The 144,179-nt window shown below is 47.0% G+C and overlaps 2 protein-coding genes across 10 annotated transcripts; one reads left to right on the top strand and one right to left on the bottom strand.

Moving 5' to 3' along the window:
• Positions 1–53,126: 53,126 nt before the first annotated feature.
• LOC135896151 (uncharacterized) lies at positions 53,127–61,755 on the bottom strand. 2 transcript variants are annotated; one of them, XM_065424509.1, is made up of 3 exons: positions 61,189–61,755; positions 58,103–58,279; positions 53,127–53,484 (listed from the first exon to the last, which is right to left on the bottom strand). In XM_065424509.1, exons 1-3 carry the CDS (start codon positions 61,313–61,315, stop codon positions 53,414–53,416), a joined length of 375 nt encoding a protein of 124 aa, XP_065280581.1. In that variant the 5' UTR covers positions 61,316–61,755; the 3' UTR covers positions 53,127–53,413. The 2 variants fall into 2 exon arrangements, 1 of the variants encoding a protein (XP_065280581.1); XR_010562601.1 differs by lacking the exon at positions 58,103–58,279.
• A 73-nt stretch (positions 61,756–61,828) lies between these two features.
• On the top strand, positions 61,829–142,147 carry nenya. Of its 8 annotated transcripts, XM_065424513.1 has the most exons (17): positions 61,829–61,902; positions 62,157–62,273; positions 62,378–62,439; positions 62,504–62,566; positions 62,674–62,730; positions 65,415–65,473; positions 94,487–94,558; positions 95,764–95,864; positions 102,963–103,023; positions 107,051–107,093; positions 112,599–112,689; positions 113,903–113,933; positions 123,804–123,872; positions 123,931–123,977; positions 124,043–124,074; positions 141,887–141,936; positions 142,012–142,147. In XM_065424513.1, the coding sequence occupies exons 2-17, from the start codon at positions 62,162–62,164 to the stop codon at positions 142,043–142,045; spliced, it is 984 nt and encodes a 327-aa protein (XP_065280585.1). In that variant the 5' UTR covers positions 61,829–61,902; positions 62,157–62,161; the 3' UTR covers positions 142,046–142,147. The 8 variants fall into 8 exon arrangements, 3 of the variants coding, with proteins under 3 accessions (XP_065280585.1, XP_065280586.1, XP_065280587.1); XR_010562602.1 differs by lacking the exon at positions 61,829–61,902 and having other exon boundaries at positions 61,988–62,273; positions 124,024–124,074; XR_010562606.1 differs by lacking the exons at positions 61,829–61,902; positions 123,931–123,977 and having other exon boundaries at positions 61,987–62,273; positions 112,599–112,694.
• Positions 142,148–144,179: the final 2,032 nt, after the last annotated feature.

The raw sequence follows: 144,179 nt of genomic DNA, 5'->3' as shown, positions 1-144,179 counted from the left end.
AAGGCTATGGCGCAGCTGCAGTCAAATGAAGGTCAAATTGCTGGCGACAGCGAAACTCGGCTCGACGCGGTTAGCAATGCTTTCGCTTTAAAAAGTGAAATTAAAGGTTCTGTGTGGTCCGCTTGATAACAAAGGCCTTGTTTAAGTTGTTTCATACATGTAATGACGTTAACAACTGAATATTAGGTAATCTGAGAAGCTTGCAAATGCGAAATACAGGAAAATATGACCATATCTGATGCGTCATTCCAGCGACAATGATGAAAAGAAAGAAAGGAACACCACGTGCTCAGATGCAAAATAGTTATAAAATTAACCAAATTCTGGGGTTTTACGAACCAAAACCACTGATCTGATTGATTATACGGCACGCCGTTAAAATACCACCACCTGAGGTACTTTAACGTGCACCCAACGCACGGTAGATGACCGTTTGCATTTCACCCCCCTCCGGAATGCGGCCGCCGCCGCGGAAGCGCATAGAACAAAGAAGGGGTAAGGCGTGCAGACGCGGACACAAGAGAAGTCGACAACACCAACGCCGACTATCGACTGAAGGAAGCAATGAGGCGAAAAAAGAAATAAGAAAGAGGCCACAAAACTCATCCGCGCATGCTAGGGAATGGTAGCACCACGTGTCAATCGGGTACACGTGTCGGTCTACGTGAGCGGTAACTGTTAAGGCATTTGATCTTTTCCTTATGCAAGGTAATCGAAGGTTGACTCACGCACGATCTTCCACCATTATAGATATGCCATGCCTCTACCGTAAGACGCGTATCTTCATTCTTGTGCCTGTACAATATCGCGCATTCATCTAACTCTGGCGTGCAGTTACAATCTTGGCAATGTAGGGAAAGATTAGAAGGCGATTCAACGGTTAACGACCTTTTATGTTCCATTAGCAGCTGATTGATACACCGGCCCGTTTGCCCTATGTAGAACTGGTCACAGCTAAAGGGAACTTTATAAACCACACCCATACGACAGTCAGTATAATTGTTGTTCTTATTGTGCTTCATAGGACAAATATGTGTTCTTTCTTTTTTTACCTTTTACCTGCTTCCTTCTCCTCTGCACGGCAGCGCATATCTTACCTAGCTTATTGGGAGCAGCGAAAGCAACATTAACATCATATCTACTTGTAACTTTTTTAGGCCTGTGCGATACTGAATGAATGTACGGAATAGCCACTACTCTTTTCTTTTTTTTTTGCTATTACTGCTTTCTGTAATCACGTCCATCCCCCTCGAAACCAACTTCTTTAGGCGTTCAGCCTGTTAAGAACGGCCCGCTGACGTGCAAGTTTTGCCAGCCAGTTGCGACAGCAGGCGTCGACTTTTCCTGGAACGCCACCACAAACCTCTAGCCACGGCGTCACTAAGTCGACTGTGTGTGAAGAACAATACGCGCGTCCTCGACTCTCCGTCGCTAGAGCCAAGGTGAGTGCGACGAAGCAGGCTTTGTACCTGAACCCGCCACCACCAACCTGGTCTGCTGTGAACGAGGGAGTCCCCGAGGGAACGTAGTTCGAGGCCCCTTCCCACGCGCCGTTCAAGACGCAAGACAATGGGCCACAGGCAGGCGCGCTGCGGGGCTCAGCTCGGGGAATAAAATGCGCCTTTATAGACGTAAGCCCCGAGTTCTGCGAAGACCATCTGACTCGGTTGGCGACCGTGAACCTGTGCGGAAATGTGCGTGTGTAAGCCCTCCCGCCTACGGTGCCTGGTCGTCTCGCCTACGGTGCCTGGTCAGTCTACGGTGCCTGTTCGAACGTTTCCCTCGCCTTGGGATCGAGGGAGGACCGAGTGTTTATAAACCGCTATTGTGCGGCTGCTCAGTGCACTTTCTCTCGCAGTCATGCTAGACTGATGAACTGCAACGTCCTTGTGTTGATACTGTAAATAAACCCATATTCCTCGTTCTCGATAAGAAGCAGTCATTCCCTTCAACAACGTCCTCAGCGTGGATAAGTTGGACGACGGCATGGGCCAGCTAACACCTAATTCATGCCCGACTCCAATCTTGACAACTGGCTACGAGCGGTGGGATTGAGCCTCCCAATCCTTACAAGCCACAGTGACCACTGCTACGCTAGGATAACCTGCTTCTAATAGGCGTCGAGTCTGTGCATTAAAACTGGCGCTCATTTTGTGCATGCAAGGTCTGGTGAGAGAAGACTTAAGGCACGACATGGCAATTCCGTTTTTGACTACTTTGGGATGAAAATTTAACAACGGCTTCGAAGATCTTGGGGAGTAGTGCCAGTAAACGTGATTTTGTTCGAGGACCAAGGAAATGTCTAGAAAGTGAATTACGCGTCACTGAGGAAATTCCTTGGTAAACTTTAATCCTCCTCCATTAAGTTTGAATTGCTCACTTACTGAGGTAGCAGCGGAAATCAAATTCGTCCCTATTGAAGAAAATCAGGTAGTCATCAACGAAACGAAATACCTTAATAACACAATTGCCCAAGGCTTTCTCTATATAAGCAGCTGTCAATCTTGCTCAGGTAAACATTACTAAGAATAGGGGGCAACCTTTGAACCAATACAAATTCCTGATTTCTGCAAAAACACGCCATCTCTCCACCCAACCAGCGTCGATTTTAAGTACATTGAAAGAATTTCTAGAAAAGCACCCGTGCAAACACCGCATCTATCTGTAAAAGCCGACTATTGCACTTTCCGACTTGGAAAGGTATGCAGGACGTCGAGCAATAAACCCTGCACTAGGTGTGCAGGATGGCTCCGAGGAGTGGCAGCACGCGAACCGATGCGGCTCGCCACCCTGTCCGCTAGTGAAGCATATCTTCGGAATCTGCCGGCTGAAGCAGCCCTGACACCGTCCGTCACCAAGACCTGAGAGCCGACAAATGACGACCAAGGAAGGGTACCCAAGTGCCCGGCACCCGAAGCTGCGGCAGGTGTTCGACATTTGCGTTAGTTGTGCGCTGTATAGGACGCAGTACATCAGGTTCAGAGATGCTAAGGTCGCATTGAAGCCGGTTGCACCGGAGATATACAACTATTGCGCGAGATGCAAATTATCAGAAAACATTCTTCCTTATCATGCATGACGCCAGACGACAAGGTTTTTTTTTGCCTCATTATGCCTAGCGGTAAATCCTTAGAATGAATAAAATTCAACAAAGGGCTTTGAGTGGCAGTGGTAGTAGTAATAGAAAACATTTCTTGAAAAGAGAACGAGCCATATCACAACTTTTATCTGACAAAAAGCGGAAAGTTACGCGTGAAAATTTTCTGCGCACTAATGTCAGTGTCAGTAGCCCCAATCACGTACCAATCCCTTAAACATAGAAACAGTGCAGGGACGAGGCTCTCTGCCTTTCCCTTATGACTTCTGTCTCTCTCTCTCTTTACCAATACTCCCCGCTAACGGTGGTATTCAACTCCTACGAAGGACCTTCATAACCATACGCCTTGAGTGCTAGCCAGCTTCTCGTCCTGGGAAAACAATTCTGCACTAAGGTGCCTACGACGAGAACGCCTCCCACGCTAATTAATCATGCGCATGACCAGTGTTGCCGCCTGCTGCCTGAAGGAAAAAAAAACGCGGATTCTTTGTGCGAGTAGGCCACCTGACGTGAACTCGGGTTTCGAGCTAAATTTCGCTAAAGTTCATTACTCAACCAAGCTACTGCAGGAACGGTAGTTGGGAAACGCAAGCGAAGGGGAGAACGTCGCGAGATGCAGCTGCGGTGGTGAAACATTTAATGACCGAAAACGAAAGGACTTCGCTGCAGGAGAGTTGTGTCCACGACAACGGGCGTCCCCGCCGTCTAGGCATGTGAGCTTCGCCCATTAATTAGGCGCCGGCCTGCAACTGTGCGGGTTGCGGCATGCCCAGCGTGTAACCGGAATTTCAGACAGCTCATTAGAAAACTGCTGCGTCTGGAAGCGCTCGTTCATGAGATCGGCATGCAGCGTCGTAAGGACGCATTCAGTACGCCGCCGCGTCCACAGTTATACTGCAACGCTCCTTCAGTTGAGAGGTGCACTTGCATTGGGCCCCTTTGGCCCCGCTCCTCTTAGAAGTTTTCCCACAGTTTTCCATCACCGGCGCACGCAAAGGAAAGGCTTGTATGGTATGGCATGAAGAACTTTATTTAGGTCCTGAGGGATCAGTCTGGGACTGATGCGGGCCGCTCCCACGTCGGTACAGAGAGGCCGAGCCCCTCTGCCGTCACACGGGCCCTCTGGAGAGCCCGAGGTTGGTCCGCCAGCAGGCTTGTGACCAGACTACCATTTCCAGTCTTCACTAAAGTCTAGACTCAAATACGCTAAACAAAGCCGAGAGTTGTCGCGCAAATTTCCTAGCCGTGCAAACCCTGTTCCGAGCAGCGAATAACATCGATATGCAATAAAGGTCGCTTGTGACTCAGACCCGCATTCTCTGTAGAACACTCTCGCGTATGCACTTTTTTCACACCCTTCGGGGCTTATCTTGTCCCCTAAACATAACAGTCACGAATCTTTCTTACACTTCCTTTATTTAAGGCTCTGCAATCGCTACTACCCTGTCAGAAACACCGTGCCACGTTGACAAGGGCCTTCTGTTCGATACCTGGAAGTACCTGGCGCGCAGCGTTACATAAATGCAGTGCAACACAAGATGGATGATGATTATTGCTGTGGGCAAAAGATAAGCCCCAAATGGAGCAAATCTTTCTTTCACTAGAGTGGCAGGGCGCCGCACTCAGCGCGACGCCTCACTGCAGAGACGCTACCCCCCCCCCTTCAACCCCCTGTCGGTGGAGGTCCATTCACATGGGTCGCAAAGCTTGGCAGAAAGAGCAGCCGAGAGCCAATCGTCAACGACACCAAATGTGAATAAATGGAAACGTATAAATATAAATTACAATGTGCTCCAGTTTATACTCGTGCGACAAATTTACTACCCATAACAACGCAAGTTTAACGCTCCGCGTAAGCACGACACCAATGATTTTTTATGGTAATATCTTCATTATAGATACTTCCTGCTGCTATTTTACTTGGTGATGCGTATGACGTCCTGTGAAGTCCTTGCGGCATTTGAAAAGATGCACGCATTCGTGACGCTTGTGACAATCTTTCTAGTATGCTTCACGCTTATGCTTCAATGCCACGATTTACTCCGTTTGCTGTTCGATTCAGCATTAAAATACCTGCGGTCAGATCCCAATTACATGAACAAACTTCTTTGAAACGTATGAGAACGCGCGTGGAAATGCATGCGCACAGGCTGGTCGCACAGCTTTAAAAAGCCGGGTGACCTATACGCGAATAAGACCAATAGTGCGTGTTGTACCGAGCCCAGTTGAGAAAGCGCCAGCAATATTTTTTTTTATTTCCTTACAACTAATCAGTTCTTTGAAATTAACTATCCAGCTCTTTCATAGTTGTTCCAATGGCCAAGATGTAAATTAGGTAGTTGTCGATAATCGTAAGAGACGTCAATACTAGACGTTTCCAGCGAGGCTGACACTGCCTGTACAAATAGCTACACAGGCAGTATACTATATATATATATATATATATATATATATATATATATATATATATATATATATATATATATATATATATATATATATATATAAAGAGGAACAGGACGGTAGACGATGAGTTCATCAACCAGCTGGCCGCTCTGGCGCTTATATATATATATATATATATATATATATATATATATATATATATATATATATATATATATATATATATATATTGCTACGGAATAGTATTACCGATGACGAAGAGGCGAGCGAGCAGTACGAAGACGACGACAACGATTGGAGGCTAGCGCGGGCTGTTGCCTCTTGGCCAAGTGCGGCGTATTACGTTGTAAATATACTTGTATATAGCTTTTCATTTGCGACTTCTTACGTAACAATATATATATATATGTGTGTGTGTGTGTGTGTGTGTGTGTGTGTGTGTGTGTAATAAAGACAAAAAAAATCTACTCCTCGATTGCGTGCTGCTTTGCACGTGTGATACATCACGTATGCATCTGCCTGCAAGCACTCAAGCGCGAGCATATGGATAACCACACGCATTCAGCTATTTATACAGGCAGTCTCAGTTAGCGTGCACCGAGCTTTCAACAAAAACCTGCAAAGACACTGAAAACTGCTTACATGTGGGAATGCGACAGCATTATAGTCGCTTAGGTGAAATGTTCACGATTGATGTTTTCGATATGCATAGTTCTTTCTCACCCGCCGTGGTTGCTTAGTGGCTATGGCGTTGGGCTGCTAAGAACGAAGTCGCAGGATATATATATATATATATATATATATATATATATATATATATATATATATATATATATATATATATATATATATATATATATAATGTGCACACACACACACCCCCCCGGTGATTCCACATTAGGTTCTGTTCCACCGGGGGTGTTCTGCCATCAAAATGAGGACGTCAGTACCCGTGAAGCGCCATGTTTTTGAACGTATGAGCTTCTGTGGAACCCTCGCTATACCATGTGCACCTTGGTGAATGCGCGGTGAAATTGGCATCTCCGAAAGTGGCACATCTAGATTACGGGCCCTAATATCAGCCGGTATTTGCTTTTGTGCAGCTAAAATAAACCCTAGTACGGAATGCTCCCGGAAGATTATGGCGGAAAATGTCACCATCTATGATACCGGGTCTCTCTCGTATCATATCAATCGGCGGCACTTCCCCAACGCCTCACTTTGCGGTATCTGTCATGCAATAAACGCATATTACTGTGCGATAAGCGCTCCTACGTCGACGCCCGTCGTTATCGTTCTATTCGCGCAGTTACTTCTGATTCAGAACGTAGGACGGGGACAACGCCCCGCATTCTTGCGAAATGCGGCGCAAACGTATACGCGCAGATGCTGGTGCATATGCGGCACATTAAAAACGCTGTACTGCCACTTACGCCAACAGGGGAACCATGGTTAACAACTTGCAAGCGCACGCGCAGTGTAAAACACACCGAACGATCTTTTAAGGGTGAAATGCTTGAGCGACGGCGCCCGCATAGCACGAGTCACGAGCGAATAAGAACGCGCTCGTTCTTGCCCATGTTGGACACCGCAGCCGCCGCTACGCTCCTCCCGAAAAGGACGGCGCGCCAAGTCGGCCGCCATCACGTCGTCCTACACTTGAATTCTGAATCGATCAGGTGTGAGCTATAAACTATCGCAGAACTGCATGTCTGGTCATTGCTTTATTAAGCCTCCCCGCCCCCGCAGGGTCATAAAACAAACCTTGTAACCGGGAAGCACGAAACTACTCTCTGAGCACTTCATCATGCACTTCTGCACTCTTGCCCTTGTCCACAGATCAAACAGAGGTAAAGTTCAGTGCGCGAGCGAGCGCGCGCACATATTCGCGCGCAAGCACAAGTACGATATCGTGTAACACGTGCACAGCGGTGGCGGAAGGAGCAGGAGGAAACCCTTGAGACGCAGAACTGAGGTGAAACAGCGCGAAAAAGACGAGGACACACGAGTTCTAAGTATGAACCAACTAGCCCTCATCAAGATCTTACTAATGCTTGAGACGTCGTCGCTATATACACAGGAGCGAATTTCGAGGCGCAGGCTCCCGAAGAAACGGGTCATATTCGAAAAGTCATATTCGGAGAGCACCTGCATACAGAGGTCATGCCGCAGTATGACACTGCGTTTTTTTTTTTAAATGCAAAATACCTTTCTGTGGACAAGCACTATACGTTTACGACCCAGCGCTTCCTAGCTTAGGGTGTATTGGAGCGTGAGCTGTCTCTGCGCGTTGGCAGCAGTTCAACAAGTACGTGTCTCGACTCTTGTTAAGCACGCAAAGGAAACGTACACGTTTGGAGGAACAACGGTGCCAAAATGTGGGCACGTGGATGCTGAGACGTCCGACTTTTTGAGATGTTGACTCTTCAGGAGGACACGTCTACCCGCTTGCTCATTGTAAAGCTCATGACGCGTCTATGTTTAGCGTATGCACACAATCTCGGCGTCTCTTGTCTTTTGCTATGTTTGTTTGATGGGTGCAGACTATCTTGAATAAAGCAGTGGCAGTAGCGCAGTTTTCGCGACGCCTGCTGTTGCTGTATAGTACACATCGTTCATGGTTGGAAGTACTAATTTTATTCGAAAACAAAAGACAAGAGTAGGCGTGTAATGTTACGGCGCAACCAATAGTGGCGCCAAAGTCAGAAGAAAACGACTTGACGTGTCGAGGTGAAATCGGTATCGACAGCCATCTGGTTTGTGTATCGTAGCCTTTCTTGTAAATATTGGAAATGCATTACATATACGACTCCCGCATGCCGTAACGAATTTGTGGATGTGCGCGGTACACACGAGAGACAACAACGGAGCTCCGCAGCGGTCTTCACCTCGGACTGGACATGGCAGACGAAACAGGGCCCGAAACGGCGCGGCCGACATCAACGCATGCAACCCCGACGGTTGCTCTGGCTCAGCCGCGGGACCCAGTAACGTTCTGCGGCACCGACCACCTCGACGTAGAAGACTGGATCGCCACGTATAAGCGTGTAAGTGCCCACAACGAATGGGATCTGATGATTATGTTGGCTAACTTGATGTTATAGCTACCTGCAAGGCACGGCGAAGGCGTGGTATGACAAACACGAGGAAGAGCTTAGCTTCTGGGACACGTGCAAGCAGAAACTGGGGAACCTCTTTGGCCGTCCCGCCGGGTGGAAGAGCGTCGCTAGGAAAGAACTAGCGACCCGCGTCCAAACGTCCACAGAATTATACGTCTCTTACATTCAGGACGTGCTGGCTCTGTGCCGTAAGGCCGACAGCGATATGGCTGAGTCAGACAAGGTTGGACATGTACTGAAGGGTATCGCTGACGATGATTTCGGCCTGCTCATGTGCGAAAATTGTGAGACAGTATAGGACATCACAAAGGAGTGTCAAAAATTAGAGCAGGCGAAGAGCCGCCGCATTGCAACGCCGTTCGCACGTCTGCCGAACACAGCTGCGACATTCTCTTGTGACGACAGGCTAGGAGTGCAGCGACCATCATCATCAGACGACCTGACGCGTATAGTGAGTGAGAACTTGAAGTCATGTATCCTGCAGCCTTTCTTTCCCGCCCCAGTGAGCCGAACAACTTGCCTACAATACCATATGTGCAGGCAATAGACCGCGAAGAACTCGCTAATCTTCGCGTTCTTTCTGTATGTGCCGCTGCCGCTTCACATCTCTCTAATGCTCCTTGTCTATCTACTGGTCTGCAGTATCGTGCACGCTAACGAAATCCAGGCGAATGGTGAATCGCAGACGATCGCTCAATCTGTTTTGCCTGCCGGCGTATCGGTCATGTTGCTCGCCATTGTAATAACCGTACTGTCTCCACCCATATACCTACGCCATTCGCCAGTTATCGCCCCGAACAGAGCCCGCGTATTTACCAGCCTCCATTCGAATTCACCGCAACAGCCAAACAATGACGCTCGTGCCACTTGTAACAGTTCTTAGTCGTCGTTCCGACGTCAACAGTCCCGACGCCCGTCTCCGGAAAACTAAGCGATGCAGCTCCCGGAGGTGACGCTGTTTATTTGTGTGTAGCGTTGGATGCCATTCTGAAACAAGGTACGTAAGACGCAGTAACCCAATAGTGCAGAGAGCATGAAGACGATGCTATTTCTTTACGCACATAATGAACGAGCAGAAGGCGAACCGAAGGTCCTGATTTTTGTTAGTCACAACTATATGAAGCCAACACATAATGAAACCAAGGAAATCAAACGGCAGATCATGTGTTATTTTAATAGAAGTGTAGAAATGTAAGCTAACAAACCTGCGGCGAGTTGTTTTTTAGCTGTTAGCTTCATATGGTTTGTGTGCGGAAGGCGCTTACGCTTGATTGGTGTCTGAAGAGACTGAATGACGTTACAAAAGGGGGGGGGGGGGGGAGTCTATGAGAAAGTCACGAAGAGCTGTGGCAGCGTGGCTTTATCTGGGCTCGAAGGACCTTGTCCACAGATAAAGGAGATACAGGTCGAGGACGCCAGAAAACCACCCATCTTCATATGAACATTACATGATACATGGTTTGTTACAGGTTTTGAAAGGCATAATGCTGAGATTGGCTCTTAAAGGCAAACGATGAAAAGTGACATTATCGTGGCATCAACGAATATTTAATTTTGTTTTCATGTATAACCTGCGGTAATTCAACCGAAGCTTTTGAATTAAGGTCTTGGCTACTCTGCCGCGGCACCGACATGTTTCGTCCTGGAAAGAGTGCGTTTTTTTATAGCATGAACAATGGCGTGGCTCGTAAAATCTAACGCTAGTTCTAACCAAAAATGTGTCCGTAGAGAAAAAGAGAGAGAGAGAAGCAGAGCATTACCTACTCCTGAGTCTCAATACGGCAAGCAAAACACAACGAAAAATCAGGGAATATAAATTGCAGTGGCGAGAAACAGAAGTAAGGGGAAGAAATGGCGGATGCTTTGGCCGGCACGCCGATTGGAACATCGGCAGAAGTTGCAGCCTTATGTTGCCCTTTCTTCTTTAATATTTATTCCTATTTTTTCTTTTCTTTTTATCATAGATTCCCCGCTAAAGCAGCATTTCCAATCCGTTCAATATTTCGTGATTCTACAGATGTGCTGAGAAACTCTTGCAACGAGCCGTAATAATATCACTCTTTCGTGCTGCACAGTATATCACGTGCAGTAATATCAAATGTAGTAAGCACGCACACTCCAGCAAGTCCCCTTGTACTTCAAAAATCAGAATCAGAATCCACTTTATTTCCAACACACTAGTTGGGGGCCGTCAGGCAAAAAGCTGTCGCAGACAGCTTGACGGGACCTCGGGGCCTACAGAGAGCAGCAGGCAGTGGATTTCACAAATTCGAACAATTGTAAATATATACAGACATTATAAAGAAGAAATGAACTTGTTTCATACAGATGCAGCATACAGATTATGACATTGCAGCATACAGATGCAGCATACAGATACAGACATTATGAAGAAGAAATGAACCTGTTTCATACAGATGCAGCATACAAGGTGGACACTATCACAGAATGCATAAACAGTGCAGGAAATGTAGTATCCAGGGGAAAAGAGAAAAAGTTCATTGCTTCATCAGGTAATCACGCACCTCCGATTTAAACGTGCCGAGTGGGGCACTGAAATTAATGTGATTTTTTGTATGTTGTATGTTTGTTTGTATGTTTTTGTAGGCTGCATAGTGTTGGTGTGCAGTAATCCAGCCTAGATCTACCGTAATTTGTACGTGTACGCGGCACTGGTATTAGCCTGTTATACGTATGCTGTAGTCATACGGGGAATGTTCTGTATAGTATGGGAGTTTATTTTTACACATATAGGGAGATAGTTTATAGTCATAACTTAGACGCTTTAAGCATATTATGTTTAATGAATAGAGGACCAGTGGGTAATAGGCTGGGGTGTTCATTAAAGTTCTCAAAGATTCTTAATACCTTCTTTTGGAGCCGCTCCAGTTTGTTATAGTTGGTGGTTGTTGTAGTGCCCCAAACTTTGGCTATTCAATTATAGCCAAAGCATTGTCGCGTAATCTTTGATTTGTGCAATTTAGAGAACATAAAAATAATACTATGTTTTCACCTATGCAGTAGACGTCACGGTGGAATAAATTGCGGAACTGCGGGATGAAATGTTCGTCCTTCCATTAGCACATTTTCCAGAAGGGGCAATGCGAGCCTCCGAAATTTGCACACGGCGCGCACATTCCTGCAGTGAGAACGACCAGAGGCTAGGGACAAGCTTTTAGGAATATATCTGCATTCATTTCTGTTATCACCCGCTACCCCCCACCCCCCTCGACACACACATAGTATCAGATAGCACAAGGCCTCGATATTCGGGAGCCGTGGCAACACGCCGTGCTCTGAGCCCATGTATTTCATGACCAAGATTGCCGACGTAAGAGCAGTATCGGTTTATCGTAATTAATCGTAGTTTATCGTAATGGTAGCGTTTATTGTTCATCACACCATGTAATATAAAAACTGAGCAGCGAAAATTACCTTACGACTCCAAACCAGTGTTGCTGAAAACCCGAAAATCGTAAGATCCTGAAGCCGAACACTATTCAAGTAAAGCCAAAAAATAAAAAATTAAAAAATAAGAGCAGAAGAATTAAGGCTACGACGAAACAAATATAGCCAATATGTACTCTTCCTTACGCATGAATAGCATACCAATGAAGAAATGACACTGACATGAAACCCATACATTTCTCTTAGAATGCAAGTCAGTATTAATTATATTAAAAAAGCAGCCAAAAAAGACGCACGCAGGAAAGATACAAGACAGGAAATAGGATGGACTACCAACTGTTTATTCGTTACAGAACGGTGCTCTAACTTATAAGGGGCACTCTGTCACATGACCATCACACAATCGGCTTATCACAACCAACGGTCAAGAAAAAACCAATAAATTCCAAAGGCCGCATGCACCTTCTATCTTCCAAGAGATTTCACATCTATATATAGCTAAGCCCAGTGATGAATATGTTAGCAATACCGATGTTAGATAATCGTAGCAAAGCAGAGTCGCACGTTCATAACAAGAGCAGGGTCAAAACCAATAAAACAACTAAACAAAACCAACAGTACAACAAAGCAGTAAAACAACACCCAGCAAAAACAAAATGTCCTTTTGTTCATAAGTGGGTTTAGGCAAAGAAAGATGTGAGATCTCTGTTGTGATGTTATGACCGACCTGTCAAGTGAGAAACGTCCAGGCGTGCGTTCCCATGACGAGATAATTGCCCACTTCCCCGAAAAAGCGTTACCCCTTTACGCCCTGAGCAGAAACAAAGGGAAGGACGAAGAGGAAAACACCCGAAGGGCAGGAGCTCCTCAACTTCTGAACCTGACAAAGGTCCTGACATTTCCCCAAGTTCCCCAAGTTTTCAAGAAGAGATCGACGACCACAAGACCGCGAGGGGTTATTTAAGGCCGTCCTGGCCCCCGCGTTAAAAAGAACCGCTGGAGACTCGGATAGAGCCACCACCATGTACACATCAATGAAGTGAATACATTCTTTTCTACTTTTTTTTCATCATCACGATGCCCGTCGACGTCGTCGTTTCCTCATTCTTGCGGTGAAGACCCGCCTCACTCGGTCGAGATTCTATCAGCTGGTCGGCAGCAGTGGAATACTCCACCTTTCGTCCTGGCTTCAGCAGAATGATAGGCGCTTGATTTTCTTTGAGAATTTGCCAGGCTTTATATATAGCTCGGGTGTTTTCTAAAACGACAAATTAGTTTCTGCACGCGCAGGCTCCTGTTGAAAGCTTCCTCACGTCACAGCAGAGTAAGAAAGCCCTCGTTCGGGATTGACCATGGATTTAAGCAAACGGAGAAAGCCAGAGTTGTGATTACTATGTGAAGAGCTGGGGATTGAGGTCGGGAAAAGTCAGAGAAAGCCGCAGCTTACTGAGGCGACTGAGAAGCGCGGGGCTCTTGAGGACGAAATTTCAGAAGTGTGGTAAGAGATGGAGAAGCCAGCTGAGAAAGCTGAACAAAAGGAAACTGCAGAAAGAAGGGAACGAGAGGAACAGAGAGCTGATCAAAATGAAGCTGCAGAAAGAAAGGAACGAGAGGAACAGATAGCTCACGAACTAAAACTAAAAGAACTGGACGTGCAGCGTGATCTGGCCAGGCTATCGGCAAATAACATCTCAATAAATGAAATACATTCGGGTGAAGCAGGAGTAAAAATAAGGGATCTCATTCCGTCGTACAAGGTAAACGATCGCATGGGATTCTTTCTCGTTACTTTTTAACGAACCTGCGAGAAAAACGGGTTGGCACTAGAGAATTGGCCACAACAGATTCTGACCGTTCTTGCTGGCGAAGCAACCGAAATGATTGCAAGACTATCATCTTTATTCGCCCGCATCCCATACCCCTGTATGCCCTGAGGCATTTACCCTCGCATTTCATCCAACGACAGCTTCATACCCGTCCGGAGTAAGAGGGCGAAGAGAAAGATCGTCAACACAGCGCCGACAACTCTAGCAAGTACAACGACTATAAGTCAAGACCTGCGCGCTGGCCACACGTCATCATCTTTATGCCGGAAGAACCCTCAAGCAACCTACGATTGCTGAACAGGCAAGCCCTATGCATTTTTCTGGAATGTGCGGTGCCGGATCAAACTAAATACATCAGAATAAATCCACGCAAGAATACACTCGCCGTAGACGTGTACAACGCGAGTGCGCTTCGAAAACTTCAAGAAATCATGGAGCTAGGCGGAATCAAAATGCGTCCCTTTATCCCGACCGACGATACATCCATACCCGGTGTAATTTACGACATTGACATTGCCATTCCCAATCATGACCTACCTAGCCTCACCAAGCTGGCAAACGAGGGCACGATCATTACGCAACTGCGCCGCCTTGGCGAAGACATGCTGCGTAAAAGTAATTTTCAAGGGTGATTGTATACCATCCCACGTTAAAGTCGGGCATTTCCGACATCCGCTTCGACCATTCATCCAGAAGCCGCTTCAATGCGATCAGTGCTTCAGGCCAAGACACGTCAAGGGCGTGTGTACCAACTCGCTACTGTGTCCCCGTTGCACTGAACCTCATGCAGAAGAGACTTGCGGTGCCACGGTTCTGAAGTGCGCCAGCTGTAGCGGCCCTCACGCGGCCTCGTCGAATGGCTGTCCCCGCATCAAGAAGGAGCGCGCGGTTCTCAAGCAAATGACCAGAGACAATTCGGCCCACAGGGAGGCAGCCGAAGTAGTACAGCGTCGACGTCGGCACCATCGTACGCCTTCAAGGAAGGCGCATGCGCGAAGTGATAGTACCCACTCCACTGCGGCATCACTCAGTCGCGCTGCGAAAGGGCCTACCACTTCCACGAAGGAAGCAGATGAGAGACTTTCTTTAGAGGAATGGCCTACGCTACCGAGCCGCTCCTTTGCTAAGGGACCTCAGAAGATCGCGGCCCCACCGGAGCTTTCTCCGGCCATGGATGATTCACCTAAAACAGATCGCCAAGTTATCTCGGTGCTACATTCGCTCATGGAAGCCATCCGAGCGATTTTAGTGGACATGGGGACACCGTCTACTCGAAGCGCACTTAAAGTGCTGGATGCCTTAAGCCCAGTGCTCGAATACCTCAACTATAAAGATGGCTACCCATACCCCATCCTTCCTAAAAGAAGTCAAGGCAGCCTCCGACATCCACTGGAAGGCCACAGGGCTAAAATCACGAATTTCAGATTTTCGTCAGTTTGTGGACACCAATGTGTTTCCACTCATCGTCATTTGTGAGCCCAACTTGTCGAAACCAATCACACTGTCAGGGTACGAAGCAATCATGTCTTCAACAAATGGTGCATGCAGCAAAATAATCGTTTTTGTTCGTCGTGAACTTACCTATGTTTTGCAACCAATTGAGCCCCACGACGACAATCAATATATATGCATCACAGTTAAAAAGAACAAACTTGTTTACTCTGATAGGCGTGTATATATCGCCTTCAAGCAATTTTGACGCTAAAAGATTAGCGGATATCTTGAGCGTTTGTCCCGCCCCATGGGTCATCATAGGAGATTTCAATGCACACCATCCAGCATGGGGAACTACAAGGATAAATGCAAGAGGAAGAAGATTAGCAAGCATCGCCTACAACTATGGCCTTACTCTCCTGAATGATGGTAGACCCACCTTTCTTTGAGGCGTGACATACGGCAGCTGCCTCGACCTTTCTTTCGTCTCCAACTCTCTCGCCAGATGTGTGAAGTGGTTTCCAGATATTGAGACACATGGGAGTGATCGCATTCCCAGCTATCTAAACACCAACTTGTCGTCTAGATCTGGTCCACGGAATACTATTCGGACGATTCAATGGGCCGACTTCAAATCGGATATGGAGGATGCCTGCCGCGAGGGCCTACCCTCTGGGTTAGAGCAAACAATTAAAAATACGATGCAAAACGCCACTCGCACGATGACGATCTCTTCCACGCGAAACGACTTCGACATGGAATTAGAACGACTTCGAGCACTTCGTCTCCGGGCGGAACGTCGATATCGGTGTACAAAATTAATCCATGACCTTAAGGCAGCCAGAAGAATGCAAAAGAAGATTCAGCGTCGGAACATTGGACAACGTTTTGCCAGACACTAGTCCCCCGCAAGCCACTGTCTCATATTTGGAAAACGGTGCAAGGTCTGCGTTGCCTTCCGGAACAGCGTTTTCCATTGAAGGCGCTCGCGCTTTTCCAAGGGCGGCAAGGCATCGATGTCGCAGAAGACTTTTGTGCGTGGAACGCAGACCAAGCGACTCGTCCAGATCCTCCAGCCCGAGATGACGTCCCCATTCCTGTGATTGCCGCATGGACCTTCCTTCTACAATGGAGGAGCTCGAGGCAGCACTAGCTCTCTGCGGGCGCCTCATCTCCGGGTCCGACCGTATATCATACCGAGCCTTGTGCTATCTCGGAGAATCCCTACGGAGAGAATTGATGAGTCTTTACAACTCCTCATGGCAGGAGGGAAATGTTCCTGACGAATGGAAAGTAAGCCGCCTGGTGCCACTCTTGAAGCAGGGCTAATCCCCACTAGAACTCACCTCTTACCACCGAATAGCGCTGGTCAGCTGTGTAGAAAAGATAATGGAACGGATGATCCTTGGCCGCCTGGAATGGTACCTTGAACACTACAAGATTTATCTGAATTCCATGGCCGGTTTCCGACGTAACCACTCTTCCATCGACAATGTAGTTGATCGCGTTTCATATGTCCAGCACGAAAGGTCCCGTAAGCGTTTATCTGCAGCTTTATTCTTAGATGTGAAAGGGGCATACGATAACGTATTGCATGAGGCCATTCTCGACGCTCTTGCGACGGTTGGCCTAGGTGGTCGAGTCTTTTTGTGGATTGCAAGTTAGCTATCTACAAGATCATTTTTTGTGTTAACTGACGATGGCCCAACCACGTGACGCTATACCAGCAGGGGCGTTCCTCAAGGCGGCGCTCTAAGCCCGACGCTGTTCAACCTCACTCTAGTTGGACTTGCTGAATACTTGCCAACTACCACCAAAATTTCAATATACGCAGATGACACCTGTGTCTGGACTTCGGCAGTCACACGTCCTCAGATTCGTGCGCGGCTTTAAAGAGCGGCAACTTTGACAGCGAGCTACTCGTGTAAACAAGGTCTCAGCATATCACCAGAAAAATGCGCACTAGTGGCATTTACTCGCAAACCAATGACGCCTTATGTCATCTCAATCAATGAGCGGACCATTTCCTATGTCAGAACCCACATATTTCTTGGCGTAATTATTGACCGAGACCTCTGTTGGAGCCCGCACGTGAGCTACATGAAACGGCGCCTGATAGCAACTTCCCAGTTGTTTAAATACTTGACAGGAAAGACGTGGGGGATGGCAGTAGACGCAATGCTGAAACTCTACAGGGCTCTCTTTCTCGGTTTTTTAAGATATAGTCTACCTGTACAGAACGACACCTGCAAGACAAATATTCGTGTTCTGCAGACAGCACAAGCTCAAGCCCTCAGAGTTTGCCTTGGTTTGCCCAGGTGCAGGTCAACAGAGGCAACTATTGCGATTACTCGGAACCATCCAATGCAAACTCACATTACGGTGGAAGCCCTGAGAACGCACATCAGACATTTTGCACGTGCCCCCTATCACCACCTTGCAACACTACCTTCAGAGAGGCACCAAGCATCATTCTCTAAAACTATTGTCAAGTACAACGAAAAATTTCCCTCAGGCTTCACCGCTGCATCTAAAGCATCGATACCCCCTTGGTGCCTTATCAACCCCACAGTACATCTCAGTGTACCAGGAATCGGAAAAAAGTCTGAGCTGTCGTCGCCTGCGCTGAAACAACTGCCTCTGCTTCTTCTGCACGAGAAGTATGCGGACAGTGTACATATTTATACTGATGGTTCCACAAACTTCCAGTATTCGTCCGGTGCTGTGGTTGTTCCAGAAAGAACTATTACCATCAGCTTTAGGACTGACCACCCAATGACATCTACATCTGCGGAACTAGCTGCTCTTCGCGCTGCACTTTGTTTCGTCAGTCGGGAACCACCTCCACAATGGTCAATCTTCAGTGACTCAAAGGCAGCCCTACAATCTGTGCTATCAGCTCTGCGTTGCAGGCCATACGAACAGCTCGTATTCGATATTAGATGCCTATACCATACATCACATGAGAAAGCACACCACGTGACGTTTCAATGGCTGCCAAATCACTGCGGCGTCATAGGAAACGAAGACGCCGATAATGCCGCTCGGGCAGCCTCGAAGACACACAGGAAGAGGCCATACCACTTTCACGGTCCGACGCAGCCAGCAGACTTCGAGTGCTTGCACAGGAGATCACGCTCTCTCTATGGTGCGAACCAAGCAGCCAGGCCAACCGGAGCAACCGTGAATACCATCTTCCCTCTTTGATGCATCTCTGTATGCCATCTGGACTCCGCCGAAGAGAGGTGATTCTGCTTTATCGCTTATGGCTAGGGGTGGCTTTCACGAAATCTTACTCATTTCGCATTGGAATGGCCGACAACGCTCTCTGCAATGCCTGTATTTGCGAGGAGACGCTGGAACACATTCTGTGCGACTGTCCTGAATATAATGTTCAGTGACAGTCCCTGGCATCTGTTCTAGCGCACCTTGACACTAGACCATTGTGCCTCGAAACGATTTTCACAAGCCGCCGACAGAAGACATCGCAGCTGAAGGCGACGAAGGGACTACTTCGGTTTTTGAAAGAGACGGGATTGGACAAGCGGCTGTGACAGTCATCGCGTACCACGCAAGAGTGATGGACTCTAACGGACGATGTGTGTGCTGTGCTATGTGCTCTTTCTCTCTCTTCCCCATCTTTCATACCCCCATCCCACTTTCATGTGTAGGGTAGCAAACCGGTTAAGTTAAACTGGCTACCTCCCTGCCTTTCCTTCTCCACTTTTTCCTTCCTTCCTTGATGTGATGAGAGGTAAAGTGGATAGCGTCCACATGCGGATGAACCAGCAAACGAAGGACTTGTTTGAGGACACCAAGGAGAAACTGCGCGCAATCGTCGATAATATCGTGCTGTGCTGAAGACAAGACCTTGATCTCAGGGGTGACAAAGATGTAGGGCGACTTACTCTTGAAGAGCCAGCAAACAACGACGGTAACTTTAGGGCGTTTTTACGCTACACAGCTAATGGAGGGGACACTGTGTTGGCTGATCACCTTCAAACAGCTAGAAACACCGCTGTACTCAAGTCCACGCATACAAAATGGGATAATTTATATTATCGGGAAGCTAATCCAATACAAAATCGCCAGAGAAGTCAACAAAGCAGGTTTTTTTTTGCCGTGCTACCAGACGAAACATCGGACATATCGTAAATAGAACAATTTTCATATTGCGGGCGATACCTTGACCCCAGCTCTTCGTGCTTTCGTGAGGATTTCTTGTCCTTTGTAGCTGCGGAAGATGTCAGTGCTTCTAGCTTAACTTACATGCTGAAAAGTGAGCTTGTTAAACTAGGTCTGCAGCTGGAACACATGAGAGGCCAAGGTTACAATGGCGCGGCAGTTATGAGCGGAGCATTCCGTGGCGTACAGGCGATCATGCGTGTGCTGTGCTATGTGCTCTCTCTCTCTCCTCCACATCTTTCATCCCCCCCATCCCGCTCCCATGTGTACGGTAGCAAGCAGGTTGAGCTAAACTGGTTAACCTCCCTGCCTTTCCTTCTCCACTTTTTCCTCTCTTCCTTGCCCTCGCATTAAAAAATGCAAGACTAACGAGAGACGACGTAGATTAATATATCAGAAAGTGAAAGCTGCGTTCCTAAGGAAATATCAGCTCTCAGCGGAGGCTTTCCGTCGTCGTTTTCGGAAGGCAGCTAGAACACCGAATGAGTCTTTTCAAGATTTCACTTATAAGCGAAAAGTCAATTTAATTGAGTGGCTAAAAGGGGAAGACGCGTTGGGCTGTCACAACAAGGTTATTGAGGCAATCTGCATGGAGCAGTTTGTATGGGTCCTTGAGCGAAGAGATGCCCCTAGGGATTCAAGATAAATCAGGCGAAAAGGGCTTGGAACGTGCTGCAGTGCTAGCAGATGAATTCACTGCACGTCGCGAATCCGAGAAAACGCGCGTCAGGCCACTGACTGAATTCAGCAAAGAGGAAAACAGGCGCCACATTCACCACAAAAAAAAAAACTGGAGGTGGAACGAAAGACGTGCAGACCGATAATTCAGGAGAGAATAACGCCGCAGTAAAAGACGAAAGAAAAACTGAAAAAGCGTTTGAGGCTAGAAAACCGGTCGTCTGTTTCCGTTGCCAGGAGCCTGGACACCTTGCGATCGGCTGTCGGAAGCTTAGAATTGTTTTTTCTTTCGTGAATGGCGGCGATGACAACTTGGCCTTCTTAAAACCCTACCTTCTCGACCTAGTAGGGAATGGAACGCCGTGTAAAGTAGTTAGGTACTCAGCTGCGACAATGGACATTTTACACCCTGCGTTTGTGAAACCTGAGGATTTCACCGGGGAACATGTGTGGATCCGGCAGGTAGTCGAGGAGAATAGTGTTTGCTCGTCCATAGCCAGTGTTAAAATTGAAGGGCCGTTTGGGCTATTGCTGACTGAAGCAGCACTATCGTCATATCTGCCGAAACATTATCCCTATTTATTTTCAAATCACTCGGAAATGCTGTTGAAGAAAAAGGGCCTCAGTTTTGGCTACCATGCGGTCCAAGCTCTCACGCGTTCCAAGGCTCGAGAGATCGCGGCGGAGATAAGTCACGGCAACGAAGCCAAAAATATGCCTCGTGACGTGGACGCTCAAGAAGCACCGCACATAGCTAGTGAAAGCAGTGCGAAAGGCGCTACCGAGCAGGCATCCGAGTCAGTGAGAATACCGCAGCAAGGGTTAGCAGAGGCATTAGAGACTAATTTGGTACTGACACTATCGCAAGCTCTTTAGACCTACTGAAGATTGTTAAAGAAGGAATCGCGGCAGAAGAAGATAGCAATTACATCGCGAAAGTTTAAAGAGTGACTATTACGGAGGACGTTCCTTGCGGAGATGAGTCTTGTTTAAGCAGCCCCCCCAAAAGGTCAAGGAGGCGCTGAAGAACTCCCTCATACCTCCGCACTTGAGCGACGTTCCGGAAGCGTCTAAAGGAGAGGAAAATGCCATGGCGGCCAAGCAGGGCAGCAACCCGACGCTCAAAAATTTCATAGGCACATTCGGTCACCGCCCGGCATGGAAAAATTTTTTTTTAGACGGCGCAAGTTAAAACGAGCGAAGTATTCGGCGCAGCGAGAAATCGCGAAAGACGCCACACCGCAGCCCGCAGTAAGACAAGGGAACCGGCCATCGTGTAGAACTTCAAAAGGTTCGTTGTGGCGGTTGAGAAAACGGAGGCGTCGCCTAACAACAAAACAGGACGCCTCTCTGCGAGCAAGGGTGCAGCTGAAAGGTTCAACCGGGCTCAGATATGCGTGTACGAACAGGACCAGTCAGACTGTCACTGCAATAAAATTCGACGTGAGAGTGAGGGAAAAGGCGTTTACAGCCTCCTTTTCAGGGACGAGAAAGCAAGCCGCGGGCACACAAAGAGGCAGGCGGCAACAGAGGACTGCGTATGCCTGCCCTTTGTCCTCGGCGAGGCCTGAAGGCCGTCAGACAGCGAACTGGGCACATCCATAAATTTCTTGTTTGTAAATAGAGCGCGACGCAAATTTTTTTCGTTTGTTAGTTATTAACTAAGAGCTTATTAGTTTTAATGTCAAAGGTTTCGCGTTACGCTCAGAATTTATTTGTATTGTTTGATGTACGAGCCAGTTAGGAAAATGTGCAGCATGTGTTGCAACTATGGTGGCTCGTGGTCGCGCGGATTTTTGCAGATAATCATTGACATCGGAGGTTCGTAGAAACAAACCACGTTGGGTAATTCAATGCTTCCAGAGCAGAGTAGGTTTTATCGTTCGCCACTGCAGAAACTTCGCTGAAGCGCGTTTGGAGAAGCAAACATACTTTTTTTTAGTGCGTTTTCTTTTTGTCTTACGTTTTAAATGCCACTTAATGAATCAGTTTAATTCAGAGTTGAAGCGGTCAGCAGAACGCAGCACGTTTTGCATTAGAGGCGCTGGTACTGGAAGGTAGCATTGACCGAACGAGTAATCACTACGCGGCTTTTATTTGTTTGATCATTTTCAATGCGTTCTCAGTCTCTCGATGACCGTGGCTTTCTCGGGGAAAAAAAATCACAAGAACGTTAGGCAATATGGTTGGTTGAAATACGCACTGAAGTCTGGTTTTCTCCTTTGTTAGTTTTCAGGAATCTCGAACGAGGGCTGCATGTAGGATTCTGATGAGGTTTTATGTGAAGAACGTGTGAACTTGGCAGTTCTCGTGGTTAGTTGGGCGCTCTCCGTTTGTTGTGCCTTGGGATTGGCATGGTTTATTTTCCAGGAGGTGTCACCTGACAGGCCTTGGAGCGATCGGCGAAACGAAGCAAAGGCACGGGGTCTATCGGTCACTTCGAGGTGCTTGGATACTGCAACCCCTTCGAGACCTCTTGGCGGCGGACGGGCTGTTATGATCGACCTGTCAAGTGTAAGAAACGTCCAGGCGTGCGTTCCCATGTCGACGTAATTGCCCTCTTCCCCGAAAAAGCGTCACCCCTTTACGCCCTGAGCAGACGCAAAGGGACGGACGAAGAGGAGAAGACAAGAAGGGCAGGAGCTCGACGACTTCGGAAGCTGAAGAAGGCACTGATACTACCACCAAGTTCCCCAAGTTTTACACGAAGAGATCGACGACCACAAGACCGCGAAGGGTTATTTAAGGCCGTCCTGGCCCCCTTGTTAAAGACAACCGCTCGAGACTCGGATATAGCCACAACCATGTACGTACCAATGAAGTGAATACATTCTTTTCTAATTTTATTCATCATCACGATGCCCGTCGACGTCGTCGTTTCCTCATTCTTGCGGTGAAGACCCGCCTCACCCAATAGAGATTGTATCCCTTGGAAGATAGAAGGTGCATGCGGCCTTTGGAAGTTATTGTGGTTTTCTTTTTTTTTTGACTGTTGGCTGTTATAAGCCGACTTTGCGATGGTCATGCGACAGAGTACGTGCCCTTTATAAATTATAAATTAGAGCCCCGTTCTCTAAAGAATAAACAGTTGGTAGTCCAGCCTTTTTCCTGTCTTCTTGTATGTTTCCTGTGTGCGTCTTTTTTTTTTGGCTGTTTTTTTTTGCTTATTACAATGCACCAACCAGCCCAACAACGTGTTTACTGGAAGTCAGTAAATGGTGCACATAATAAATATTCAAAAGCGTTCATTTTTGTGGCACAACATTCATTTTAGTGCCACAACGAACTGACGCAGGTACATCACCCCGCGTTTGATACTGTGCTCTGATCCGCTGATGTTCAGAAATTGGGCAATAATACTTTGCAATACTCCACAAAATCGGATGGGTGCATGGGTGTATATTCCGATAGGTGCGCCTGTACAACGACTGCTACAGCACCGCTCAAAACTGTGCATGGCAGAAGTTAGCCTAGGGGACGTTTTTGAACGCACGTATACTTAGATTTAGGTGCACGTTAAAACTTAATCAGATGGTCAAAGATGGTCAAAGTTAATCCAAGTCCCCCACCTAGGCGTGCCTCATAATCACGCCGTGGCTCTGGCACATCAGACCCCAGAATTTTTTTGTTTACAGCAGTTTAAGGCAGCACGTATAGTCGTCACCAATATGAGTAGGAACACGGAAACATTTACTCGTAATGTGTCAATTCGAGTGTGACATTTTAACAAGGAGCAGGTAGCTCTCCTTTTTAACATTTACGTGGTGGTACTGTGCACTTTTGTGCTCGGAATGTCTGCTGAGCCCCTGCAACGTTTTCAAAGCAATCGATTTGCTCCCTTTTACATCGCTTGAGGGAATGCGCAAATCTGCTTGACGTAGTGTGGCTCTCACGTAAAGGTTCGGTCATAGCGCCTAGAACACATATATAGCTCTTCGAGGCACTGTCGTTGGGCCTATATGTGCTGACCTCCAGACCTCTTCACGGTCTACGCTCTGCTCACGCACTGCTATGCTATAAGAGTGTTTACTGCAAGTGATTATGGTACGTAAAGCAAAAAAATTCTGCCCCATGCAATCACTGCACGCTTCTTTCTTCTTTGATTTTTTTTTCTATCTGTGGCGGAAATATTCCAATAATCTTTTTTGTTTTGTTTCTTCTACACTTCTTTTACTTGAAGTAGTAAAAGCCCACTGCAGCTCTTATTTTACCTTTCCGTGGCCCCTTCGGCGAACGTATAGGTAACAAGCTGGGCAGTTTCTGTTTTTCCTGCGTTTACTGCGCCGTATATCCCAGCATGACATCTAATTATAAATCAAGATTCAACATTGCACTAACGTAAAACATACAGGAAAGTCAAGCATAAAACTGAAGATTATGCGCACTCTTAAGAACCACAACAACTTACTACACGGCGCCGCCAGAACAACGTGAAAACCAGTGGCTATACACATCAGGCACGTATTCGTACGCCAAAGCAAGGGTCAAAACCTTTGCCAACAATATCTCGAGCACCAATCACAATATCCGATACGCAATGCATCTGGATCTGGACATAAATTTTCGTGTGCTACTATACCATCATATCAAATAGGGAGTAAAGGAGAAGCCCGCTTCAGAAAATTGATATTAAATATTTTTGCTATCAACGAACCACGCAGAGCGTCAGAAAATTTAGTCAACGAAAAAGAAAATCGCCATCGTCAATAATCATGCTCTGGATACAAAACTGAGAGAATAATAAAATGAAAAGGGGAGGGTGTAAAGGTAAGAGATACAGAGACAGGGCAGGCCAAGACACAGGGCATACAAAACAAAAACAAATAAAAGTAATGAAGGCACCCGCTTGCCTCGTTTGCCTTTATTATACCTGCCAGCAAAATATAACGTTAAGCGAATAAGTTCGCCGCCTTTCGTCGCATTCATAACTCGCTGCTCTCCAATAATGCGTTGCCGTCCTCTCGCTCGACCTTCCGAGCATCGGCTTTCATCGGAAAAGCAGTACATCATTTTGCTTCCCCCGATCACTCTCCGGTTTCGTAATGAGCCGACTGGGCCCATTTTTTTTTCCTCCTACCTCACCGCGCGTGCGCGGTAACCGAGGATTCCCCGGACCGAGTACTGGACATGCAGGGAATCAAAGAAACCTGACCGGCAGTAAGGCTCAGCCGCGAAACTGGCGGAAAATGCGAGTTTGCCGAAGGGGCAGAGCTCCCAGAGCGCAGCTGCTTTGACGCGGGGGGAACTGCTGCCACTGTGTGACCTGATGCTATATTCCGGAATTCGACGCTGCGCATATTCGCAGCCTCGTGGTGAACTCTGTGATTGCAAAGAGTTCACGTAATACATGCAAAGTGCCTCGAGCGGCCAGTCGCGCGGCAATTTTGCGTGTATTCGCGGGCTTCTTTCACGCTCGGAAAAACACTTTTAAGTAGCACGTATGATTATGCAGAAGACAAAGATAATGATGAATAACCGGACAAAGAAACAAGAGTTCAAGATCGCCAGTCAGCCTCTGGAGTCTGTGAAGGAGTACGTTTACCTAGGTCAATTACTCACAGGGAACCCTGATCATGAGAAGGAAATTTACAGAAGAATAAAGAAAAATTGGAGGACGCTTAAGCTTCGCCTTCAAGAGTGGGACGCGACAGCGTTCCCGTCGACCCGCCAAGGGGTATAAGACAATGCGCTACGGCACAGCGATCACTTACGATGCGCCCCGCATCGGACTTAGCGCCCACCTATCACGCGGTGAGCGTCGAGCAACGCAGCGTTCGGCGCGGCAACGAAACGTGCGCCTGAGCGAACGGAAGGAACCAAAGAACTCGGTGTCTCGGAGGGAAAACGATCTACGCCAGCCAAACGTCGTGATCGGCACGGGCAGAGAGATAGATAATAATCTAAAGAAAGGAACGGCGCTTGATTCTGCAACCGGGAGCACGGCGAAGCGTCGTCAGGAGAGAGGGAGTCGGGACCGCGACGCGCCTGGCAGCGGTCCCAATGCGCGCGCGGCGCGCCTCCTGTCGGGGCAGCGCCGTACATTGAGAGGAGGGGGTCTTCTGTGTTTGCCGCAAGATGGCTCTGCGTGTGCGGAAAGCGCAAAAGAAATGCAGCGGAAACGCACTTCGCAACTCGTGTAATTGTGACTTCTGTACGTTACATGTTCATAATTACCGATATACACCGCAGTATAACTTTCCACGGCTCGTTTCGAAGGCAACACCGCATTCACTAGAGGCGCGTTTGCACCGCTTGGAAGCATCGAACTCGTGGCTGAGCGGTAGCGTCTCCGTCTCACACTCCGGAGACCCTGGTTCGATTCCCACCGGGCCAATCTTGGAAGTTGCTTTTTATTTATGAAGCGCCTGCCGTGATTTATCGCTCACGGTCAACGCCGCAAACGCCGACACCGACGCCGACGACACCGGCTTTTCTGCGACACGAGCTCCTTAACGCTATCGCGTTAAAATACGCTGGAGCGCATACGGCAGACATTGCCAGCTCCTGACTAGAAGCTGTTAAGAACGGCCAGCTCCAGTGCAAGTTTGCCACCCAGTTACAACTATGGCGGCAACATTCCGGGAGCGTCGCCGCCAACTTCTAGCCACAGCGTGACTAAATCGACTTTGTGTCGGGGAACAATACGGGCATCCCTCACTCTCCGTCGCTTTTAGCTAGGACGCGTTCGATGAAGCAGGCTTTGTGCTGAAACCGCCACCAACCTCTAGCCTCATCGCCGTTGTGACGGAATGAGTTCGGCGGGCCAACTATTGTTCCCAAACTCCCCAACGCGGACCTGATCTGCTACGGGTGCGCGAGTTGCCGCGGGGACGCCGTTTTGCGTTGCTTCCCACGCACCGATCAAGACGCAAGACAACGCACTGCCCGGAACGGCTCCGAGTTCTACGGGGCCCCTCTGACGTCGGCTCCGGACCTTCGCACATGTGTGCATTTGTGTGTGTAGACCGTCCTTCGGGGAGGCGGCTAGTTTGCGATCACGAAACGAACGTTCGCATCACCTTGTATCGGGAGAGGACCGAGTGTTTAAAAACCGCTGTTGCGCGGCTGCTCAGGTCACTCTCTATCAAGCAGTCATGTTAGACTGATGTACTTTCTCAAATAGTCATGTTAGACTGATATAAATACTGTAAATAAACCCATATTCCTCGTTCTCGATGAGAAGCAGTCCTTCCCTTCGTCAACGTCCTCAGCGTGGATAAGTTGGACGACGGCATGGGCCAGCTACCTTCTAATACATGCCGGACTCCAATCTTGACAACGGATCACGAGCGATGGGATTGAGCCCCCAATCCTGACAAAGCTTGCCATTATCATTGAAAAGGAAGGTGTGCAATCAGCGCATTTTACCGGTGCTGACATATGGGGCAGAGACTTGGAGACTGACAAAGCAACTTGAGAACAAGTTAAGGACCACGTAAAGAGCGATGGAAAGAAGAATTCTAGGCATAACGTTAAGAGCCAGAAAGAGAGCGGTTTGTATCAGAGAGCGAACGGGTATAGCTGATATTCTAATTGACATTAAGAGAAAAAAAATGGAAATGGAACGCGCATGTTAGATAACCGGTGGACCATTATAGAGTTCCAGAATGGGTGCCAAGAGAAGGAAGGCGCAGTCAAAGACGGCAGAAGACTAGGTGGAGCGAGGAAATTAGGAAATTCGCGGGCGCTAGTTGGAATCAGCTGGCGCAGGACAGGGGTAATTGGCGATCGCAGGTAGAAGCCTCCATCCTGCAGTGGACATAAAATAAGCTGCTGCTGATGATGATGACGACGATTATGTTGATGATGATTCAGCAACCGAAAGCAGTATCGGTAGTTTTTGATTAAAATAATTAAATTATGGGGTTTTACGTGCCAAAACGATCTGATTGTGAGGCACGCCGTAGTGGGGGACTCCGGAAAATTTGACCACCTGGGGTTCTTTAACGTGCACCTAAATCTAAGTACACGAGGGAGTTTCTCGTGTTGCTCTACAAGTTTCTAATTGAAACGTTTAATCTAATTATAACATTAGGTAAGTTGATTAATTAAGACTAATTATGTAATTACGTGGAATGCAAAAATAATCTGAGTATCTCCAAGCGGCGGCGAACAACATTCCCTTGGTTCTGTACAGCTCCATGGTATTTGCATATTCTTAAATCTTGGTGCATGATAGTCCCGATAACCTGTATTGTACCAGTGCAGAAACGAATTTCTCGAACGGTTCGCTCCACACACTACTCCCAGCACACCTGCGTACCACATACAGTATAACAAGCCACGTACCCTTAACGAACGAACAGCGAAGTTGATTGATTGATTGATTGATTGATTGATTGATTGATTGATTGATTGATTGATTGATTGATTGTGCAAATAAAGAGAGGGAGAGAAAAATATTAGTGGACCTGAACAGAAAGACGTGTGGTTATGGACACCGAAACTGACTCAATGCCTTGCGAACACATAGCAAATAGAGCGAACAAATGTCGCAAAATGGGGCATCAAAGTACTTAGTCAGCTACGGGCACAATTACACAGCCGTATTCGTAGCCAGAAGAAGACAACAGTGGCGATAGTAGGAATCGACGCTAAGGAGTAGCGCGGAGAAGCGCTTCTCCAGAAAGAAACTAAGAAGTAAGCGCGCCTCAGTCGAGAACCTTTCACAAGTCGCACAGTGCGTCCTTGCGGCGATGAAGGCTTCGTTTTAAGGCGAGGCGCGTTACGGAATCCGGGCATGATACGTGGGGGCACATCTGTCAAGCGTTTCCCGACGACAAGAACCACCGAAGAGGTGGTTAGCCAACGAGGAGGGAATCAGTGTCTGTTAATCCGCTCTTATTTGTCTACACTGTTACCACACCACATAATCGGACGTGTTTCTACACTATCCGTTACAATACCACCTTTATTCACAAACATGCGACTTTCCTAGGTCAGATACCTTTCAGTAGTCATGAGTTCGGCGTGCCCCGCGAGGTCCGAAAGCAGCCACGCGTTCATTATACCGTGTGTTTTTCTTTTAGTTCAAACGTACTTTTTTTTAAGTCAGCAAGAGCATGCAGCGCAATTTGGTCTTTTCAGGCGGATTACCTGAAGAGCATTATACTCGCTGAACATTATTCGCGCGAAAAGTGGCAATGTTCAGCTAAATGATTAACAAACTTCCATCAAACGTTTCTTTTTTTATCTTCGCTTTAGCATACGTGTAGAATTTGCGAAGTTAAAGCCCGGCAGTTGTGAAGTATAACGTCTCTCTAGGAGAAGTCCTAAGACTGTAGCGCCACTTTCGAAATATCCACCCGCGAAATACATCGGCGTTCCATTTAGTCGTTTCCCAGAAGCCTCCGTTCCACTAGCTGTTCGGCGTGACGTTAAGCGTAACGCCAGTGCATTGTTTTTAGCATATTTTGGTGACGGATATCTCGAAATTGGTTCTTGTTAGAAATGTATGGTCAGTGGATACATTTTCATTATCACGCAGCTTCATTTCTGCCATTATAACACGCGCATCATGGCGCATAATTAGGCGTTCATTAATAAATCTTCCTCATTAGGTACCTGGAAATTGCGACGTATCATCCAGGCAATTTCCGCCTCGTCCAGAAATTCCCCAGAAAAAGCGCACCATCCCTGACAGCCAAAGGGGATCCTTCTTTTTTTCTTTTTTAAAATCTTTTCGAACTTTGAAAGCAACAAAAAAGACGGCAGATGTCCTACGTATTTGTTGCATTCACCGTTATATAGGTATATTCCTACCTTTCCTTCTTTAATCTTGAAGTTGTAAAAGCGCACAAAGATATGAACGTAGAGAGAAGACAGGACGATGCGCTTTGATTCTCTTTCTTTCTACATTAAGCGCAGCTTTGTTGAAACGTTTCAGTACGATGCAATGAGACATGTAATGCACTCGATTTAATTTTTTTTTCTGTCCACGTTCTTCTATCAAAGCAGAAGCATTGTTTCGTTTGGCTTAGTGGTGAAGCGCCTGTAACTGTTCGCCTCCTGCACCGCGGTTTGCAACAAAAAGATCACGTGCTTGCCCAGCAAGACGCCTCTAGTCGGCTTTGAGAATGCGCATCGGATCCATGGCACCCTTGCAAATGCCACATATTTCCCATAAAGTGGCTTTTTATAGTATATTAGCTCAGCCTTACCGACGCTTTCACCCACCCAAGCACCCACGCAATCACAGATTACACAGACCTCCAAAACAGGCCCGCATTACTCGGCGACACGACAAACCACGGGGAGGAAGGCGAAGAAATCTCAGCCTTAATAAATTAATTATGCGCTTGAGGGCGGAAACTTGTTGCAATGAGAAATTTCACGGACGATTACGATACTCCCCTAATGCGAAATTTGAGCGCAGCTCTATACGTGTTTCCATTTTGCGATATATTGAGGCATCGCACCGATCCCCACATCTACTGGCAGAGCCGCGACGCGCGGCGCTATATATAGACCGGGCACACAGTTGCCGCTTCCTGGCCACTGCAGCTTATGCAACCTTAACCTGTACCGGGAAACGCTTCCGGCGAACACGATGCGCGAAGGCGTGCTTTCTCGGGTTTTTTGTTTCCTTCCACCGCACAGCGGGTGCCGCGGGTGCGCGGACGTGAGCGCCATCCTATGGTGCTTTAAGGTGGCTTCCTCCGCTTTCCTCCTAATGCCTTCAGCTTCACCCTCCTCCTCCGCTTTTCTCCTGGCGCTCTCTTCGCTCTCGCAGTCTTTCATCCGCCGCTGCGCTTTGCGTTCGCTCTTTCATCCTTCGCTGTGCTCGTTCGCTCGGTTACGCCGAGGGACGCCGACGCTCAACACAGGAACGGCCGCCTAAGAGATGAGCTCTAATAATAAGGTAGCGTGTACTGTTTCATTGCGCAATTTCGCATGGTATGCGGAGCCGGCCACCGGCACGTCTGTATATATGGCCAGCATGGTCAGCACAGATTAGTATATAAGCCGATTTATGTCGCTCGCAACCGCTCCGCCAGTCTATTAGACTGGCGGAGCGGTCGCGCAGTAAGCATATATACTTCGGCGAGGAAAGCACCCACCCCAAACTCCTGCTTAGCAGTAGGCAAAGAGAGCTCTGCTTTAAGAAGCAAGTGCTATAGTACGAATCCAAGTAACCTCTTGAAGCAGCAGCCAACATGCTGGAATTTATGCCTCGCCGAGCACGCTTTCCCACTGTTGCCACGGGCTCCTAGACTTCTTACTAAAGGGCTACAAGAGCCAGCAACCTTGAGATTACGCTGCATATGTCCATGCCTTTCCTATTATAGGAGTGCAGTATCTTGGGCAAGTTGAAATCGCATACTGGTAAGGGTTGCGCTTTCTAAGACACGGACGCTGATAGGCACACGGATAAGCGAACGGGAGCGCTCTATAGCAACTGATTTTTATTGAACATTTCCGTCTTCATACATCACCAAAGAGCCACGTAACGCTTTCTATCGCACTGAGGAATTCAAGAAGATTTCTTTATGTGATAGGACAATCGACGCTGTACTGAGACATTTCGCCCCCTTCACTGATTATGGCTTTCGCCTCTATTCCTATTCCTACTTTCCATTCAAGTTCCGAAAAGTTCATTGAAATCACTGACAGTTGAATCGTCGCGAAGCCTGGGCTCACACCATGAAATTCAGAGCATTCAGAGTCGAAGCAACAATCATTATGGTCTCGACAAGCTGGCTGTGCAGTCCAAGCAGTGCGAAAATTCCACTCTTTTCGCATAAGCCACACCGAGCAAATATTTTGAAGCCTCTAATACAGTGTCACACCACAGAGCCACGGTCATCGACAAGCGGCCGCTCCAGATCCCTGCCTCTGCATACAGTCCCGAACAGCCCATCAGAAGGTGTAGCGAGGGAAAACTAAAAGCGATGGGGCCCTCCTCGCGCTTCTTCTCGACTTCGAGACAATCGATAACAAGCTGCCGCCCAACTCTGAAGCCAGCGTACCTTTCAGCTTGAAAGGGAGGACGGACGGGTGAGAAAGCTTTAAGGACCACTGCATTTGTATGCAAAGGGATCCGCGATCCTTTTATAACAAGCTGGCCTCCGACTGCTGCTTCACGTTGCGTGCTCGAACATTCACCGAGCGGGGGATCTTATGACTGCAGGCAAAAAAATGGTAGAACTAGCCGCGCTGTAATTCTGCTGCAGCGAAGTTATACATGTTAGGGATCTGTTGTCCCCGACAAATCTCTCTCTCTCTCTCTGTCTCATATATATATATATATATATATATATATATATATATATATATATATATATATATATATATATATATATGAATGTAATAATATATATATATATATATATATATATATATATATATATATATATATATATATATATATATATATATATATATATGAATGTAATGTAATAGCCCGATTGATAGCTCAACCCTCGAGGTTCTGCTTAAGTTAGTGCTCGAGTTTAACAACTTCGAATTTGATAATTCTCATTATGTACAAATTAGTGGAACATCGATGGGAACTAAAATAGGCCCCAACTATGCGAACATTTTTATGGGAGTGCTCGAAGACGCGTTCCTTAATAGTGTACGACTAAAACCGATCTACTTTAAGCGCTACATCGACGATATATTTTGTATTTGGACGCATAGCGAAACGGAACTCCTAAACTTCATTGCGTCATTCAACCAGGCACACCCCGCTATCAAATTCACACATCATTACTCACCGTCATCTGTAGACTTCCTTGACGTCAGGATTACCATTGCCGATGGACGCCTAATCACAAAACTCTACAAAAAGCCAACTGATAATCATCAATTTCTTCATTTTGAAAGCAGCCACGTGCGTCATTGTAAGACTGCGATTCCATATAGCCAGGCACAGCGCTTTAAGCGCATATGTTCCGAAGAAGGCGATTTTAATTCTTGTTGCCAGGAACTCAAAAAGAAACTTCTCAACCGTAAATATTCAGAGAAGATGATCGATGACGCGATACACCGAGCGGCAGGATATGACCGGATGGACTTTCTTAAAGGCAGAAACAAGCCCAGTGGCTCCCAGTCGGCTAATTTGATACTCACACATTCCGCATCTAACCCTAAGGTCTCAGGCATACTCCGCAAACACTATATATAACATTCTTACCCAAAGCGACAGGTTAAAAGCCATTTTTCCTGAGCCACCTCGTGTCGTGTATAGACGTTCGAAAAACATAGGTGACATACTAACGTCCTCAAAAATTGGCACTTCTAACCCGACCGGTTGCAGCTGCTGCAATAAACCACGTTGCAAAGTCTGCGCTCATATAACGCCTACATTGACTGCCACCAGTACAGCCAGCCAATTCATGTTCACTATTAAAGGCAGTTTCAATTGTGATTCAAATAACGTAGTTTATTTGCTCGAGTGCGGCACTTGCCACATGCAATACATAGGCCAGACTGAAACACCTTTCAGGATCCGTTTTAACAACCACAGGTCACATGCCAAATCCCAACCAAATCTACCACTCTCGAAACATGTTAACATGCCGGGCCACTCATTTAATAATCTCAAAGTAACAATACTCGAATCTGGATTCCGCACCAACCATGACCGCGAGCTTCGCGAATCTTACCTGATTCACAAATTTAACACTGTCTCGTCTGGAATAAATGAAAACAAAGGAAAACTAACCTGTCTAACTTTAGATTGAGCACAAATATACACTTCCCACACAGTGTACACACATGATTTCAGCGCTTTTTTCTGTCTCCTATTTTACATGTGGCTTTTTGACGTATGTCGCTGTGGCTCGAAGTTGTACGTTAACATATCAATTTTTAGATAATTCGAGGTTGCACTTAGAGATGCCATGTGCTAAACATCACGCCTTTGTATCTGCATGTGTAAGTCATTCTGTTTTCACTACACATAACCATTGTAACCACTGGCACTTATTTGAGAATCATGTTTGTATGTATTGTATCGTGAACACATCTGCATTTCATTTTTTGTATATTCCAAAATGCGTGTCATCGATAATCATTTATAATGTGCAATGATAATGATTTATGATGCGCAGTGTATGGTCTAGTCAGTGTAGATAGCGCGCCCTCTGCTCGTGATACGGTGCCTTTAAAGCTGTGTATGTGTTGTACATGCGTTACTGTACTCTGACGAAGGCTGGTCCACCAGCCGAAAACGTTAAGTAAAAGAAGTCTTCCAAAAAGTTCGTCGTCTCTTTCCTGCGTATGCTACGTCGGGTCCTGCGTGCTGAACTTTGAAGAAAACCCCTATATATATATATATAATATATATATATATATATATATATATATATATATATATATATATATATATATATATATATATATATATATATATATATATATATATATAATCGCGATCTTGTTTACATTTATTGAGTCGTCTTCGAAACCATGCTACCTGCAATGTTCCTGCACATGAGTCAAGTTTGAAAACTGGCAGAGAAAGAGCCGACGCGAAGTAACGCCCAAAGGGTTTTTTTTTTTTTTTCTTGCCAACGCTGCTAAACCGAGCCCTTGTTACCGCTACAACTCCTGGCAACAAACCCGCGTGACGCCTCCTGAATATGAAAAAGCCCTGAGCGCGGCCACGGGAAAACGGTCTGCACCAGGCGGCGTTTCTCAGGCGGGCAATTAACTCCTGCCTGTGCTGGAGCGGAAGGGAAACAGCTAGGCAGACAGGGAGGAGACAGCTGTGCTGAGCGGGGGAAGCAGTGGCGTGACTTACTGCGCGGCGATCTGATTGGCTCACTGCGTCCGCTGTTTACCTATCGTTAGAGGTGAAACACGGCACGAAGGCATGGTGCGTTTGTGTCCACAAGCCGTACGAGGGATATGCTACTGGCAAGTTTTACCACCCTTGCCATCCCGTTTTCGAGAGTGGATCCCGCGGCTAGTTCATTCGCCCGCAGAAAATCTAACCAAGTTCACAAACCTCGCCTTGAGTTCCTTTATAGAGTATATACACCTGCAGCTCCGTCATGCCGTCTGGCTTACCGTTCACAGTGAAACACCACTAAAATATGTCGCCTGTATGCGGCTCGAAGCTTGTATAGGCATTCACGAACACATCAGCACAATTGTCATTGTCGCAATTATGATCATCAACCAATTTCAGTCCACTGTAGGACGAAGGCCCTCTGCCAGCGACCACCAGCCATGCTGTGCTGCATATTACTTATCACTCTCATATAATCCGCTGACGTCTGCAACTGTTTTTGTTTAATTCATTTGCCATCAATTCTGACAATCAAACGGACCATCGGCTATCTGCTCTACCTATGCGTTACATGGCCTGCCCCAATTACACTATACTTTCTTTTAATATAAACGAGAATATCAGCTACCAGCGTTTATCCTCCAATTCACATTGCCATCTTACCTCTCAAACCCTTCATGCGCCTTTCACTTTCCGTTCCATCGCTCGCGCATCGTCCTTAGCTTCCTTTCAAATCCACGTTATCCTCCAAGTTTCTGCCATGTGAATTAGCGCGTACTGATTGCACCATGACATTCGTTTTGATGACATCATCATCATCATCATCATATTCATGTCCACTGCAGGACGAAGGCCTCTTACCCCTGTCCTGCGCCAACCGATTCCAACTTGCACCCGCAAATTTCCTAATTTCGTCGCACAATCTAGTTTTCTGCCGTCCTCTACTGCACTTCCCTTCTTTTGGTACCCATTCTGTCACCCTAATGGTCCAACGGTTATCTAGTCTGCGCATTACATGACCTGCCCAGCGCAAATTTTTTTCTCTTAATGTCTATTAAAATATCGTCTATACCCGTTTACTCTCTGATCCAAACCGCTCGCTTTCTGTCTCTTAAAGTTATGCCTAGCATTCTTCGTTCCATCGCTCTTTGCGCGGTCCATAACTTGTTCTCAAGTTTCTTTGTTGGCCTCCAAGTCTCTGCGCCGTATGTCAGCACCGGTAAAATGCACTGATTGTATACTTTCCTTTTCAATGATAACGGTAAGCTCCCAGTCAGGAGCTCATGATGCCTGCCGTATGCGATCCAACCCATTTTTATTCTTCTGTCAATTTCCTTCTCAGGGTCAGGGTTCCCTGTGATTAGTTGACCTAGGTAAACCTACTCCTCCACAGACTCTAGAGGCTGACTTCCCGGTCTTGAACTTTTGTTCCCTTGCCAGGTTATTTATCATTATCTTTGTCTTCTGCATATCGATCTTTAGCCCTACTCTTACACTCTCCTTGTTAAGGTCCTCAATCATTTGTTGTAACTTGTCTGCATTGTTGCTGAATAGAACAATGTCATCAGCAAACCGAAGGTTGTTGAGGTATTGGCCGTCGATCTTTACTCCTAAGCCTTCCCAGTTTAATAGCTTGAATACTTCTTCTAAGCACGCAGTGAATAGCATTGGAGAGATTGTCTCTCCTTGTCTGACCCCTTTCGTTATAGGTATCTTCCCACTTTCCTTGTGTAAAATTAAGGTGGCTGTGGAATCTCTGTAGATATTTTCCACTGTATTTACGTAAGCGGTCTGTACTCCTTGATCACGCAATGCCTCTATGACTGCTGGTATCTCTACTGAATCAAATGCTTTTTCGTAATTTATGAAAGCCTTATAGAGAGGCTCATTGTACTCTGCGGATTTGTCGATAACCTGGTTAATGACATGGATCTGATCCATTGTAGAGTAACCTTTCCTGAAGCCCACCTGTTTCCTTGGTTGACTAAAATCTAGTGTTGCCCTTATTCTATTGGAGATTATTTTGGTAAATATTTTATATAATACTGGGAGTAAGCTAATGGGAATATAATTTTTTAGTTCTTTAACGTCGCCCTTTTTGTGGATTAGTATAATATGTGCATTCTTCAAGTTTTCTGGGACCTTAGCAGTCGATAGACACTTCGTATTGAGATCCGCCAGTTTTCCTAGCATTGTGTCTCCTCCATCTTTGATTAAAGCGACTGTTATTCCATCCTCTCCTGCCGCTTTTTTTCCGTTTCATGCCTTGCACGGCCTTTGTGATCTCATCTCTAGTTATAGGAGGAGTTTCTGTATACTGTTCATTATTGTTTCGAATAGAATGCTCCTGAGTCCTCTGAGTAGTGTAAAGGTCAGTATAGAACTCTTCCGCTGCTTTTATTATACCTTCGAGATTGCTGATGATGTTGCCCTGCTTATCTTTCAGTGCATACATCTTGCGAGGTTTGTCCTATGCCAAGTTTCCTTCTCACTGATTTGGCATTGCATCCATTTCTAACACCTTTTTCACTCTTTCTCACGTTACAGTTTCGAATATCACTTATTTTCGATTTGGCAGCGCCTGCAACATTCGCTCCAGCTCATTTTTGGTCGACTGGACGGACACACATTCTTATCGTGGCATGGCCCACAGACACGGTTGACGCGTCTGTGCGTGCAGGAAAAACGGTCGCGCACCATCTCTGCGACTGTCCTCGCTTTTAAAAGTATGCGAGGAACGCTCCTCAAGCTGGACGACTGTCCGCTATTGAAAAGAACTCCAGAACGCTGTAGGGGTCGCTACACGAAGCATTGTAGATACCTGTGAGTTCGTTCACGCGCGCTTAAAAAGCTTCGTGAAAGTGAAACCAAGGTGCTGAAGGACAAGTTGTAGAGGAGCAAAGGTAAAAAACGACCCTCGTTCCACGAAGCGCACCCATATTTTGCGCGGCCGTTCTTTCTCTCGTTTCTGACGTCATTGTTTATCTTATTGTTTGTTCTCGTTGCTCCGGCGACTCCACGTTGATTTGGGCACGGTATTGGACGCTCGTCTTGTCGCTAGTCGAGCTGCATGCTCTTCGGCGACCTTCTACGTACGTCTACCCCGAATGTGTTGCCGAGCACGTCGGTGCGGTGATAGGTGCGATGCCTCAATATATTGCAAAATGAAAACACGTATAGAATGATTCCTACCATTAACCAATGGCCCTCAGTCCCCAGCAGCTGCGGAGCGCCTGACCAAGGCGGCGGTCAGACCTGTAACGCAGCAGAGGGTGCTAAGAATCTCTGGGTCCGGACACGCCGCCAATGGAAACTGACCCTGGCAACCTTTAATTGCCGACCTCTGTCGAGTGAGGCTAGCTTAGCAGGACTCTTTGAGGAACTATCAGACATTGTTTGGGATATCATAGGCCTTAGTGAGATTAGAAGAACTGGTGAGGCTTATACATTGCTGAATATCGGACATGTCCTCTGCTATAGAGATCTCCCAGATAAGAAGCAATACGGGATAGGATACCTAATCCATAAGGACATAGCGGGCAACATTGACGAATTCTACAGCATTAATCAGAGGGTAGCTGTAGTCGTAATCAAACTTAATAAGAGGTATAGATTAAAGGTAGCACAAGCCTATCCTCCAACATCCACTCACGAAGATGATGAAGTACATCAGTTTTATGAAGATGTTGAATTAGCGTTGAGAAAAGTGCAAACTCAGTGTACTGTAGTAATGGGCGACTTCAATGCAAAAGTAGGGAAAACGTACGGAAAAAGTAGGGGAAAAGTAGGCTCATGAACAAGCAATTGCCCACTACGGCGTTGATTCTAGGAACGCTAGAGGAGAGATGCTTGTAGAATTCGCAGAAAGAAATAAGCTTCGAATAATGAAGACCTTCTTCAGGAAGCCGAGCAACAGAAAGGGGACCTGGAAAAGCCCTAATGGTAAAACAAGAAATGAAATTGATTTCATACTTTCTGCCGATCCCAGCATAGTGCAGGATGTAGAAGTGATAGGTAGGGTAAAGTGCAGTGATCATAGGTTTAGTGAGGGATAGGATTCACCTCAATGTAAAGAGAGAAAGAGTAAATTTGGTCAAGAAGAAACAGGTCAACCTAGAGGCAGTAAGGATAAAAGCAGACGAATTCAGGCTGCTACTTTCAAAGAAATATGCAGCCTTAGAACATACAGATGAAGATGACATAGAGGTAATAATGAAACCGTAACTAGGCTGGCTTCAGAGGCAGCAATTGAAGTGTGAGGCAAGGCACCAAGGCAAGCAGTAGGCAAGCTCTCCCAAGTAACTAAGGACCTAATAAAGAAAAGACAAAGAATAAAAGTGTCCAACTGAAGATAAGATAGAATTCGCGGAAGTCTCAAAACTGATCAACAAGGCGAAATAAATGACATTCGAAACTACAACGATAGAAAGACTGAAGAAGCGGTAAAATATGGACGCAGCCTGAAATCAGTCAGAAGGAAACTTGGCATAGTACAAACAAAGATTTGTGCACTGAAGGATCAGCAGGGTAATATCATCAACAATATCGAAGGTATAGTAAAAGCAGCGGTGGAATTCTACACTGACCTGTACAGTACCCAGAGGAGTCAGGATACCTCAATTAGAAAAAGTAATGAAGAGGATACAGAAACTCCTCCTATAGCTAGGGATGAGGTCAAAAGGGCCTTGCAAGACATGAAACGAGGAATAGCGGCAGGAGAAGATGAAATAACAGTCGTTTTAATCAAAGATGGAGGAGACATCATGCTTGGAAAATTGGCGGCTCTTTATACGAAGTGTCTATCGGCTGGAAGGGTCCCAGAAAACTGGAAGAATGCGAACATTATACTAATCCACAAAATGGAGACGGTAAAGAATTGAAAAATTATAGGCCCATTAGCTTACTCCCCATATTATATGACATATTTACCAAAATAATCTCCAATAGAATATGGGCAACACTGGACTTTGCTCAACCAAGGGAACAGGCTGGCTTCACGAAGGGATACTCTACAATGGATAACATCGATGTCATTAGTAAGGTTATCGAGAAATCTACAGAGTACAATAAGCCTCTCTATATGGCTTTTATAGATCGCGAAACGGCATTTGACTCAGTAGAGATACCAGCAGTCATAGAGGCATTACGTAAGCAAGGAGTACAGAACGCCTACGTAAATACCTTGGAAAATATCTACAGAGGTTCTAAGGCTACCTTAATTCTACACAAGGAAAGCATGAAGATACCTATAAAGAAAGGGGTCAGACAGGGAGATACAATCTCTCCAATGCTATTCACTGCGTTTTTAGAAGAAGTATTCAAGCTATTAAACTGGGAAGGATTAGGCGTAAGGATCGACGGCGAATATATCAGCTGCCTTCGGTTTGCCGATGACATTGTTCTATTCAGCAACAATGCAGACGAATTGCAACAAATGGTTGATGACCTTAACAGAGAGAGTGTGAGAGTGGGGTTGAAGATTAATATGCAGAATACAAAGATAATGATGAATAGCCAGGCAAGGGAACAAGATTTCAGGATCGCCAGTCAGCCTCTAGAGTCTGTGAAGGAGTGCGTTTACTTGGTCAATTAATCGCAGGGAACCCTGATCATGAGAAGGAAATTCATAGAAGAATGAAAATGGGTTGGGTCGCATACAGCAGACATTGTCAGCTTCTGACTGGAAGCTTACCACCATCATTGAATATGAAGGTGTACAATCAGTGCATTTTACCAGTGCTGACATATGGGGAAGAGACTTGGAGACTAGCAAAGAAGCTTGAGAACAAGTTAAGGACCACGCAAAGAGCGATGGAACGAAGATTGCTAGGCATAACGTTAAGAGACAGAAAGAGAGCGGTTTGGATCAGAGAGCAAACGGGTATAGCCGCTATTCTAATTGACATCAAGAGAAAGAAATGATTGGTTAGTTAGTTTGGGTTTATTGGCCCAAAGGCAACTAAGGCCATGCTGCGCCAGTCACAAGACAATATGAAACGCAACGTTAGTGCAGGTAAACCTGCATTACATTATAGTAATGCAGGTTACTAACCAGTTTTCTCTAAAAAGTCGAACAGAGAGAGAGAGAAAGGCAAAGGAAAGACAGGGAGGTTAACCCGAGATTATCTCCGGTTGGCTACCCTGTACTGGGGGAGGGGCAAGGGGATATTAGACTAGGTGGTCATCTGCAAGTAACAGGGCAGGGTGTAATGGAGTGTGCAAATTGTACAGGCTGTGTAAAAACCTCCGTCTCTGTGTGTCGATGTGTGGACATGTTATTAGGATGTGTATGACTGATTTTTCGCAAGTTGGCGCGTTTTCTTTTCGGAGAAGGAAATTGTGCGTCAGATGTGTGTGTCCAATTCCAAGTCGACACAAGATCACCTCGTAGAACCGTTGCTGGTGACTGCATGACTTCCACTCGCCAATTACAGGTTTAATAAGATGTAGCTTGTTACTTAAACGATGGGTCAAGGCCTTCCGAATCGCACTGATACTGTCTTTATATGGAAGTACTGTATTTTTAATGTTTTTGTACGCTGCCATTGATGCGCATCTATCCGCTGCTTCGTTACCCGGTATCCCAACATGGCTTGATACCCAGGACGGGAGGAGACAAGGTGGAGCGATGAAATTAGGAAATTCGTGGGCGCTAGTTGGAATCGGTTGGCGCAGGACACGAGTAATTGGAGATCGCAGGGAGAGGCCTTCGTCCCTTGCTGCACATAAAGCAGGATGATGATGATGATGATGATGATGATGATGATGATGATGATTATGATGATGATGATGATGATGATCGAGCTGCGCTCAAATTTCGCATTAGGGGGTATCGTAATCGACGGTAAATTTTGTGGATGTTGCTTTGGTTTCTTGGGCTCTCGGCGTATTCTTACGTTCCTTCTGCACTCAGACAGGGCACCAATGGGCCATTGGACTACGGCTAGGGGAGAAATTTTAGTTTGCGCTGCAGTTGAAGTAATTTAGGCTTACGGCACGGCACCGACCGTTGTGACGCAGTTAGCGAACAATAGCTCGGCCGTTGTAGCGCAGTTCGTTTGGCGTGTACTGAATCTTACTGTGAATCTTCTTTGTGACGTTTTCGCTTACCCCCAACATTATTTTAACCTATTTCGGCACTTCTTGGGGTACTTTCTTTGGTATTGTTGGGTCACGTTTGGCCACTACCGGCGTTGTGAGGCTGTTAGCGAAAAGCATCTCGGCCGTTGTGACGCAGTTTCGCATTGACTGCATGGATCTTATGGGGCCAAGTTTGACACTTTTGATGCTCCCTACCCAAGCACATATACCTTCTTTCGGTACTCATGCTTGTAGAAAACGCAACGAGCGATTGCCAAGAGTGATAACACGGGAGTGTGTTGCTTGGGCCGGCAGAACGCGAAAAAGAACGCCGAGGAGCTAAAAAAACCGGGACCTTTTATGTAATTCGAAAATTCCGTATTTTAAACGACTCAAAACAGGGTTTGCACCTAGGCAATTTTCTTCAGCGCGAGTAGGAGGCATTCTGTGAGCGTCTAGCATGGTCAGGTAGGGTGCCTATGTTGTGGCCATCTCTGTGTACGTAGCGTACCATGGCGTCGACTGAGGCCAAGTTTTGTCGAAAACGTGCTGTCGCCCATGTATTTGTGCTCTTAAAGTGCAGGAAATAAGGTTCGGGGATGGGAGAATGCTTGTAAATCAGATGTTTAGGTCATATTAGATGCGTAAGCACGTCTATGCCTACCCAACGAGGACACCCGTCCGTGCGTTTCGTAAGACGATCGCTTTCAAGATAGGGCCCGCGGTAGCGAGTGAATTGACTTTCACGCTGCCGCTCGCTTTAACGCGAAGAGGCGATCACACGGCGCGCACGAAGCTATCAGCACTCGGCGCAGTGTCATCACCATCGCAGATCGCTTTCAAGGTCCGCCCGGTCACACCATACGTAGCCGCCGCTGAGTACAGTTGATCACGGTTGATAATGGTTCGACGCGGATGTGCGCATATAAGGCGCTAAAGAGCGATAATGACTTATAGTGATCGGAACGTCATTAGCGCACCTGGCCCCGCCATCTGCAGTAGTTTGCTTGCGTCATCAACATTCTTAAGAAGTGCACCCCTTTGGAGCTTATCTTGCCCCCAAACAATAATCATCTACCTTGCTTGCATTTCCTCTCTCGAAAACTCGGCGCTCGCTACTTTTCCTGTCGAGAATACTGTGTCAAGCTGATAACGCGCAAGCCGTTCGTGACTAGGAAGTATATTCGTGACTAGGAACGCTGCGAGCCCGGTATACCGGGCTCGCAGCGTTAAAGAAAGGAAATGCGGGCAAGATAGATGACGATTATCGTTTGGGGACAAAATACAACCCAAAGGGTGTAAACCTTTTTTTTTAGAGTGAATTTATCTTGCGCCGCCGCCCGCAGCAGTTCGTGTTGCCGCATCGCTGTCGTTTATACTGATCGCATCAAGTTTCATAACATTAATAATGACACCAGGCTGCGTGCAGATGAGCAAGTGGCGCAATGCTTACGCATACTTAGACAACTCCCAGAGGAGTTTCTGCGCGAATTTTTTATGTATTGTATTGTTTGGGATGAGTCCGGTACTTTCTACGCCATGTTTGTAAAAGCGAATTGCTTTTGTTCATAATGCCGCCAATGCGCCACTTTCGCACGTTTCGCATGTACACACAGTTTTCCTATAATGTCTAAATACCAAAATGACACAAGCTTGTAATGTATTTTTTTCAATTGACGCCGTCCGGTGGGGCTTCGTATGGGAACTACTGCTGCTTACCTGGAGCCAGAACATTGGATAAAGCCTGGAACGAGCATTTATATAGAGCAAAATAAACATCTACCAATTTCACAAGGCGTCTTGCGTCTACTTGATGAAGTTGCAGCTTGCATAGAGGACAGATTCGATGGAGGCTGGCAAAGATTGCTCGCAGTAACTTATTTTACTAACTAAAAAAAAAAAACTGCGAGAAAGCTACAGCACTAATGGCAGCATGCATTGCGATCCCTGAAACACGAAGCCGACACTATGCTTTCTCAAATACAACAAGCCATAAGATGGTACGACCGTCCTAACAAAAGATACACAACTACACTATACGTAGTAAGAACCAAATACACTGCCGCTGAGTTTATCTCAGCTGAGACAGACGCTAGCGCTTCTAAGAAAGTGGTCAGCGCGCACACTCATACACAGTCATCAGCGGACATTCGTCTTTCATCACGGCAACGATAAATACTGACAATATGGAAAAAAAAAAGAAGCGTATCATAAACGCTGTTGAGGGGTGTCGCTAGACCTTTCCGCATTCTGCACGAATGAGTAATTTGCTCGCGAGATGGGGCTTTTCGGTTCAGCGCGCTTGTTCAGCACGGCGATCAATCATTCCGGCTCCACGGCGTGTCTGCGGACTTACGAGAAGCGCGGCCCCCTCAAGAGCTCCGCTTCTCACCGTATCCGCGGCTGCCACAACCACGCAACGCGTCTCCGAAATTATCAGCGCGCGCTGCACTCTCGGGCGCTGCAAATGTGAAGTATGTACGGTCGCGAATAAATGAAACGCCAGCGGGAAAACTACGAACAGAATTTCGTTGATCCCCCCTTGCCCTACCTTCCCTACGACGTTTCCAAATCAATTACACAATCGCCTCTTTCACGCCCAGTCTCGCATTTTCTAGATTGAATTTATCTTAATTCGCGTTTCAATTATTCAGGACATTGCGAATGAGGGGCCAGATTCACAAAGAGTTTCGCACGTGAGAGCTTTTTTTGCATAATATGTCCAACATCATTATTGGCCGGTACCTGCTATTACGAACAGCTCTAGCATAAAAACACTCGTTGCGAACACGGGCCCGTGAGCACAAATACTGCTTGCAAAGAAATAGTGCGACACCGGTCGTTTCGCTCTCCTGTACTGCATTTGAAAAAAAAGAAATTTGTACCTTTTTCCGACATTAGCGAGCCACGATCATGCAGATAGCAAACGCACCTCGCAGCTCATCGTGACCACTACTAGCATACGTTTCGCACCCTGTGAAGCTTTCGTATAATGCACCTGTACTCGTGCAATGTTAAAGAGCGAAACAGCTGTGACACTTGGCCATACAAATAGCGACACGTCATGCAGCTGTTACGCGATAAGACGTCGCAACATGCAAGATATAGGCCTTCCCCACATTACTTTTCTGCAAAAGCTTTCTTCGGCAAGAAGCGAAATGACAATGAGAAGAACAACGCAAACAACCGAAGCACCCAAAACCTGAGTGAGAAAATGCTTGAATTTTGTTCCAAGATAATCGTCGGTGCATGAGACACGCAGTCTCCGAGAGATAAACGCCTGCGTAATCGCCGCGCACAATATTGCGGGGCAAATTTGAGGTCGAGAGCCCTTCCGATACTACCATTTGTCACTCGAGTAACAACTATATATATAGGCGACAAATGTAACCCTGTCGGCGGCCACATGTGAGGTCTAAGAACGAGACCCAGGAAGATCGGTCCCGCACCATTCACTCGCCAATGCTTTATACAGGTGTCAATCCCTTATCTGACGTTCGCACTCACGGATAATCATTCCCAGTGCTCAAATGAGTGAGAGTGGACGCACTAACGAAAGAGTGTACCACAAGATATTGAGAGGGCCAACGTCTCTTTTCTTCTTGGTGAGTTTAATGGTAATTGGGAAGAGAAAAGTACAGCACCGTGACTGCCTCTCGTGCGAGGGCACCTCAACAGCGCTGTACGAGAAATGGTGAGGGATCAACAGTAAGAGAGAAAGATTGGGGGAGATAAAGGGAGAAGAACCGAGCGGTAAAGCGTGACGGCGAAGGCAGCGCGAAGAAATATGCGCAATGCCACGTAAAGCGCGTCCTCGCATCGCAGGAACTTGTAAGCAGACCTGAGGCAGGCTCGCACACGTCGGATGCCGCGAGAAAACAGTTCGACGCGCACCGCGCACTCTCACGGCGTGTCGATCAAGTGATCGACCCCCGCCTCTAGCCGGCGCCCAAACCGAAGAGAGAGGGCAGAGCGGAGAAAGGAGAACGCGGTCACCTTGCACGTGCCGCTGGCGCTTGCACGCGGACGACAGCATCGCCGCGCCGACGCCACTAACCAGCGCGGTGACGGAGAAGCGTGCGGAGGCGAGCAACAATCCAGTCATGCACTCGCATGCATGGGCGCAGGCAAAGAAGCAAAGGATTCGCGGCAGTCAGAAGCGAGCCCACGCCAGGTGCGCGTTGTCTCAAACCATGTCCGCCCCCCTAAGCCCCTTACCGCGCCTTACCTTCCGCCTCCAATATGCCGTGCGCTATGTTAATTCCGCAAGACGGAGCCGAACGGCTTGGGCAAGCACCGCACCTGTGCGGGAGTCCCGCGTAAGCGTGGCGTGACACAGCCGCATTTAACCCCATGCCCGTGCCACGGTTGCCGCCGATGACCGCGCCACGCGGCCAGACAGCGATCGACCTCGCCGCGCTCCATATGCGCGTGACAGCGCCACGGCGCACGTGGTCCTCGCACACGGGGCTCGAATGCTCCTCGCGGCGAGAGCAGCAGCACGTCTCCCGAAGGGCACGCCCAATGCGAGAGATGCGCGTAATCTGCAGAAGCATGACGTGGTGGCGACGTTCTGTCCGCCTACACCCGGCAGACAGGACACACGCGGACTCGGTACTCCCCTGCAAGACCTCCGCTCTCGTGGGCGCAGCCGATAACAGGAATCGAACACGCTGATTCGTAGAGACCCTCCAACAACCTAGCTGCCCAATTTGCGTGCACGACTAACCGGATTTCGTGGCGCACTCTCTCGGAAAACTCCCAAGGACAAATTCGAAAAGATTTTGTTGTTGTAAAAACTAGACCCAGTTTTCCCAGCACTCCAAGCAAAATTAAAACGAACATGGTTGAATTAATTTGCCATGTTCTTTTTTCATTGAGATAGCAACTATATGGACAGTCCAGGCACGTTTCTGCCGTCGCCGTGATATTCCGTATAAAGTCCAAGGGCGAAAACGTCCCCGCGCGTCGTATGCTGTATGTGCGAGTGAAAGCGTGCGAGGGTGACACGGAGATTGCGGCTCAATCTCGTGGGAGCAAGGGAGGAAAGTGAGGATGAAGCTCGCCGTCTTGTATCCCGCGCAAGGCACCGGGGGTAGGGGACGGAAGTGGGGGGGGGGTTCTACTCCGGCGGCTGCTGCGTATGGCACGGCCGCACGGGCCTTATCTTGAAAGCGATCTGCGATGGGAACAGAGTCTAGGTGCGACGAGGACTGATACCTTTGTGTGCGCTGTGTTCTCGCCGCTTAGTTCGCGTTGGAGCGAGGGCCAGCACAAAGGTCAATTCGCTCGCTGCAGCTGCCGCACTTCCTCACTCCAGCGTTTTGACAGCGAGTATCCACGCTCATCGAGTGAGATATGTATTCGTGTTTGCTTGTGCGCGCCTGACACCATGATTGCTGATTTAGTTAGTAAGCGAATGCATACAACTTCATACGGCCGATAAAACTATTATCCTTAGTTCCTATAGCTGTCTACTAATTTGCTATCGCAACCAATGCACCGCCTTTCGGGCGAGACGGCGAATTTTTTTTTCTATACTTGAAGCAAAACGTGCCCTCTCGTACGACAGCTAAAGAAGGGCATGTAGGTATGTAGGCGTCTATGCAGCAAAGAGCGCTATGACGTAGCCGGTCACCTTTTTTTACCTCCGGATATATAGCGAAATGCAAGACGCGGCACCGTAATAATTCTGCGCTAGTCGCGTCTGTTGTGTTCGCTAATCCCAGTGCAACGCACACACACATAAGGAAAAAATCTGTAGGGGGGGGGGGGGAGGTCGTGCGAAGGACACAATGAGTGCAGGTATATACGACAGCTGGGTATGCGCGCCTGTCACCTGGCGTCTCTCCCTTCTTTGGCAGTATGTAAAAATACGGCGCCTTTCGGGGATCCACGAGAGCGAGAAGCAGGCACTAACACCGCACGCCAACCTCCGCCTCGCGACAGCTTCGAAAGCCGCGTCATCTTCTCCCAACTCAGCGCGGCACATGAGCCAACACTGGCCAAATTACGAACGAGGCACACCACGGAAGAGAGCTAGAACCGCGCGGGCAGGGAACGCGACGGGGGATGCGTCCTCGCCACCCCTTTTGTGACCGCGGCGGCGAAGCAGCAATTAATCTAATCTAATCTGCGCCTGTCCAAGCCGTCAGCGGGCGACGTCAGCCGCAGTCGACGACGGCAGCCGCGAGCGCCCGTCAGGGTGCGCGCCCTTCCTTGAGCTTGTCGCTTCACAAAAATGTTGGCGCGAACGCCCGTATGGCCAACGCGTCGCGCGAGTGAAATTCACTGGCTGATGGGGCCAACAGCCCCTATCGGCTCCCTGGACGATCGAAGTTTGGTGGCGATTACGGGCAGATTAAAACTCGTTACAGTGTACCCGCAGCTCCTGTCTCGCAGTGCAGGATCTCCCGAGTTGGAATTCCGTCAGCGCTAACCGGATGTCAGCTTAAAGGGAGGCTAAACGCGTGAAACTCGAGCTGAAATTTCAAATAAATGCTTTTCGCAGCCACGCGCCTTTCGCCTTGCGAACCTTCGACATGTAAAAGGACTGTTAATAAGGCAGCGAAGCGTGGCCGATTTCACGCCACACCGCAAGGTACCGAATGAGTTCGTCCACTGTACAGTTTACAGCGTATCTCGGGGTTAATCTAATTACGATTGCGACATACAGTAAAATGAGCTCCTACTTTTACAGTAGTAGCTGTTCTGGGTTCTTCTGGCTTTGAATGTACCTGTTCATACATCTTTTTAATAAGTAAAGAGCAACGTTGAAATGAAATAAACAAAGAATTTGATGAAAACTCGCTCGATTGCAGTTCGTATACCACTGCATGTTTATCTGACGCTCATGGAGATCATTATTTTTCTACCATTGAGTATGGTGTTTTAACACATTTTCTAGAAGCCCCGAAATTTCCTATTTTCCTAAAAACAGAACACATACTAATGAACCAGCTTATTAAATTTAATGTGAGCCGCTCAAGATGTCCGAAAAATTTCGCATCTCCTAAGCCCAGCCTAAGCATTTCATCTTGAGTCAGCGTTGTCTTGGTTGGTTTTCTGTTGACATCCTATGTACCAACTTGGCCAAAAATTAGCTGCTACCCCATATCAAGCATTCATTATCACACAGTTTCATTTTTAATGTGGCAGCCTTTATCGGGCTCGTATTCTTCATATAATGTCCACAATTTTCGCTATATAAAAAACATAAAGCTACCCCCTAATTATCCGACAGCGGGATTCGGACCGCTGAGCGGACGGCATACACAGGTGTGTGTATAACAAACTTCTCCAGCACCAATTGAATAATGACAACTGTACAAGTACTGGCAGCTTCTCGTTTTGTGAGTGAAGTGAAAGACTGCGCAACTGCGAGAGGAATTTTTTTTTAAATGAAAGAACGGAGTACATCCGCGGCAAACGCACGCCATCAATTTATACAGATCGCCTCACGTGAAGCGATAAAAAAACAAGGGCTCCGAGTATTGATACCGTTATTTAGGCCATTCAAGTAAAGCTCGCGCGTCGACTACTGCTCCGCCATACTGTACGCGCAGTCTATTCCACTGAACGCTGTAGCATAAAAGTGCTAATCGCAATTAGCGTGCTCCGGGCGACCGTGAAATGTGGAACCACTCGACAGCGTGTTTGTGGGTGCGCACCGTAAGACCGATAAAAGAGTGCATGAAGCAAAATTCAGCCTTCCGGGAGACGAAAGAAAACAATATTCTGCCTCTAATATCGAGCTTCTCGGACGAGAAGCCGGGGCGGAATTGCCTGCATTTCTACCTTTTAGTGTACGTGTATACAGTACCGTCCCTATACACGAGGGTTTCAATGTGCGCAACAGGGCACGCTGGGTTGGAATGCGTCCTCCGAGGAACTCGGCCCACGTTGCAGTCTCGGGGGGCTCTCTTCAATGAACTCGGAAAGCACCGTTCCCTAAGATGTAGTTTTCTTCCGGTATTTTCACCGACGATCTCATTCTGCCTATATATTGTGTCAATAAATGCGGCACACTTTCTCTTGTCCCCTCACCGGTGACATCGAAACGCTTGCAGTCGTCGTCTCCCTGTTTGCGCGGTGCCCACCGGCAGTGACACGCGTCGTCTCTCACCGGAGCCCGATGACAAGGGTGCCGTTATTAGGGCTAACGCGCTGACGAGTGGAACAGGCAGCACCAGGCTCCACTCCAACGGCACCCTCCGCGACGACCATCTCTCCGCGCGCGCTGCCTGCGAAAGGCAGCCAGACGTGACGTCGCTCTACGCGCAAGCGCGTGGTGGCCACGCGCGAGAGATTAGCATCCCCCGGGGAGTCGCGGCCGCGACCGTAGAGGAGCGGTGGCGCGCCCGTTACGCAACAAGGCCAAGCCGCAACCGGCTTGCTCGCCTGGCCTTTGCCTGGCTGTAGGGCGCGGCAGATCAGAGGGGAACTCGGCAAGCTCCTCTCTCGCCGTCTACGATACGACCGCCGTAAAAGAGGAAGCCCACGATAGATAGCCTGCTCCGGTATGCGCAAGTGGAGCAGCAGAAAAGCAGCAACAAGCGCGCCAGGAGGGTGACGCAATTCGGTTCGCTCATTCTGGCGGCCGCTGTTCGCCTCCTTTCCCTCCGCGCTCACCGCGCTGACTGAGTTCCGGGTTGTGTGCGTACGCGTAATTTTCACTCTCGGATGAAACGTGCGGCTGGATTTCGATCACGTTTCATTCCACTACGGCCGCGCAGCCGCCGCTGGGAAGGGATGTTGGTGCGCTTGCAGTTGACGCTGCTGACGCTGCTCCTCGGGTTGGTTGGTGCCCGTGCAGCTCGTGTGCTGCGTGCCTCCTTCAGTTTGAGGCCACGTTAAACGCTTGCGGTCCCGTCACGTTCGGCACATCTGTACAGACCGCTACTCACTACGCTACACTTGGACACATTGACAAACAGCGGCGGAACAAATTGGCTCTTGGTACGCCAGACGAACAACGCATGCAAGCGCGACTGCAGTTCGTAAATGGCCACGCACAAGTTACGTATTCTGGCCACGAACACCGCGCGACAGTGCAAACGTTTCCCAGCGCGGCGTGTGCTGCGGGTATTCGGCGAGGATGCACTGCACGAAGGCTTCGAGAGTTGCACGTCACGATGCAAATAAAACCATAAACGCACATAAACTGGACGCGGTTCCGAGACCGAAATAACCGAAAGTAAGGTCTCTATATATAATGAGACTGATCAGACATTAACGGAAAGTTCGCATGCAGCAGCGCGAAACTTGTGCAATTCGGGAGTCGCGCAGTGCGCACACATGCAGACAGACAGTTTCACTTGCGCTGCCATGAGTGGCTACGACACGCCTCTCGGTTTTCGCTAGATCGCCAGCGAGTAAGATGGGAGTCCTAGAACTTACTACGGTGTGCTTGCGAAATAGGAAGAGTCCTCACACCGTACGCCGGTGCTGCACAAAACTAGTGAGCAAACACGACTACTTTTTTTTTTTTTCGCTCCTAATCTGGCGCCGCAGCCGATACACGACTATGTTGCCCACACGAAGCTGCGCAAAACTGGACGATTACATAGAAAGCGAAGGAAAAGAGAGACCGGCGCAGAGGTTTGATTTGAGAACACATACACGAGCGCACGCGATTGTTGGTGGGCTATTAGCACGAGTCCATGAGAATTTTTTTTCCTATATATTGTAATTTGTGCCCACTTCTGCACGCTACAGCCTCCACATTACACATTCTGGCAACTGAACGGCCCATTTATACAGGTTGTCCTAGGTATCACGCACCAAGCTTTAGAAAAACACGTCTTATTCACATTCTATGTGAATAAGACCAAGTGCATGTTGCTTAAAATATTGTTGAGAAACAACCTCTAATTAATTTTATTCCATGACGTCAATATATTTCAACAAGATGGACAAATGGGCTAGTTGGTTGATATTCATCTTCAGAGCTTTTTGAACAGCAACGAAAAGGGGAGACAAGGCGCTTCAAAAAGCAACTCGAGAACCATATATTTAATTAAAAGTAAGTATCTATATTTTTAGTTGTTCTAATTGTTACGATATCACTTAAGCGGTCGTAGAGAATTATACACACATCCATATCAGAGAGAGAGAGAGAGAGAGAGAGAGAGAGAGAGAGAAACTTTAATGATATAGCTGGAGAGGTCAGCTTGGCTGATCGCCTGGCATGTTACTCCAGGTACAGGTACAAATTGGAGAGAGAGAGAGAGATGCAAATGAGAGAAAGGCAGGGGGGTTAACCAGACCTAAAACCTCCGGTTTGCTACCGTGCACTAGGGGAAGGGAAAGGGGAAGTAAAGACGGAAAGGAGAGCGTGACAAAAATAGAAGCGTGAGAAAAAAATATGAAAAGGGACGAAATGGGGTCATTATAGTCTTTCTAATAGGCCACTGTCACGTAGAAAAGTCAACAAAGCCTTGACCGACTTTTGCTGCGACGACAGTTCACGTCGGCATTCCAAAACTGACTGTTCTGAAAGTGGCCTGTCGTCAAGGCGTGCCAACGCGATCGCTAGTGACATCTGGTGCGCGCTGTATTGAGGACACTGGCAAAGCACGTGTTCGATGGTCTCCTCGCCGCCGCAGTGTCTGCAAGCCGCGCTGTCGTCCATATACAAGTTGGAGGTGCAAGCTACAGCAAGGTGCAGCAAGGTACAGCAAGGGCGGAGAGGTGGCCATAACAGCGCGCGTGTTCTTTCCACGATGCGCGAACAGCTCTCGGCGATTAATACGTAGCAAGATCACGGAATTACGCTGCCCTGGACGGCGAGCCTGAGATTACCACAGCCGTGGCTTCGTGGTCGACTGCCCAGCTCGGCAGCGGGAGGTCGTGGGTTCAAAACCACGTTGCCGCCGGTTATCCAAATGGACCCACACTTGACTTTCTTTAGGGGTGTATTGTCCTGGGAAAGGAGCTCGCACCATGCCAATCACGTCGAACCCTATGGGCACAATAGCATGAAAAAGGAGGTCTGGGCCGCCCCCATGCCACTCTCCACACACACACACACACACACACACACACACACACACACACACACACACACACACACACACACACACACACACACACACACGCACACGCACACGCACAAACACACACACACACACACACGAGTAAGCAGACGAGTCTAGATACTTATTCATTTATTCGCCAATAAACATTGCACAATACTGCCTTATATAATATTAACGAATATTACATAAGGCTATATACCTTGGTGCAGAAATGCTTCGTTTCCGCACATCAGTCCGCAAGAATATGTATGTATGTTCTCTTATTTTGTATGTAGGAAAGACTGGCGACGTAGCCTTGCGACTAATGACGCGCTGTTTCTGCATTACATGCAAAGCGCAAGATATTAACTAACTGATGATGCTACTCATGTACAGTAAGGTTTCACGTAAAACGAATCTGGCTAAGTTACCAGTCCAAACAGCAGCATGTTTTCCTTGAAACCAGCTCGTTGGTCAGCTGAGAACAGGTTTCCTGTACAGTAAATGAAGAATGGAATTAGGGAATGACTCAGGCAAGGTAAAACAGGGAAGCCATTTTAATAAAACAGTTTTTCTTTGCAGTTTCTTTTTAAAACGTAGCGTTTAAATACTCAGCGACGGAGGAGCAAATCACCATGAGGCTTGCAGGACGCAACACTAGAGACATACGCACCAGGTTATGTTATAATAAGTTAGAACTCGCAACTATGGACTGGAGCAGCCACTAATTAACAGCACAGTGTCTGCATATATAGCGACGGCAGCAGAGCCCACGAAAGTGCAGTCACGAAGGCGTACACAGCTAGGAGCATGAAAATGGTGCACTGCACGGGAGATCACAATCCCGTGTTCGTCAAGCAGGAAAAGGAATTACCCGCGGGCGGTGGCAGCACAAACCAACGTCCAGAACGCACCAAAGCACGCGAGTCTCTTCACAACGGAGGCAATGTGTGCGTGAGCACGGCTTCGATAGCTTGAAGCAAGAAGGAAATCGCATCGCTAGACCGCTCCTGAGGAATAGTCACCTTTATAAATCGATGATTCATCCTTTCCACGCAAAAACTTTAATCAATGCCTTTCATCCTTGACGATATGCTAGGCGCATGCGGGGACGCTGTACCGGGTTTCTATGTGTTGCCTTGCTGCAATAAAGACAACGTTTGTTAGTCAGCGCTCGTGTTGTCGTTCTTTCACTTGTCCTCGCCTTGCGCGCTGTTTATAACCCGTCCAAAAAAGTTTGTACATTACACGTTTTGTTTTGTTTGTCTCGATCACGTTCACTGACAGTCTGATCTAGCCAACAATTCTATGATTCAATCAAAGCGGGAAGGGACGATTGATTAAAAGCCTTTGTAGATCCATGCAGGTGTGGTACACTGACACAGTTGGAACGGTGGCTAGAACAACGGGCCGGGGGTAACAGAAGTGTTCCTCGTAGATAAGGGAAGCTGTAATAGAGGTTGTGGAAAAGACATATAGCGGGCTGATTTGTCGGCGCAAAAGCAGAGCGGTGAGACCAAGGGTTGATTTGACATACGAGATACTGGTGCGACGAGCATAACTATAGAAGAAATGAAGCGGGCCGCACAGTTTTTTTTTTTTTTGCATGGATTCCGATGGATTAATTTGGTAAGCTTGATCGGGGGGATAAGATGGCAGACGCGTGCTTGAGAAAAATGTCCGCCCTAAGGTTTCATAAGGTAGTTTGTGATCAGACGGTGGACGTAGTGAGCGTGATACACCCAAAGATTTGGCAAACCTCTCCGTTCAGCTGGTCGGGACTGTTATTTCCATACACTGTTCGAACATTCCCTGTTCTGGCCCCTGAGAAGACAGCGTCGAAGCATGCAGCCCTCCCTTATTTCAGAGGAATGTGGGCAGATTGATGCTGTGCGAATCAGTAGACGTGCGAGTACTCGAAAAAAATATAATTGTAAAAAAAAGAAAAAGCAGTTTCTTTCAATTTATTCTTTTTTTTTTTTGTTAAGAAGCATAAGGTCCAAATTTACCCATTCAAATGGAAGACATGGATGTTAATCATGCAAAAATAAGCTTAGTCACACTTAGTGAGTACAAACATTCAGGTGACGTAAACGGCCTCTTTGATTTGGCTGCACTTTATGCCCCAGTTCAGGAAGTGCAGCACTTTTGTCCTCGATTTTACAGTGCAGCACGATTTGAATTCGTGCAAGGCAAGTCCTGCGCTCGTGAGTTCACGGTTCTCCTGCACTCGCTACTTCGGAAGTGCAGGCATCCTGCAAGCTCTCGGTGGCGGACGACACGGCGCGCGGTCGTAAATATCTGCCGCTGTGGCGACAACAGTTCCTCTATAGCTTGTATAAGAACCTGAGGTACAAGTTCGATGCCTGAATCGGTGCGAGGGCAGTTTAGTAAAGTCATGTGACACGTTAAATTGTTTTCCATCGTAAAATTGCCTGGGAGAAAACAGCATCCACCTCCTCCATTCCATTCTCACGACGTAGTACCATCAAGATAGCGATTATTGCGATAACAAAAAGAAAACACCCTCCCTTTTGCTACATGCGAATTTGTCGAAACGGTTCACGACAGACCTGCACTAAGTTGATAGGAGATGGTGCCAGACTGCAGAAGCATGTCCTCACAGGAGCCCAAAGTTTGGCTCCTGTGAGGAAGCCAAAACATATATCAAACCGCGAGAAGCCGCGCCAGCTCAAGAAAGCAACGATGCGGCGACAACAGCAGACGCTGCGACACGCCCTCGCAGCACGCCGTGGCGCGACACAAGAGCAGACGCTGCGACACAAGGCGTCAAACGCGCGTAATGCGCAGAGCAGACGGCAAGGCTTTCACTCGTTACTTGAAACAAACGTGCTTCGCTAGTGCAGGCACTAACTCTGAACTAACTAACTTGAACTCTCTGGACTGGCACTGTATACTCTCCGGCACTCGCACTGTACCGCAACGGAACTATAACGTAGAAAGTCCAGCTAAATTGAAGAGAACTATTATTTCATTCGTGCGAACGACAAGGGACAGGCGCTAACTCGCCAATGAATTTTGTTGGAAGCCACATGCGTACATATAGGTGTAGACAAGAGCGGTGGTTGCGCGAGAGCTAAAGGAAGCGTACCATATCAGGAGGAGAGAGAAGGCACGTATAAGTGACACCTATAGGTATATTGTTGCGGAGCAAAGAAGGAATGTTTTTATAAAGACTGCTATGATTTTTTTTTCATCACTTGGTTTTCAAGATATGTGCGACCTCATATGCGCAGAGCAGTCTGCGCACCTGTTTTTGTCTCCACATATAGGCACGCCATGCGACGTCCAATAAATTTCGATTGCGAGCTAGCGCATGTATCTTGCCCGTCTCAACACTGGCCCGTTTAAGGTTGGCGCTTAGTGTTCCACGCTAGAATGAACCCAAATATAGCGCTCACCAACATAATCTCCAGTTTCATTCAGTTTGTGAAACAGTTTCGATATTGGTGGGGCGCTGCATATACATAGTTTGTGCTCAGAGAGGCAATGTCGACATGCGTCGCTTGTCGAGGGTCACAGTCCTATATTTGACGGATAAAAAACCACAAGTAGGGCAGTCCTGGTAACTCTCTCATTCACGATGACCCAAAGAAACTGGCTTTGACAACTTCGTCAGACGTCTTGCTTATATAGTCTGACGATGAACGTCTGAGTCTATCGCTACGCAGAACAGCATTTGCCGTTGTCTTAACCTTGTGGGAAAGTGAACGTGAATCGAGAGATTAATAATTCTGCGCATTTTTTAAAAGCTACGCTTTTAAATTGCGCTTTCAAGAAAGCGCAATCGTAGTTTTAATATGAGCTTCCACCACTGCGGCACGAAAGTGACTCACCCTTCAATGTGGAGAACCTCAAGAGGCAGAACGTTATACTTAAGCGAAAAACCGCAACGTCAAGGTGACTAATTAGAAATATTCACGAACTAACTTCTTAATTGATCGCTATAGGGCATACGTTGGAAGTGCGAAATTAAAGCCGTGCCGCAGTGAACTCGTGTCTGCCGTCGGAAAATCCTATGAACCGCGTCACTTTCGAGATAACCGTCTCCAAAATCCACTAAACAAATGGACTGGCGTTACAGTTAAGGTCATCCTGAACTGCTTGACGCACGCTTTTGAGAAATTGCTCGCTGGTTTTAAGGCCCGATATCTCGAAATTGGTGCTCGGCTTACAATTTCAGCTAAGAAAACGTTGCTTCACTCCTACTTACTGCCCGACTTCAATTTCGTATTCGGATTTGTCAAGCAAGTAAGGTCAGTGTCTTCCATAAATGCACCTGAAAAGGCGGAAGAACGCAATGTGTCGCAGGCTCCTTTTTCTCTTTTTTCGGTTTTAATATGCTCGCTTAAAAAAAAGAAGAAGACAGACATGTGGCATACTTGGAAATTGGCGCAGATTTGCTCCTTTGCGTTCTATTCTATAAAGTTTCTTCTTTTTTTTTCTTTGACCTTCGTCATCCTCCATAATAAAGCATAGACGCCATGCAAGCGATCTTATATACGCGCGACGGCGGCAAGCGACGCGATGGTGATGGCTGTCGCGTTCGCTCGTCGCCTACAAGTCGTACCCCATGCAAGCGACAACTCTGAGCGACGTCTCCCCGGTGTTGCCGGTATGAGGGCAGCAATATATGCGTCGAAACTAGCGTGACCCGTGCTTTATTAATTTAAGTTGATGCGTTTTACTGTACGCAGAAGCATAAGTATTCCTGAAGGTCTTGAAGTAGCTTCTTATCCTTGCACGTATCAAAGTTTAGTCCTTTGCTCGTTCCGTGCGACAATCGGTAGTACTTGACTGACGTACTACATCCAACTCCGGCTTCGCGCTATTAACTACTCGCTCATAGCACTTCCGGGCGACGAATTCTAGATTTCCAGAACCGAGCGATCTGTTCGCGCGACGGCCCGTTTCGTCGCTCGTCACCGTCGCGCGCAAAATCGCTCTCATGGGGTTTATGCTCAATGCAAATCAAAAGTAATTTATTACCGAGATTGATTTCAGCGTTAATCAAATAATAGGAAACAGGCGAACCGAGAGAATCAACAAGTACACGCAAGCAGTATGTCTAGAGAAAACAGTGTACATACTGGTCGAGTGAGAAGACGGCGACAATTCAACAAAGTGGTGCTTTGTCGATGACACCTTCGCAAGTGGCGTCGCTGTGAGGCCAGGCACAGTAGACGCCACTACAGCAAAGGCGCGCTCATCTCGGGTGCACCGGCAATGGCCGGCCGCAGCACGCGTCTGCAGACACTTTGCACGCCCTGCAGTTGGGACCTCGAACTTATCTTTTTACGCTAAAGCTCGCGCAGAGACTCTATCAGGTGAAAGTCGACGGTTCCTCCCCTGAATTTGCGGCAGCAGCCAGCGGGACACCCCGCTTATGGAGACAAATGAAACGCAACTCCCCTCGCATTAAATAAATCCCACAATCTCTCAATCACAATAAGAAGTCGCCATCCCTGCAGTGAAGGGAGGTTACACTTGCCGAGACAAGTGTCTTTGCAGACCGAGGAGACCGAGTTCATGTGTCTGTTAAACCCAATGTACGAGTCAAAGAAAAGGTACAAGTTGTGCGAGCGTTTACGGAAAACAAAAACAAAACATAAGTAACGGCAGATAACAAACTTCTTTCTACGTCACAACACAAAGAAAACGACGCACTTACCACATTGTTTTCATCATTTTCATTGTTTTACATTGTTCATCTTAATAAACAAATTCTGGGGTTCTTGCGTGCCAAAACCCCAATATGATTATGATTTACCACCATATGGGGGGACTCCCGATGAAATTAGATCCCCCGGGGTGCTTTAGCGCGCACCTAAATTCGAGTAGGCATGCGTTCTTGCATTTTGACCCCCATCGAAACGCGGCCACCATGGCCGGGATCAAGCCCGTAACCTCGAGCTCCTCTGCAACACCCCTGGGCTGTCGCAACGGGTGCTCGTACATCTTGAGTTCCGTTCCAAGTGACAGGAACTTTGCAGTAAATACAGCGAAAGTTTCATTTCCTACCCCAACACGCGCTACAGATCCAGTTTAGAGTATACTATATACACTTACAGAAGGTGACGTAAATAACATTAATTAAATTCTGGGGCTTAATTCTCGTGAGAAAAACGACGATCTAATTATAAGGCACGCCGTAGTTGGAGCCTCCGGATTAATTTCGTCCACCTGGGGTTCTTTAACGTGCACACAATGCACGGCACACGGGTGTTTGCATTTCGCTCTCATCGAAATGCGTCCCCCGGGGCCGCGATTTGGTCCTGCGACACCGCCGTAATGTAATACCGTTGTTCGCCGGAAGTAGCAGTGCAGATATTATGCAGCATCTAAGCAAGAACGCGTACGCATCGTTCATTCGTTGTACCGATGACTTCATGCAATATATATATATATATACGTCATATTTGCGAGATGGAACGATCTTACGTTACATATATTGTGTACAGACAAAACGCAAGTTGCGCCGCGGTTGCTTAGGGGCTATCGTATTGGGCTGCTGAGCAGGAGCTCGCGGGGTCGAATCCCGGCCACGGCTGCCGCATTTCGATGTGGACAAAATGCGAGAACACGCGTGTGCTTACATTTAGGTGTACGTTAAAGAACTCCAGGTGGTGCAAATTAATCCGGAGTCCCCCACTACGGCGCGCCTCGCAATCAAATCGTGGTTTTGGTACGTACACCCCCCCCCCCCCCTTTCTTTTTTCACAACATAAGCGTTAGAGCTGGAGGAACAAATAAAAAATATAAAAACAGAGCGGAAAGAAAAAGCGGGGGAGACTGATCACTCGATCCCAAGCGTCAAAATGTAATTAAATTGAACTGGCCCCCTAGCGACAGCAACGTATTGCAAGCCTTACAGGTGCCGGATGCCGCAAGCGCGTGCTTCTACCAAGAAACCTTAGACGTGCTGAATCAAATTAGGAACGAAATAAAAAAGCTCACGTGCTTACTACCTGTTCATTTGTGCCTTACGTTGCAAAATTACGAATGATACAAACCCGCACCTTGCACACGTTACACGAAAAAGAAAAAAAAATGGCGACATGCGGCGTATTTAATTGACTTTCAAGCTGACACGGTTCTCATATGCGCTCATTACCCAGCCGCATACAAATGTTTCACTATGTGGATAGGTATTGCTTATGCGTGCCGTAAGGCAGAAACAAAGTAAACATTTTGATGGTTAGGAACGCGAGGGTGCCTTCGCACAACAAAAGCGATTGAGCACTACTACGATGGATTAACCAAACACGCGCAAGAAAAAGTAAAAATAAAACAGCGACGCACGAACCAAACTAACTAAAGCTCGATTCCCTCCTTTCGTTATTTTCCTTTTTGGCCATGGTGTTCTGTCTGTTTATACGGCCGCGCCAGCATAACGGAGCTGACGGCGCCGCGCGTTTATGTCGTCTGCTGCGCGCACGGAGCCGCCGGCGTATTAGTCCACGGTTTCGAAATGGACGGCCAAAGCTAACTTGGCCCGTCTGGTGAACCGACATGGAAACCGGCGTGAGCAGTGCTTGCTCAGCGCTGTCCAAGCAGTCCGTCTCGACTTTTGCTAATTCCCTGCCTGCTGAGCGAAATAAAGACAAAAGTAAAGGTTCTTTTTATGTATGTTCCTCGTGTCACTGCCGGGCTTAGAATAAGTAAGCTGAACTGAGCCAGGGGTGGTCATATCGGACACAGAGAGAACAGACGGCTGTCCTACAGCTTCATTCATTCATTCCCATTCTCACGATTTTATTACTTCTCGTGCCTTAAAGATGCACGCGCTGGGAAATTGCTTTGCCATCGCGGGAAATCAAACGAACCGCCTTACGTGCGATTGCCGCATTGGGAAACGAGAAATCGAGCAGAAAAAAAAAGGAAAAAAAGAGCCTCAAAACCTGAACCTCAGCAAGGCCATCAAGGCGAGACTGTCATTTTTTTTTTTGCTTCAATTGTTTTCTTGGAGCATTTCAAAGGCTCCAACGCTCGCGCAGCGGGACATGCCGCAACGCTTATCGTTCTTAGTCACGATGCCGACAGCTCCAGCTCGTGCAGGGTCATAAAGCGGTCAAATTTTCACTATACAGAAATGGAAAAATAAATTCAACGAAGAGTTATTCGGAGACGGTAGCGTCGCCAACAAGAGCGCAACAGCTCTAAAAAAATCACTCACCGTGAAAGTCGGCGTCTTCGTAGCCCGACGCACTGCCGCGGCCCGTGGAACCGTAGCGGGGCTCGGCCGAAGCGTCATCGGCGAGCAGATTTTTCTCGGTCTTGGACACCGTAAACCGAGAAGTCATACTGCCAGTCGGTGTAGTCCGCACCCGTTAGTTGAGAACTTCTCGAGAGTTTGCAGTGTCTGCTTCCGTCGATGCTCGCAGCCCGGTCTCTTTCCGACTCTCCGCTCAAGCAGTCACACTCCGAAGGCAAACACACACGCGCGCACGCACACGCACACTACTCTCATACAATGCGCCGCGATGCGCTTGACGGCCCAGGGGCCGTACCGGCCGTACTTCCGAGTTCAGCACAGACGCAAACTTTCAGTCTGAAAGCCAGAAATCCTCTAATAGTTCAGTAAAGCTCGTCGGACACTACTCGTAAGCAGTAGAACAACTTTGCTTAGCGGCGCCGCAACTCCGCCTGGAGTTTTATTTGACTGACGCCGCCCGCGAAACGATGCACGCGCCCGTGCTCCGTTCACCCGCTCACAAGCAACAGACCCAACAGACCTCGCACCTCTCTGTCATGGTACGAAAGTGCGGCGCGCCGCGCGCGGCCGATTCAGCGTTGGCTGCGCAGGGTCGCGAAAAGGCGGTGCGGCGCGTTCCGGAACTCTGCCCGGCAAATATGATTTGACGAAGCGCTATAATTTTCGATTACTCTGGTAATTATGAAATTTATGGTCCATTTATAAAAGATTTATTGTATGAGCAACATTATAATAAATATGGAAATGAAAGTTACGAACCAGAAGTCGTATCAGGACACGCAGTCACAGCGCGTTCAGACGCCGCAAGAAAACGTTGTGAAACTGAAGTTCTAGTGAAAAACTGGTCGTCGACATCGTTCGTAGTTAGCTTTTTTGACGTTTGAACTCTACGTTTAGATTAATTTGTAGCGCTGTTCCCCGATCTACAGGATCCATGATGAACAAGTTGGTCTACTGTAACAACTGTTTCGCGCAGCCATCGCGAACGCTAATGTTTTATGTCACAACATGCGCCCATGTGTACTGCCATACTTGTAAGGAAGATTGTAAGTATGAGCTGCATTTGTAATCATTTTAGTATCATCTATTTTTAGCATGTCGCATGATTCTGAACACTTACTTTGCCGCTGGATTTCGCACTTCTGTTTAGGCACTCGGAACTCGTGCAAGATGTGCGGTGCGACATGCACGACTGCTGCCTTGTCTCAAACGGCACGTACCACGTTCTGTTGTGCGTCGTCTGCGAAAAGGTGTTCTCACTGAGATGTTATTTCAGATGAGTCAGGATGTTCGGGAGCTTTTCAAGGACCCTAAACACATTTTACAAAGAGCAATGATGGTATGATCATCGCAGTCACTCGTTATGGCAGCCTCAACGCCTTTTACTTTAATGGATGTTTTTACCAGCACGGTGTCTTTTTCTTTCTCGCTCTTTTTTTTTCACAGATCAGTGAATTCCAAGTGTCTCAACTCGTCAGGCTAGCGACGTGCCTGAGACAAGAGGTGAGAACATTTTTCTTTGTTGCAACAGTGCTTTATGCGCACAGGAAGCTTTTCCGAATGTCTTATTTGTCGACCAATGCCTGTCCAGCGACACCGGAACCGTGGGTCACTTAGAGGGCGCTACTTTCTCGGTAATTGGTCTCAGTTTATTGGACATGTTTACGGTCACGTCAACTTTCTTTCATCGCGCGTCACAAGGAAAGGAACTGGGCTAGCTAGGGCAACACGACCGCCAGTGCGAACACGGAGCGGCAGCAGCGCCGGGCGATGGTTGCTTGTGCTCTAGCAACAACGGTAATCAAATTTCTCGGAACGTGGAGCCACAGCGGCGGACCACTGAGCAGGCATTGTGAAAGTGTTGACCGTACGCTTATATGGGTGCTAATGTGTGTCGTTCTATATGCTCAGGTACATAGCTGAAACTCGCTAACTGGGTAAAATGAAGCCATATACCTGTAAAGTGTTTGCGTGCTTTCTGCAGGTACTTTCCTGCTTAGTTGCCCGTGGTAATATGCGGGGAATGAGAATGAGCTGCCGTGGTGGCTCAACTGCTGAGCCGCTGTTCCGGAACGTTCAGCGCGGTCTTGTTTCATGTGCGTGGCCCGTGGTAGATGATATTTCGACTGGGGCAAGATGCCCCGCAGGAACAACCGAGCGCTAAGATTAATGTTTTGGAAGATGAAATTCGAGGCGGCTGCAATAATTCCGAATACCTTCGCTTTGCACACTCATGGTCTGTTCTGTGGCGTACAGGTTAAGTTAACGCGACGAAATAAGGTAGTGTGAAGATAAAGTTAGAAGAAAAATATGTCTATCTCATGAGCTTTAGCACAGAGTGCTGCGGTCATAGTCAGATTTAAAGAACCAGATAAAAATTGAATGCGTAATGAAATGAAATCTCAGGGCTATTTTTGAAGTGACGCTATAGAACAAAATGATTTTGCTTACGCTTTTTTCCTAGGTGCATCCAAGATGTTTGTGAAACACGCTGTTTTGTTGTTTTTATGATGCTTCTATTTTTATGTGTTTATTCACATTATTATTATTATTTGTATACAGTAAAGGACATTGGTTGTTCTTGCATGCAGAGAGTGTGTATGCGTGTGTGTACAGGGTGTTTCACGTAACTTGTGTCAAGGATTTAGAAAAAGTGGTTAGCCGCAGCTGAATGAAACCAACGGCATATGGTTTGCCGTCATGTGGCGCTCCTTAAAGTATGTTTTATTTTCCACTTATTTAGTTAATTAACCAAGATGAATTATGCAAAACTTGTAATATTCACTTTAGGGCCAAGTGCGTATCGTTGTGTTCTACAGAGGGTTCAGAAACGACCGATCCAATTTTCTGTGGCAATGTACATGCTGCGTAAGGATTTTTTACGGTGTTTAAAGAAAGCGAGTACACGTAAAAAAATTTAAAAAAATAGAAGAGGAGAAGAAAATAAAACGCGCGACGGGATGGTTGTAGCAGGTTCTCAGAGCCACACTATATACAACAAAAACAGGATTTTGGTGTATGTAGTGGTGCTCTGCGAACCTGTTACAACCGTCTCGTCGTGTTTCGTCTTCTCGTTTTTTTCCTTTTTTTTTTGGCATGTACTGTTTATTCGTCACGAGTGCAGAGCAACGCTATATACAACAAGAACAGGATTTTGGTGTATATAGTGGTGCTCTGCGAACCTGTTACAACCGTCTCGTCGCGTTTCGTCTTCTCTTTTTTTTTCCTTTTTTTGGCATGTACTGTTTATTTGTCACGAGTGCAGGATCCTCACAGTAACAATGTGTGTCTTGGCAGTGGACAAGCGCGTAGAGCCCCTCCCCCCCCCCCCCAACCTATGCTATGTACCTATTTAAGCACAACGCCTTACCATGTCATGTATTCCCTGACGAAGGCCGGACCCCGGCCGAAACGTGGGAAACAAAGCATCGATTTTTGTTTGTACGTGCGTCGTCGACCTGCAAGTGCATATATATATATATATATATATATATATATATATATATATATATATATATATATATATATATATATATATATATATATATATATATATATATATATATATATATAGAGAGAGAGAGAGAGAGAGAGAGAGAGAGAGAGGTTTGCAAGTATGCAAATATGAAATATACTAATGCCACGTAGCTGGACCGAACCAAGGTAATGCTGTTTGCCGACGCTTGGAGATACTCAGATTATTTTGTTGCATTCTGCCTAATTAGATAATAAGTTTAAATTAATTTACCAACTTTTTAATTATAAATAGATTAATATTGTCCATGAGAAAATTGTACAGCAACATGAAAAACTCCCGATACAGCTTTCTGTTGCCCAATAAGTGCTACATAATAGCGTTTTCCCGAGCCTGAAAGAAGCCCTGCGAATACACACAAAATGCCTCGAGCGGGCAGTCGCGCGGCAATTTTGCGTGTATTCGCGGGCTTCTTTCACGCTCGGAAAAACCCTTTTGTGTATCACGCTTTTTTGTATCAACAATAAATGACACTTACTATAGCCAAGCCGAGTCGGCTTAATAGCACCCTTTATCCTCCCCCTCAAAATAAAAATAAAGAATAACCATGCTTATTTTCTGCCAGCTGTCCACTGAATAACTGCTGTCTACTCGTGAAAACGTGCCTTTGACTACAAGCCCTGGTAACTGACACACGCTTATTCACGTCCAGGTGAGCACGCTGAAAGCGAGCCACAAGAAGGCCACCGAGCTGGGGATCAAGTACAAGCAGTAAGTACCCGTTCATGTATGTCTGGACACATTGACGTGTGTTATGTATGCCACAAGCAATGGCCGTTGCGTCCGTGTTTCTTGCGCTTTGCCTGCCTTAAAACGAGAGGATCGCCAACCGAGAATGGCACTTACCTATCACATGTTTTGCGAATGCGGGCCCCGATACCGCGCAGCCCCGCCTTCGTACAATTCCGGTGTGCGCATCCGTATGGGTTGTTATTCCGACTATACTGATGTCATTGACTTGGGCGGAGTCACCGCTGTGATGCAACGAGGGCGTGATGCGTGGTTCGGTGTTTCTGTCATGTACTCGAAGCACGCAAGGGCCCACGCGAGCGTAAGCAAGCACTGAACAGTGCCTGCGCACGGTGGGCCAAATGAAAAACCTATGATCTGAAAAGAAAAAAACTTACTTAAAAGTTTTCCCACGATGTTCTGCCCCGCTGAAAGAAAGCATCCATCAAGAGAAAGCTTGAGAAACACCGATGACGCCTTCGTCCACCACAGCCGCGGTGGTGACAGATGCGGCGGTCGAGAAAACTCGGCCGACGCGGTGCGCAGTATGCCCATAGGGAAAGAAATTGCATGTCTGCGAATTGTGGGGGAAGCTGCTATTCGTTCGCGCCGCGGACGCGGTGGTGACGAAACAGTCCTGGTCTGGGGTCCTATTTTGTAACGATCCATTTCGTGTTTCATTCTTTTCGTCCGTCGCGACGAGGGTCCCGGTCCCGGCGATAACGGTGGCGTCCGAGCCAATGACAATTGGCGGACAAGAAAAGAATGGAAAAAAAATGAAGCCGGATCCCGTTATGACACCGTCTCCACTTGAGGAACAGCGCGGGTGGGCGCGTGGCGGCTCGGCCGTCGACGCCGAGATGAGCCTGAAGCTATCGAAACTACTGGAGAGCACAGAGAGCGAGTGTGTGCTGATGAAGACGACCGCATCCGGAAAAAAAAAGGCACCTAGCGGATCGTCGATTCGACTGATCCACGGGGTTTGGCTACCAAAAAAGCAACACTGCAGCTATGAGAGACGCCTGTACACGTGGAGGGCTCAGGATTAACTTCCACAACCCGAGTTTCCTTAACGTGTAGCTAAATCCTATGAGTACGCGAGTGTTTTTGCGGCCACCGCGGCCGGTAATCGAACACGCGACCTCGTGCTCAGCAGCAGGACGCCATATAGCCACAGCGACCGGTCGTCGCACTGTGCCACTATATAAGGTATGTGTTTCGTCGAGGACGGGAATCTGCGCCTTAAGAGGAAGCTTCAGCGCGGGCCACACTCCGACGCGGCCTATTCAAATACATGTAAAACGCAAAAAAAGAGCGTTTTTCTGAGATAACCGCTGGACGAATATTGTAATGAAATTTGTTGCATTTGAGAGAGAAAGTTAAATTCTAGTGACTGTTAGAAGCGGAATTTCGATTTAGGGCCTGAATTTTGGTAAAAGGGTTTTCAAAAATTCGAAAGTTCGAAAAAAAAATGGGGGCATGAAGTTCACAAACGAATAGCTTTGCATCAAAAACAGATATCGCGGTTCTGTCAACGGCATCCACTAGATCATTCAAAGTGGACAACTTAGATATGTGAATTTATATATTACGTGGTATAGTTACGTTGTGCACAAGGGTTCTGCAGAAGCTGTATTACTAAACACACATTACTAAACTTCTTGAGATTCATATGTAACATATCAATTTTTTCCGCTTTAGACGTGCTATGAGATGCGATTCACATAATTGTGATGTCATTTTTCTTTGCTGAGTTACAGAGTTGTAAACTTGATAGTTTCGTTTTCTGAAAATTTTCTATTTTTACCACTTTTTAATAAAAAAATTGGCGATGTAAATCAAAAGTTCGAAACCAACAGTCACTAGAGTTTAAGCTTTTCTTTTAAATGCAACACACTTTGCCAAATTTGGTGCAATGGTTACTGAGAAAAACGAATTCTCCTTTTGCATGTATTTAGATAGGAGCACCGGAACTAAAGCTTCCTCTTAACGCGGAGTTCAGATGTATAGTTTGGAACATCAGATGAGGTAACACTGTGAGAAATTAGGAGCTAGAACGTTTACGCGGAAACAAGTGGAATCAAAAAAACGTAGACGAGCAAAATAACACTTGACCCACCAACGAAACATGACCGATAGCTCGAAATGAACTGTATTTTTCCCTTCAAGCACACGTCTGGCTTTAGCGGTTTTCACAAGCGAAGTGTTCCGCTGTTTTTCTTACTGGCTCCACTTCTTTACTGCGTCAACACCTTCCGAGGAATCGATCTATTTGATCGGTGCAGCAGATTAATTTCAGCACTTTTTGGCAAGACACGTCACCTGCTGCATAGTATGAATACGACACTTCCAGTTTTAACTTCATTTGTGTCGTATAAATTGGGGGATTTAAAATGTTAAATGTAAGATTTTTCCTATGCAACTTCTAAAGCACACCACGCAATTTATTTATTTATTTATTCAAAGTACGCTAAAAGCCTGATAGGAATTATAAAGGGGGCACAACAATTAATGGAACAAGATAACACGATTTCTTAGCATGCACAACTTAGCAAGCATTTACGTATTGCAACGGAACTGCAATGCGTCAGATGATAATGAAAAAAAAAAACTTCTGCAAATATTACTAACAGTCGCGAGTTTAGAGTTTTAGAAAACACTTCGTATAGTTTGCAACTCGTTATGATGATACACGCGATGCCAGCCGGGAGCAGCAATAAATAGGACAGGTGACACCCAATTACTTCGCATACACAGCTAAACAAGAAAACAGACCAAATCGGTACGGCAGGAGATCTCGTATTGCCATGTAGCTGCAATATGTCTGGAGATGGTGAACATCTGTGGTAGTGTTGCTAACAACCACACGTTTAGAGTTTTCGGAAGCATTCAAACTGTTTACAAATGCGTAGTGGTCAGCAATGCATGCGATGTCAGCCGGGAGAAGATTCCATTGTCGGATGGCGAGGAGGAGCGGTTAGGGATAAAACAAGAGTGTAAGCGAAGGTAGGTTCTACTTTAAGTTGCTGATCGAGTCGCGAATACACACGATGGGTTACCCTGATATGTAGCGTAGCGCGTGACGACTGACTGTGGTAAAGTTTGTGGAAAAAAGTGCGCAAGTGTGAGTATATCTGTAACTGAAGGTTATTTGGTACTGGGGCACTATAACGTAAAACTATCCCAAACTTTTCTATTCCAATTCTGCTATCAGCCCTCCACGATTGGTCAAAAACGTTTTTCGACCACCCCCACTTCACCTGTCTGTCACGCGACGTCATGAAAACCGCGATAGCTCCCCATTTGATATGATGTGTACGCATTGATTATGCATGATTCGACAGAAAAAAGAAAAACAGTTATTTCTGATTCGACCCCTTTTCGCCATTAGCCCTCGGCTATTGGTAAAAAGTTTTCGGGCTGCACCCACTTCACCCACCTGTCACGCGACGCCACAAAACCGCACAAACTCACGGCGTCAAAGTGACGTTTAGGCGATAAAGATGCATTAATATGCCGAACAAAACTCAATTTTCTTCGGAATAGCCGCAGGCTGCCCCATTCCGAAAGGAATAAAAGATGGCTGCCGCCGATCGCTGAGACGCTGGCTACTCGCACCTGTCGGAGAGCATGGGTGTATTTGCGTACAATAAAACTTCTTGCGTGGCCGTGTAACGTTTTCGAGCACTTTCAGCACGTTTACCACCTCATTCTGCCAACTCTTCTTTGCTGAGGGTCAGCTTTAGCGTCATTCTTAAGCTTCCGTTGCATGCCCCCGCGATTTTCGACCAGCCACCACAAGCTAAGTAAGGGAAAGCCGACCAATCGCAGTCGCCGGCACCACCCTCTTCATCCTGTTATCGATTTTCAGTGCACTGGCTCTGCCCCAGCGGATCCCTCTCCAATTGAGCGTTCTCCTCGCCTCTTGTCAGCCAATTAGATACGACAAGCTGCTCAGTGTAGGTAGTGTTATTCGTTTTTCAAGCAAACAAAAGTGACCTCCTATAAACGAGGATGGTGTTTGATTGGTCTGTACAGACAATCCTGTGGGTGACCGCCCGGTGCTTGCGTCGGTGGTTACGCAAATTTGACGTCAGGAAATTGGAATAGAAACATATTGGAATAGTTTTACGTTATAGGGCCCCTGGACTCTCAAGCGTGAAAACAGAGGTAATAAATTCATTAAATTCTACAGCGACCTGTGCCGGAGAAAGGATGTCGTTGAGAAAAGTGCCGAAGAAAGGATACCATTGAATGTGACGCGTAATAAGGGTTAAAAATATTCCAAAACTTTTCTGTATCACGGGGTAACATGTTGGAAGAACTTGTGTTTAGCTGTTGCTATTTGGCTTCGGCATAAACGCGTTTGTTCGCGCCTCCAATCTTTCTCAGAGGTTGATAATTTAGCTGTTGAATATAAACGTTTTTCTTAATGCGACGTTTTACGCGCGTTGTAAACCATGCGCTTTGTCGAGGCAGTTATTTTGACTTTAGGGATATACTTTTCCTTAATCGAACTCAGCCCGTCACGAATAAGAGCCTATAGTTCATGTTTGCATGATGAACATGGAATGATTACAAATAGCCGACGTAAAAGGTTGAAAAATCACGGACCAGCATATCGACATTCGCTCGCGGGTTTTCTGTGCACCTACGAATTCGCAATGCAAGATATTGTGATCGCTCACGCCATCCAGTACATTTATCGAAACGCTGTTTGGCTCTGTGGTAAGTATAAGGTCTAAAACTGAATCACCACGTGTGGGAACAAAAACCACTTAGTGCAAATCAAACGACGACAGTATCTCATGAAGATATTGACGGATGTCTGGATGGATGCTATATGACTGTCCCCTTTGGAACGGGGCGGTGGGTTGCGCCACCAAGCTATTATTATTGACATGCACACTATCTTGTGCCACATAGGGGCCTGCATGATTGTCATTCGATATTCGGATAATTAAAATAACCGGCTAGAAATATCAGTGATGTTGGGTACCTGTCTTCACAAAACTTGGATTTATTCACGTACTCTCGAAATTCGCCAGATGGACCAGGTGGGCGATAGCACCAGCCGTGGTGGTGTAGTAGCTTTAACGTTGCGCTGCTAAGGCCGAGGGCGTGGGATCAAATCCCGACCGCGGCGGCCGCATTTCGATGGGGCCGAAACGCAAAAACGTTCGTGTACCATGCATTCGGTGCAGGTTAAGGAACCCCAGGTAGTCAAAATTAATGTGGAGTCCCCCACTACGGCGCCCCTCATAATCATACCGTGGTTTTGGCACGTTTAAACCCGAGAATTTAATGTTTTAGGTGGGTGATAGCAGACCGTAATGACACACGTGTGGGCAAACAGAGCTAGCCACAGAATTTCGAGGCACGAATCAGTTTCAGCAATGTAAGCTTCCAAACTATCTTTCACTGCGATTAACACACCACCACCTCGTCATTCAACCATATATTTTTTAAGCAACAAAACCTGACGAGACAGGGACAACTCGCGGTCAATAATGACGGGTGATAACCATGCAGGTTTCTGTGCCAAAAACAACATCTGCCGAACACGATCCAACATGGGAACACAGGTGACCTTGCTTATGAAATAGACTACAAAAGTTTGACACAAGAACTGACAGAGAAGCATCCCGGCATTCGTGTTTCCGTCACTGGGTTTTCATGGGCGTATGACGGTTCGTAGGGGCAGTTGCCTCGCTAGTGGTGCGGTCAAAGACGTAAACCGTGTAGTTTAGGGCAACCTTCTCAAATAGAAGCTTGAATTTTTCGCCGGGCTTTTGTTTGTTACGAGCGAAATATCGGAGCTTCTTCCAAATAAATAGCATCTTGGCTGCAAAATCCTTTTCAATCTAGACTCGGGACGATTTTAGTTTTCTTGTTTTTTCAGTTTGAATGCATTCTTCAGCATGTTTCTTCTGTCCTTGAAGTTGAGCGATTTCACATTGATGGGCCGAGAGTGGTCTGGTTTTCGCTCCTTTATCCTATGAGCACGTTTCATTTATCACGCTGCAAGTCCTAAACATTTGGGCACAAACTCTGTTACAATTCCTTCCGTGTCCTTTCATGTCTCAGAGTCTTGCTCAGGAATTCCTTTAGAAATGAGGTTGTTCCGACGCAATATGTCGTCAACTATTAAGCTAGACTGTTCCAATTGCTTTGATTGTATATTTTTCCGTTTGTCCTGGGTGTCTTTAGGCATCTGAACTACCTCGCCAGGGCCGGGGGACCCTCCCATTGTAGAAAGACGCCTCTTTATGTCTGTTGCATTTATTTGGACGTCTTTCACCTTCCCTGGGGATACCTCTGACAATGGTTAGAAGCTGGTTTACCTTGTCAGGGCCTGCCGCTTCCAGCAAAATAGCCTACTCGACCGCGTTACGTGCAAAGGTCTATACCCATTACAAATACACAGTTGGGATTTGCAGCCGAAAAAAAAAAATGAAGCAGATAATTTCCGCTAATAAGGTACACTCACATAGGACGTGACAATGCAGACTTGGTTAGCGACGAGCATTTGGCCGCAAACCCCACTTCCGGACGTTTCCCACGTTCCTTCTTATAGTCGATAGGAGAGCACTGCGCTCGGCGATGTGTGCGCCTGCTCTGTGATGGTGAACAAGGTAGTGGCCCTGATGCGCACGTGGCGGGTGATAAGTCCCGCGAACGGTGATGCACCGGTCAGTTCCAGATAGAGTCCGTGATCTGTGTGCAGCACAGGCTCCCCGTCAACTAGAGCGTGACTATACAGAAGACTTTGTTAGCGACAAGCATTTGGCCGCAAACCCAGCTTGGAAGCACACAGACATGATGCACACCGTGACCACACACGCGCACGCACGCCCTCACGCATGCAAACTGATTAATAAGCGTTTTGTCAAGGGCGAAACACGAGCACAGCCACAATTTTGTATAGTAGCCGCTTCTTTTTGTGTTTTTGTTTATATAGTGGTCGCGATATACGACGCTTATTGACAGCCGCGTATATAGGAGCGGCGCAACGCACGTAAACACGCAACGATCGCAGAGGTGCAATCTGTCTTTATTTCGCGCGTCTTGCGAAGCGCGGTGCTGGCGTTGCAATCGGGAGCGCGCTTCGGTCGCGCCACTACAAGGCTCCCCCCCCCCCCCCCCCCCCGCCCCCCTTCGTGGAGGGGAAGGACGTTTTATTAGGGTCGTTTCGCGCCGGTTCAACCGTCTAACTTTTGGGAAGCGGAACCGAAACAGACGAGTTCGCCATGTACGCAGGTTTTACGCGGTCGATCGCTACAACGTCCGTGCGGCCTTTTACTGTCGCAGTGAAGGTCTTGTCGGTACTCCCAAGCACCTTGAAAGGGCCTTCGTACGGTGCCGTAAGAGATGACCGGATGTCTTCGCGTCGCACAAAGACGTGACTTGATGAAGCAAGGTCTCTGCTTACGAAGACATCGTATAGTTGGATGGTTGTGTGGGCGTTGGTCGCAGACGTTGACACAGGTGCCGAAGCTGCTCCATGTAGTGAGGCGGTGACAGGTCGGGGGCAGGAGCTGGGGCGAAGAATTCACCGGGCAGGCGAAGGGCGGTGCCATACACCATTTCAGCTGTAGTGCACCCAAGGTCTTCTTTAATTGCCGAGCGAATTCCGAGCATCACGAGGGGAAGCTCGTCAACCCATGAAGTTCGGGCTTTGGGAGCGATGAGTGCAGCCTTTCAACTGTCGGTTCGACCATTCCATTTGCGGAGGGGTGGTATGCCGTTGCGTTGACGTGCCGTACACCGAGGATACGTGTCAGTATTCTGAATATTTCGGACTCAAACTGACGGCCACGGCCCGTAGTAACAATACTGGGGCAACCGAAGCGGGAGATCCATCCGGCAACGAAATATGAGGCTACGGTGGACGCCGTGATATCGTGAAGCGGGAACGCCTCGGGCCAGCGTGTATAGCGATCCACACAAGTGAGTATGTAGCGCTTTCCGCGCGATGACGGGAGTGGACCGACGATGTCAATGTGCACGTGATCAAAGCGACAGTCGGCGAGCAGAAGGTTTGAAGGGGAGATCTGGTGTGTCGCGTCGTATTCGCACGTTGGCACTGCAAGCACTCACGAGCCCGGCCAGCGGCAGTCGTCTTTGTTGACGCCGGGCCACACAAAATGAGACGTGATGAGGCGTTGAGCGGCGCGGATGCCAGGGTAGCTTGCTTCGTGCAGGTTAATGAAGATTTGACGACGATATTCGGACGGCACAAAAGGGCGCGTGCGGCCCGAAGACACATCACGCACAATTGCACCAGTGGAGAAAGGCAGCAGCACATCAGACAATGAGAAAGAATTAGAGCTTGCGCGCAAGTCGCGAAGTTCACTGTCACTACGCTGTGCCTCTGCAATTGCCTCGAAGTCCACAACATCAGATGTTACGACACTTACGCGTGAAAAGGCGTGGGTAGCAGCGTTGACGGGGTCTTCGATGTACCTTAGGTGTCGGTGAACTCCGAAATGAAACTTAGATGCCGAATTTGCCGGGATGTATAAGCACTGTGGTTTCCACGGAAAGCGAATGTCAGTGGTTTATGGTCGGTCAGCACGTGGAATACGCTACCTTCCAGTTGGTGGCGAAAATGCCGAATTCCGAGGTAGACGGCGAGAAGTTCACGGCCGAATGTGCTGTAGCGAGTTTCGGCAGGCTTTAGTTTCTGGGAGAAGGCTAGCGGGCACCACTAGTCTTGCTGGAACTGCTGAAGGACGGCACCAACGGCGTTGGAGGAAGCATCGGTGATCAGCCTCATTGGTGCTTTGGGTAAGGGATGCACGAGCATTGCTGCGTTGGCCAGAGCATTCTTGGCTTCCTCAAATGCTGCGTCAGCTGCACTTGTCCACTCGAGAGGGGCTGACAGTGCTTTAGTTGGCTTGAGGATGTCGGTCAGTGATAGGACAATACTAGCCACATTAATTATGAAGTGACGGTGAAAGTTCAGCAGTCCTAGGAGGGGCTGACGGTGCTTTAGTTGGCTTGATCGTGTCGGTCAGTGGTAGGACAATACGAGCCACATTAGGTATAAAGTGACGGTGAAAGTTCAGCAGTCCTAGGAACTCGCGCAGCTTTCGAAGTGAAGTTGGACGAGGAAAATTGCGCAGTGCTTGAACTTTGCCGTCCAGGGGCTGGACTCCTTCAGGTGTGACGAGGTGGCCAAGAAATTCGATATTGTTGACGCCGAAAACACACTTTGCTGTGTTAACGATCAAGCCGTGTACCTGGAGTCGTGTAAAAAGCAATCGCAGATGATCGGCATGCTGTTCAGGTGAAGAGCTAGCCACAAGTAAGTAATCGAGGTAGGTGACGACGAAGTGTAGGCCGCGGGTCACCTCATTGAGGAATCCTTGGAACGTTTGGGTGTCGTTCCTCAACTCGAAAGGCATGTGGACGTACTCAAATAGGCCAAAAGGTGTCGCAATGGCAGTCTTTGGTATGTCTTTGGTAGTTTTGACCAAGTCGATCTTGCTGAATATCGTCGTACCAGCTAGTGTGGCGGCGAAGTTGTGAATAATGGAAAGTGTACACCGATCAGGGAGAGTGCGCGCGTTCAGTGCATGACAGTCACCAAAGGGGCGCTGATCACCTGGGTCACGCTTCGGAACCATGTGCAGGGCGGATGACCAGCTGCTTGACGATGGGCGAATGATGCCAAGTTGCAGCATATGTTCAAATTCCCTGCGTGCCGTGGCAAGGCGGTCACCCGCGAGGCGTCGTGGTTTGCTGAACACGGGAGGTCCAGTTGTGACTATGGGGTGCGTGACTGTGTTCGCACCGGTAGTTCTAAGTTGTTGGGCCTTGTAAGCTCAGGAAAACCAGACAGAATTGAGCCAAACGAGCATGCTTGTAGGTTCGGAGCCGTTTGCACAGGGTTCGACAAAGGTGCGAAGATTCCCTGCACGGACAAACTGGTCGTACAGTCCACAAGGCGCCGTGAGCGGATGTCCACGTTCAGGCCGAAGTTGTTAAGAAAGTCCGCTCCAAGTATAGCGAAGCGCACATCAGCGACGATGAATATCCATCGAAATGTGCGGCGCTGTCCTAAGTCGATGGTGAGCGGACGCTGTTCAAATGTGGCGATTCTGGAACTATTTACCGCTTGTAACGACGCAGTCCTTTCAGCGCGTTGTCGGTCGTGACGTGAGGCAGGGATAACGCTTACCTCAGCGCGAGTGTGGACCAGAAAACGACGTCCCGTTATTCTGTCTGATACGTATAGCAGGCAGCTGCGTTTCACTGCGAGGTCAAGCGCGTCATTCGCCGCCATTAGCGACTAGCGTTCGTGTTTTCCTGCCAGCGACAAAGCTCCCGACACTTCGTAGCGCTGGCGCCGAAACGGACATGATACCAGCAGTAGCCGTCACAGTTGCTTCTAGTGCGAGAACGCGAACGTGAGTTGCCGTGAGAGCGACCATGGGTCGAAGTCCGCATCGCGGTGATGGAGGCAGTGATCTGCTCTATATTTTTTTTTTTTTCGAGGCTTTCGAGGCGATAGTGCCGCGCTCGGGTATCCGGTGTCACGGCGGTCGCTGCTGCAACCATAGAGCCAGCGCGGGAGTATTCTGCAACGCGATACCCGAGCTCGGCATGTCGCCTGCAGCAGCCAGGACAGGAAGAAGGTTTTGTGGCAGACGCTGCAGAAATACCTCACGAAGTAGAGGACCCTCGGAATCTGGCATGCTGTCGCCGAGTACCTGGCGCATTCGGTGCAGCAGCTGAGGTGGTCGTCGGTCTCCCAGCTCCTCCGTATTGAGAAGTTGCTGGAAACGGCTGCGTTCCGAAACCGTTTTGCGCGTCAGAAATAGTCGTGTGGTTGGGTTGCGTGTGGAAGGCTCAGAACGTCGTCGAATTCGTCCGCAACTTCACACGGTAGTGTAGAAACTACATGAAGGTATTTCGCGCGCTATGCAGTGATAAGGCGCAAGCCGAAGAGCGCTTCCACTTGAGTAAACCATACGGCCGGATTCCTCAGCCAAAATGGCGGGAGATGCACCTGCACGTTTAAGACTGCTTCCATGTCGATGGTGATGGATTGGTTCTCGTTGCTCACCGTTGACTGCGGTCGCTGTTGAGTACCGTTGTCCGCCGACGTTGGACTTCTGTTCGTAGCCATCACGTACGTACGTCGGGGTCACCAAGCTATAGTGGTCGCGATATACGACGCTTATAGACAGCCCCGTATATACCAGCGGCGGAACGCACGTCAGCACGCAACGAACGCAGAGGTGCAAAATGTGTTTATTTCGTGCGTCTTGCGCAACGCAGTTCTGGCATTGCAATCTGGAGCGCGCTTAGGGCTCGCCGCTACAGTTTATCGTGCCTTATCTTTATTTTATATTATATTTTTCCTATTACACCACATTTGGAGACTGAGACCTACTGTACATATATTGTTTAACGGCACCCACCACTCCTTGATGCGTGCATGGCCCAGGCCTTCAATAATAATTAACGAAGATCCAGAGATGAGTAGTCTCCCTTGTGCTATCTTCAGTTCTTGCTTCAAATTTCACAAATAAAGATTTAAGGGTCGAATTCGCAACGTATAGCGTTCGAAGTGCACTAGACCATTGGTCGCCCTCCTTCGCTATGTTCCGCATCAGAATTTGCTCTTACCGACAGTTCCACCGTAACAGCGATTTGTGAATGCGGGCCCAAAATATTATGGACGTCTGTTTCTATTGCTTCAATTAAAAAGTACACATCATCATCATCATCATCATAATCAGCAGCCTGGTTAAGCCCACTGCAGGGCAAAGGCCTCTCCCATACATCTCCAACTACCCAGGTCATGTACTAATTGTGGCCATGTTGTGCGAGCAAACTTCTTAATCTCATCCACCCACCTAACTTTCTGCCGCCCCCTGCTACGCTTCCCTTCCCTTGGAATCCAGTTTGTAACCCTTAATGACCATCGGTTATCTTCCCTCCTCATTACATGTCCTGCCCATGCCCATTTCTCTTTCTTGATTTCAACTAAGATGTCATTAACTCGCGTTTGTTCCCTCACCCTACTGCTCTTTTCTTATCCCTTAACGTTACACCTATCATTCTTCTTTCCATAGCTCGTTGCGTCGTTCTCAATTTCAGTAGAACCCTTTTCGTAAGCCTCCAGGTTTCTGCCCCGTACGTGAGTACTGGTTAGACACAGCTGTTATATACTTTTCTCTTGAGGGATAATGGCAACCTGCTGTTCGTGATCTGAGAATGCCTGCCAAACACACCCCAGCCCATTCTTCTGATTATTTCAGTCTCATGATCCGGATCCGCAGTCACTACCTGTCCTAAGTAGATGTATTCCCTTACCACTTCCAGTGCCTCGCTACCTATTGTAAATTGCTGTTCTCTTTCGAGACTGTTAAACATTACTTTAGTTTTATGCAGATTAATTTTTAGACCCACTCTTCTGCTTTACCTCTCCATGTCAGTGAGCATGCATTCCAATTGGTCCCCAGAGTTACGAAGCAAGGCAATATCATCAGCGAATCGCAAGTCATTAAGGTATCCCCAATTCTTCCTATTCCAGGACTCTGAATACCTCCTGTACACACGCTGTGAATAGCATCAGGGAGACCGTATCTCCCTGCCTGACGCCTTTCTTTATTGGGATTTTGTTGCTTTCTTTATGGAGGACTACGGTGGCTGTGGAGTCGATATAGATATTTTTCAGTGTTTTTACATACGGCTGGTCTACATCCTGATTCCGTAACGCCTGCACGACTGCTGATGTTTCGACTGAATCAAACGCTTTCTCGTAATCAATGAAAGCTATATGTAAGGGTTGGTTATATTCCGCACATTTCTCTATCACCTGATTGATAGTGTAAAATGGTCTATTGTTGAGTAGCCTTTACGAAATCCTGCCTGGTCCTTTGGTTGACAGAAGTCTAAGATGTTCCTGATTCTATTTGCGGTTACCTTAGTATATACTTTGTAGGCAACGGACAGTAAGCTGATCGGTCCATAATTTTTCAAGTCTTTGGCATCCCCTTTCTTATGGATTAGGATTATGTTGGCGTAATTCCAATATTCCGGTACGCTCGAGGTCATGAGGCATTGTGTATACAGGGTGGTGGTCAGTTTTTCTAGAACAATCTGCCGACCATGCATCCTTCAACAAATCTGCTGTTACCTGATCCTTCCCAGCTGCCTTCCCCCTTTACATAGCTCCCAAAGCTTTCTTTACTTCTTCCGGCGTTACTTGTGGGATGTGGAATTCCTCTAGACTATTATCTCTTCCTTTATCGTCGTGAGTGCCACTGGTACTGTATAAATCCCTATAGAACTCGTCAGCCACTTGAACTATATCATCCATATTAGTAATGGTATTGCCGGCTTTGTCTGTTGACATATACATGTGATTCTTGCCTATTCCTAGTTTCTTCTTCACTGCTTTTAGGTTTCCTCCGTTCCTGAGAGCTTGTTCAATTCTATCCATATTATACTTCCTTATGTCAGCTGTCTTACGCTTCTTGATTAACTTCGAAAGTTGTACCAGTTCTATTCTAGCTGTAGGGTTAGAAGCTTTCGTACATTGGCGTTTCTTAATCAGATCTTTCGTCTCCTGCGATAGCTTACTGGTATCCTGTCTAACGAAGTTACCACCGACTTCTATTGCGCATTCCTTAATGATGCCCATAAGATTGTCGTTCATTGCTTCAACACTAAGGTCCTCTTCCTGAGTTAAAGCCGAATATCTGTTCTGTAGCTTGATCCGGAATTCCTTTATTTTCCCTCTTACCGCTAACTCATTGATCGGCTTCTTATGTACCAGTTTCTTCCGTTCCCTCATCAAGTTTAGGCTAATTGGAGTTCTAAGCATCCTATGGTCACTGCAGCGGGTATGAAGCAGAGAGTATGAAGCAGCAGCAGCAGAGTAGCAGAGTATGAAGTCTATTTCAATTCTAGTCTCGCCATTCGGGCTCCTCCACGTCCACTTTCGGCTATCCCACTTGCGGAAGAAGGTATTCATTATCCGCATATTATTCCTTTCTGCAAGCTCTACTAATAATTCTCCCCTGCTATTCCTAGAACCTATGGCATATTCCCCCACTGACTTGTCTCCAGCCTGCTTCTTGCCTACCCTGGCATTGAAGTCGCCCATCAGTGAAGTGTATTTTGTTTTGACTTTACCCATTGCCGATTCCACGTCTTCATAGAAGCTTTCGACTTCCTGGTCATCATGACTGGATGTAGGGGCGTACACCTGTACGACCTTCAATTTGTAACTCTTATTAAGGTTCACAACAAGACCTGCCACCCTCTCGGTAATGCTATAGGATTCCTGTATGTTACCACCTATATTCTTATTAATCAGGAATCCGACTCCTACTTCTCGCATCTCCACTAGGCCCCGGTGGCACAGGACGTGCCCGCTTTTTAGCACTGTATATGCTTCTTTTGACCTCCTAACCTCACTGAGCCCTATTATATCCCATTTACTGCCCGCCAATTCCTCCGATAGCACTGCTAGACTCGCCTCGCTAGATAACGTTCTAGCGTTATGCGTTGCCAGGTTCAGATTCCAATGGTGGCCTGTCCGGACCCAGAAATTCTTAGCACCCTCTGCTGCGTCACAGGTGCGACCGCCACCGTGGTCAGTTGCTTCGCAGCTGCTGGGGACTGAGGGCCGGGGTTTGATGATTGTATTCATATAGGAGGTTGTGGCCAGGTACTGCACCAGGGTGCCAATCCTGCTCTGGTGAGGGAGTGCATTACCGGGCCTGGTCACCGGGATCAATCCACACTCCAGGCTTGTTTACACCTAAAAGTACGCCTCACAAGCAACAATTTAATGTGGAACATTAACTTTCCCACATTTTTTAACGAATAAGGCAACACCTGAAGGCGCGCCGTTGTGACTCAGTGGTTATATGGATTCTGTTGCTCAGCGCGATGATCATATGTTAGATTTCTGGTGGCGACAACCGCATTTCGGCTCCCATATCCATGAAAAGAGCATAAGAGCATTGTCCATAAGAGCATTTTTCAGCAAATTTATATTGATGGACATATCAATATGGAGGGCTTGAACTCTTTTCCGCGATAACTTAGTGGAACTTAGCGTCTTCACCTATTTGAAATTCAGTCCTTTTTGCCAATCACAATTCGCGCAGACTGCATTCTACATATCGATAGCACATGCACCGTTCTTCATTAGGAGCTGAAGTGACTAGCGCAAGAGTAGACACAGGACACAAAAGGGCGACAAGGACAAGCGCAACTTCCAACTGGTGTTTATTACAAAAACGGTTATGAATATATACTCTAGCGCACATGATCGCGACGGCTGCACACGTGCAAGACAACATGGTTATCACAAGCAGACAAGAGCGCACCATGGCGGGGGCAGGGCTTAATGTGTTCTCCCACAGACAGTCCCCAGGAATATAAATCCTTTAGCGGTCAATGCTATGGATGGTTTGCTGACGCAGTTGCCTTCTGCGGTAGCCACTGACTCATTGATGAGTCTGGTGCTTTCCTGCTCGTGCCTTGATATTATTTGCTGTTTTTACAAAGAGTGGTTGTCATTTACATTGGGAGCAATGGATCCCAAGGAAACTTTCTCTCCCTTTTTGAACTTTCAGATTTTGCTCCTGTTTCCGAATAGAGGACTCTTATAGGCAACTCTGTGGAATGCAAATGGCGGCAAGATTTGTTTTAAAAAAGAACTTGTCCTTGTCGCCCTTTTGTGTCCCGTTTCTACTCTTGCGCTAGTCACTGCACTAATGGAATACCAAATAGCCCGGTCTCACACCCCGCTTCTCTTCATTAGGATCCGTTTGTCAAGCTGGCCTGCATGGTAACGGATTTTACAGTTCGCTTTGCTCCTCGCCGAGTGATTCATATGCACGTTGTTTCGTAGTTTAGACGTGAACGACGCATCTCAGGCGCATGCGGCCTAGTCGAAAAGTGCCGTGGTTTATTCACTGCTGCTTTTATACGTATTCACGTAGAGGGAGAAAAGAAAGGTGGTAAGGCGCGAATGGGACTGAGCGTGCGCGCTAATCGCAGTTCGCTACACGTGTAGGATACAGACGTCACAGGTTCATTTCGAAAACAGCAGTTGTATTCGACGCCTCTGGCTTGTTACGATATGCCAGCGGGGGTAGTGACCTTCTAGCCTCTCCTGCACCACTGCGCCGAATCGCTTCGTGAAGCTAAGAATGCGTCCCCTCGGACAGACCTGCGGCGACAGCAGGGCGAGACACGTTTGGCGGATCGAGTGTTGTTTTTTGGTACACTGTCGCCATCACCGACGATGGAAGCAAGAAACGCCTGGAAAAGGGTGTTCTACAGCGTCTCCTCACGGACTCCGGTAACCGCTACGGTCGTTTGATAGACGCTCCAGGTAACTGCTGTGTCATCCCAGGAACCAAGACGCGCCAGTTTGAGTCGAGCGTAACAATCACTGTCTACGAAGCTCCCCTCCTTTCCGTGTGTTCAGTGACTAAAGGTGCGGGAGTGTGTGGACCCTCGCCCTCAACGCGTGTCCTTCGATGACTTTGGACGCTCCGATTGGACGAAGGTGGGGCGGCAGATTTCCCTGACCAAATGATCTAGGGGGGACAGAGGGGGTTTGTGCAGACTTTTTCGGTCCCTCAGTGTGCTTGAATTCAGTCGTGCTAGAATGATGAGGCGTAACGATTCCACTCTTCATGTAAATATTGTAAATACACCCAGTACTCCTCGTTCTCGATGAGAGCATGTTCCTCCCTTCAACAGCGTCCTCAGCGTGAAAGAGTCGGACGACGGCATGGGCCAGCTACCCCTTTTGACATGCTCGACCCTAACCCTTACAGGCCGTCGCGCATTGATTCTTCATTGTGGATGACCGTCTGTGCCATGTCTCGCCGTGGGGGTCGCTTTAGTTATTACCCAACCTTTATAAGGTCTACAGTGCTGACATAACCTAGCAATCATCAAAATTACTGCGGCCGTCGATGACACGCACTTGGGTCATTTTCGCTAAAGAAATCTTGACTATTTGCTACCTTGCTTTTAAAAAAAAATAACTGTCACGTGACGTGCTTCCAAAGTTTGTTCAAGTACGTGACACATGGTTCTGCGAGAAAATTAACATAAACGTTATTTTGATGTGTAGATCTGCACAACTTCACCTGCCGAACCTACAAATGCTTGTCTTCAACATGTAATGGTGTTTGTTGGCAACTTTTGCCGGAGAAAGTACTTTAGGAGCCACAAATTTTGACAGAAATTTGCCAAATTCATTATTTTTACTGGCAAAGTAATTATTCATTTATTCATTATAATTAGTTTGTTCGAGTGTCCCAGGGCTGTACTGTGCAGTAAACAATCTTTTCTTCCTCTACATCGTACTGAGACTTGCTGTTACGGCCGCGAATTTCTTTTTAAGTTCTTAAGTGTGGCTTCTTGCAAAGGCTCATAACCGAAAAAAAGGGGCGTCTAGTTCAGTTAGGGGAAAATATCATCTTCAAGAATGACTCATACCCCCGTAAGCAAGAAAAGATGCAATGGCTGACTATGAATGAAGAAACGAAAGAAAGAAAGAAAGAACCAAAGAAAGAACGAGAGAACCTTTAGGCAGTGCATTAGGTGCTCGCATGTGTCGTTGAGGAAGTCGACTAACAACGCCATACGCTTACTTCACACTGCGGCTCGTTATTTCTTGCATCTGACCCATCCGATCGTATAACTTAATGCACTACTACGTGTGCAGCAGGCTTTCGCTTTCACGTATTACAGTATTGCAACATGTTGCCGAATTTTTTTTGACTAGCTCCAGACATCGAAAGTCGAAATTGATTATCCGAAAATACCATTTGAAGCCTGCTTCCGCAGGGCGACTTTTTTAATTGGGAACTTTATACTCTTAAATGATGTCAGTCCGGCAAAGAAGTGCATGTCGAGATCGGTTCCAAATTGTGAAGTTTTCTACACGTTCCTAGGGGTGGGCAGCGCAACCCGGACGAAGGACAGAAAGAAGTGGACGATACGAGCGCCGACTAACAGCTCGTTTATTTTTTCCAAACAAATGATTAAATATACAGAGAATGGGATTATGTGATGAAGAGACGCGTACAAGTGGTGAAAGGGTGTCAGCCTATGTTGCCATTCAATAACTTCGCTTCTTTATTATGCAGGGAGATAGACGTCTGGCTGACGCATATGCGTTTGAGTTGACATGCATGAAGCAAGCTTCCATAATCTCGCGGCTGACTTGATTTCCATTTTTATACAATATTTCGGTTTTTTGCACACAAAGGTTTGCATGGACAACTTGGATAATGCGCGGCCAGATTCGAGCCTGTTGAGTTCCTGATCGCACCTTGGGAGTCCCTAAGGCGAATGCTCCCTAAGGCGAATGTCGCTTCATCACATAATCCCATTCTCTGTATATTTAATCACTTTTTTGAAAAAAATAAACTAGCTGTTAGTCTGCGCTCGTATCGTCCACTTCCTTTAGTCCTTCATCCGGGTTGCGCTTCCCACCCTTAGGAACATGTTCAGTCACCAACTCGCCCAGCTTGCTGTGTTAATGAAGTTTTCTAATTTCCTTAATTGGAGGCGCTGCACTCAACTTATGTGCAGGGAAGATGACTTCTTTTTTGGCGCTTTGCCCTGTCTACTGTCCTCCTCTCCTCCTCCTTCTCAGCCTTTTTGTTTGTTTGATTGCGCTGAAATGCCGTATGCCGACATTGTGCCGCGTTTTCGAAAGAAAAAAAAAACACGGCGAACATATCAAAATGCCTGTTTTAGTCCACTTTCAGCTCCCAATTTTCGCAATGATGTGGTCCCTGTAAGATATGACGCAAAGTGCATGTTTGCTGGCCTTGCATGTTGTTCATTATCTCATTTTGAGTTTTGTTTTAAGCGAGATGTGAATTTTTGAATTTGGCCCCTGCACCACGCTCGGCATAGTTCGGCACCACCACTTCAGTGCACAGGGAAAAGGATGTCATGCTTCAGGCACTCGGCACGATCAGCGTGGGACTGCAACTTGAATTTCCTCAGCAGCTCCTGAGGGCTTCGCCGTATTGTCCAGTCCTAAATATCATTACAGATATTGTATTTGCTTCGTCGTTCTCTCGTACCTGGCAGAGCGTGCTGGAAGCCGGGAGGTTGGGCGAGTGCTCTCGGAGTTCACATCTTTTGTCGCAACCCGTCCTTTTTTCCTGCATACCGAATTACACGCCTCTATGAAAAAACTTTACACACACCTGAGTGCGCATGCCGGAGATGTCTGGCCCACATGAAGTGTTTATCAAGGATAAAGAACTAGAAAGCCGTGAAGCAGCGCGGGCGAGTTCTTCCGCGCGAGGCTGCGATAAAAGTCTAGTGACAGACGTGCATGGGGCAGTTAAGAGGACACCTGTCACGAGGCAAATCAACGCTAACGTCACGTTCGCGACAGTTACCTAATCATCGTCGTCATCGTCATCTCCATTGTTTGCTTATATAATGTGCACTGCAAGGAAAAAAGTCCCTCCTTTTGTTCTCTAAACAACCGTGTCCCGTTCTAAACGAACGCAATTTACGGCCGCGAATTTTCTTACTCGACTATAGCTCTAGACATCGAAAGACGAATTTGCTAGGCCGAAAACTTCTTTCAAAGCCTGTTTTCGTAGAGCGTCTTTTTTAATTGGGCACTTATATATTCTTAAACGATGCCACTCGGGCAAAGAAAGTTCATGTGGAGATTGTTTCGAGATTGTGAACTTTTCTAGTTTCCTTAATTGGGGGAAGCGCTGAACTAAACCTACGTGCAAGCAAGATGACTTCCTTTTTAAGGCGAACAGCTCTCTTTGGCTCTTTCGGCCGTTTTCGTGGTAGTTTGTTGTTCGGTGGTCGATATCGGCGAAGAAAACGTTCCTTCGCCTCTCTCTTGCTGTCTCTCTCTCGTTCACTCTCCCGCTCTCGCTCGCTAGCTCTTTCATTCGCTTGTTCGGGCAAGTCCCTTACATTGAAAATCATCGCCGATATGGTTTCTGCAGAATTTTTATTGCGATAGCAATTACATGGACACTGAAGGCGCATGTCGGCGTCGGCGTTGCCGTGATGTTCCGCACAAGGTCCAAGGCCGATAACATCGTCGCCGGGCGCCGTATGCTGTATGTACGAGTAAAGCGTGCGAGGGTGAGCCAACGATGGCGACTCAATCTCGCGCGCGTAAGGCAGGAAAGCGGGAAGGAAGCTCGCCATCTTCCGTCGCGCGCAAGGCACCGGAGGGAGGGAAGGGGGGAGGGCGCGTTCTACTGCGGCAGCAGCTACGTATGGCGCAGCCGCGCGGGCCCTATCTTGAACGCGATCTGCCAGGAGTAGAGTCTCATAAGCGCCTCATAATCGGATTGTGGTTTTGGCACATACAACCCCAAACTTTATTTAAATTCTTACATTGGCCATATCACAACGAAAATCAGGGCCGAAGGTGGACGGAAACCAACTTTTTTGTATGTTTGCTGGGATTTTTTTTTTCAGGAAACCCGTACAATATATTGGCGCAGAAGAATTTTTATTGTAAAGCACAGCTCTAGGTCATTCGCGTAACATAATTACAGTGAAGAAGTCGATAGTAATTTCGACAGTAAAAAAATGTCAGTTTGGCGAATTTTCGCCAAATTTTTGGTCGTTAAGGTATCTGTCCTAACCGGTGTATCCAATAAACACCACCACATATTCAAGACAAACCTTTAATTGTAGGTTCAACAGGCGAAGTTGTGCAACTATACAAACCAACGTAACTGTTATAATAATTTTCTCGCAGAACTATGCCTCACATACTTGAGCAAACTTTGAAAGGACGTCACTTGGCAATGAAATTTCGTTCAGCAAGGATATCCTGCGAAATGACCAAATAGCCATGATTTTTTACCCGAAAATACTGGATAGTCGAGCGACACACGTCTGGTATACGTATTTGGCGTAGAATGACCCATTTCGGTTTAGGCTATATCGCCAGTGTCATTATTCAGGGACTCCCGCTATACAAGGCTTTGGCAGATGCGCGCACATTTTTTTTTTTTTCAGCCACTACATGCGACATCAAGGGCACCGCTGAGCCGGCACTTTCACAGCCTTTCCGGGCACCCAGCGGCACGAGAAAAGTAGACGACGCCGATAGAGCACGATATGACACGCATGGAGCATGCCGCCCGCCTGTGTGCGTCCAGGCAGGATTAGCACGCGCCTCGCTGCGGAACCCATTAATTCGCAGAGTTTCGTGTTCGCGAAACGGGCGGCGATATATGCAACGCAACGTGCCTTAACGCGCAACGCAACGCGCCAACGGACTTGCGGATCCTTTCGACAAACCATTCCGCGCCATTCGCTTCTCGTTCGCCGAATAAAAGGCCCGGTATTAGAGACAGTGAGATCGGCGCTGTTGGTTTTGACGATGCTATCGCAGGAGCCGAAGAGCCGAGCGCGTGAGCGTGGCGCAAGCGACCCACATCCTGCCGCCGACACGCTGCTTCATCGCTGCCATGCGACTTCTCCCTTCCATCCCTAAAGAGAGGCAGCGCTCTTACTATTTGCATGTTGTATGTTATCGCGGCGACACAGCCTGGCGCACCGGGACGACCGTGGTAACATGCGCCAGTGCTCGTTCGAAAGAGACGACGCCGCGTCCTTCGCCCATAGAATAAATGCTTCGCCGCCGCTGCTCACGCGCGCGTGCGTATCAGCGCACGGAGATCTCGGCCACGTGACCTTTGACGATACGGACATTGTAGGGGGTGAGTTTACGAGATGAGTTTTTTGTCCGCAGAGTGCCCTTTTTTCCCCTCTCGCCCACTTCCCCGCACTGCAGCCCGATACGCCGTGTCTTTCTGGCGTGCGCTGAGATAACGCGGCTAGCCATCGACGTGGGCGAAATCAATGACCGCGCGGCGGCGGAGGATGGATGGATGGATGTTATGGGCGTCCCCTTTGGAACAGGGCGGTGGGTTGCGCCACCAAGCTCTTGCTATTATACTGCCTCATGTGCTACCTTGGTTAAAGAAAAAAGAAAAAGATAAAAACGCACGATGAATTCCCATAACCAAATTTTCTGACCCCATATTGTTAAATTTGTTTTTGTACGTCTCCATTTTTGTCGTTTTCCTACTTCCACGAATCTTCCAATCGCCTCTTACTAATCCCTATGCGGACATGTTTACTTTCCCCCTGTTCTCGCCGAACCCAAGGGCTTCAAGGAGGCCAGTGGTGCCTAAATCGACCGCTGGGCAGATATCTTCACATTCTAATAAAGCATGCCCCATAGTTTCCCTAGCTTCTTCTTCCTTCTTATATCTCGTTTTATGGGTTCGTGTTCTAAGGCATCCCAATCTCGCTTCGAAAAGTAATGAGCTTCCCTTTGAGTTATCATAAATTGTTTCTTTCCTGATTTCGGTTTTTCCTTTTATAGTTACTCGTAGCAAGTTTCTTTTACGCTGCCGCCACCCGTGAGATTATTTCAGCCTATATGGCTTTCTGCTTGACGTTCTTTGTTGCTGTGTTGCCCACCCTACAGGCCGCATACTTGCCGGTAAGCTTCCTAGTTCTTTGCCTCCACTGTGAATCAATGCTTTTTCTTTACAAATACCTGTACAAATGGTTCCCATACAAGGGAGGGAGGGGGGCGGCAGGTTACGTGAGAAGGCAAGCAAACCCTACTACGATACGACGGCGGTTGTGGGGAAACGGGATTAGCTTAAGTTCAAGGTACGGTACAGCTACGTTGCTGGTATTTTTGAAAAATTAACGCCATGCAAATATGTCAAGCGGGCAACTTACGCATGGCGTGCAGAAGTAGAGCTGCATTAATTAAGGCGCACCGCAGGGTCCAGGAGACACTACGGAAGCGGTCGACCGTCAACTCAGCACTTCTGTGCCCGCCGCGTTAGCTTTACGGCTATGGTATTGCTAGAGGTCGCAGATTTGATCCCAATTGCGGCATCCACATTTCGACGGGGGCAAAATAGAAAACGGACGTGCACTTAAATTTTGGGACACGGTAAAGAACATCACGGTGTGAAAATTAATCCGGGGTCCGCCACTACGGCGTGCCTCATAATCTGATTGTGGTTTTGGCACGTACAACCGCATAATCCAAGTTCAATACTTCTGCCACTATGCGATGTGTCATGTGAGGCAATGACTATGCTTAACCCTCACAGAGGTTATGAAATACGGCGCACAACAACGCCTCAAACAAACACCTCTCCCTGTGTGTTCTGTGTTCTACGCAGACACAGCAGTGGTGCCCGCAAGGTAACGTTTAGCATCAACTCACCACTCTCTTGTTAGACTAAATGTTGAAGAAATTAAGCTTTAGGCGTCAACATCACCGCTGATTATCGTCAATCAAAGTATCCAGCACGGAACGCTTCGCTTACATCGATTCCCACAGTGCGTGGGATCTGCATAATTTTCATGCCGAATGTTTCAGGCTGGTTACGGGGATATGAAAAGAAAGAATTTGTCGGCATTCATGAATATATACTGAGAAATTACGTGGTTGATCTATTCAACAAATCTGGTGTGCTTATTCTTGAGAATCAGCGCAGAAGCTCGACGTTGCGGAGGTTCCGTCAAAACACTTAAGCTGAATATTTACTGTAAATATAGTCGCTCGACTGTCGCTGCCATGCGCGAGCTTAAGAAAAAAAGAAACAAGTTTTGGTTGTACTATAGACGAGCTCTAGCTATATTGCGGACATGTCTTTTCTTCAGCTTGATGTTTCTTTTAGTCCATTTGTCAAGAAACGCTATCAGTGCCCGAAAATCCTCAAACTCAAATTTGTGTCCATTTAATTAGAAAAGGTAAATTACAGGGTGTTTACTTCGGATAAGGGAGTGCAGTGGCCGGTGGTGATCAGTAAAAAATAATAATAATCTCGAAGTTACGCCAAAAGTCCCCTTCATTCCTCCTGCTCTCGTTGCCGCTTTCAGTGGCTACATCTTTCAATAGGTTTAGCTATACAGCTAACATCAACAGACATTTATGATTTTAGTCAGTTAAATGTGGGCCTCGACGTACATCTGCACAAGAGAGCCTTCCTGACGGCGCACTTCAAATCTTTAGACTTTAAACCAACCACGCATACGATCTGAGTGCCTTTTCTCTACTTTAACACTATGAATCGTCTTTTCCTCGTTTAACCTCACCACGCCTGCCCTGCTTCACCTCACCAATCTTCCCGAAGGTCATCCACACCTCACCACGTGAGGGTGAGGGCAGATCAGGGTAAGGAAGGCCCTCATGAGGGCTCGTCCTCGTGAAGGTGCCCATGTCTGCTTGTGGGTGTCGTACGCTCTGTCGCTCCCTCTTGATGCCAATGCCCGGCTGCGGGTCCGAACATGGACGCAGCGGCCACACGTCGGTGGCACAATAATGTAAAAAAAATTTGTCTAAAGATAGGTGCACGTTCAAGAACCGAGATACGACCAAGGGGGCAAGTGTTTTATGTCGTACAAAACACGGATAAATTTATCTTCATCACTTTTCTGGGCGCAGAAATTGTCCCTTGTGATATATCTATTCTTCTAATTATATTGAAGTGTTCACGGTATGTGCAATGCATAAGTCTCTGATTACGCTTGTCCTGCATGTGCCGAAGCCATAATTAATCACAAATTGCCTTACCTCATAACCTCATCCTGTACCAGGCCGTCTCCAACTGCGTTTCTCTTCCCGTGGCATTCCCTTCTTTTGTTCTCACGTATGACTTTCGCATTTCTACACAGTTCTCCGTCACCAGTATTTTCTGGTAATTCTCGCTTTCTTTCGGGGAGCACTGTTCCCTGCTCGACGGGAATGGAAGTGAAACCACCCGCACCCCCACCTGATTTAGGGGCGCCCGCGTCGGCAGCCTCAAGGAAGCGGAACTGCCTCTCGAGTCACAGCGATCGTGGCTACCCTGATAGACTCGACCGAGAGCGACGACAGCTCCGACGACTACTACGTGATTGTCTTGAGCCAGAAAGCAAAGTGGCGGATGCTGAGGGCCTCTGCGGACACATCTGCTGTGAGGACTCCGCAGAGTTCGCCGAAGTACACCATCCTTTTCTTACCTGTGCTACCCTCCGACAACATGAGGTTCCTCAACAGGCAAGTTGCATCGGTTGAACTCGAGAGACTGTTGCCAAATGACATTGAGGACGTCCAAGTCAAACCCTCGGAAGAATTTTGTTGCGCTAGACGTCGCCCAAGCGTCGGCGTTAGATTCTCTGCGAGTTGTCACTGTCCTCGGTGGCATGAACGTTCGTACCATCATCCCGATGGGAAAAGAGGCTGCTACAGGCGTGATATATGACATTGATGCGGCCATTTCAGGCGAGGATTTATCACTTTTGATAAAGCCTGCCAATCATTGGACCCAAATACTACAGGTGGCCCGTCTCGGAAATTCCAGATGCGTAAAAACTGTCTTTAAAAGTGACTGCCTTCCGTCGCATGTGAAGGTAGGTCATTTCTGACATGCTGTCCAGCCGTTTGTTCCCAAGCCGCTTCAGTGCAGAAACTGCCAGAAATTCGGTCACGTGAGCGCCGTCTGTGGACAGTCTACGATATGTTCCCGCTGTGCAGCACAACACTCTGCAGAAAACTACCAGGCTAAAACTTATAAGTGTCCAAAGTGTCAAGGGCCCCACGATGCCTTATCAAAGAAATGTCCGAGAGTTAAGAGAGAGCTCACCTTCTTGAAGAAAATGGTGAGTGACGGGTCGACTCATCGTGAAGCAGCTGCTGACGTCAGGCGACGTCCTTCTCGTCGCAGACGCTCATCAATGAATTCTGCTCTCCGCACACAGAATACGCGTGCCGCAAAGCCTCCTGCTGTTGAATCCGCTCCTACCCCAGTGCAGAATGTGACCAAACCGCGTATTGATAATGGAGCAGCTGAAAAGAACGACGTGGATGAAGCATGGCAACCACTGCCAAGGATAAGCCCTGTTGAAAAACCCCAACAAGGAGTGGCACCACAATGCTCCACCCCTCACCCAGGTGAGCTGACAGAGCATGACCGCCAAAATGTAACAGTGCTCAAGTCTTTGATAAATGCGATTCGCACACTTGTGGGCAACTCGAATACGCCAACAGCTCGAAGCGCAGTGCAAGTGTTGGATGCCCTGAGCCCAGTGCTCGCAAATCTTGCGCAAGCACAATGGCTCCTCCACTGCCTTCACTCCGTGATGAAGTGCGTAGTGTGACGATTTTCCAGTGGAATGCCAGAGGACTTAGATCACGGATTTCATGTTTCCGACAATACGTTTTTACGAACCGATTTCCTAGAGTGGTAATATGTGAACCGAACGTGTCAAAAGCGCTAAGATTCTCTGGATACGAAGCCTTTATGGCGTCGACGAGCGGGTAATCCAGCAAAGTAATTGTTTACATCCGTACAGAACTAACTTACATTCCCCACTCGGTGCAGCCTCATGATGGAAACCAATACGTGTCTCTCCGCATTACGAGGAATAAAGTGGCCTTCACCCTTATCGGCGCCTACATCTCCCCATATACTAGTCGGTTCGACGGCGACCGACTGCGAGACATCCTGGCTGCGACTTCTGGACCCTGGATTATCACGGGAGACTTTAATGCTCATCACTTGGTTTGGGTAAGCTCCAGAATAGATTCCAGGGGCCGGAAACTTGTGGAATTTGCTTCCCGCCACGAACTCAGCATGAACGATGGCAGTCCAACGTACTTGCGTGGTTCTACTTATAACATTTGCTTAGAATTGACTTTGGAGTCACGGCATGTTGGTCAAAATGTTCAATGGTTCTCTGACACCGAGACTCATAGCAGATTGACATCGAGACTCATGGATTCGGAGCTATCTATTCAAAAGATCTTTCTTTGTACACAGTTCAGATGGCCGAAGCGCTGACCATTACACTTGCCGTGGCGTCCCGCTTGGTCGGGTTTTTAGACCCGCTTTGTTCAACCTTGCAATCCTTGGACTTGCCGACGTTCTAACACATACAGTAAACCTTTCCATATATGCTGACGACATGTGCATCTGGGCCTCGGCAGTTACACGTCTCCAGGTGCGTGCACGGCTCTAAAAAGCAGTGACCGTAACATCATCGTATCTGCGTGCTGAAGGCCTCAGCATTTCGACCGAGAAGTGCGCCTTAGTCGCTTTTACGTACAAGCCCATGACCTGGTATCCCATTTCTATTGACCACCAAACGATCTCATACGCAAAATCTCACCGATTCCTACGGGTTAGTATCGACAGGGACCTTTCATGGAGCCCCCACATCTCATACTTGAAGAAGAGGCTTACTTCTATCGCCCATATACTAAGGTTTCTTGCCGGTAAAATGTGGGGCACATCCATGGCATCTATATATGCTTCAGCTATACAGGACGCTCTTCCTAGGATACTTGCGATATAGCACACTAGTGCTGTCCAACGCTAACAAAACTAACATCCACGTCCTACAGAGCATTCAAGACCAAGCGCTTCGAACATGTCTGGGGCTACCTCGATATGCTTCAACCGTAGCAACAGCTGCCACCACGAGAGACCACCCAATAATGACCTATATAGCTATCGACGCTTGCCGGGCGTATGTTCGCCATATACCCAGAGTCGCTGACCACCATGTCGCTCGCTTGCCCGAGAAAAGACCCAAGGCAGTGTTCTCCAGATCAGTTGCGGCTAACCGGCACTCTTTGTCATTGAGGCACTTACCCACAAGAAGAACGCCATCCCCTCTGTGGTGCTTGAAAAAGCCTGCTGTGTACCTTGCTGTTCCGGGAATAGTGAAGAAAACTAGCCTGACCACCGCGGCTCTCAAGCAGATCACATTGGAACTTTTGCATTGTTCATACGCTAACCGAATCCATGTTTACACGGTCGGTTCCCTCTCGGAAAATTCCACGGGTGCCATTGTTATACCATCTTAATCGGTCGTCATCAAGTTTAAGACTTCACACGTAACGACATCTATAGGTTCCGAACTGGCTGCTCTTCGCGCTGCTGTCGAATACATTGAAAAAGAACCGCCCAACAAATTGGCAATATTTTGTGATTCGAAAGCAGGCATCCAGAGCTTGCGAGGTTTACGACGTTGTAATTATGAACAGCTGGCGTTTAAAATAAGCGAAACTTGCCATTGCGCTTCTGAACGAGGACATGATATCATCTTTCAGTGGCTGCCGGGACATTGTGGCATCGTTGGTAATCACCTCGCCGATGACGCTGCCCGACGTGCCCAGGATGGCGCACCGACACTCCTTATACCTTTATCGAGAGTATACGCTGCAAGAGAGCTTCGCTGTCTCGCTCGTACCATCACATTAAATTACTGGCACTCACCACAGAACTCTAAGTGTCGTTTATACAGCCTCGACCCATCACCAAAACTTAAATTACCAGGAAAGCTTTCACGACGTGGCGCAACACTGCTGTGTCGGCTGTGGACAGGAGTAGCATTCACCAACTCCTACAGCTATCGTATTGGAATGACGGACTCACCAGTGTGTGCTGAGTTCAAGTGTGAAGAGACCATCAGTCCTTTTCTGTGCCACTGTTCTTGCTTTGATAACCAACGTAAATCTCTCCAGTGTGCCTTAAATAGACTGGATGACAGGCCATTCACAGAAGCAAAGATCTTGGGAGCCTGGCCTCACAGTTCATTAGCTCAGAAAGCAGTTCGAGCGCTTCTTCACTACCTCAAGGCAACAGACTTGAGTGCCAGACTATAGACACCCTACACCTAACTTAGTGCATGTGAAAGTGCGGTATAGACGCATGTTTTCTCTCTCTCTATTTCACTTCCCATTCCCTTCCCCACGTGTAGGATAGCAAACTGGACTCAGTCTGGTTAACCTCCCTGCCTTTCCTTCTTCCCTTCTCTCGCTCTCTCTCTCTATCCCCAAAGCTTCCTGTTGAGTACCACGCACCCCTCCCCCCCCCCCCCAAAAAAAAAAGAAAGAAAGAGAAAGGAGGTAGGGGGGAGGATTGCCTTGACCAACGAGACTTCTCTTTGCAGGCAAGCCGAGAGTCTGCGCAAGGAGAACGCCGCCCTCAAGAGCGAGCTGAACAAGCTGAGAGACCAGCAAAGGTACACGGCGTAGCAAAATGGCGTTGCTCCTCTCGTCCGCGCTAGTGCGACGGAAGCGCTGCCGTGGGCACACTTTCTGGCCCTCGACTCGTTTCTTCCTCCGTATACGAGTACATTCGGGAGGTGTGCCTAGGGCGATATCTACTAAGCGCGCATAACTTTTTGCAGCGAGTTGCATCCGCGTCCAAAACTGTTGAGCATTAAACATAATTGTCGCCGACGTAACCAATAATGCACTCTTAAAATCATGCCAATAACATCCTTTTTTCTTTCTTTTCTTTATTTCACCTCGGGCTCAGCATTTGCCTTGGCACTTGCCTGCGAGGTATATTCTAATAGGCTGAACGTTTCAGCGTGGGACTCGTGACAGCAATCAGTTTTCCTGTGCTAAGTGGATGTGCAGTGAAATACGCGCAAGAGTAAAAAGACTACTCCTAACGAACGACGCGCTTCTATCTCGTGAAATGCTCCTTTTAACGCAGAAAACATTCACGTCGTCACCTATGTGCGTTCAGAAGTTCGCCCGGAAGATACTTTCGGTTCAGGAAATAACGCTCTGTTGTGCACTGTGGTGCGAGTTCGCGGATCTGTTTGATTTAGAAACCGGTGCTCAAGCGCGTCCATGCATGTATCCAGAGTTGATGTTTGCAAAGTTCCTCGTGCCAAGAAAACAAAAATATTAGTAAACGTCAAGGGGCACTTAGTTATCCCTACGTAGGTGAATGCGAAAGCATTGCGACCATTGTGCTATGCTTAAACATTATGCCACAACGCGAGGTCGTGGGGTTGACTCCCAGTAAAGGTCGAGGGTTCGACTCTTTAACAAAGGTCGTGGGCTCGAGTGCCTTAATTAACAATATATTAATTAACCTCGTCTTAATTAATACGAAAGGCCGTGGGCTTGAGACCCTTAATTAAGTATATTAATTGCGTGTGTCTTAATTCGCCTTAACTAACACCAAAGGTCTTGGGTTGGGCTCTCACCAAAGGTCGAGTGATCGTAGCCTTGACACCGATGGTCATGGGTTCGGCTAGCAGCAAAGGTGGAGGGTTCGTAGCCTTTTTGTACCATCGTGTGGTCACACCGCCTACGCCGGATCGTCCGCCTCATCAGCCATTTAATGCTTTCGCATTAACAATGACAGCCGCCGTATCGGGCACACAAAGCAATCTTCAGCAATCGTAATGGGTTCCCTGGCACGCAGCACTGGCATCGACATCAGCCAGTCCCCAACTTTCCTGACTCGGCCTGACTACCCCGCCCCGCCAGCTTTTGAGCAGCCGACCGCCTCGCAATCGAGCAACGGTAAGAAACACTGTCACTCGGTGCCCTGACGAGTGTTTATTCCGTTGAGAGGCCCCAAGCACAGTGGCCCGAATGTACAAGGTGATCATTTTTATGCTTTACGGAATTTTTAGGAATCGCCTGTGGCAGATAGCAGAACGCGTCTCGTTTAATTGGGTTATTCGAAGAGGCGGACATCACTAACACGAGAAATCGAAACACATATTCAACTAATCAACGGAAATTCACTAAATAACTTCTTCATTACTTCACGACCCATATTGCAATTTATGAATTGTAGCCGTTGAGCTTGCAGGACGTATCCACTTGAAATAAATTTCCAGGATGACACCAGTTTCGAGATGTTAGTTCCCAGAGTGTGGGACTAAATGCATGGCCGTTCTTTTACTTTGTGCTTCAATGAGTGTTCTGTTAAAGAAGTGGAACAGTGCGTTTTTACGGTGACTTTGATGGCGCGTGTCTCCAAACTGGACGTTATTCTGGAAATTCATTCCAAGTGGATACGTCTTGCAAGCTCATCGGCTACAATTCGTAAATTGTAATATGTGCCGTAAAGTAATATAATTAATAAATTAATTAGTGAGTTTTCGTTAATTAGTTTAATACGTATTTCGATTTCTCGTGCAAGTAATGTTCGTCTCTCTGAATAACCTAGTTCAAGGACTAGAATTATACTATCTTCAAAAGGCTATTTTTTTAAATTTCGTAAAACTTAAAATTGATCACTCTGTATATCTATTTTCTCAGCCTTATTGAATTAATAGCGGCCATGTGATGCGCAATGAAAGAACGCAGTTACATTACAGTTACAGTTACAAAACGTAGTTACAGTGACAAATTTGAAAAAGCCTGTGTCTGAATTGTGGGAAGCCGGTCACGTGGCAGAAGTAAGTCACATGGTCGAGGTAGATACAGTGTGTTCTTATTGAGACAATGTAAGTTTTTTTTATAAAAGGCTTCTGCGCAGCGAACCTAGCGTTTTTAAGCGCGTTGCCGTTTTGTGAACGGCGCTTGTACTGCTAGTACACTGTAACGGGGCACACACGAGAGAGAGATGCCGCACTTTCCTGCGCGCATGCGCGTGCGTTAGTTGCAAGAGAAAAATGTGAGGACTGCGGTACTACGGACACGGACACGCTTTCGCCCGTTTAACCCTAGCCGAGCTGCTCTACCCAACCACAGATAAATGCTCCGGAATCAGCGTTGCTTTCGGTAATTTACCTGTCTGTAATAATCAGTGTTGCCATTTCAGTAACAAGGCTAACAAGGCATCCACGACGCTAATGGGGATCCATGACAAAATAGGCATACAAAACAGCGAAACGGCGGGGATAGACGTCACATGCACATCAAATATTTGGACGTCCAGTGAGGAAAACACAAACTCGGGCTTCACACCTTGAAGGTAATTTTGAACTGAAAGTAATACCTGTCGAGCTATCAGAGCTCAAGCTTGTGTTGATATCCGGTTAACCAAAGACAAATGTCGTCCGCATATATCGACATATGGACACGCCTGCAATGTTCTTGCACTTCAGTGGGAAGACCAGCCATTACAAAATTAAAGAGCGTTGGGGAAAGAACACTTCCCTGAGGTACACCTCGCGATACCGCCCTTTCGGTGCTTGTGGTACTTCCTAACCGCACTTGAATTTTACGTTCACTGATAAATTAGTGAGTGAATCGCAGAAAATAGCCCTGTACGCCTATGGCCTGCAAACTACTTAGTATTGAGCTCTGAAGGACGCTATCATAAGCCTTTGATACGTCTAGGAAAATAGCTAGTGTTGAAAGGCCTAAAGCTCACTCTCGGTAGAAAAATCTGGCTTCATCATGTTTCCAGGTAGAGGAAGACGGTATGCGCGGCTAAAGATAGATCTTGATCAATTTTGCCTTCGTCAATTGAAGCACAAGCGCTTTTTGGGCGTCAAAATTGACTACCGTTTACAGTGGCGGCGAGCTGTGGACTCGATTGTGACACCACTATCTTCGCGTCTCAATGTGAACCGTAGAGTTGCAAGTGAGCAATGGGGAAATCACCCTTTTTCAATGATGAGGCTGCACGATGCACTTGTGACGAGTCGAATAATGTACCAGCTCCCTTTAATTTCCCCCTCGCCATCACAGCTGGAATGACTTGAGGTTTTGCACAGAAAGGGCCTAAGGAGGGCTCTTGGCGTTCCGCAGACTGCTTATGACAATGCAGTACTTTATGATTCTCTACCGAGACCTTCACAAAGCCGCTTCACAAAGGTTATTGATGCAAATTGGCCGCCTCAAACAGACGGTATCCGGGCGAGCCCTTCTACAGCGCCTTCGAAAGAGATCCGAGTCCCGAGCGTACTTGGCCCTTAATACTCTTGGTTACCTGGGTCTTGACGCTAGAGGTCGAACTAAGAGGTTGAAACCACTCTGGTCATTCGCGAGCCTCGATTGTTCGTTGACAATTCGTCACGTTCGCGCGAAGCTGGAGTTCTCCTTTGGCGGCTACGGGTTCGCTCGTACTGGAACATCCTGACTCAATATGCACGTCATCTTCAAATTTCTACTGATGGCTCTGTGGACAAGGTCAGAGGATCTAGTGCAGCTACTTTTCACATTTCCCTCTTTGAAGTATGATTGGTCTGTTCGCTTCACTGCAGTCGTGTCCTCCACAACGGCCGAAAGCGTTGCCATTGAGCAGCTCTAAAGAATCTATGGTTTTGTACGCCCCAACCTGTTGTCATTCTTACAGATTCAAAATCTGCCCTTCAAGGGTTAGAGCACGGGTTCTATACTGACGCCTTATGTCTTAGCTCCCTATGCCCGGTGCACAATCTCCATATCAAAGGCTTCTCCATATGTTTCCAATAGGTGCCCTCGCACATAGATATCACAGGCAACGAGATGGCGGACAGCCTCGCCCATTGAGCGCTGTCTGGGAATATAGTGAGAAAAGTGCCTCAAGAGGACAAAAGACTCTTCAGAGAAGCGGTGTTGTGCCACTTCAGTTCTTTGTGGAGCTCACCTCACAAGCCATGTGTGACCAAGGGCTTCAAAATAAACTAAGCCACTTTGCTGCTCCGCATTCGCACGGGCTCTGCTCGTACCCCTGCGTGGATGTATAAGACTGGCCTGGTTTTGTCTCCATTATGTTCAACGTGTGGTGTGTGCGGTGACATAGAACATTACCTTATGTGCTGTACTCTGTATAACGCAGAAAGGAGTGTGTTATTCGGGTCCCTCAAGAAGACGGGAGTCCCTCACAGTTCTCTTCAGGAGATTGTTTTCCCGCGCGGAAACCAGTTGTGTAGGAAGGAGGTTTCTCGCCTTCTTTTAAATTACCTGCAGGACACGGATTTGGTCTCCACATGGTGACCTTAGCAGTGACTATTTGTAATTATGAGGTCTCTGACTGATTTATGTGATTTATTTATTTTAAGTGTCGCTACGGTGGAGCAATTGCCGGCAGCAACTGCAAGGCTAATCCCATCAGTAGCCTACAACCATTCAACTCAACTCAACAACTCAGGCTTTGCACGACAACTGAAATATTCAAGATGTGCACTAAAAAACTTAGTGAAAAATTTTCATTTTTATTTTGTTAAATAAGTTCCTAGTTTTTTAGACGTCTGATAAATAACGCTTAAATGATGACTCCAAATCCTTACATGATAGTATTGGGAATTTCTTTCCATACGAGAGTGTCACAAAATTTTGTCGCTCTTTAATTTTAACTATGTCGGCAGTTAAACATTAGGCGTTGCAGACTTTGTGTTTCTTTTGTGTGTCGTGAAGATACCACTCGGTATACTAATTAAATTCCTGTTCTTAGTGACTTATACGAACTACTCATTGTAGATAATGCGCAAAGGGGACGAGGCACGAGAATTTGCAGTAATTCTACTTGTAGTGTGTAGACAGATTTGATAGTTAAAATGCGGGAAATTCTAAGATCTCGTTTCTGTAGTATTAATAGCTGCAAATGTGTGCGATACGTATTGTTCCAGGAATCGATACAGAGATCAGCGACACACCCTTCAAAAGATTTGATGATTGATAATCAGATCTCTAAATGACAAAGACAAATATATATATATATATATATATATATATATATATATATATATATATATATATATATATATATATATATATATATATATATATAGAGAGAGAGAGAGAGAGAGAGAGAGGGGGGGGGGGCTCGCCTCTTTCCACTCGAAAAATAGTTGGCACGCCACTGGTTAGAGTTGTTTACCTATGATTTACCATCGTCAGTTGCACTTCGCTCCTCGAAGATGCAGGTCGTGTGTTGAGTGAGCTCTTTAACAACACTTTCCAATGTGGCGAACGCGGTTTAAATCATGATCCCGGGACCTCAAAGGGGTGCGACGCATTTATTTCGCATTTACCGCTAGATCACCACTGAATTTCTAAATTCATTTGTTTATTTTCATGGCCACTGGAAGACCATCATTGTGCCACTATAAACTGAGCTCAGGTGACGTTAAGGCGATTAGCACTGAACGAATGTAGCGACACACTGTATTGCTACCGCCGAAACGCGTCATGTATGAGGTGTGTTCCGCAGCCGGGTCCTCTCCCGCGCTTCCCTCTCGATACACTGCGCCATCTAGCGGCGCATGTCTGAATATACATTCAGACACTATTGTTTGAATATATATGACGCGAGTTCAGTTCCGCCCCGCACCAGATAAATTATAAAGGATCTTTATTGCGATAGCAATTATATGGCCACTCCAGGCGCATTTTTGCCGTCGCCATCCTCTTGATGCTTTGTATGGAGAGCAAGGGCGATAGCAACGTCCTCGCGCGCCGTATGTGTATGTGCGAGTGAAAGCTTGCGAAGGTGAACCGACGATGGCGACTGAATCTCCCGCACGCGAGGATAGTAGGGAAGGAAGCGCGCCGTCTTCCGTTAGGAACCGGGAGGAGGGGAGGGAGGGGGTGCGTTCTACTTCGGCGGTTGCTGTGTACGGCGGGGCCGCGCGAGCCTTATCTTGAAAGCGACCTGCGATGGAGGATAGTCTAGGCGCACCAACGGCGGAGAGCTTCGTGTGCGCTGTGTTCTCGGCGCTTAGTTCGCGTTGGAGCGAGGCACCGCGAAGGTCACTTCGCTCGCTCCTGCTGCTGCGCTTCCTCACACATCGTTCGGACAGCGAGTATTCGCGGTCATCGAGTTAGTTGTGTTAATGTTTGTTGTGCGCGCGTGACACTGCGCTTATTAATTTAGTTAGTAATCGACTGTTAAGTTTATAGGGCCGATAAAACTACTGTCCTTACTTTGTACCGCTGTCTACTAATTTGCCATCGCAATCGATGCTTCGCCTTTCGGGCGAAACTGCGACTTATTTTTTTGTCATTGAAGAACGGCACTTGCCCAGTGGCACATACCCAGTGACCCAACTAGACGTCAGAGAGGTTCATTGAAGAGCAGCACATACCAAATTGCACATGCGCAGTACCCGAAGTTGGCGTGAAAGAGCATTGAAAAGCGGCGCATACCCAGTTAAAACACGTTGGCGGGCTAGTTGGTTAGAATCAATGGTCGAGTGTATAAGCGCGACTTAACGAGGACGTAGAAAGAAATTAACAGATACACAGGCACAGCGCTTCACTTTCAACTATATATTTTATTTTCGCACGCATCGATAAATATATACCGTGCGAGCGGAAACAAACGTAACAGCAAAAAAGAACATTCAGTGGTGCATTTCGATGAAATGCACCCCTGAGCGTCTGCAGAAGCTATGCAAACAGGTTAACACAGAGAATAACAAAAGGCACGCATGTTCTACCCAACATCGCAAACAATTTGTAACCTCTACTCATAACGTTGTCTATGCCATCCCGCTTTCATGCGGATGAACGTATATTGGCCAAACCGGCAGATGCATCAATGAGAGATTAAAAGAGCATCGATATAACGTCACTAGGGTAATCTCGGGTCATTTGGGTATTCACTGCCGAGATTGTTCTTGCAAGCCCATGTTTGAAAGCACTTCCATTCTGTATAAGGCTCATAGCAGGATGACGAGGTAGATTGTGGAGGCCTACGAGATTGCAAAATTAGAGCAAAAGTGCGTAAGCAAGCCTTCGGTGTCACTATCGGAAAAGGAGGTACGATTCCTCGGTTTATCTTTGTGACCGTTGCAGTACATGTTTTCCCCATGCCTTACAAACGTGTACGGTTCATCGAAATGCACCACTGAATGTTCTTTTTTGCTCTTACGTTTGTTTCCGCTCGCACGGTATATATTTATCGATGCGTGCGAAAATAAAATCTACAGTTGAAAGTGAAGCGCTGTGTCTCTGTATCTGTTTCTTTCTACGTCCTCGTTCAGTCGCGCTTACACACTCTACCATGCATACCCACTGTCACATGGGTATGCATGGTATGCATGAAATGCATTGATATTCCAGTTAGAACTTATCAACACTGTTGGATGGAGTGCTGATAAACGTGCTGGAAAGACAATATTCGAAAAAACATTGATTTCTCACTTCGCCTTGAGAAGTTAACAGCACATGTCATAGGTATCCAATACCTGAATCAGTTGCTATAACGTATGAAACAAAGTTCGTCTTTTTCGTTACTCACCCCAACCTTTCTCTCCCCCCCCCCCCCGGGCCCTCCGGCGCCGCTCAAAGAAACAAAAAAGAAAGAAAGAAAATCTGCTAGCCACGCTGATTACCTGATTACAGCTAATATGTTTCCGTGATCAATAGCTATTGTCTCTAGTTGTGTGATCTTTACTGAGCTGTTGTAGTCTTTATTGCGCATTTCAAATTATTTTTATTATTGTAACTATGTACGTATACTATGTGTAACTAACTGTTGTGCCTTCTTTCGCCTGTCATAAACCGAGATTACACGTTGTAATTTTTCATCGGAGGCCTCCCAGGCACTTCCTAACTTTGGTATCTCCTTTTGTACGTGAATGTAGAGAAAGTTGCTCCGTTGAGCGCACTGTGCTGCAATCTAGAAGACCTAGACACAGTGATACCTGCAACTGTACACGAGCTGTGCACATATCTTTCAGCCAGTAGAGTGTGCACGACATCAGTCTGTCTTTCTTTTGGTATCTTTTACAGAGTTCGCGCTGCTCACTCCGTCGAATCGTTCCCAAAGGAAGAAGCACTCCAGCGTAACAGGGTAATGTTTATAAATGCACAATCACTTTGCACCTCCTTCTCCTTCAACAGCATATATATAGTGAAAAAAAGACATATATTTTATTGCGATAGCAATTGTATGGGCATTCCAGGCGCATTTCTGCAGTCGCCGTCGCCGTGATGCACCATATAAAGTCCGAGGGCGTAAACATCGTAGCCGTGCGCCGTATGCTGTATGTGCGAGTGAAAGCATGCGAGGGTGCGCCGACAATGCTCGCGCGTCTTCCCTCCCGCGCAAGGCGACGGTGGAAAGGAGGGAGGGGGGTGTTCTAAGGTTAGGGTGTTCTGCTCACCAGCGCTGGATAGGCGGCGCGTCGAAAAGAGTGCGTTGCACGCCGCCCTGGCGACGAAAAGCGGCATATCCCAGACGCTCGACCAGACGACACACACGTGCGCGGCCGTATTAGTTCGTATGTTTCCGTTTTCGCGCCGCTTTAAGTGGACAGTTTTCGTAAAGAAGCTAGCGCCATCAAGTGAAGAAATGACGAAAAAAGCTTTTTGAGCTTTATATATTTTTCACAGTGTGTCGCGGCGAGCACGTGTGTTTCTTTAATGGTTGCGCGTGTGCCGTTGCCATGCGTGCGGGGCAGCCTGCCTCGCAAATCTAGCAGCTATGGCTCCGGTCGTGCTGCGCTATGGTTTCGGAAGTATTAGTTGGCCTGAAGACTTTCCATATTTCTCTGGCTAGACATAAAAAATTTTGATGTTACTTTGCCACAGCAGTCAATGGAGAAGAAAGCTTTATCGCATCAGCTGACTCGCGCAAGCAAGGGTTTGAGTGCTCCGCTGCTGGATCCGTAACAACGCTGGCTACATTTAGCACTAATCACATAAATTTACCGGATGCATCTCAGCGTCGAGTCCTCATCCGCATGCGCATTTTAAAAAAACACATAGGCGGCTTAGTCGCGCGTGCGCCGGCAGTATGCGCACACAACTCGTATTACAAGGCAGCTTCCCTCCCACATTATTCTTGGCAATGAATGGATAATATTTACTTTTCGTATCGTTCGCTTCGTGCAGTGGCATTGGAAGGGGCTTGGCGGTGGTATTGCGAAGTAAAAATGGTTGGTACATATGCCGGATGGTGCATGCTATTGCTCATTTTGTTTCCGACGAAATGCCGGCTGCACATTCTGCTGTTTGGTACTGGCTGCCATGGCTGACCGTCTTCACTATCGAATAAACCAAGCACACACGCGAAATTCGGTTTATAAACCACCCCGACACCGCTTGACAGGGCGACAAGACAGGAACTTACTCCGCTCGCCTGACTGCTTGTATCCAACGCCGCCTCCGTTCTCGTTCGTAGGCTTTAGATGGAAAGACGCAGAAGGATACATCCTCCCTCATCCCGACGTAGTTGTGGCACTTGTATACGCAACAGTACTATCGGCGTCCTTTTGTTTTCCTTCGACTTTCAGCGCACGCAACGCCACTGCCAGTAGCAATTTTCGTCCGCGGGAGCGGCTGAGTTGTGAACGTTCTGACCGCCAGGGCGGCGCTGTAGGTGTCGTGAAAACTCCAGCGCTGGTTCCCCATAGACCGTTTTATTGAGGGCGCCGCCATTTTGCGATCACAGCGCTGTTTATCGTGCGGCACCATGCTGTTATGCGGGATCGCGCTGGAGGGTGCACGGCGAACGTACTGTTGACGATGAGTGGCAAGTTTTCGCGCGTTCCCGAGAGGTTTCAACAAGTTGTTTGGATTGGAAAACTTGTTAGCGTGTCGTCACTAAGCTTTTAGCTTCGATATAGCTGCAGTATACGAACGGCGACGGGCCTAGAGGCGCTCCCGCAGCTCTCCCCACGATCGAAATAGGAGGCGAGTCAAGTCTGAACATTGTCTGCACGTAACGTACACATGTAACGTGTTTTTATTGTATGTCTAGCCTTGAACTCTCTTAAGGTATCGACTCAGGCGAGGACAATCAGAGGTGTCTCCATGCGTCATGCGGTGTGCCACACCGGCGTACAGCCCAATCCAGCTTACTGCGAAGCTCCGAGTAAACACGTTTTGCTAGTTTCATGGTCCTAAAGTTTTTGCGGTACGATTCTCTAAACATTGTTTATCTGGCACCGGGGCATCAAGCTCTACAAAATAATGAAATGTAATATAACTCGATCGAAAGGCTGTTAACATGGATAAAATGAGCTGATGATAGTGGCTGCGAATACGCAGCCACTATCACACGACGACGCACGCGACGCGTTAAAAGATTATGCGCACTCTTAGGTCTCGAATGGTACCTGTGCGTGCAAGGGCACCTCGCCTACTCGTCAGAGTTGAAAGACGAACAACTACTCTTTGCATCAGCATTTTTATTTTCTGCATTAATACAGCCCTCGATGAGCGGCGTCGACAGCTTGCCGGCGAGATTCGGAAGAACGGGAGAGCCCGTGTGAACTAGGGCCGGCCGTTACGCGGTAGGCATGGCTTTGGCTACAGAATGGAAAAGAACACACCTTCATTTCTTAGTCGGCACGTGCTGTTTTTATAATACATCCTCGGTCAAATTCCGCCAGAACGTTGGTTGCCAAGCATGATAATCTTAGAAGACGTTTGAACAGAATAAGTTTAATGTGCGTGCACGAAGGAAATAGTTAGCTTCATCAATTGGAAGTAGTTGACCAACTCGAACACGCACCTTTCTTTCATATCCCAATTTGATCGTGGGTCCCAGTTCCGAGTTCGTCGCCGAGCGCTCACTGGGACCAAAACCTTCCGAACATACACGCGATGGCGTCAAGTCCTTTCTGTTTATACTGGCAATACAAAGCGGACGCTTCTCTGCTATCGCAGCTACGGTGTCCACGAAGTCGCCGCGGCTGAAGAGGCACTTCACGCTTGCTTCCTAAAGTTATTTTTGCAGCCGAATACAGCAGAGTGGTAGCCCGTCGACCTTGAGCCATCTGACATCGCCGAAATCCCAGACAGAACACGTTAGAATCGCACTAATTCGCAATGAAACCGCTACCTTTCCAAGCTGTCGCTGGGAGAAAACGGAATCCGCACATACCAATGCGAGGAGGAGAGCGGCGCGGTGCGCTGGGTCGAGGCTACGTTCCTCCTCGCCGGTAAGGCCAGGTAAAACGGTCTACAGCGCGGCCATGCGCGCCCTATTTTGAAAGCGATCGGCGGTGCGTTGGTCAGACAGCGATCTCGCGCGCGTAGGAGGAAAGCGGGGAGGAAGCGCGCCATCTTCCGTCGCGCGCAAGGCACCGGGGGAGGAAGGGGAGGCGTTCTACTCCGGCGGTGGCTGCTTATGGTGCGGCCGCACGCCCTATCTTTAAAGCGATATGCGATGCATTCGACATAGTGTGTCGAGTGTTGATTGCTTTGTGTGACTGTGTTCGCGCCGCTTAGTTCGCGCTGAAGCAAGAGGCAGCACGAAGGCCAGTTCGCTTGCTGCCGCGCTTTCACTACGGCGTTTTGACAGCGGTGTCTGCGGTCATCGAGTGAGATGCGTTTATGTTTGCTTGTGCGCGCGTGTCACCATGCTTGCTAATTTAGTTAGTAAGCGAATGTTTACATGTCTGTACGACCGATAAAACTGCTATCCTTACTTCGTATTGCTGTCTACTAATTTGCTATCGCAATCGATGTTTCGCCTTGCAGAAACAGCGACTTTTTTCCTCTTTGTTAGTTAAAAAAATCAAGATTTGCCACTTTTACTGCCGCTTTTTTTCCTGGCAGATTAATATTCATGGTCATGTTAGATGTATGTAAGAAGTAGAAAACATAAAACCGAAATATATTTTATTCACTGCAACGCACGCGCGGCATATGTGAAAACACTCCATTGCTGTATACGCCTTTGTACGCAGTGTGCTGCACGATTCATCCACTGAGCAGTGGTGTCTGCTCAGTAAACACCCTCGCGTCTCGCGATTGGTTTGCACAAGGCTTTACGTTAAGCCTTCGACTGTTTCGTATAACGCCAGTGACGAGTCTTTTTTACCTAAACTGCAGAATTCAACTTCTTTTTCTCCCTCTTCTTTTTCAAGCTACACCCCGAGCAACCAAGCTGCTGTCATGATGGCTGGCATGGTAAGTTTACAGCAACATAGATGAATGCTCAAATTTAGCCGCCCAAAAGTAATTTGCCTCCAGCATATTTAACTGATGAGGAAGATGATGATGATGATTATGTATGGATTTTTATGGCGCAATTGACGGTCAGGTATGAGCAAACAACGCCGATATACTTTACTGCGCGTTGAAGCAACTCCTACTCTCATCAAAAATATTTTGATCGACCACCTACACCTAACAGTCCACATAGTATACCAAAACAGGTCAATCCACACTGACAGACCAGCCGCGACTATTGCGCGCTGGTCCCGTTCCACATGACAGCGCCTATTGCGCGCTGGTCATGTGGAATTTACGAGCTTGAGTGAATCTCTAAACTTACTCCAAAACATCTATTGGTCCACATGCTGTCGAAGCGGGACTGCGTCCCCAAGAAGATACCAAGTACCACTTTCTTGCTCGCATATCTTTGTGGAGAAATGAATGCGTTTGACGTGCTTATTCGTAAGGCACACTTTCACTAATTCGCTTGAATACGAACTACATTTGATTAGAGGAGCTTCGTGGAGACTGGCCCCGACGAGCTATAGTATAGTGCGACTCTTCTATTACCAGGTATTTTTAGCGGACGAGTCCGAAAGCCGTCTGCAATATAAATATAATCAGTGGAGCATACACTCACAGGATCCGGCACAGAAATGGTTTAAAGAATAGAGGCCCCAGAGAAAAAAACAGATCTTTATTGACATTTTGGCCGAGGTCTGGCCTTCTTTATATATATATATATATATATATATATATATATATATATATATATATATATATATATTTGACTACGAAGGATGTAATAAAAGTGTAAAGACAGGGGCACATTGTACACCAAACACATGTTTATAGTGATTCAATATAACTAAATCTATTCTACAGAGGAGCACTTCAAAACAAACAGACACTGCACACATATTGAGAGTCCTCAAATATCATATCTACTAGTTTTTCACATGCTGTTAATTGTAATGGGCACCCTATTTTGCACGGTCAGAAATGAAAAATGTAATTCCCTCAATTGTAATACGCATCCAAATTTTTATGCTTGAAAAAAATTGTGCAGAAACCATCGACAGTGATTTTAGTATAAGCAAATAGCTGAACGTGTCAAAAAAGCTATTCACTTTATTAGAGGAATGGTGTGCTTGATGGCGAATACTTGTTGCAATGAGGATATTTCAATAGGGTTTATTGTTTCACTGTATAATTTCGTAGAGAACAGAGGCATTAACCAGCACATTTGTAGGTGTAGTATATGTAGACAGCATCTGCATCTGAAACAGCTGTAATATTCGCCGGTAGGCAGCGAACTAACCCTGCAACTCAGTTGCTCGTGCACACGCTTCCTGTGCATCAGTGCCTGTGCACTGGCAGTGAAAGACCGACCACAGACCATTTAAAAAAATAGGGGCGAGAGAGTCAGCAAAAACTATTCGCTTTGAAATGCAAAGTGTAATACCTCAATTAATTGCTTTCTCGCAACATTTTTATGGTGAGAGAAAAATAGTAGTGATTTGTTCTCTTTCGAAAAATAGAAAAGAAAGACATTTTAAGCTCTAAGGCCACTGGAGGTGCAATATGAATGTAACCTATGGCAGTTTTATAATTTGTACACTATTATAATGCACACGTCATCTTTAGTTAACCTTTACAGAAAAAATAAGTGCGCGTAGGAATTTAGTAAACATGGTAATGTAAGCTGCTTAGCAATATAATTGCAGTCCTACTCACATATGGCCTGAGCTTAAGCCAATATCCTTAATCAGCTATGTCTACATGCAAGCTGTTATGGGCAAGCTGCATGGGAAGCCACCCACTTTCTACTCTTTCGTGGAAACCACACCCTGTAAATGTTTGGCACCAGTAATACTTTCAAGCTGAAATTAAATGAAAACTAAAAGAAACAAAGAAGCCAATTAGAAGAGCTATTGCTGTAAATTGGTATGAACAGGTAATGTGGCTTCGCTCCATGTCTGGCTGCTTAGCATTCCATGGATCCCCTATGCTCGGTGCATATATATATATATATATATATATATATATATATATATATATATATATATATATATATATATATATATATATATATATATATATATATATATATATATATATATATATATATATTCAAACGCCAATGTATGAAAGCCTCTAACCCTACAGCTAGAATAGAACAGGCAGAACTTTCCAAGTTAATCAACAAGCGTAAGACAGCTGACATAAGGCAGTATAATATGGATAGAATTGAACAAGCTCTCAGGGACGGAGGAAGCCTAAAAGCAGTGAAGAAGAAAATAGGAATAGGCAAGAATCAGATGTATGCGTTAAGAGACAAAGCCGGCAATATCATTACTAATATGGATGAGATAGTTCAAGTGGCTGAGGAGTTTTATAGAGATTTATACAGTACCAGTGGCACCCACGACGATAATGGAAGAGAGAATAGTCTAGAGGAATTTGACATCCCACAAGTAACGCTGGAAGAAGTAAAGAAAGCCTTGGGAGCTATGCGAAGGGGGAAGACAGCTGGGGAGGATCAGGTAACAACGGATTTGTTGAAGGATGGTGGGCAGATTGTTCTAGAAAAACTGGCCATCCTGTATACGCAATGCCTCATGACTTCGAGCGTACCGGAATCTTGGAAGAACGCCAGCATAATCCTAATCCATAAGAAAGGGGATGCCAAAGACTTGAAAAATTATGGACCGATCAGCTTACTGTCCGTTGCCTACAAAGTATTTACTAATGTAACCGCAAATAGAATCAGGAACACCTTAGACTACTGTCAAGCAAAGGACCAGGCAGGATTTCGTGAAGGGTACTCAACAGTAGACCATATTCACACTATCAATCAGGTGATAGAGAAATGTGCGGAACATAACCAACCGTTATATATAGCTTTCATTGATTACGAGAAAGCGTTTGATTCAGTCGAAACATCAGCAGTCGTGCAGGCGTTACGGAATCAGGGTGTAGACCAGCCGTATGTAAAAATACTGAAAAATATCTATATCGACTCCAAAGCCACCGTAGTCCTCCATAAAGAAAGCAACAAAATCCCAATAAAGAAAGGCCTCAGGCAGGAAGATACGATCTCTCCAATGGTATTCACAGCGTGTTTACAGGAGGTATTCAGAGACCTGGATTGGGAAGAATTGGGGATAAGAGTTAATGGAGAATACCTTAGTAACTTGCGATTCGCTGATGATATTGCCTTGCTTAGTAACTCAGGGGACCAACTGCAATGCATGCTCACTGACCTGAAGAGGCAAAGCAGAAGGGTGGGTCTAAAAATTAATCTGCAGAAAACTAAAGTAATGTTTAACAGTCTCGGGAAGAGAACAGCAGTTTAAGATAGTAGCGAGGCACTGGAAGTGGTAAGGGAATACATCTACTTAGGGCAGGTAGTGACCACGGATCCGGATCATGAGACTGAAATAATCAGAAGAATAAGAATGGGCTAAGGTGCGTTTGGCAGGCATTCTCAGATCATGAACAGCAGGTTGACATTATCCCTCAAGAGAAAAGTGTATAACAGCTGTGTCTTACCAGTACTCACGTACGGGGCAGAAACCTGGAGGCTTACGAAAAGGGTTCTACTTAAATTGAAGACGACGCAACGAGCTATGGAAAGAAGAATGATGGGTGTAACGTTATGGGATAAGAAATGAGCTGATAGGGTGAGGGAACAAACGCGACTTAATGACAGCTTAGTTGAAATCAAGAAAAAGAAATGGGCATGGGCAGGACATGTAATGAGGAGGGAAGACAACCGATGCTCATTAAGGGTTACAAACTGGATTCCAAGGGAAGGGAAGCGTAGCAGCGGGCGGCAGAAAGTTAGGTGGGCGGATGAGATTAAGGAGTTTGCAGGCACAACATGGGCACAATTAGTACATGACCGGGGTAGTTGGAGAACTATGGGAGAGGCCTTTGCCCTGCTGTGGGCGTAACCAGGCTGATGATATATATATATATATATATATATATATATATATATATATATATATATATATATATATATATATATATATATATATATATATATATATATATATATATATATATATATATATATGTGTGTGTGTGTGAAGCAAGCCATCTGCTGGCCCCATATGGTTGTGATTAACAAAAGCAGGTGCCTCGGAACCTTGACGATGTCTAGAACATGGCTACAAAACTCGACTTGAAACGCTTAGGACAGCTACGAAAAAGAAAAGACTAGCATTACGTTAAGGCACCTGTAAACAGTATATAGACGATTTTTCACCCGCCTTGGTAGCAGTGAGCCTGCGGCCGCTGAGGAACTTGCGGTCCCGTGTAACTATCAGTCTGTTATGCTAAAAAACAAATCCGAGGACTCCTAAGCACTTATGAATTGTGCAGGAGAAAGCATTTATGTCCACTTGAACGGAGCTGTGCGGCCCTTCGAGTTTTGCGCTGCGAGTAATGCATCACAGCGGTACGTACTGCCGTAGCGAGCAAGTAGCATCAGCAGCCTGCGGTCTAGAGACGACCGAGGAAGAAGCAGCAGCCGTCGGTCGGCAGGCGCGTGCAGCCAACAACAAATAAACAGCAGAAGTTCTGTTTACTCCGATCCATGAAGTCACACTAACTGACCCGAAATTTCCTTTGGCAAGGCTGGCGTGATGAAAGCGGTAACGTAAAAATCACCGTTGCCTACTCGGGAGCCTACCCATTAGATTCTGCTACAGTCGGGCCAGGTAAGATGACGTCATGGATCGGAGTGAAAAGGCCTAGGTGGTGTTGGCGCAACAGAACCCAGTGGGAGGTGATATAGAGATACGGACTGCGCGCTGGACTTCGAGAGCGAGGGTGACGTGGCGTTGCGGCGGTGCCCTCCTCCCTCACGCAACACGTGGCGCGCTTTCGCGGCAGCAGGCGGCCCCTTTCGCCCACTCTGCTCCGTCAAGGCGCGCTCGTGACGTGGCGTCGCAGCCAATGGAAGTGCGCCTTTTTAGGTGCCGTTGGGCTGCTACAGACGACAGACGCCGGCTTTTGCGCTCAATGGGCCATTTGACGCTTTCGCGTTAAAGAAACGCTTTTCAAATTAGCTCCACTTAGTGAGACGTCCTTTCATACATAGCCGATAACATAAAAGGTTATTATGCCTCAAGCACAGACGTTTATAATTCTCCCTGTTTTATATAGGGCGAAATTAATTTGTGCATTTGCGATTATTTGCAGATGAAAACTGTTGAAAACTTGCGGGGTTTCGTATTGTCGCACAATTGCGGTTCCCTTGATATTAGTCCTGTTTTCGCGCTGTTTGCGATAGTGTGTCGCCACTGTCTTTCGTGTGCGCTCTATTTTCTGTGGTACAAGCCGGAACAAGGGTCCCTCATTGTAAGCAGCAAAACGGTCTGATGGTGCGAGCGCGCTCTTGCAACACTGCAAGCTACTCCGCTGTGTGTGCGCGGCGTTTGACAGGTTACCTAACGACCACCGCAGGGCATATCCCAGCAGAGAAGTCAGCACGCCTACGATGATGACGGCCGACACCGTGGCCGCGCTATCGTCGGAGCAGTCACACCACCCCTCCGTAAGGCACGCCCAATCTCCTTGCATGTCTGAGTGATGTTGCGGCTGTACAGCATGTAGGCGTTCTTAGTCCAAGCATGTTATATCGCGCGGGAAGAAAGGAAACAAGGGGGAAAGAAAGAAACACTGTTCAATCGCGACTTTAGTCACGGTCATTTGTGAAACTCCATGGGCAGATCGAACAAATGATGAGGGTCACCATGCATCTAGGACTTTGACGAAATTTGCGAACGTTGCAAATTTTCAAGCCAGGAGCACAATTCTGGAGGTATATATAGTTTCGCGAAAAAGAAATACGTTTACTTTCCCTATAAAACGAATATGGCAGTTGTAGCCGTCGAAAATTAATATCCAGTGAATTTTCCGAATTCTCTCATTTTCAACATCTTTTAAAAGAAAACTAGAAAAAATGTACGGTATATGCGTACGTGAATCGTGGCCATTTATGGGAAGACATGCATTGCGCGCCAGCAGAACGCTAGAATTTGCTACTCGTGCTCTTTCTGTGCCGATTTGTGCTTAGCAATTCGCGTCGTCGTTCTCGTGTGGAAACGTATACTCTTGAGCAGTATGGTCCGTAGCTTGGATCGCGAGCATCGCCAGCGAAAAGACGGTGACTTATGGATTCCCGTTCTTGAGCTAGCAACCTTGCTGCAAGGCAGTTCTTAGAGTAACACGCTACTTGTCTTAGTACCACAGCTTATTGAACGAAACCAGAGAGCACCGCGTGCGCCATGTCGTAATGGGTTCACAATAATCAAGGTGCGCGCTGTCAGACACCCACAGTTCTGTTCTGGACGCACATGGCGAATCTACCGCGGGCGAATTCCGTCGGTCTGCCTCTCTGGTTGGCTCTAAAGGACGGTTAAACACCATCTGGCCTCAAAGCTAAAACAAAGTGGAATCAGCTGCGAGGAACTAATTCTACATGTGAGGTCACCAGCCTTAACTGCTGCGACGTGTAAGAACCTGGAACGAAGGGAAATTTGGCTCGCGATCGGCATGTAGTCATACCATTTGCAAAACAGGCGCATAACAGAAAAAAAAATGCAAACATCGCAAAACTGGCTCAGTCGACTTGGCGCCGCGCTTTGTCCAGAGGAGCATAAGCTTAACGAGTAGTAGGTCTTGCGTACAAGGTGACGAGCCATTGGAAATTGCGGTATTCTACTACATTGCAACAACTTCCTCGTTTTCTTTTTCTCCTCCTCCAGGCTTTTCAACAGCAAACGCTGACCGCCGCAGGTGAGAAAACCGGCTCCTTCGTCAGACGAATCTCTTAGCGTTATAATGTTAATTCAGTTTTAACACGATTCCACACATCAAGTACCTAATAATTATATGTACATATAGCTATAGAAAAACGGAACATTAAAAAAAAAGTTCGCCCATTTATTTATTTATTTATTTATTTATTTATTTATTTATTTATTTATTTATTTATCTTCGGAAACACTATACGCGTTCCAAGCCTTCCAGCAGCTCTTCCGTGAGCGTTACCATTCCAGAGGATGTTCGCATTCACGTTTACTTTATCTCTTCTTTCTTTATGTTTTTTTTTTTACGGGGTAAGCAAAGAGGACGTAAGGAACCATTCAGAAAGGGCCATTTTGTGTACAGGTCGTCTGAACTGAGGATGCTATCGCAGCTATAAGCCATTGACTATTCTTGACCAGACCGTGCGCTATGTCCTCAGCACATTCTCAAGGAGTGTAAACTGGTCGCACGGGGTGAATCCTGCGTGAATGCTTCGGGTGAAGCCTTCGAGTGGCTCCTGCTACGCACTCACAATAGCGTGACAGATAATCTGTTGGGCTGTTTTATTTCCGCGTCCGCAAAAGCAGCCCACACGCGACTTTTATGTTCTACGCTGTGGGGACGCCGGCTGCATGGCTGCGCCGCTGTGCCGCGAGGAGCGGCGACCAGGAAGCCGCAGTTGGTCTGGCGCTTTGGGTTGTCTCTTGAGTGGCTCTTGCACCCTGTGTCGCCGCCAAGAACCTCAGCTGGCCAGTGGCTCTGAAACCGCGGCCCTGAGCGCGCAATCACAAGAATATGCACGTCAGCTCTCTAAAAGAGATCATATTGGAAGAATAACGTATAGCTAGATTTTTTATTGCAAACAAGGTTCGTCCTTTGTAGCGGCCACACCAGCTCGATTCCATAAAGCTCAGTTTAGAATTGGGAAGCCTTAATAAATAATAATAATATATGGGGTTTTACGTGCCAAAACTACTTTCTGATTATGAGGCACGCCGTATTTGGGGACTCCGGAAATTTTGACCACCTGGGGTTCTTTAACGTGCACCTAAATCTAAGCACACGGGTGTTTTCGCATTTCGCCCCCATCGAAATGCGGCCGCCGTGGCCGGGATTCGATCCCGCGACCTCGTGCTCAGCAGCCTAACACCATAGCCACTGAGCAACCGCGGCGGGTAATTGGGAAACCTTCGCATCGGCCTAGTGTGGCACTATATATGGTGTAGTCCTCCCGCATGCTCGAACTGTCGCGACTTGAGCAGATAAAACGTGCGCTGACGCACACGTGGCAGACTTTGGTAGAGGATTCTGCTGGGATGGATGGATGAATGGAAAAACATTGTTAAGAGTCCCGAGATACGCGACTGTGGCGCAGAGGGCCGCTCCCACGTTCTGCTGGGACGTTTGAGAACACATACCGCGCTTGAGTGTTCTTGCCTTCCAAACGTTTGCTCTGTGTTGGTGAACTTGCGTGGTACCGCGCACTCAGCGACTGGCGTACGTTGTCAGGATTGGGGGCTCAATCCCATCGTCCGTTGTCCTTTGCCAAGATTGGAGTACGGCATGAATTCGTAGGTAGCTGGCCCATGCCGTCGTCCAACTTATTTACACTGAGATCGTTGATGAAGTGAAGAACTGTTTCCCATCGAGAACGAGGAAAAAGGGTTTATTTACAGAAATTAAATCAGTCTAACATGACTGCTTGAGAAAAAGAGTATCAGTCCAACATGACTGCATGAGAGAAGTGACTCAGTCTAACATGACTGTTCAAGAGAAGTGTTCTCAGCATTCGCACAGCCACAGTTTTTATACACTCGATCCGCCGGTCCTACCACGCGGCGACTGTTCGTTTACTCATCACCACCTCGCCGCTGCTCTGCTGATCAGTTTACAGACACAAAGGCACACACATTCCGAAGCCCAAGCGACGGCGTTGAAGGGGGTGCCGTTCCGGAAAGTATCGACGCCGCTCGAGGGTCGCTCGTTGTTTTGCGTCTGCCGAAACGTGAGAAGCGCAAAAATACGTCGTTCCCGCGGCAGCTTGTCCAGGCGTGTCAAATCAGCTCCGCGTTGGGGAACTCTGGAATCATTGTCCACACACCGAACTCGTCCCGTCACAATGTCGATGGGGCTGGAGGAAGGAAGCGGGTTTTCAGCACAAAGGCCGCTTCTTCGAACGCCTCCTAGCTGCAGTGACGGAGAGGGAGCGGAATGCGCGTCTTGCACCCCTTGTCGTAATCGGGTGGCAAGGTGGCAATCTTGCTTAGCGGCTCGCCATTCTTAACAGCGCCTCCATGGCCCGAAAAATCTCGACTGTCTAGCGCTGACAACCGCTAGGCAGGAAGAGAACGGCTGCTGGTCAGGGGGGGATTGATGTCTTGGCTCGCAGCGACCATTTGTGCATTGATGTCACCGCCCCAAAACATCCAACAAGGACAGGCAACTGCAAAATGAACCCCACAACACGGCTCTGCGCCGAGATGGCGTGCATTGGCTATCACTTTAGACTCGCTAGGCTTCAAAAAAAACAACAACAACATAAGTGCAGAAGCAAACAAAAAATGCTGCATTTCGCTATGCCAATTTCTGAAGCAAATTCCTGCTGACACATTCAGCAATTATTGGAGGGAATTCTGCTGAATGAGAGGGGATTTTCTTCGCCTAAAGAAAAGCTAACACTAGTAACCCCAAAATTTAGGCGGGACCCTCAAACGCAGAATTCAAATTAGCCTGCTCAAACCATCCGCATTGCTATGCAACTTTCCCTTCTTATATCTAACGGAGAAGTTGTACTCTTGGAGAGTGAGGCTCCATCGGAGCAAGCGGCCGTTTTTGTGTGACATTTGATTGAGCCACGTCAGAGGACAGTGGTCGGTCTCGAAGATGAACTTCGCTCCGTACAAGTAACACGACAACTTCTGGGCGGCCCAAACCAAACAAGCGCATTCCTTCTCTGAAGCGCTGTAGGCTTCCTCCCTTACATTTAGTTTACGGCTGGCATAGAGGATAGGATGCTCCTCGTTATCGTCGCCGACCTGACTAAGTACCACGCCCATACCTCTGTCGCTTGCGTCGCATTGAACTATGAATTCCTTTGTGTAGTCTGGCGCGCGAAGCACAGGGCGAGAAACCAATAGCGTTTTCAAACTTTGGAAAGCGTTCTCTTTGTCCTTATCCCAGTGTACGTTACTCGGTGCTCCCTTTCGGAGGGCGTCTGTTAATGGACTTGCCAATTGCGAGTAATTCGGAATGTACCGTTGACAGTACACCACAAGTCCCAAAAATGAACGAAGGTCCGTTTTCGTGCGCGGCTGAGAAAATTCTCCAATCGTAGCTATCTTCAGCTCAGCCGGCCGTCTCATGTCCTGACCGACAACATGGCCCAGATAAGTAACCTGCGAACAACCAAACCTACACTTTTCCGCTTTCATCGTTAAGCCGGCTTCCCTCAACCGTGAGAACACCTGTTTGAGGTGCGATACGTGTTGTTCCCAGCTGTCCGAAAAAATGGCCACATCATCAAGATAAGGTAAGGCGAACTCCTGCAAGTCCTTTAGGACAATATCCATTAACTTAGAGAAGCTAAACGGCGCGTTCTTCAGCCCGAAGCTGAGTGCGAGAGGGCGAAAAGTGCCTACAGGCGAGATGAATGCGGCATAGCGGCTGGCACTTTCTGAAAGGGGAACTTGCCAGTACCCCCGCACGAGATCTATAGTTGAAATGTATTTAGCAGCGCTAACTCTTTCAATTCGTTCCTCAATGTTGGGTATCGGTACAGCTGATCCCTAGTGATGGCATTTAACTTCCTGTAGTCAACACACGGACGAGGGTCCTTGTTAGGGGTTTCTACGAGTATTAGCGGTGACGTGTAGTCACTCTCAGCGGGCTCAATAACTCCCAACTCTAGCATGCGCTGTATCTCTGCCTCCATAATCTCTCTCTGTCTTGGAGACACCCTGTAAGGTTTTGATCTTACTGGTTCGGTAGAGGTCAGCTCAATTTCATGCGTTATCAGTTCGGTTCTACCCGGCCGATCGCTGAATCTGTCGATATATTCCCCTAACACCCCTTTTAGCTCATCTAGCTGCTCGGGTCTTAGAGCATGCGAGCTTACCGAGTGTTCTACTACTTCTTCTAGGCCGATTTCAGAGTTGGAGGTCGTCCTATACTCCTTAAACTTGGTACCAATGCCATCCGGCTCTTTGACGGTATAGTTAACGACTCCGCTCCGCTCTACATACGGCTTCATCAAATTACAGTGATATATCCTCACTTCCTTCCTGCGACCGGGCATTCTCAAAGCATAGTTGGTATCTGAAAATTTGTGCAACACTTTAACGGGCCCGTCCCAGTGAACTTCAAGCTTGTTCTTTCTTGAAGGTTTGAGGATCATTACCTGGTCTCCGGCGTTAAACGTACGAAGCCTCGCATTCTTGTCGTAATAGAATTTGGCGTTCTTTTGAGCTAGTGCCATGTTCTTTCCGACTAGTTCTTGGGTTGCGCTTAGCCGCTCCAGTAAATTTAGCACGTATTCAACCACGGTTGGACTCTCCCCTCTTTCCTCCCACATCTCTTAACATTCTCAGTGGAGACCGGAGTGTCCTCCCATACACTAGTTCTGCTGGTGAGAACCCTGTCGCCTCATGTGGAACCGTTCGCAAAGCAAACAAAGTTGCCGGCAGACAGTTCTCCCAGTCCTCCTTGTGCTCGTAACAGAGCGCACGCAAAACTCGCTTAAGCACCGAATGCCACCTCTCTACACTGTTTGACTGAGGGTGATAGACAGAACTGTGTATTAACTTTACCCCGCACTTTTGCAAGAATGTGGAAGTCAGTGCGCTCGTGAATACTGACCCTTGATCTGCCTGAATTTCGGCTGGAAACCCAACTCGTGCAAACACTGTCAAAAGCGCGTCTACTACTTCGGTGGAGCTGAGCTCTTTCAAAGGGATTGCTTCTGGAAACTTGGTAGCCGGACACAGCATGGTAAACAAGTACCTGTAGCCTGATTTTGTTTTTGGAAGAGGCCCCACCGTATCTATTACAAGTCGTCTGAAAGGCTCTGTTATTAAGGGCACTACCTTCAGTGGAGCTTTCCAAGTCTCTCCTGGTTTACCAGAACGCTGGCAGGCGTCGCATGATCTTACAAAGTTTTCTACATCTTTGAAACAGCCAGGCCAGTAGTATTCCATAAGCAATCTTTCCTTTGATTTGTTTATGCCTAGGTGGCCGGACCACCCATTTCCATGACAAAGACTCAAAAGGTCCTCCCTATACTTAGTAGGTATGACTAACTGATCTAAAATCCTACCCTTTCGATCTCTGTAATGCCGATACAACAATCCTCCTCTCTCATGTATCGTTACGTTGCGCCTAGCAATGCCTTCTTTAGCTGTGTCACGTAATTTAGCTAAGCTCTCATCATTCTTTTGCTCAGCTGCCAGTGACTCTCTATCCACGCGTAAGAGTTGATCAAAGTTCTTTGAGGCCGGTGATAATAACGACCCTGTCTCGCTTGTGAGCGCGTCTGCTTGCTCTTCCTGCAGGCTAGAACTCTGACACTCTAGTGCTACGCTCTCATTGAGCTGGTCAACTGGCAGGCTCCCCTCAACTGTTCTTTTGTCCCTCGGGCCTAGCTCGGATTCGGGTATTGAAGCTATCCCCTTTTCTGCTTCAGCTGGAGGAGCTTGAGCATTTTCAGCCGAAAGCGCCGCGATCTTACGAGCTTGGCCTCGGGTCAATGCCTGTACTATGCCCTCTCCCAGTTTGAGCCCTCTGTCACGCAGTAACTGATTCGAACGATTCGAAAAGATGTAGGGATACTGCAGTGACAAAAATTTGGAAACTGCAGCCTCAGTCTCTAGCTCCCCGAATGGTCCACTGATTTTGACTTTGGCCATGGGCAGACACACGCTGTGTTCTTCTACAACCTGTTTTATCCATGCTACTTCTCCGATGAAGTCATCTACCATCACGTAAGACGGATGGACAATGTCCAGCGTGGCGGCACTGTCTCTTAGCACTCGGCATGGTTTTCCATTAACTTGCAGGTCGTGGAGATATGGACTTAAAAGTTCCATATTCTCATCTTTTTCCTCCACGTAGGAAAAAACTACGCTAGACTTCTCGCAGTTTACAGCTATATGTCCCAGTTTGTGGCATTTGTAACAGCGAATTGGTCTAACAGATTCGAATTTTCTTTTCTGTTCTTTTTGTGCGGTTTCTCCGTTAAGTTTCTCCTCGCTCTTTTCTGCGGGCTTTTCCGCCATGTCTACAGGCTCGGATCGTCTAGTTTGCGCACCCTTTTTGAACGGAAATGGTTTCCGCGGTCCATTTCGACCGTCCCAGTTTCCCTCCTCGGCGTTCAATTTTCTACGGGTTGCGTACTCTTCGGCTAATTCAGCCGCCCTTTCCACAGTGTTTACATTACCTCTGTCTTGCACCCACAGTTTCACAGCTTGGGGGATGGTTTTGTAAAACTGCTCTAGACACATGCATTCAATGATCATGTCTCTGCTGTCGTACGCTTCCGCGCTTTTAAGCCACTCGACTAGGTTGGCCTTTAAGCTATATGCAAACTCCGGATAGCCCTCGCTATCTTTCTTGCCTGTGCTCCTAAACCTTTGCCGAAAAGCTTCGGCTGAAAGGCGGTATTTCTTCAGGAGACTAGCCTTAACTTTTGCATAATCATATGCATCCTGCACACTTAGTCTGGCGATTACTTCCGCCGCCTCACACGGCAACATAGACAGCAACCGCTGTGGCCATGTACTCGGGCCGAAGTTCATCTTTTCGCAAGTCCTTTCAAAATTGCTTAGGAACAAGCCTATGTCGGTCCCGACCTCAAATGGCTTTAATAGCCTGTCCATGCGGTACGATTCTGCCTCACTTGATCGTCCCAGAGCGCCTTCACTTCCTTGAGACATCTCCAAACGTTTGCTTTCAAGTTCCAGTTGCATTTTTCTTAACTCGCGATCTTTATCGCGTTCCTCTTTCTCTTGTTCTTTTCTCTCTCGTTCTTCTCTCTTTTTCAGAAGTTCAAACCCCATTTCAATTTCTTCCTCACTGGCCTTTTCGGAAATTAGCTCCAATACCGATTTGAGCATTTCCTTGCGTACATCTAGGCCCAGTTCCTCACCAACAATCAACAACTCGTCTCTCAGCAGTGTCCTTAACTCCATGACTGCTGCTTTACTGCCTTGATTCTGCTCTCTAAATCTAGCGAGGAAAACACAACCTAGCTAACACACAACAATCTAGCTTCCCTACTGTTCTAAACAGAACAACCACACAATGAAGCCTAGAGAGTCAAAGCAAAAACCAAGCACTCACCGCAGATACAGCACCATGTCGCAAAGTCCATCTCACCGCTGTCAGCCAGTTGTCAGGATTGGGGGCTCAATCCCATCGTCCGTGGTCCTTTGCCAAGATTGGAGTACGGCATGAATTCGTAGGTAGCTGGCCCATGCCGTCGTCCAACTTATTTACGCTGAGATCGTTGATGAAGTGAAGAACTGTTTCCCATCGAGAACGAGGAAAAAGGGTTTATTTACAGAAATTAAATCAGTCTAACATGACTGCTTGAGAAAAAGAGTATCAGTCCAACATGACTGCATGAGAGAAGTGACTCAGTCTAACATGACTGTTCAAGAGAAGTGTTCTCAGCATTCGCACAGCCACAGTTTTTATACACTCGATCCGCCGGTCCTACGACGCGGCGACTGTTCGTTTACTCATCACCACCTCGCCGCTGCTCTGCTGATCAGTTTACAGACACAAAGGCACACACATTCCGAAGCCCAAGCGACGGCGTTGAAGGGGGTGCCGTTCCGGAAAGTATCGACGCCGCTCGAGGGTCGCTCGTTGTTTTGCGTCTGCCGAAACGTGAGAAGCGCAAAAATACGTCGTTCCCGCGGCAGCTTGTCCAGGCGTGTCAAATCAGCTCCGCGTTGGGGAACTCTGGAATCATTGTCCACACACCGAACTCGTCCCGTCACAATGTCGATGGGGCTGGAGGAAGGAAGCGGGTTTTCAGCACAAAGGCCGCTTCTTCGAACGCCTCCTAGCTGCAGTGACGGAGAGGGAGCGGAATGCGCGTCTTGCACCCCTTGTCGTAATCGGGTGGCAAGGTGGCAATCTTGTTTAGCGGCTCGCCATTCTTAACAACGTGCACCGCGCAGCAAAGGCTTGCACCCGCCGTGGTTGATCAGTGGCTATGGTGTTGGGCTGCTGAGCACGAGGTCGCGGGCTCGAATCCCGGCCGCATTTCGATGGGGGCGAGATGCGAAAACACACCCGTGTACTTAGATTTAGGTGCACGTTAAAAAGCCCCACGTGGTCGAAATTTCCGGAGTCCCTCACTAAGGCGTGCCTCGCAATCAGAAAGTGGTTTTGGCACGTAAAATCCCATAATTTTTTTAAGTCTTGCGCTTTGCACACAGTCGTGGTCGGGAAATGGATTGCGTGCAGACAGTCCTCCTACAATCTGAGAGACAGCTGGCCTCAGTCACTTAGCAAGGACAACGAACCGTTGCTGTCTTAGTGGCGCATAGCATCTGCGACACGTCGGCCAAGCATTGAGCAGCGTACGTAGAATTTGTACCAGAAGCTTAAGAAAAGAAATACAACGAAAAAGTAGCAGTAAACAATAGGAACAAAATGAAAATGCGGGAAAATCAGTAACTGAGCAATGCCAGGCAGACATTAGGAAAACAACTGGCGCTTTAGAAAATAAGATAGAGAATACGATTAAAATGACAAAAAAACTGACATTTAAGGAAACATGGATAGACAAGCGTTCTACCGTACTATCTGTTTGGTGGTCGTCAAATAATGTGCGGCCAGGGCAGCTGTCCTTTTCTTGTTTCCTCTGTTTTTTAATAATGTGATAAGAAACTTATACGGGCTAGGAAAATGCCATGCCAGATTGACACATCGATAGTGGTAGGTGGAGTGTCCACCTATTCATGTCAAGATGAAAGTCTCCATGTGCGACAGCTCACTGCTGACCTCCAACATCGTGTACGTCTTTAAAAGTCGTGTTGACTAATGTTTCTTCTCTTTCTTTGTGACGTCGAGGCGTTGGGCAGGTCCGCACCACCCTTTCACGTGACGCTCAATTGCGTTTCCCCTTGCTCCGCTGTCTCACTCATGCCTCTTATTTTATGCTTTTCTATGACCCTGCAGCAGACGGTTAAAAGAAGGTGATCGTGTAGTCAGCACTGGCTGTATACAATAAAGCAGTGGTGTGCGAATGTTCGAATAGCGAATCGAATAGTGTCCTATATCCGAATAGAATAGGCACTATTCGTGAATGCGAATATTTTTCGAATAGTTTGTGGATATTTCTAGACGTGAACTGCGCCTGAATACACATAAAATTGGAGCAAAAGTATGGTAAATTTTCACCTCCGCAGGAATAGTGTAGACATAAAACATGAGAGCTTGTGTAGTGGAGCAGGCCGCGTCACTTAGGTAGTCATACTTTGCAGGCTGCGCAGCGATCATTCGCACTACTTGAAGAGTCCTGTGCATGCGAAGAAACTGCTTGTCTGCTCCTAATGCTTCATTTGTGCTCTTAATAAACAGCGCTGCGTAGCGTACTATGTAATGACAGAAACTTGTTAACCTTGATAAACTTGCGAACATGTTTTTTATATTAATTGTGATAACGGCTATTCATTATTCAAAAAATATTTTAAAAAGTATTCGATAATCGAGTCGCTTCTGGCATTATTCGATTCTTTTCGATTCGATCTCAAAAATCACTATTCGCACATTCCTACAATAATTAAAGCAGCGACTTTATTACAAAAGTGTAACGCGTGATCTATACTCGAGCCCCTCTGGTGCCTACAGGTCGATTCAAGACTCTGAGTCGTCAATGAGCAGCTGCTTCCGGACACCGAGCACCGATTCTTTGTCACGGTGAGTGTACGTACGCAGAGCACGGATCAAGAAACTGAATTTTGTTTCCTTATTTCAGATATAACACGAGTATTCCTGCAATCGCACCACACGAAATTGGTGGCAGTATGTACTTTATATCCACTCTTAGCAGCACAATGCTTGTCTAAAGATATTCCGTTTGTTCACAGATTCGAAGAGCTCTTTTAACCCATCGATAAGGGTGAGTAATGTGCTCTTTCACCATTTCCTCTAAAAAGGCAGGTGTGCAACACTGATTTTAACTCGTATTCCATGCCACAAATGATTCGCACAACCGCAAATAACTGGCTTACCACTCAAAGATCCCAGCAGCCACGTTCTTGACAATGCTGAGGCTTTATAGCCTCCGCTGCTTTCTTGTACGGAACTCCGCAGTTGAATATTACGTTATGCTTCTCTTTGAGCATAACTTGCGTGGATACAGTTATCAAATCGAATGGCTTATTGCACCATCAACCCAGCACCAAAAACGGCTGTTGAATAAAGTTTGTTCGGTTCTTAAGTGAGCCACTCGGCCAAACAGCCAGACTCTGTCCGACCATTCCAGATTTAAGGCGAAATTCGCTCTGTTCGTCACACTCTTCTGTCAAATGTGCCATTTAACGTCGCGACGCGGAAAGCTCCTAATTTCTCGCGACATTCCTCGCGCGCGGGGGGGGGGGGGGGGGGGGGGCACCCCTGCCTACGCACTCACCGTCTATCTGCGTGCATGATTGCAAATTTTCTTGATTACTTTATTTATCATTACTTTATGTTTGTTTCTCCCTTGAAATCGGCTTCCGCTTTTATTATGTACTAAAGGCACTTTGCATATGTTCGCCTAGGAAAAAGCTGCTGTTTTCAATCGAGTCTCGCTGGTTCTTTACAAAGAAAAGTAAAGCCGATACTCACACAGAGAATGGATATTGAATATAGCAGGTGTTTTACTTTGTAATGACCTTTTTTTATTATTGTCTGTGGTAGATCGCACAATTCTAATCCTTCAGCAGGATTAGTAGAAGAGTTTGAAAGCACTTGTATGAAATCCAAATGAATCATTGACTTGTCAAAATTTCGCTAATCAATTTTTCAAACAATTGCTTTAGGGCAAATATTGCAAATTACGAATTGAAGCCAGCGACTTTTGTGGGCACATCCATTTGTAAAGAATTATGAAACGACAACCAATTTAGTGGTAAGCGCCGCCAAACGCGGTTCAGATGAACTGTTGTTTCGCTTACATTTTTTGACAAAATGCATTTTTATGCACTTCGGGATAAAATTTACTGGAACACCAATGCATTTCATCACACAATTTGCGAAGGCATACCTCGAAACTGGTGGAGTTGGGAAATGTTAATATGTGCCCTAAAGTAATTAGTTAAAGTTAATCAGTGAAATATTGTCCATTATACAATTTGGTTTCTCGTGCAAGTACCGCTAGCCTAGCTCTCTCAGTAAGCTGAAGGAATGGAATCATGCTATCTGCCACAGGCAATCTTAAATGTTCTGTTAACCTTGAAATAAAACAACCTAATTACATTTTTTAAAAGCGATGGTGCAATGAAACGTTGTCGAATTATGAAAAATTAAAATTTACTATTGCAAAAAATTTCGAGAATGAGCTCTCTTCGACAGGGCAGGTTCAATAACCTATATTTGCTTACTACAGTAACTCTACCTGAGCCTATCGGAGATCGTCGAGTTTACTGACCGGTACATTTGAGATAGCGACGGAAAATGTTTTTATTTATGGCCTCGGAAAAGAGCTCTTGGCGTCGTTGGCTACACTGTTCTAAAGGAGCTGTCCGAAGCGGACATTACTTCTGTAGCGCACATTTTTCTAATAGGGGTCAAACCTCAATTTAACAACGTTCTCTCCCGAAAACTTGGTGAAGATTTCCATGTTGGACAAGCACAAATCATTTGTTAGCACAGCGTTTTAAACACGTTATTAATCTCCAGTAAGAATTCGTGGAAGTCTGTGTGCATCGTCTTTCTTGAACAGACAGGAAGAGACAGGCGCGCCCCAACGAAATGGCAAGAAAGTCTTCGTGGGGTCCCTTTCGATAGTGATCGTCATAGTATACACGGGACAAAGGTGGGATTCCCCCAGATGCTTTCGAAGCTTGTACATGCGCGCACCATGAGATACGGTTTGGGGACCTTATGGGAAACAGCGATAAGTTCCTTCTGGCACGACCGTGAAATTTCTACGTACTACATACGTATGTACAGTCGCACAATCTTCTGTATGTTCACGGGCGTGAGTTGAATGTACGTTTATTGCAACAGCGGTGACGCTTCATCATCATCAACCTATTTATGTCCACTGCAGGACAAATGCCTCTCCCAGCGACCTCCAATTACCCGTCTTTTTGCCAGCTGACTCCATACCATGCCAGAAAATTTTCTCACTCCATCACACCACCTAGTTCCCTGCCGTACCACACTATATTTCCCTTCTCTTGACACCCGTTCTATAAGATTAACAGACCACCAGTTAGTCGTCTGCGCAACGCATTGCCGTGTCCTGTCCAACTTCATTTCTTATCCTTAACATCAACGAGAATATCGGCTACCCTCGTTTGCTCTCTAATCCACACCGCAGTTTGCTTCGCTCTTAACGTTACGCCTATAATTTTTTTTTGTCCCATCGCTCTTTGCGCGGTCCTTAACTTGTTCTCAAGCTTCTTTGTTAAGCTAAAAGTTTCTGCCCCATACTTTAGTACCGTTAGAATGCAATGATCGACTGTTCACTTCTTCAAGGATAGCGACAGGCTGCCAGTCATAACTTGGAATGCCTACTATATGTGCTCCAACAGATTTTTATTTTCTTCTGTAAATTTCCTTCTTATGACCAGGGTCCCTTGTGATTAATTGGCATAGATAAACGTATTATTGCACAGATTCTAGGGGCCGACTGCCAATTACGAATTCTCGTTCTCTTGCCCTTTAGTATTGTGCATGTTAACCTTCAGACCTACTCTTGCACTTTGTCGGCTAAGGTCTCAATAATTTGTTGCAAGTCATCCCCATCATTGCTGAACATGGTAGGTTTCCGAGATGCCTCCCCGTTGATCCTCACTCCTAATCCTCCCCAGTCTAACAACGAATACTTCGATCATAAGAAGCCAACAAACACTGACACCAAGGACAACACAGGGGTATTTACTTGTGCATAATAAATGAAATAAAGAAATGATAAATTAATGGAAATGAAAGTGGATGAAAAAATAACTTGCCGTAGGTGGGGAACGATCCCACAACCTTCTACTAAGAAACATAAATACCCAAGGAAGTGGATGTGGAAACGGCGCCGCGGTAGCTCAATTAGTAGTAATGCGAAGGTTGTGGGATCGTTCCCCACCTGCGGCAAGTTGTTTTTTCATCCACTTTCATTTCCATTAATTTATCGTTTCTTTATTTCATTTGTTAAGCACAAGTAATTTCCCCTGTGTTGTCCTTGGTGTCAGTGTTTGTTGGCTTCTTATGATATGACTAATAAAAATTGGGCCCCTCGGTTAACCCCCTTTCTTCTCGTTCATTGCATCGCGAGAGTCTCGAATCCGGCAACATTGATGCCTTCAGGTAGAATGTGTGGGCTTGTTGACCGGTCGCCTTCATCAAAAAAAAAAATAGTAATAATAATAATCACGTTCTCGTGACGCCTGCGGCAGAAAGGATGTTCCAAATCCGCCACCAAGGTTTTGTGGGTTGTGGCGCTGGCTAACACTCCCAGGGTTCTACTAGGAAACATAAATACCCAAGAAAGTGGATGGGGAAACGGCGCCGCGGTAGCTCAATTGGTAGAGCATCGCACGCGTAATGCGAATGTTGTGGGATCGTTCCTCACCTACGGCAAGTTGTCTTTTCATCCACTTTCATTTGCATTAATTTATCGTTTCTTTATTTCATTTGTTAAGCACATGTAATTTCCCCTATGTTGTCCTTTGTGTCAGTGTTTGTTGGCTTCTTATGATATGACTAATAAAAATCGGGCCCCTCGGTTCTTAACGAACACTTCTAGGCACGTAGTGAATAGCATAGATTGTGTCTCCTTGCCCGATCCCTTTCTTGATCGGTGTTTTTTCCGCTCTTCCTGTGAAGAATTCAGGCAGCGATGGTGCTTAATCCGGCCCAAGTACCGGCAATTGTTGACCCTTCCTCAGGCCTAGACGCGGTGCACTGCCTCTCCCATCTCCGTCGCGAAGCAGCACCTTTCGCTCGTCGCTGCCGGTCGGTGCACGCTGTCCGCTGTTCGTATAGCTGTGCACATGACACGGTGCTGTGTGCCGGGCCTCACTTGCCGGTGGGCGTCGCATGGCCAGAGCACATGGAAGATATCAGCCCTGCCGTCCATCCTGTTACAATCGGAGCAGGGAGTCCCTGGCGGCAGGCCAGCCGCCGCGTTGTCGTCTCGTTTCGAGGCGTATACGCCCTTCGTAGCGTCCGTTGCGGCCGCAAAGCTGGGTCGTCTTCTCTTGTGCACAAGCAGTAATTTGGCAAGCCACTCTAAGAGCATGGTGGAAGCGGCTGCACCAACCATAGTATTAGCATCATTGTCTGTCTTCGAGTAGGCTTTGCGTGCACCTGCACCTAACTTTATTTCTGCGTCGACGAGTTCGTTGCGCTCTGCTTGAACGAAGGGTCAGCAGCCATGCAGAAAAGTGGTCTTGCCATCTTCTAGCTCACCACCTCATTGCCATGCATGTTGCCCCCGTTGTCATCCGCATACCTCGGGCTCATTCTCGACGCGCATACCGGCTGCACGGCTGCAATTGTACGCCGTGTTCGCTCTGTGATTGGCCGTCGAGAAGACACTTTTTTTTTTATTTGTGCCGGGAAGCGGAAGTTCGGCAAAGAGCGTTTCCGCGCTTTCCTGTACTTTACTGCTTGTGGACCGGGAGAGGAAAGGGGAAGAGAGGGGGAAAGGGGACCATCTTATTATTTCACCGCCTATATTAGTAAACAAACTGTAACCCAATAATTTGTCAATTTCTGTTGTTCTCAGTTTTCTGTGTAAACTCGTGCACAATGTGTAAAAATATGTAACGTTATGTGTGTTCACTCACTGCCAATGAACTACCACTAAATAATGTATAATACACGCGTACTTTGCGGGTACAGAAGCCCCTGTCAGGCGCTGTGCGCCTTCTGCCTCTGCACCTTTCTTGAAATTATACTCAAGATGAAATAAACATTCATTCATTCATTCATTCATTCATTCATTCATTCATTCATTCATTCATTCATTCATTCATTCATTCATTCATCAAGGTGAAACATTACGTAAAGCGGTACGCTTTCTCGAAAGAAATTTTTTGGTCCTCGGCAGCTATATTGTGATATTCGCGCTTAAAAAATAAACGTTAGCGGTCGCGCTCAGGCACCCCTACATTGGATCTGTCATACCGTGAATGTATTGTGATGTTCCAAGATTGTCGCCATGTTAGCTTGTTGATTGGCTGAACTATCACGTAACGGCGCAGGAAAGGTCTTTTAGTCTTAGAACGACAGAAATCTGAGCTAGTTGGTAAGGATTCATAATGCAAAATAGAAGTGAGGCGTGCAGACAGGACACAAGAGTAGAGAAGTGGACAACACGAACGCCGACTATCAACTGAAGGGAGCACTGAGCACCTGTCTGCACGCCTCACTTCTATTTTGCATTATGTCTTTTAGTCAATATCATTTTGACGTTGCGTGACAATGCTCCGAAACGCCATTGCAGAAATCTTAGGCCATTATTTACGGTGCGACGTGCCGCGCGAAATACATATATACTAATGAGCGGCCCTATGCACGGCGGCCGAGAGAAATGCGTATCGTCCACGGAGAAAGGAAAGTTGACGGTATCGTCGCATTTTCGGGCTTTCAGGCCGTCAAATTATTATGTTCGTGATTCATGTTCATATCGTTTCCATACCTCTCAGGAGGTTTTGGCATTTGTGTTTTAAGCCATCATTTCTCTTAACTAAAAGAAGCTTTTGTATGAAATAATAGTGGCTAAATATTTAAAAACCTTGTAAGACTTTTCACACATCTAACAGAAGCTATGACAACAGCGGCTTTAGAATTGATGCAAAAAAATTAAAAATACGCAAAGCGGCGCCTTGATGTTTTATTACTCGGGGTCATTGAAAGTGTAAATAGCCAACCAGGAGTAATCAAAAAGAAAGTGGGAGAAAAAGACGGTAAATTGGATGCTAATCATGGAGATTTACAAAAACGGCAAGCAATCCGGATGGAAAGTTTGTGTAACACGAAGGGCAGTGTCTTACTATCCGAGGCCTGAGTTGGCTGCCCGAGGACAAAAAAGATCATCATCAGCAGCAGCCTATGTCCACTGCAGGACGAAGGCCTCTCCCTACGATTTCCAATTACCCCTATCCTGCGCCAACCAATTCCAACTTACGCCTGCGAATTTATAAATTTCATCAATCCACCTGGTCTTCTGTTGTCCTCGACTGCGTTTCCCTTCTCTTGGCACCCATTCTGTAACCCTAATGGTCCACCGGTTATCTAACCTGCGCATTACATGACCTGCCCAGTTCCATTTATTTATTTTAATGCCAATTAGAATATCGGCTATCCCCGTTTGCTCTAATCCACACCGATCTCGTCCTGTCTCTTAACGTTACGCCTAACGTTCTTCGTTGAGTCGCTCTTTGTACGGTCCTTAACTTGTTCTCGAGCTTCATTGTCAGTCTCCAAGTTTCTGCCCCATATGTTAGCACCGGTAGAATGCACTGATTGTACACCTTTCTTTTTAGTGATAATGGTAAGCTTCCAGTAAGGATCTAGTAACGTCTGCCGTATGCGCTCCAACCCAGTTTTATTCTTCTGTAAGTTTTCTTGTCAAGATAAGGATCCCCTGGAAGTAATTGACCTAGGTAAACATACTCCTGTACAGGCTCCTGTACAGGCTGACTGGTGATCATGAATTCTTGTTTCCTTGCTACGCTATCGAACATTACCTTATATATTAATCTTCAACCCCACTCTTACACTCTCTCTGTTAAGGTCCTCAATCATTTGTTGCAACTCGTCCCCGCTGTTTCTGAACAGGAAAATGCCATCTACAAAACGAAAGTTGCTGAGATATTCACCGTTGATCCTTACGCATAAGCGTTCCCAGTTTAATAGCTTGAATGCCTCTTCCAAGCATGCACTGAATAGCATTGGAGAGCTTGTGTCTCCTTGTCTGACCTCTTTCTTTATAGGTATCATTCTACTTGGGGAGAACTAAGGTAGCTACGGAATCTCTGTAGATATTTTCCAATATATTCACGTAAGCCTCCTGTACTACTTGATTACGTATATGCCTCCATGACTGCTGGTATATCTACTGAATCAAATGCCTTTTTCGTAATCTATGAAAGCCATATACAGAGGCTGATTGTACTCTGCAGATTTTTCGATTACCTGATTGATTACATGGATGTGATCCATTTAGCAGTATCCCTTTCCGAAGCCAGCCTGTTCTCTTGGTTGAATGAAGTGTTGACCTTATTCTATTGGAAAGCATCTTGGTGAATAATTTATACAATACTGGAAGTAAGCTAATGGGCCTATAATTGTTCAATTCTATAACGTCTACCTTTTTATGGATTAGTATAATGTTGGAATTCTTCCAGTTCTCTGGGACCCTCGAAGTCCTTCGACATTTCATAATGCAAAGAAGGGGTAAGGCGTGCAGACGCGGACACAATAGAAGAGACGTGGACAACACGAACGCCGACTATCAATTGAAGGAAGCACTGAGGCGAAAAAAGAAAGAAGACACAAAAATCATCTCACTTGACAATAAATCACAAAACTTGACAATAAACTTAAATACCACAACAATAAACCACAAAACTTGTTAATAAATAGTTGCAACAAAGCATGCGCTTTATTTCAGTTCAATAAAGAATTAGGCTTTCACCGTTCTACTATAATAGACGATTGAAAACGTGCAAAATTACGCGCTTATAATTTTATTTTTGTGGTTACCGCCTTATTTAAGTAACAGGGAAAGTTTGAAGCACGCACTATTTGCAGCCTCGCGGAGGAACAGTGACTGGCGGTTATGAGGCCGTGGGCGGGGCTTCACTGAAGACTTGAGTTGTATCCGACTATAGCGCCAAGCTGCGCCCGCCGAGCATATGCCATAGGGTGCCTCGATAGCAGCGCCGGAATCGATGTGCCTTACTATACCATAGTTACTGTATAGGCTCCCTAAAAACAGCCTATACAGTAACTCTAACATGCCACAAAAAAGACGCTTTTAGAGCGCAGATCTTAGGTGCCCGTTCCTGCGTTAAAGGAGTTCTGACACAAAAATTTTCGATCTTGTTTTTTTCTGCTGCAAGGAGTAGGTAATGATCCAGTAATCACGGCAAGAAACATCATTGTCTTCAGAGCGCGACAGGTAATTATTTGGAGTCTTGTTTGCCGCGACCAGTCCAAGTTTCGGTTTGAGGGAGCAACGAGATGGGCCAAAGAAGGAATGTAAACACAGCTGGACACGTGATCGCGCAAAACTGTGACGTGCCACGCTCGCCGGCGCGCGAGCTGTGTTGCTAGTTCGTCTGCTACGCCTGCACGTGCTCTGCGATGTACTCGCCATCACCATCGCCCTCATTTTCGTCGTCCAGCGGCGACTATTTCCTGCTTGCTCTAATCGCCGCCGAATTAGACGTGGCCAACCACATTTGACTGGATCCACTACAAAGCAGCGACTCGGAAAGTGCGCCTAGCGACAGCTATCAATACGCGTACGCGCTGGTACAAGTAGTCCGAGCCATTCGTCGCAGGCGCTTTGTGAATGAAGCATATTCCGGAGCAGAACACGAGGCGACGTAAAAGTCGGCACAGCATCAGGATTGGGGTACGTAGTCTTGGCGGAAGATAAACTGATCTAAGCTCGGCTGGTTTTGTTTATACCAGGCACGCTCGAAATGAAACGAGCAAATCTGGCTACTCTTCAACGGGGTCAGTTCTAAGCGTCCATTGGCGCGCACGAACATCGACCACTTCTGCCGCTTATCGACGCCGACGGTATACCCAACAAGCAAGCCAGGCGAGCTGGCGATCGCTGGGGAACGGTATATAGGCCTAGCTTGCTGGCCGTCTGATCCGAGGTCGACGGCCCTTGCGACCCTTCCGCAGCTGGTAATAAAGCATCTATATTCGTCAACACAATCATCGTCTGCACATTTATGTCACTCATAAGTGACAGTACAAATAGACTTCCCATCGCCCTTGGTGACGATCGATGAAAAAACACGTTAGCCACCCGAGCCGCTTCGCCGAGACGATTGCAGAGCGCTCGCCGCTTGCGAGTATATCGCGCAACGTTTTATAACATGCACACTTTAGACGTTACTTGATGAGTTATTTCGTGTCAGAAACGTATTTGAGCCGATTTTTGTGCCGCCGTCAGCGGCGAAAGAGGTCAACATCACGACCAGGAAGAAAAAAAAAGAAGACAGACACCGGGACGATCAGAGCGGCGAGAAACTTGCTCGCAGGGCCCGCCCCTACGGCAGCGCAAACTCGTGGCGTAGCGTTTTCTCGGTTGTTTACATTCCTTTCTTGATGTCCATGTCGCGAGGTTCTGCGTTTTGCGGGTGGCTGAGCGCACGTACTCTAAAATTGATTTTAGATATGTTCCGAGCTGTATTCGCCGTTCATATTTTGAAGACGGTGAGGGTGTGCCCACATAAATCGAATTTCGTGTCAGTACTCCTTTAAGCGTCGGCGTAACCGAGCGAATGCGGAGCTCAGCGGAAAAGGAAAGAGGGCAATAGCGGATAGAGGCGAGGAGAAAACCGAAGGTTACAGTGAATGCATGAAGCGGAAAGCAGAGGAGAGAATGGTGAAAGGGTGCGGAGAAAATCATAAGACTGGGATAGCGAAGGGAGCGTGAGGAGGTAAGCGGAGGAAGCCACCTTGAAGCACCACCAGATGGCGCTCACGTCCGCGCATCCGTCTGGGAAATATACCGGGAGAAAAAGTCTATGGTTACAGTGTACTAGAATACTTTCCAGTGGCACGACCGCGCCTCTCCGCTGACGCGCGCGGTGGCACCTGCAGCGGCGGCGCTGCAATCGACCGCTCTTGAAAGCTCGTCCTGTTCCCCTCTGAAGCGTACGTGGCACACAAAAATAGAAAGCGTGTTTGGTTATGTACAGTCGCTGTTTTAACGCAATTCAGCTTGGGTTTTCAATTATTTTTGGGGTACTTTATGTGCGTAGAGGTGTTTGAGGTGGCCGTAAGATTTTGGGCGTGTCTTACTTGCAATTTCTTTTTTCACGCTTAGTCGTCAACTCGGACTAGATGGCACTACCGGAATAATTTGCGAGTACTAAATTTTGCGAAGCAATTGTCATTTGCGGGACCAAATATTCGCATGATGTTCGCGATCGCAAAAGACACCTTACAGTGTCTGCTAGGGTGCACATGCACAGATATCCGTCAAATTAAGGCTGATTTAATATTTACACGAGAAAGCACTTCATTTTTAAAGTACGTGCTGCACAAGACGAAATCTGACGCGCAGAAAAAAAGAAGGGAGAACGACTTCGAAACCGATTTCTCTGTCCCATACGATTTTATTCCAGGCGCTCTGTAATAGCGCAAGAATCATCCCGAGAGCTTTATGCACTTAACAAGCAGCTTAGAAATTGGGCTAAGTCAGTCTGCTTAGCTTCAGGTGCTGTGCTGCCTTTCTTTTTGACAGCATATGTGCTTTATTCAAGCCTTTGATAAAAAAATGGAGCCGTGTGGTGACATAAAAGCTGACTATGCGAGGAGTCAGGCTTTCTGCATGATCTCTGCATCCCACCTTCAAGGGAGCGGCGCAATGAATCATATGCAGGATGTCCATTACGCTTTCCCGATGAACTTTTTGTGCACTAAAGCAATTAGTGAAAATGTCTTCAAGCCTTGTTATAAAGCGGAACAGTTCCACCGAGGGGTAGAGTAAACCTCCTTCATCATTATGGCGCACAAATTCTGCAGCATGCAAGCGGCGCCCTTCTTCTGTTGGAAGTAAGAGGCTGTCATTACACGCACAGCATTTGGTGGGCAGCACACACTTTTTGGCCACGTATCCGGAAATGTAATATATAAGCCTTGAGTCGCTCCTCTGGACATTGTACTCGTGTTCCACTGCTTCACTGCCATGTGAACTTGAAGGTACTGCTTGTTTTTCTGTGCAAAGCTTCATATGGTCAATCAGCTGTTGCTTTGAAGCGCCAGCCACCTGCTTACCCAGCACGAACGTCTTCGAGTTCATAGCACCGGCACTATTTGCAGTGAAGAACACGGCCTTTTCTACATTCACCTCACCTGAGAGCGAGTCGAGGGAACATGAAGTAAAACATACTCCGTCTGCGTCGTGAAGTTCATGTAGCGTCCAGCGCTTCCCAGGCACTTTTATTTTCATCACCGCAGCGACAGTCGCGGCCACACAGACTTCGTTGTCAACCGTCGCACCCGTAGGTTCGTCAACCTCTGTCGTCTCTGCAAGCTGCCCTCGTGCCTTTTTTCGTGGTGGGACTTCGTCATCGCCCTTCCTTTTTCTTTCGTTCCTCTTGGGAGTAGGCTGCTTGCTCAGGTAAGCTGGCAGATTTGGCAAAATTGTGGGGACTGCGTCCGGAGTAAGCGTAGGCGTACCGCGTGGGATGCGAACTTCCTCCCCATTTATACGGTGCACATAGTCCCGAACAATGAAGCGTTGCTCAAAATGCAGCTCACATACCGCGCAGTCTGTGGTTAGCGGCTTGTCGGCTCTATGTAGGTTTCTCTCCCACGTGCACCTCCGTTCCGGGTCTGCAGGCGCCTTGAATAACGATAGCTTCTTCGCACTGTTAGTTCGGGCGTATCCTGTGCTACACCCTGGGGCGTAGCAATGGTTGAGACGTTGCTTTGCACTCATTGATGCAAGTGGCCGCATTCACAAGAGAACGCTTGCGACGCACAACCGCACAGAGCAAAAAGCCACCACCAAAACACACCGCTGAAATGCAATGGTACTGCGTGCCCAGACCTGTCGCCTTCAAGAGTGGTCGACGGCAGCGCCACCGCTTCGGGTGCCACCGCGGGTGACACACGCCGCAAGGCGCAGCCCCCTCCGCTCGTTGCACTGAATAGCTTCTAGTTCACTGTACTATGGTAGGAAGGCAGGAAGTCAGCAACAATACAACATATCCTAGACGAAGATGAAAACAGGCTGGAAGGAGAAGCGGCAATAAATTACATCCGAAACGCAACAGCCGAATCCTTCCAAGGCAATGACAAGGTTGTACTTGAGGAAAAAAATAGCATGAAAGAGACCCAAGTGGAAAAGGAGCTGGTGCTGACAAATTTAAACTGGAAGCAAGCGGAAGAGAAAATTCCTAAGCGCACAGCCACAGGGCTAGACGAGGTTCCCGTTAGGCTAATAAATGAACTGGGACCAAAAAGTAAGGAAGCTCTGGTGAAAGCAGTGGAAAAAATTTTAAGAGATAGATGAATACCAGACAGTTGGCGACAAAGTAGAATGAATTTAATTTATAAAGGTAAGGGGGAGAAAGACAGAATTCACTCGTATAGACCGTTGACCATTACATCGGTAATATACAGGCTAGCAATGCAGGAAATCAAATTAAAGCTTCAAGCATGGGCAGAGAATAATGGCATTTTGGGAGAGCTTCAGAATGGCTTTAGAATAGGTAGTCGTTTGGATGATAACTTGTTTGTTCTTACTCAGTGTATCGAAATATCAAAAGCAGAAAGCAGACCGTTGTATGTGGCCTTTTTGGACATTACAGGAACATACGACAACGTAGACCGCAACATTTTGTGGGATATTCTGGAAGGGGGAGGCTTAGGTAACGATTGTCTACAGCTTTTGAGAGAGATTTACCTAGAAAATACCGTTTGCGTTGAATGGGAAGGGATGAGAAGCGCGGAGAAAGTTCTAATCAACAAGGGACTGAGGCAGGGGTGCCCTTTATCCCCGCTGCTGTTTATGATGTACATGGTGAGGATGGAGAGGGAGCTAGAAGGAAGTAATATCGGGTTTAATCTCTCATACAAACAGGCAGGTACAGTAATAGAGCAGCAACTCCCAGGTTTATTTTATGCGGACGACATTGTGTTTGCTCGCTAACAAGCAAAGTGATTTGCAACGTCTGGCTAATATCTGTGGACAGGAAGGCAACAATTTAGGTTTGAAATTTAGTGTTAGAAAATCAGGTGTTATGGTATTCAATGAGAACAGTGAACAGACAGTGGAGATACAGGGCCAAGAAATACCTCGGGTAACAGAATGTAAATACCTTGGTATATGGATAAACGAAGGCAATGGATATATGGAAGCACAGGAAAAAACCATAACAGTCAAGGGGAAGAGAAATTCAGCCATAATGAAGCACAGAGCGCTATGGGGATACAATAGGTACGAGGTCCTCCGAGGTATATGAAAAGGTGTAATGGTTCCAGGACTTACATTTGAAAATGGGGTCGTTTGCTTGAAAGCCGGGGTACAATCAGGACTCGGCGGGAACCAAAGGTCAGTGAGTCGCCTCGCATTGGGCGCTCACAGGAAGACTACAAATGAAGTTGTTAAAAAAAAAATTAATTATGGGGTTTTACGTGCCAAAACCACTTTCTGATTATGAGGCACGCCGTAGTGGAGGACTCCGGAAATTTCGACCACCTGGGGTTCTTTAACGTGCACCTAAAGCTAAGTACACGGGTGTTTTCGCATTTCGCCCCCATCGAAATGCGGCCGCCGCGGCCGGGATTCGATCCCGCGACCTCGTGCTCAGCAGCCTAACACCATAGCCACTGAGCAACCGCGGCGGGTCAAATGAAGTTGTGCAAGGTGGTATGGGCTGGACTAGTTTTGAAGTGAGGGAAGCTCGCAGTAAAATTGAGTATGAAGAACGGCTCAGGAATATGGAAGAAAGTAAATGGGCTGGGAGACTGTTGAGGTGTCTGTAAAGGAAAAACATTGATTCACAGTGGAGGAAAAGAACTAGGAAGCTTACCAGCAAGTATGCGGCCTGTAGGGTGGGCAACACAGCAACAAAGAACGTCAAGCGGGAAGTCAGAGAGGCTGAAATAATCTCATGGGTGGCAGCGAAGGAAAAGAAACCTGCCATGAGTAACTACTTAAGAGGAAAAAAACGAAATCAGGAAAGAAACCATTTATGATAACTCAAAGGGAAGCTCATTACTTTTCGAAACTAGATCGGGATGCCTTAGAACACGCACCTATAAAGCGAGATATAAGAAGGAAGAAGAGGCATGTGCTTGCTGCGGTAAAGCCAGGGAAACGACGGAGCATGTTTTATGAGAATGTCAAGACGTCTACCCAACGGTCGATTTAGGCACCACTGGCCTCATTGAAGCCCTTGGGTTCAGCGGGAGCAGTGGTAAAGTAAACATGTCCGCAATAGGCATTAGTAAGAGGCGATTGGAGGAAGTAGGAAAACGGCAAAAGACGGAGACGTACAAAAGCACAGTTCGCAATAGGGGATCAGAGAATTTGGGTGTGGTAGTTCATAGTGTTTTTTTTTTCGTTTTTTATTATTTAACCTAGGTAGAACATTAGGCAGTATAATAGCAAGAGCTTGGTGGCGCAACCCACCACCCCGTTCCAAAGGGGACGCTCATAACATCCATCCATAGATAATATTCTACGCGTTCGCACCGACGTCACATCGGTTACAAGAACTTGATCGTGGACCCCGGCAGAAAACACTTTCGCATTAAAAGAAGGGCGAAAGTGCTGCACAGAGCACCATCGCCGAGCCTTTAAATCGAAGCTTTCTTTGTCTCTTCCTTCGACTTTCCCACTGCTGGTGCTGCTGTCCTGCACACCGCGTCGGGGGGTGGTTCAGAGCGTGTGTATACATAACAGGAGCGAGTCAGAGAGGATAGGCGACACAATGCAGCAATCTTACGTACGCAACGTACACAGTACTAAAACTGTTCAATTCTATATCGATACCATTTGGCCGCTTCTCGGCCAGCCGAATCGCGCCGAGTCACTTGCGATTCACGAAATAGCGACAGTTGGTCGGTCGCTTATACCATGTTGAAGAAAAAACGCATGTTGGCGCCCAACCACTAATACTCATTCCGTTTCTTGAAAACGCATCCCGCCTGATGTAGCAGACAGCTTGGCTGCAGTAGACGACGGGCACGAGCAGTTTTCGACGAAATAATCTATACGTTTTATGCCGCCTGTTTATTTCCGCTGGGGAGGAAAGCTGTTTTGCTCGATCAAGATCGTTGGGTTCATTTACATTATTCTGTCTTTTAGGCAAAACGTCACGATTGCGCCGTTACGAAAGCGAATCGGGAGCTTACGTCTGCCGTCCACGTCGTCGTGTACGCACCACGCTCCGAAGAAAATGGCGGCATGTCCAAAACAACTCATCTGGGGTTCATGCAATCGTGACCAGAAGTTTATCGTACTTCAATTTGATGGCACATGCCGTGCCGATTCGCGGACGATGCGTATAGTCACCTGACTGTTCGTACATCGAGTTAAATGAGCGTGTATCCAGCTCTTGGTCTAGGCTCTGTTGTGCTGGTTCTTTATGAGAACTATCCAGATTTGTGCGTTTAAAAATACATGTACTTCATGCAATAGCCAGGGTCAACTTGTATGTACCATCAACATAAATTGAAAGACGAACAGGAAGCACTTGTTACACGTATTGGGTGGAAGTGCGAACGTGTAATTGCTCTGTAGCCCGTTTCCAAGGGTGCAGTTCCAAGTGCATACCTTCGGCGGTCGCTCTTGTCGCGCCGCGCACGATTCGAGAGGCGCGTTTACAAGCAGCCGCTTGTAAATAATTTCACCATCTGCGTCCGCGAAACTTTCCATTTATTGTCTCGGCATTCCTTTGCGACGGAAGCGAACTTTATATTGAAATCGCATATACACTTCGTTATATTGAGCTTCGAAATACATGGCGTTCTATCGACAACAGGTAATGAAAAGTTATACTTCGTTATATCGAGTTTAGCTGTATATATCTTGTTCATACCACACATCATTTTTCATCCTCATAGTGTAATACATACTTATTTTACTCTTTCCAGCTAGTTTTAGGCCTCTCTACAGCTGTTTCATGCACCCCTCGTAATTCTGAGTTCATATACCACTCGCAAGCCATTATCATCGCCTTGGTTCTCTTTGGCTACATCTGGCCCTCGTGCCGAAAAACCCCACTAACCAGCAACAGGTTGGCAGACTGCAAACGTGTTCTCGAACCTACATTAAGAAACAACATTCGCCTACATTACAAATGTAGGTTAACCTAGAAATGGAGTAACACATTGTAGTAGTTTCGGAAATGTCCACATCTGAATCTACGTTGATGGCACCGTTTGGTGGCAGGAGGAAATATTGTTGGTCACTGTTAAGGGGAAACTTCGCCGCTTTTTTTTTTTTTTTCAGCCATATTAGGATATCGTCATTTTCAAATCCCATTGACAGTCCCGTCACCTGTAGGATGGCTCAATTTGCTTAGAAATTCATCAGTAATTTTATATAACCAATAGAAAAGATACCAACACCGAAACAGGTAGCTGCTTCGTGTGATGTTACAATGAGTTGACATCAGATTCTGCACTACCGTAATGTAAACACGCAGTACACGTGGCGCTACCACCAAAAAAGCGAAGCTGACGATGCCTTACGACGACACAAGGAGCTTTTACAGATCTCTCCAACTAGACAACTGCGATTTCTGCGAGAATGGCGGTGTAGCCTCTGACGTCACAAACATATGGTTGCCAGTAAAAAGTCTCGAACATGCATCCAATCTTTAAAATTCATTTTCAGGAAAACTAAACGACTTGCAGCCATATTGTTTGGCACAGATAATCAGAGTGCAAATGAGAACGTATATTCGAAATTTTATGAACAACAGTGCACATCGAAAAATCGCCGAATACCAAGTTTAACCTCATGGGAGAGTCACATTCCGCAACAGGATGGACATGCCTTGATCAATACTTGGCTTCACTTGTGCAATTGTAACATGTGCCCTGACCTAACTAAAAGCTAGAGAACTTTATTCAGAAATCGCAATAATTGTGAAGTCTACCAGCCTAAACATTGTGCCAAAAACAGCTCTGCTACATTTAAAACTTTGCTGAAATATAGAGTACAGGCATTTATTCTAGGTTTTGGAGGGGGATTCTACAAAAAATGTGTAGGGGAGGGGGTTACACACACGCACACACAATACGCTTCCATTATTTCTCAGGTCATTTGATTGCCGTCTTTTGCCAAGACTTCAATTTTTTTTTCCAAGTTGGCAACTGCACTTCTTACAACGTACAGTTAGCCACCATAGTACAGTGCTCACGGAATGAAACGCGACACGGAGCATTTAGTAAAACCCCGCACATGGGCAAAGTACGCGAGAGCACTATGTCATGTCGCAAGGAATTTGGTCACCAAAGGTGACGAGGACTTTGATGCAGGTGTACGCGCCAGAATTGAGTCTGTGACACGAACTGCAGCCGGTGGAAACGAAAGTATGCGAATTACTTAGCCCTAAATTGACGCGTTTCATTCCGCGAGCACTGTACGCCCAGATGGCCACCGGCAGCCTTTGTCATTATTGCCACTGGGTATGTTTGTGTGTATGCCAGTAGGTATATTGCAATTCTACTGGGTATCTGCCACTAGGTTTTAATTTGCTTGTAATCATATCTTGCAATAGAAACATTCTATCGTACTAGAAATATTAACATGACAGAACATAACCACTACATAATCGTTCGCCTCACACTATACGAGATGTCTACTGCAGTTGAGTTCGACAATTATTTTTGTTTGTCCGTATGTCCGACATCAGTTCCTGTCCATTTGGAATTTTGCAATACCTCCAGTGCTGGAGAAAGATTGGGGGGGAGTCTCTTTCAGAAAATTTGGAGGGGGTGTTAGTGTTGTAGATAAATCACTGCTGCAGTACATGCATCATTCATATTTCAAACTTCTGCAACAGCTGCCGAGAACACCGTATGGGGCAACCCAGAGGAGGAAGCAGCTGAATTTGTAAGTATATTTACGGAGAAATAAAGTTGAACTACGTAATAACAGCAAATTATGTCAACCTGATCTCTCTTGCAGGTCACCTGCTAGCACTTGCTTTTCAAGGAGTTGAACAGGTGCAGCTCTCCAAAACTGAAGTGCCGAGAAGGGGTTGTGTTGACAACGGCCATGTTGTACACGCTAGGTTATTCCAATAAAGAGAAGTTACATTTTATTCACTTAATTTTACTTTGATACCAATGGACTAGAATGAGCTGCAAACAGTGGCACTGAGACAAGGGACAGATAATCATTTCAGTGTGTGATGAAATCTTAACATATGGCCACACATTACAACAAACCAAGTTGGTACAAACTTGCTGGTGAAGTGCCACAGAAGTGAAGACAGGACATGAGCTGATGAAGACTATCACCTGCAGGAAATGTTTCTAGACAGCCAGATCTGCCATCCTAATGGGCTCTTTTCAGTTTTCTTGCACGACAGCACATGCCACAGGTTCCCTTCAGTACGACAATGACAATGCGGATTCTTTAGGACAGATTGCTGCAATAACATGCTGTTCCCGCCCTGCACTTGCCATTGTAACCTGAACTACATTGCTGCTCCAGACCTGTTAAAACAAAACTAACTGCATTTTCATTCTGGCCCAGTAGTTTGCAAAAAAAGCAGGGCAGCAAATACACTTTTCATGTTTCAGATTGCTACTTGAATAGTGTGCACACAGAAATACTGCAGACTACAATACCACAAGACTGCAGACATGTCACTGTCAACCTATTTTTGGAAGGTGATAATGTCCGCATGCTGCCATACACATTATGAAAACAATCAAGAGCTTTGGGATGACAGGCACGTGCACCTAAATCTAAGCACACGGGTGTTTTCGCATTTTGCCCCCATCGAAATGCGGGTGCCGTGGCCGGGATTCGATCCCGCGACTTCGTGCTCAGCAGCCCAACACCATCGCCACTGAGCAACCACGGCGGGTACACAGTGCAATATAAGATATGTTAACAGCACTATGGAAGACAACACACAAAATACGAAATGCACAGGACAGGTGTTACACATCAAACGTTTTATAATGAGGCCTAAAGTAAAACCTCACTATAACAAAGTTGAAGCGGGAACTGCATTTATATCTTTCTATTTGTTATTATGGGTGACTGCACTCATGGCCACCAGGAAAATACAGGGTGCACTGTTAGTGACCACCGGGTAAGCTGATGCAAGAACCCAGTGCCCGCCTCCAAAGGACAACAAAAGATAGTTTTTTGCCATGTCTTTATCAGTGATGACTGCTTTCGCTAACGCAGCTGTAAACAAAAATCCATCTATGGCACTACTGCGTGCGCTCTAGTAGCGGCATACCAGGCCCTAATGTTTAATGTGTCGGCAGGGTGCGGCAAGGCTCCGATTTCGCATAACACTTGTGGTTACATGCAAGCTGACGCTTATAAACAAAGAACATTTTCTTTACACTAGTGGTGAGTCATGGGCATTGCAATGAATCGTGGGCTATCAGCACTTCATTGGCTCATTCATGAAATGCCGATACAGTACATCGAGCAATTGCCGAGAACATAAGCAGTGGTTGTAATTTCTAATACATTTCGTAGTTTGTTTTTATAATTTGTTGCATTAGTTTGTTCTGTGCCAGTGATAACAATGGCACAGCTTTGTCAGAGTCGACTACGAATGGCAAGATTGGAAAATTAAATGGATCATTGGTAGACATGGTCCCTTAGCTGTGTACATGCAGCAGATTATTGCAACCGCAATTAGATCACGCAGCATGTACCATGTGTGCCTTCGTACTGCAAGCCATGTGCTCCTTCAGCAATGCACGGTGTGCTGTGTGCACAAGAGCGCAGGACCCAGTGGCATTGCCAATGTGTGGTGCGAAGCAGCAGTGGAAGAGTGCACACGTAAGTACCAACGGTTTGGCGCATTGCCAGGCAGTGGACAGTTCTCAAGTGTTTTTAATTGCAAATTCTGGCAAGTTACAAGCAAAGTGAAGCTCTGCTTAATTTTGGCTTAATCAGCACAAAATTATTAGTAAATTTTCATTCTGCACTAAATAAAGTTCATTTTATCCACATAAACAAAATTATTTTGTACAAATGATAACAGAGAAAGAGACAGAAGAAAGGCAGAGAGGTTAACCAGAAGTGAAAAATGAGAGTATAAATGCATGTGCACATATGCTTCTATGGCAATTTCACAGGGAATTACAAATTATCCT

Source organism: Dermacentor albipictus, chromosome 1 (assembly GCF_038994185.2).
Source record: "Dermacentor albipictus isolate Rhodes 1998 colony chromosome 1, USDA_Dalb.pri_finalv2, whole genome shotgun sequence".
NCBI classification, from domain to species: Eukaryota; Metazoa; Arthropoda; class Arachnida; order Ixodida; family Ixodidae; genus Dermacentor; species Dermacentor albipictus.
Note: the sequence above shows the minus strand (reverse complement) of the source record. Positions and strands in the feature narration are given on the sequence as shown.

Coding starts and splice junctions, on each gene's coding strand:
- nenya (XM_065424513.1), top strand. CDS start 62,162: ATGATGAACAAGTTGGTCTACTGTAACAACTGTTTCGCGCAGCCATCG. Junction 62,440..62,503: donor CTGCTGCCTTGTCTCAAACG/GCACGTACCACG, acceptor ATGTTATTTCAG/ATGAGTCAGGATGTTCGGGA. Junction 124,075..141,886: donor CTTTTAACCCATCGATAAGG/GTGAGTAATGTG, acceptor CTTCTGCAACAG/CTGCCGAGAACACCGTATGG.
- LOC135896151 (XM_065424509.1), bottom strand. CDS start 61,315: ATGACTTCTCGGTTTACGGTGTCCAAGACCGAGAAAAATCTGCTCGCC. Junction 58,280..61,188: donor CGAAGACGCCGACTTTCACG/GTGAGTGATTTT, acceptor TCCCAACTGCAG/GGCGTGCAAAGTGTCTGCAG. Junction 53,485..58,102: donor GCCGTCTTCTCACTCGACCA/GTATGTACACTG, acceptor TTTACTGTACAG/GAAACCTGTTCTCAGCTGAC.